A 125537-nucleotide genomic window follows, 5' to 3' on the forward strand; every position below is an offset into this window, starting at 1 on the left:
TTTCTGAAGGATCATGTGACACTGAAATTTCAGCTTCGACATCACAAGAATAAATTACATTTTAAAATATATTACAATAGAAAACAGTTGTTTTAAATAATAATATTTCACAATATTACAGTTTTACTGTATTTTTTGATCAAATGTGACCCTGAATCACAAAACCAGTCACAAGTCGCACGGGTAAATTTGTGGCAATGGCCAACAATACATTGTATGGGTCAAAATTATCGATTTTTCTTTTATGCCAAAAATCATTAGGATATTTAGTAAAGATCATGTTCCATGAAGATATTTAGTAAATTTCCTACCGTAAATGTCTAAAACATTTATTTTTGTGAGTGAATGCAGCACAATAAAAAGTGATCAGTTGCCTTAACTTAAAAAAAAGTGAGGAAACACGTTGCCTTAAAATGATTAAGTAAATAAACCATGCGTAATTTAAAGGTATGTGAACTTGCCAATTCCGCATAACTTTTTTATTTTATTTTTTTTATTATGCATTAAGTTTATTTACTTAATTTTAAGGCAACAGGTTTCCTCATTTTTTTTTAAGTTAAGTCAATTGATCACTTTTTGCAGTGTAGTAAAATTTGACTCTAAAATTACCACATTGTTACACATCTTGAATTATTAGCTTAATAAACCACAGAGAGGCACAACTGGTCTGGAGCGCACAATAAATAAATACCCTATGTTCTTCCCAGCAGGACTTAACGACGAGCTCTTTGGCTGACTTTCTCTACAAGGCGCCGACAACACCAGCTTTTCTTCCAACGCAGTGTTTACACAGTTACATATGTCTGGACTCACAAGAGCGCTGGAGGGTTGTTGCCCATGGTGGCCCGTGCTGCATCGCTAAGACACGAGGAGCACGGCGCAACAGTACGTACCACTTCCTTCTGTTCTGTTCACAGCACATCTGAAGTAGGCAAACTGCACTTCTACTAACACCCCTCCCCGATACCCGTGTTGCCGTTGGACGGCAGCCACCAATCACGAGCCAACCGAGTTAACACAACTTCCGTTCAGCACAAGGAACCATCTGTTTTAAGGCAGAAAAGAAATAAATAAATGCATGCACCCCAACACACACATGCGCACACACACACACACATACTGTAGATGCACAACAGAAAATGTGTTTTCACAAAGGTTTTTATTCATCCTTGACCACATGCACTCGCTGTCTTTTTGCGTGGTTCAAGAAGTTTAGCACGGAGACAGATTTTTCTAACCCCAAGCTGGCCATTGACAGTAAAGCATTGTGAACTGTGAATTTGTTTGTCGCGTGTCGGGGTGTTTTGCCATATAATTACGAGATGTGGCGAGGACTGAATGTATGGTGCTTTTATTCACTTCGCTACCTCTATTTCGAGGTGTTTTTGAATTCCGAAAGCTGTATGTACTTAAGGACAATGACTCTGTCCTGCAGGATAACGGTTACAGCCTGTAAGGTGGAGGTACATCCATTATCGTCATTAAAGAGCTGAGGTATATTTTAATAAATGCATTATTTAGCAGTTTTGACACAGAGGCCATACATTAACGTTGAGATCCAATTTCTGTATAAAAACTAAGCAAAGCAGAGAAAGAGACGTCATTATTCAGAGGGCCTATTTCTAGGTTTCTTTTTTAAAGGCTATTTCAGGAGCCAAGAGGAGTTATAGATGTGTCTGCCTAAATTTACCTCAGTAACATTAGTCTTGACTCCACCTCTAGTATATTTTCCAGGCAGTGCGATGACAAGACTTCATCTTTGGAGATGACATGACTGCTGTGTGGCTCCTCGTTTTGAACAGGAGATTATGGGAAGCTTTTTTCCCTCTTTTGTTCTTCGCTGTCACAATCGTGAGGCTCAAAAACTGAAACACAACCAGTCATATGACTTTCTAAAGCTTCTGTACACGCGTTTCTGTACAGTCTGAGGGATTTTGAAATGCACACTACCATTTAAAATTCTGGGTGTTTTTAAAAAAAGAAGTCTCACCAAGGCTGCATTTATTGGATCAAAAATACATTAAAACAGTAATATTATGAAATATTATTACAATGTAAAATAACAGTTTTCTATTTCATTCCTGTGATGTCAAAGCTGAATTTTCAGCATCATTACTCCAGTCTTCTTCAGTGTCACATGATCCTACAGAAATCATTCAAATATGCTGATCAGCTCTTCTAAGATTTTTAGGGGAAAATCTGGAGAAATCTGCAAAATATAATAGCAGAGCTGAGAGTACATTCTTATTGGTAGCTAAAATCATAATCAAATTAGCTAAAATATTTATTAGACAAACACACAAGGGGCAAGGGTAATGTTATGTAGTGTTATATAATGTTATACTATTACTTTTTTTTTGAATAATTATCAACATGTTGAATGAGGCATTTCTATTTTTCTATGGACACAGGTTTTGTAAGGGCCTCATCATCTCGTCTGCTTTTTGAGCTATTAAAATGACCTTGAGGGTTAAGCGTTCCATGCATAGACGCATGTACAAAATATTTACTTTTTTGAATAATTATCAACATGTTGAATGTCTACATTCATTTGAAGACATATCTGTAGCAAAAGGCTCCATCAAAACCGCACACAAGAAACTCTAGGGAATCATATTTTTGGACCTCTCCTCATTGATTTCTCCCTGCTTAACCCCTTCCTTTTGTCTCTGTCTGCGCTCTCTCTCTCTCTCTCTCTCTCTCTCTAGTAACAGATGGGTTGGCCCACCTCTCTGAGGACAGGGTAATGTGTACCTGTCTGTGCCTGACAGGACGGCAGAGATCAAACGACATTGTGGAAGGTGAAGAGCCTTTTCTTTCGCCAACTTCACTGTGTGACACGTGGCAGAAGAGGCCAGTTGCAGCCTGACTGACCAGGGTGTCAAACTGCTTACTAACCTGTTTTGTATACAAAACGATAGCACTGAATGCTGGCAGAGTAGAATTGACCGCTAAAATTCTGTCAGCTTCAACATCTGTCCACCGTCATCACGCCTTGTCCATCTCTTATTAATATTAAGGGAGACTAGGGACAATTGTAAGATTTTTTTTTTTTTAATTCGCCTTCATTTATAGACTATTACACTGTATTCAGCGTTCCATATTTTGATATGATACATTTATATGTATAAGAGACATTTATAAGTTCCAAAATTAATAGTACTATTACAATATTTGCATACAGAAATTACCTTTATATGGTACTACTTTTTTTTTTTTTTTTTAGCTATCATGCATAATTTGTGTTTAAAGCAAAAGTGGTACCTACTTTATTATTATGTTAAATGGGTTAAATCCTTTTAACTAAAGTATATTTATCAGCTAATAAGACAAGGACAGTCTCCAACTAGATATTTTAATGAAATAATGTTCATTTTAAATTATAAAGGTTCATTCTTTGCAGTCATGCAATTTTAATTTCATAACTTGTATTACAGTAGCTGTGATAAAATCCTGGATGATAGGTACCGGCAAGTGATGTTAGCATCTGTAATTCATATAACTTAACTAATAACCTATACAGAGATAGATAGATGGATGGATGGAACGATAGATAGATAGATAGATAGATAGATAGATAGATAGATAGATAGATAGATAGATAGATAGATAGATAGATAGATAGATAGATAGATAGAACGTTTTATATATATATATATAGATAGACAGATAGAAAGTTATATAGTATATATAGATAGAATGTTATATATAAATTTAGATAGATGGATAGATCGTTAGACATAGATAGAACATTATAGATAGATAGATAGAATGTTAGATATATAGATAGTTCCACCTTTCTAATGATTCAATTTTGTGTGTTATAATTGTCCCAGGTCTTCCCTATAATCATTTGCAAGCAATATGCTACAAAATGACTTCTTGTACAATTATAATACACACAAAAAATCACTCTTAATTTATTATTTCACTAAAAAAGTTTAGACATTTCTTTTGACGTGAACTTTGATCAAGACAGAATCCCGTTCCAGATTAACTTCAGACTCCCACCGTCTGCCAGCATCTGATTATAACCAGCACGCATGCATGTGACCTAAAGCTATAGCACGGCACCACAACCCAATTTCACTGCTTTCTGAGCACACATCAAGAGCAATTCATCACTGTCGTACTTGCAGACATCTCTCCCAAAAGCCCGACCCCTTTTGTGTTTTTATCTGCCGTGAGCCTGCAAAGTGAGCAGCGCCGAACAATGTAATGGGTGTCAACCGGTGGCAATGCCTGAGTTCAGCCTCTGCTCAGCATCAATTATTGTTCCAACACCGTGATCCTTTCCAGAGTCAGCAGCAACAACCCCCATCTTTGATCATCTCGCTACATACCATTATCAAAGGTGTGTAAATCTGTTCTATGTTCAGAGTGTGTTTCTGTACATGCGATAGATGCGATGGAAAAACTGCCACAACATATTTTCTTTTTTCTACACTGGAATCTGTAAACATTTCAAAATGAAATTTTAACTATTTCACCTGTAATAAATGGGCCCCACTTCATATTAAGTGTCTTTAACCACTATGTACTAAAATTTTATTTTATGTACATACATGTACATATATTTAAAAAAAAATACCAGTTACACTTTATTTTAAGGTGTCATTGTGACATTGTAATTATACATTTAAGTAGTGTAATAAAAATTAACAACACATACTTACTACAGGTTTAGGGTAGGATTAGGATTTGGTTGAGGGTTAGTTGCATGTAATTATGCATAATTTACTGTTATTACTATGATAAGTACATGCAACATATGTAACAAGGACACTAAAATGAAGTGTTACCAAAATACCTGCATATTATTACATCTGTAATTAATTTACAGATTTAAGGTCTCTAACCTTACCCGTATCCAACCTCAATAGCAGAAAAAGTGTTTTACTCAAGCAAATAGAAGATAAAGACACTCCTAATACAATTTTTTTTTAGCTTTGCACCTAAAATGGGTTGTGAATGAGATACCAGAGATACAAAATACGTTCGCCATCTTAAATATTTGTTCAAGCGTTAATACTTTTCAAATTACTGTTTATTTTACGTGACTGTAAACTGTTTAAATGGTCATCGTTCTATCAGTCCACCTTTCCAATGCAGTTGTTCCCCTGAATTACCTCGTGAATGATTTATGTTCACCACTACGGCTTTTGATGGCTAAAGGCTGAGGGCCAATAAAGGATTTTTTCATAGGTAAACACGTCATATTAAAAGCCGCCGCTTCAAAGACGTTTCAGCTACATGGAGCACATTTGGTCTCATTTCACTTGTCAAACATGCGAGTGTCACAACCACTCAGACAACACAAACCATTTCCCATAAGTAAACACAGCCTGCCGTAAAGCTAAGCAAGGTAGCCGGACACTAAGCAAACAGACAGGATCAAGCTAAACTCCTGGAGCTACTATGTTAATGGATCTAGTAGCTCCTAAGTAGTATTTGCTTGCAGAAGATAGCTGATTTATTGCTTCTAAGTGGTAAAAAGGTTTGTTAGAGACAATTTTAGAGGTTTAATGGCTTGTGGTGTTACATATGCAGAAGCACAGATTACAAACTAAGCGGTAACAATAAAACAATCTGTGTTTTTCCATGCATGCTCACATGGTACCATTTTGAAATGAATAAAAACGGTCTATTTCAGGCGTGGAGTATTCAAATAGAGCTGAGAACAATTCAGCGTTCAAGATAACAGAAAGAGGACATCTGTAGCCCCATTGAAAGACTTGTTTAACAAGATTACCACGGATATTATCCAACCTTACACAGGTCCTTTTTTCCCCTGACCTCTTTTCAACTCGCTTTTCAGTACACTTCCTCACCATTCCACCACATACCTCGAGCGTCGTGAGGTTTTGCATGAGATTTTAATGGTAGATGTTTAAATAAACCACAGTCATTTGTGCTTTTTTGGTAACCGTGACGGTCGTTTTAACAGCCAAATGTGACCACAGCTTTGGGCCGGTGTGTGCTTGTTATTATGGGACACAGTTGTTGGCTTGTTTACCATTGTGTTGTTGTATAGACGTGTTTTTATAAGAGTATAAAGGATGACGGGTTTTCTGCACCACTCTGTTGAAATTACTGAAACAAATGTTGGTAATGCCAAGGTACTTTAAATATATATCAAGATATGTTTTTGTGAAGTTTCAGTAATGGTATTACGAAATGGTCAACAAATTAAAAGGCACAGAAAATGTAGCCAAATGAACTGTCCATGTACTGTAGATAAATAAACCTTTTTTTTTGTCGTTGCTGATATACATTCTTCCAGAATTAAAACCATGAAATGAGTATGGTAACAGTTATGAAACTTTTCCGTAGCCAGCATTTTGACGAAATCTTCTGTGATGGCGCCTCCTTCAATGTGGCAATTGAAACATTAAAGGGATCCACCATACAGAAGGTCATGTGCTAGGACTACATTGCAACCCATAAATATGCAATACACTGTAAAAAAAAAAAAAGTTTTGTTTCAACTTAAAAAAGTAAGTTCATGCTGCCTTAAAATGTTAAGTTTAGTCAACTTGAAAGTGACAACTTGGATATTTTGAGATGACTAAACTTAACATTTTAAGGCAGCCCGAACACTTACTTTTTAAAATTGAAACCACAATATATATATTGTCATTCATAACAAACTTCCGTATTCTGTAAATCAGGCCGCAGCGCTTCCGGTTCAGGGCCTCATTTACAAAACGTGCGTACACACAGATTTGATTGTGCATATGCTAAAATCCACAACAAACGCTCATATTTATAAAAAAGGTCTTCCACGTGATAAACTGCTTATCGCCAGATCAAGTTCTAAGCAGACGTATGCACTTTTCCTTGTGGCAGAGAGTCGGAGTTCTGCGGGTATTTGGAAATCCAAGCAATTCTTGCCGCTCGCAATTCTAAGTAAGTAAAGGATATGGACTTGTCAGCTGCGCAAAATTTCCAGATCATTTGTGATTTATAGATTTCACATCTGGAAGAGAGGCATATTATAAAGGAGGCCCCAGCTGATTACCATTAGCTGATTGCCATCAGTTCTTATTGCTGTTAACTCTTTCTCCGACAAGCGGATGCGGTGAGACCTGTTTTCCTGTTTGTTCATGTGACTTTCGGCATAAAGTATGGAAGCTTGTTTCTGCCACGGGATAAAACAATTTTAAAAGATAATTGCGACTTTTTATCTCACAATTCAGACTTTTTTCAGAGTTTACATCACACAATTCTTTTTTCTTGCAATTGCGAGTTTACATCACACAATTCTTTTTTTCTTGCAATTGCGAGTTTACATCACACAATTCTGACTTTTTTTTCTCGTAATTGCGAGTTTATATCGCACAATTCTGACTTTTTTTCTCGTAATTGCGAGTTTATATCGCACAATTCTGACTTTTTTTCTCGTAATTGCGAGTTTATATCACACAACTCTGACTTTTTTTCTCGTAATTGCGAGTTTATATCACACAATTCTGACTTTTTTTCTCGTAATTGTGAGTTTATATCACACAATTCCGAGAAAAAAAAAAACTGAATTGTGAGATAAAAAGTCGCAATTACCTTTTTTATTTTTTATTCAGTGGTGGAAACAAGTTTCCATAATAAAGCATTTGGCAAGCAACAAAGTAAAAAGTCAGTGTTATTAGACAACTATCTCAAGTAAGAATTTCTGCCAGTTTTTTGTGGATCTGGATGCTGAATGAAATCATAAACTAGGGAACAACACTACTTATTTGCTTGAATGTTTGTGCCATTGAAATATGAGACAAGGACTGATATAAATCACATTGTATATACTTAGGAACAAAAAAACAACCCGATTGTATTTCAACACTATTTTATTACAGAAGTGTAGCTATTGCCATTCCCTTCGCAATTATGTATATATATTTTTTACATTCAATAAACACTGATTTTTTTTTTCTTTTTTTTTTTCAAATGTAAAAAAGAATGAAGAAAAAAATGAACGTACTGCAGGGCATAGCTGCCGTCTGGTCATACGTGACTAAATTTACACGAAAAGCAGCATTGAGGTGCATTAACCTGAATATACATGTTTTATATTTTCAAAGATGTCATGGTGGAGCGAGTAATGAACCAACATCCAATTTCTTTCCTAATAAAAAAGCAATTTGTCACTCTAATAGTAGAAATGTAACTTTAATAGAATGATGTCACAGACATGTGTGAAGCTTGCATCTTGCACAAGACCTGTCTGAAGATAACTATTTGATATCTATAGGCGCTTTTGACCAAAACGTCATATTCAGTGAAATATGGTGTCAAATACTGAAGTATACAGATGGTTAATTAAATATATCTAAAAAAAAAAAACTGCAGTATTTGAATCACCATGCACTGTAGTATTATGAAATCATGCTGACGTTTTTTTTTTTTTTTGTCTTTCCTTAATTCATTAAGAAAAACATCTTGTTCATTGAGAAAATTACCTGCATCTTCCCTCCTCTAAGACATTATATTCATATGAGAATATATATATATATGGGTATAACTTGAATACTAGTATAATATCCCTTCACAAATAACACAAATCTGTCATTTGTTGTAACTGTGCTAGTATTCAATCATTTTATGGATCCTGGATGGGCGAGAAAGGAAGTAGAAGGGTCAGTTCAATGTGCTCATTTTACTTTGACATGTTGAGTTTGAAGGATTTTATTTCCATAGTAATACACTGTATTATTTACTCAGTTTGACACCAAGGGAGAGAAAAACAAAACAAACGTGAAAATGTGCAAAAATAACAAAGCGCTCCACAAACGATCCAAGAGTTTCAATGGTAAAAGAGATTGGGATTTTTCCACTCACGTGCTCCAGACTCTAACCTGTCTAAATAGTTCAAAACATCTGTCCGGAGAGAGGCCATTTGCCCTCGAGAGTCTTTCGCTGTGAGAAAACGGCATGCTGAAACACCCCATCCCCTTCAATAGCAACAAAAAAACACCAAAGGAGCATCTAACGTAACTACACCAGTAAGTTTGTAGGTTTACACACTGCCATCATCCTCTGTCCATAAAGTGCTGTCTTTTGTCCTGGGGAATGACTGAAGGAAATGAGGGACAGTCTGAAAGTTTGTTTTGTGTGGTTTTGTTTGGAAACGGCTGGACTGTTCTTGCAGCAGTTGTCAGTAGACGTAGCCCTCGTTGTACGGGTGTGGGTTGCAGTAGCCGCCCTCTTGAATGTACGCCATGTTCTCATCGAAGTGTGACAACGGCACGGTGTCTTCCTCGTTGATCTGCCGCTCCAGGTCGGTCTTCAGCACCGGACGCTGATTGTCAGGGAAAGCCATGGAGAACAGAGCCTCGGGGTCGCAGACAAACTTATACACATATCTTTCACCTGCCACCTTTGAATCAAGAAACCAGAATATTACTGTATATCTCAACAGTGCAAGGAAAACGTAGATGGCTGAATTTTTTTTATGATGACTTTTGTTAAAAGACTTGCTGGGAAGTTGACAAATATCATGCCCATTAACTTTTAATCCATAAAATGTATAATGTGCATATTTGAGATGTTTTTGTACATTTATTTTAACTTTGTATTTAATTTAAATACTCCTTCAGTGTTACAAAATAATTTTTCAAAGAAAAAAATATGAATTGAAATTTTCCATTAATATAAGCTCATAAAAATTGCATATGTAATAATTCATAATATAAAAAATAATTTTAGAAGAACAAGAATTTTCATTACATTCAAGTCCAAATTTCTCTGTTTTATTGTTGACCAGAAATGCCTATATTTGCCTAAAATATCTTTAATGTTATAACTACACTACTTTAATAAACACTGATTTTTAAAGATGTTTTTGAATGAAGTTTCTTACGCTCTTAGGCTGCATTTATTTGATCAAAAATACAGTAATATTGTGAAATAGTATTACAAATTAAAATAACAGTTTTCAATTTTAATATCTTTTAAAATGTAATTTATTCCTGTGATCAAAGCTGTATGTTCAGCATCATTACTCCAGTCTTCAGTGTCACATGATCCTTCAGAAATCATTCTAATATGATGATTTGCTGCTCAAGAAATATTTCTTCTTATTATTTTTTTCAGGATTCTTTGATGAACAGTACAGCATTTATTTGAAATAAATATAAATCTTTTATCACTTTTGATCAATTTAATGCATCCTTTTAAATGACAGTGTATTCAAACTTTCAAGTAGCTGAGCATTCAATTTTCTTATTGGCATATTAAAGTAGCTTTAAAACAGTCATTAAACTAAACATAACTTTCATTTGAAAGTAGCTAAGCTACACCTTTAGTGTGTCAGAAGATGTAGCTTAGCTTGTTAGCCTGCATTACCTTTTGCATGATGCCTTTTTCATAATAGTAGCGCAACGATCTGCTCAGTTTGTCGTAGTTCATTGCAGGTCGATTCTTCTGAATTCCCCAGCGTCGTGCCACCTTTGAAGCAAAGAGAGCAAGTTGTTACAAATGCGCATAGTGCAAAAATCTGCAATAGTTTCTCTCAAACATTAGGCAAAAATAAGACATCACACCCACTCAAGGCCCCTTCTCAAAAACAAAGCATTGGTCGGCCTGCATCTTCCATTGGCCACAACCGTGTACCCATACCTCTAGTCAGAGATGTGTTCATTAGGAACAGCAGAGCGTGGCAGATGTTCCTGCACCTGTCCGCAGGACCCCCCACCTGTGCCCCCCTCCTCTTCAAATCCCCCTCCCACCACTCTCCCAGAGCCCGGCGCTGTGGGCCTTTTTCACTCTACTGCGGCTCATTCACGCCTTGCACCCGCCCAGCCAATCCCAACGGTCCCAGTCACCTGATGGCATGAATGACTGCCCTGTTCCCTACAGCTGCCTTGTGGACCAACGCCAGTACGCACACACACACACACACAGGACTAGCGAGTCACACTGTCGCAGACACTTTACACAAACACACCTCTGTCCATGCTTTCCAAACTCTGGACTTTTTGGAGAGTCAACATGTTGAAATATTTTGTTTTTGGGATGGACATGACAGACTGTTTTGAACAAACAAATGAAGAGCCTCCCTAAGATTCAAAATTTACATATAAAGTGGAAGTACTTTAATTTTAGTAAAGATAATGACGTAAAAAAGCAATATATAATGTCCCAACCCAGATAGCAACATAGTGCCGGCCCAGATCCGGCCCACATCTGGTACGTGTGGAATCCACGTGTAGGCCGGATCTGGGCCGACATTATGTTGCTGTCTGGGAAAGTTATTTTAACCTTATAAAGCCTACTGTATAATATTTGATATGCAAAATTTGAAGGCCTTCTGTCGTCCAATAGTTTTACTTTTTCAGCATGTAAAAAAAACCCTTTAATATAATTCTAAAAAGGTCTTTCAGATTGTGATACATAGATCTTTTTGCTGTGAAATCTTTAATGATTTTTATAAAGTATACTTTCATATTTTTAGTAATATTTCAAGATGAACACTTACTGGACTGAAGCAACTTGGGTTTACTTGATTATTCAATCATCATTTTTTGAAAAATCATGTTAATAGTATCAAATATGATACATCAGGCTTGAGGAACATCTGTCAGTCATCACTGTATTGCATTGCATTATCCATTTTGCCCCCATATCAGTGACTGATATTTATATGCATCTTAGTAGTTTGCTATACTATTATAAGTAACTCAGTGGATTATATTACATACTATATAATCAATAAAAGCCTGATGTATCAAATATGATACTTTTACTATTTTGTCTAAAACCTAAATAAACAGTTTCATTAAAAATATAATAGGGGTATTTAAAAATGTATTATTTCAATCATTTTAAATTAAAATATTAATGTCATAATGGTTTTAAAATAAACTGTTTAGCCCCACAACTATCTGCAATGTTCAAGAGGCCACATACAGATACAATCTTGAAAAACTATGTTTACACTAGTTAGTACCTCCTCAGGCTCAATGAGTTTAAACTCCATGCCCCGGCCCGTCCACGCAATGAAGTGTGAGTTTGAGGGGTCATCCAGTAGGGCGACCAGAAACTGCCAGAGCTGCAGCGAACCCCGTCTCTGATAGGTTGGGCCTTCTCGGTACAGCCCCGCCTCCTGCTTTATGTCACCTGTGCGCGGAAAATAAAAAAGTCATTAGGTGTGTTCGCCTTGAAGTGGCACTGCACAGACCAATCGGTGTATGACATCATATGACATTAATGCAAGACATAAAGTTGTCATTATGTTACGTATCTAGTGGCTCATAGACAAGACCATAAATGACTGTATAGTAAAGAGTAATATTGAACTCGGCACATAATTCTGTTTATTAAAAAGAAAGATACATTTTAAAAAGATAAATAGCATACCCTCCGCCTTCTCCGGCACTACGCAAGTGTCGTCATAGAAGTGCCTTGCAACTTTGTCGAACATACAGCCTATGAAACAAAAAAGAAGAAATTGTTATAATCTTGAGACGTTTTACATTTAATAAAACGTTTAAATATGACACATTAATGAACAAAACGGCAATATAAGATCAATCACATTACTCTGACTGGATAGTTACCCTCTGTTCTGTTACTGTGCGCCAGATATCCCTCTTGTCTAAGATATACAGAGTGACAGCTAGGCACTTCTGAAAAAGAAAAACAAAACAAAAAAGCATTTTAAATATGCATATAAATTATGAATTGCTTCTAAAACCTAAAAAACATTATTTATTTATTTATTTACCTTCTTACTTATTTTCCCTGTCACAAACATTGCAAAAAAAAGTATATCATCCTATTCTGACAAGACAAAAGATTTGTGACGATTAACCGCAGCGGATGCCTTGTGCGCCGCGTCAGTCATGTTGTTTGTTGGAGCTGCGATTCAATCAAAGCAAAGCAAGACAGCTTAAGTGAATGCTCCATAAAACATCTAACCCTGTTCATTTGGACCTATAAAGATCTCTCAGGGTTTCATTCAAGTAATGGGCCTGTCGAGGAAATTACCCCTGATTAAATTAGCCGCTGACTGTCCAGTCCTTACACAGCTCACAACAAACAAGCTCCTTTATGAGGCAGGGTAAATTCTTCTAAATGACTGGGAGGAGATGCAAAACATGTCGATGATCTCCTCCGCTGATGTAAAGAAGCAATGCAGACCAATCACTCACACTCATGAAGCTTTCATCACTTCATTTGTTAGCTTTTAGTGTGTCTAATTTATAGATAATAATTAGATAATATATTAGATGATAATGTAAACATACGACATACTCAATGTGAGTGACAAAAAATCTCTAATATTTTAAATACCACTAACAATTATTTAGGATCTGTCAGAGTAAATGTACTTTTTTTTAATAAACAATAAATTTGAATTTGTTGCTTTGACAAAGTAAACGGAAAAGGCCAGAGTATTATTGCCATTATCCTCAGGTTACATTTTAAAGATACACATAATCCACAGGAAGCAGCGCTGTTTTTTCTCCTGACGGGCCGCTGCAGTCCAACTCCATTTTTTATGAATGAAAACCAAAAGCCTCTTCATTCATGCCAGAGCTGGGCCGACAGCCTGAGGGCCCCTGGGGGAGAGATTAGGGGCCCCTCTCCTTTCCAGCCAGGCCCTCAGGAAATGAGATCAGACCCAATAATACGCTAATTCTATCAATCTCCCCATCCCTAATAAAGTTGCTATCTGGCTGTATCTGTGCCCCAAAGAAAACAAAAGAAAAGAAAATCCTTAGACTATTTCCTCTTAGGTTAGTGAAGTACATACCGTTTTCATCCCCATACAAATCATGCTTTAATAGTTTTCTTTTCGACGTTAAACTTTTTAATCTATTTTTCTGTTTAATTATTTACACGGCTGTTCAAAAAGTTTGGGTATGGTAAAATCTTGTTACTGTTTTTGACCAAGTCTCTCATGCTCACCAAGACTTGCTCAAAAATACAGTAAAAACAGTACTATTGTGAAATATTATTACAACTTAAAATAATTATTTTCTATTTTAATATATTCTAAAATGTAATTTATTCCTGTGATGTCAAAGCTGTATTTTCAGCATCATTACTCCAGTCTTCAGTGTCACATGATCCTTCAGAAATCATTCTCACTTGTCGCTTAAGAAACATTTCTTATCGACGTAGAAAACAGTTGTTTTGTGGAAACATTACAGACGATGCAGTCGGTGTTATTAGACATGTAAACGCATAGAAACGTGACTCACCTGAGTCGTAGGTGAAGTCGCGGGGCTCTTGTTTGATCATCATGGAGTGCGGGTACGTCTGGGGAAGAGGCGCCCCCACCATGGCAGGATGCTCGAAGAGGGGGTCGGCGTACTCCTGCTTGAACCCCTGAGGAGGGAAGGGGATGCTGGGTTCCGACATCTGTCTGTGATACATGGGTCGTCCGTCCCGCGACATCGAAGGAGATGGGAACGAATGACACGGCTCCGACAACTGCCGCCGAAATCTGAACAAAACACTGAATAGAATAAGTCTCACACATTATCTATGTCTGTCTGTCTGTCTAACGTTCTATTTGTCTGTCTGTCTATTTAGATTTTTTATTTTTATCTGTCTGTCTATCTATCTATCTATCTATCTATCTATCTATCTATCTATCTATCTGTCTGTCTGTCTGTCTATCTATCATCTGACTATTTTTATCTATCTGTCTGTCTATCTGTCCGTCCGTCCGTCCGTCCATCTATCAATCTATCTGTCTGTCTGTCTATCATCTGACTATTTTTATCTATCTGTTTATCTATCTATCTATCTGTCTGTCTATCTATCCATCTATCATCTGACTATTTTTATCTATCCGTCCGTCCATCTGTCTCTATCTATCTATCTATCTATCTATCTATCTATCTATCTATCTATCTATCTATCTATCTATCTATCTATCTATCTATCTATCTATCTATCATCTGACTATTTTTATCTATCTGTCTGTCTATCTGTCCGTCCATCTATCAATCTATCTGTCTGTCTGTCTATCATCTGACTATTTTTATCTATCTATCTATCTATCTGTTTATCTATCTGGTTATCTATCTATCTATCTATCTATCTATCTATCTATCTATCTATCTATCTATCTGTCTGTCTATTTTTATCTGTCTATCTGCAGTGATTTGGTAACTGGCAGTACCTGTGGTCCATGGGGTAAGCGCTGTCAGGGAGGGTCTGTGGGGGTGCGAGGTGAGGGTACGTCCTGTCTGGTTTGGGGGTAGGGGCGGCAGTGGGAGACACATGCTGGCCAGGGGACACAGGCGTGCTGCAGGGGGTAGACACTGGGCTGGAGGCCTTCATTCCCGAGGGATGCTTCTGCTCGTAGGCACTGGAGACACCAGGGAACAAGAGCAGTTTAAGTTAGTCTTTCCTGAGGGCCTTTCAGGCTACAGAGATTATTATGAGACTGCGCTAGACTTTATTGCTGGTAAATTAAAAAAATTAAAAAAACATAAACTCAACAGCTTTTTGTCTGCAGCACACTGTATAATGCATGCTAAACTGGTATTTCAAAATCTGTCTATAAATTAATCCACATGATCCTTCAGAAATCACTCTGATATGCTGATTTGCTGCTCAAGAAACATTTCTTATTATTATCAATCAGTTGAGCTGCTTACATCTTTTGAGGAAATACATTTTGCTTACAGGATTCTTCGATGAATAGCATTTATTAGAAACATAAATCTTTTGTAAAATTATAAATATCTTTACTCTCAATCTTAATCAATTTAATGTGTCTTTGCTCAATAAAAATATTAATTTCGTTAAAGAAAAAAAGAAAGTCTTTCTGAGCCCTAGTGTATAAATGACCTCTGTACAAATAGTTCCATTATCAAACAATTAAATGATGCACGTCTATTCCGATCCATCCAACTGCCAACCCTCACATCAAACAATCGACAAGGTACCAAAGATGAATCATCTGATGAACCTTAACGCAATTACACTCCATTCAGAAACATTAAAAGACAAGGAAGGAACAGCCTTCTATGGGGCTTGACGATCTCCAAAGCACCTCTGAAGAACATCATTATCACAGAGGTTGTTGGTTCAGCTTGAGTGCCATCTGCAATATGAGGGCAGGTTGGCTCCTCCAGCGGAATAAAACATCCAAGTGAAATGTCATAAATTTAAAATCAAATCAATAGGAAGATGACTGTAACCAAGCAACCGTGTTTGCCGTAGACGCTTGTCCAAGTGGAAAAGCCATTTATTGCACTTAATGCACCGTAGCGTAATTTCTTGTTTTTCTTTGTGTGTGTGTGTGTGTGTGTGTGTTTTTCCCCCTTTCCAATTTCAGGTGGATCTCATTCAAGCCATTTCGAACAGCACCTGCTGTACAGTCGCCTCGGAGTAAATAACTAAAGGAAAACTATCATTATTGTGCATTTTTCCCCATAAATCTTTAAGACTATTCTTGGCTCAGGCTGAAAAGTCTATGCCAAGACCCCATCTGCTTCAGAGATGCTCTGTCAAATTAACGTCTGTGCTTTTTATTCAGTTTTTTAGTCACATATAAAAGGTGAAATACACACCCACCGTAACACCTTAGTGTCTGAAATTTGCATTCAAAATTATTTGTATTTTTTTTCACAAAACATCTGTAATTAGGAAAAATAGCACACCCTAAATTGATAAAAAATAATGGATACAATTTTTTGTTAAACGGTATCGTATGAATTGCAAATGTATGTAGGCCCATTTATCACTTAAATCTCTCACACCAGCTGAATTTGAAAACTAAAATATGGGATGTTAGTGTCTATCCCGACAGCTGGAAGTATAAAGTTTAGAATTGACTTTCACTGCTTTAGTGCAAAAACACTTATGGCTTCTCACAAATTTCTCTCAGACATTGTAGTCTAGCACGTCTAGCAATGGTCTTATTACTACTGGTATTTTGATACAATGTGTAACAATTTCCCATCATTTAGCAGATTTGATTCTTTTAAAGAAGAACAGTGTGTGTGTGTGTGTGTGTGTGTGCACTGACGTACCTGATGTTATACAGGCACTTCTCCCCATAGTGGAGTCTGAAGGGCCTGTCCTGACTGCAGGCTGAGCCCAGATCAGTACACGGACTGTGGGGCTCTCTCTTTATCCTCAACTGCAGCCCGTGGAACGCCACTGAGAAAGACAGAAACGTACAGATGTTTAAACACAACATTAACAGTGAACATATTTCCAATAAGAATTACTCAGAGGACACAGAAGTGCTGCAGTCACGCATGGCATCTGCACATGAAGTTGAGGTGACCTTACGGGGTACATCTACCTTCTGTATACAATCAACAACAATAACAACAAAAAATCATTAGATTTCTGTTCGCGTAAAAGTTGGTGTTTTCAGCAAAGGTTTCTTGCACTTGACGCCTAAAACAAACGCTTCCATGAACAAGGACAAATTTGTAATAAAATACTTTTTTAATACAAATCTACCTCCAATTCAGTAACCATATTCAATAAAAAAAACATTAAAGGAACATTTCACTAAATATACTGGATGACAAGACTTGGTAACAAAGTTTGGAACCAAGTTGAATAGTGTTACTAATGTATTATAACATTTTTGCTTACTTCTAATGGCAATCTGAATCAAAATAATATTTTGAAACTGCATGAAAAAGCGGGGGAAATCATAAATAAGAAGAACTCTATAATTTGATAAGATTTGTGTGTAACAAATCAAATGAGTAAGATAAGATGAGAACTGAATATCGGTAATGCTTTACAATAAGGTTTTTATTTGTTAATATTAACTAACAACATGGACTAACAATTTATTAATCTTAATCTCAGCATTTACTAATACATTTTTAAGATCTAAATTGTATCTAAGGCACTGCACAGTAAACAATTATATGATCAATAAGTTATAACAACATGTTTTTACATTGCTTTAAATCATAAAAATAAGTTAAGCAATTTTCAGCTTTTTTATAAATTATATTTTTTTCACATATCACACATTTTTTAAGTCAGTTTAATGCAATTTAAGTTGAAATTACTTAAACATTCAAGTTGACTGTACTTAAAAATGTAAGGCAGCAACTTTTTTTTTTACATTGTGTGAACTAACATGAACATGAACGTTTTTATTGACTAACGTTATCAAATGTTAATAAACGCTGTAAAAAATATATTTGTTAGTTCATGTTAATGTATTAACTAATGTTAACAAATTATAGCCTACCTTATTGTAAAGTCTTACTAAAATATCAATGTCTTAAGTCAAAAACCATAGTTTTAATTTATTTGGCAGTCTTCTGAAATTTGAAATGGTCTTGTTAAGATGTGTCCTTGTTCATGATAGTGGATTCTAAAATAGCACTACAGATGAATAATTTATACTTGAGAAGACTTCTTGACGGACCATATTAAGAAGCACGTAGACAGACGAAGAAAAAAAAATGCCATAATTGATTTTACGCAAAGGAATACGAGTAATCGAATCAATACAAAATCTGTTAGCATCACAGGACGTCATACATGCAGGATGCCATTCCAGGATTGCAACAATTACACATGCATTGATTGTTGTTAATGGACAGCATTTTCAAGAAGTCGTTTATGACATTTACTGCCATTTTTTTTGTATCCTTGCAATTTATGAGATGCATTTAAAACCCCTTCAGTATGTCAAATGTCAATTGAAGTGGGCAACACTGCCTAAAAAAAACAAAAAACAGGAAAAAGAGCAGTGAAAGAAAGCTTTGACTCAAATAAAGAGCACTTAAAAGGATGCCGTGGTGAGTATAGGAAAATATTCATTTCTCATATCTTAGCTTCTGCAAAATATCCCGAAATTATTTCCATATTTATGACATTCATGTTCCATTCTGCAAAAAGTTAAATTATTTTCCATAAAGCTGCGCTCTAATAGATTTGACTTTCATAAATGAATAGCCTGATGTGCCTGATTCAATGCTAAATTTAGCAGAACACACTAGGAGAACGTCTTTTCTTCACAAAAGTCCATTCATTACACTACCAAACTCCATTTTCACTGCACCCTGTGTTACATAAAAGAGCATTTTGGTTAAAAAAAACAAGTGTTTCTAAGTTTCATACTGACTTTTTTTTTCTGTGCTGATGGTCGTGTGTTTTCTCACCCTTCTCTCTTTCTCACTCTCACCTCTTCGCTGACTGTTACTCGCTGATAATAGATTCAGTCACACCTTCTTCTTAAACACTCTGGGCTTGAATTACGATGGCCTTTACAAAAGGGCAAATAACTCAAATATAATCACTGTTTGATCACACTTACACAGCCACAAATCACTATTATAGTTAGTGTAAAAAAAAAACCCTATATCTTTTTTTTATTAACAACAACCTTTCTCTTAACAATTCAAGATGCATTTAAAATAAAAGAAATGCATTTTTATATATATATACAGAATACCATTCCAAAATTTGGGGTCAGTTCGATTTTTTAATGTTTTTTAAAAAGAAGTCTTTTAATTTATTTGATCAAAAATGGAGTAAAACTGTGAAATATTGATGAATTTAAAATAACTGTTTTCTATTTGAATATATTTTAAAATGTAATTTATTCCTATGATGGTAAAGCTGTATTTTCAGCATCATTACTCCAGTCTTCAGTGTCACATGATCCTTCAGAAATCATTCTAATATGATGATTTGATGCTCAAGAAACATTTCTAATTATTATCAATGTTGAAAACAGTTTGTGCTGTTTTTTTCAGTTAAAAATCTTTTGTAACATTAAAGTGTTTACTGTTACTTTTGATCAATGTAATGCATCCTTGCTGACTAAATATTTATTTAAAAAGATGAAATAAAAATTGTACTGACCCCAAACTATATATATAAATTAATTTTACAAACAATCACTTCATCAGGCCACACGTCTACTGCGCAGCAGTTTTAGAGGTGTATTTTTTCTTCCTGTGTAATCCCTGTATATCCAATTTCTGGGTGTTTTGTGGGAATGGACCCCATGAAACGGAAGTGATCCACTGGCATTGCCGACTCAGACCCATATGGGAGGGCCAGGATGCCCGTTCACGAGCCCAACCGCCATGCCCTCGCTCTACCTCCATCTGCCCGTCCCTCCTCCCCATCCTGCCGACTACGCCAACTAACACCCTGCGCTTTCAACAGTCTTGCTCAAATGTACATTTTGGAGCGGAATAATCGTTGCTGAACATTATTTAATTATTAAAATACAACAAAAATATAGTTTTATAAATAATTATTTTCAAATATAGAAAATAAGGTCATGCAATAAAGGCTTCCTTTTGTGACATTTCACTGCACTTTTGTCATGGTCTACGCTCACAATAAGGTCTAGCTCAGACTGAGGAAGGAATACAGGACAATAGCCCATTATCAGCAAACACTAGTATATTTTATTTGCCTAATGAGCTTGAGTTCTCTAGAAAGACAAAGCCCCCCTTCTTCTCCCCTACATCCTCTGTAGCAGAGTCTGTTTTGGCTCCTCTTTAAGACATAAGCTGGACTCGCTCCCCACTGTGCCTCATTCAGTCCATGCCACTTCCGACACTGGCACCGGCTCTGCCACGACCACTGCGCGCCAACTTTACTTCCTATGCCCATTTAAAGGCCTATTGCTTCTGGCTGCACTCGCTGAGAAGGTACACAACCTAGAGAACACACGCCGTTCGCGCGCTCTCTCTCTCTCTAGCTCTGTGTTTATTCACAGAAACAACAGCGGCGAACGACAACATGTCGTAAACAAGGGACAAAACGAGCTAACGCAACAATAAAATTGCACGCTAAATCATCAAATTTGAGAAACGTATTTTAGTCAGGCCTTTCTACAGTGTGAGTTTTTGATAAACCCTCAAGACACAATATAAACGCGGGTATTATTTTATACATTTAAGAGTATTATCAAAAGAAAAGCGGTCACACTTACAGTTTTCACTCTGAAAGTCAGGAACAAACTGCTCATCATTGTCAGGAACTTGAGCTGGGAGGAAAAAGAAGAGAGAAAAGGGTAAATAATCCGATTTTTCCTTCGTAATTATCATATTCGGTCGAGCTAACACAATCTGTCCTCTAATAATCGCTTAAACGAGTAATTTCCTCTAATAATCCTCTGTAATTGAAACACTAATGATTTGAAATTCTCAGACCAACCCATGAAGACATTTATTGGTTGAAAACAGAGAAAACATATCCTCTAATTATGTCAGTAATTTAATTTCAACTTAATTTGTTGGACAAAGCAGGCGTGTGAAACACATCCTAAATCTGTCTCTGCCGTTCGCAGCAGAATTCACTGATACATGTGTATCAGACCAGGCAAACCAAATAAAACACCTTGCCTTGTGCTTTGCAACTACACCGTGTCTTCATAAGGATAGCCATGCAGTGAGAAAACACCTATTGTTCACACTGTCTAATTGGGACACATCCCCGCTGGTGAAAGCACCTGTACCTGCCGAGACGGCTGCCGTCCAAACAGAGCACGTTCCCCTACTTTTCCCTCTCTCATATAATGCTAAAATAATGAAGCCTTCATATGGAGCTCAATTAAGCACATTCATGTTTATATCAGATGCGTTAGAAAGACCTGTTGTTTATTGCTTGTTAAACTCGACACAAAGGCGCACGGCGGCGGAGGAGTGCGCGAGACCTCGCTGCACGGGGCTATTAGCACGTTTATTCCTCTGCGCTAAAATTGGATTTTCATTTTCACAACAACAGTAACAAGTCGTAACATGCACAAATCAACATTTGCTTCGTGTAAGGGAACACGTCTTGCTCGGCTACTTGGGTTTTCGGCTTTCTTTTTGGACCTTTAGAGTGTTTCCTCATGTCTGTGTTAAAATGTAATGCATTCACATTTAATGAGAATGTGTTTAATATTATAAATGAGACTGGGGCTAGTTTTTAAGTCAAAACTCTGATTCAAACAAGATTCAATGGAGGTAGATTTTAACTGGAAAGTTGATAAATACAAAATATTTTTTTCATAAATGTCAGGTAGGTGCAAGTTGTCACATGTTTTAAATGTTATAAATTGAAACAATTTATTAATTACAATATTTGTAGGCTATTTTTTATTTTATTTTTTAAATTTACATTTCATGAATTGTTTTATGTTTCAAGTGTATTTTATTGTTTGAAGTTTTTCCCCAAAAAAATGCTTTACACTGTAAAAAACAAAGTTGCTTCCTTAAACATCCAAGTTGATTGTACTTAAAAATTTAAATCATTTCAACTTAAATTACATTAAAATGATTTTAAAAATGAGTTGAGTATTTTGATGAGTTAAAGCAATGTAAAAACACATGTTGTCAACTTATTGATCATATAATTTTGTACAGTGTAACAACATGTAATAAACTCTCAATAAACTGTATCTCAATAAACAATAATGGTTAAAACAGAATTTTATGGTCTCTTCAATAACTCAATCCACAAACTATAAAACATGCGCCCAAGGCCATACAGTTCTTCTCAATCAGGGCCAATATATCTTTATAGTTCTTGCCAGTGTTTTGGGTATTTGGAAAGGCGCAGCAGACGTTTTTATTGGTTAAACTCAACAAGAATTATCACCGCCATCTCTCTCACTGGTACTGATGTAAACAATCCCCTTACTAGAACAGAATGAGCAGGAAAGAAACACCAAGTGCATTAAGAGTCAGAAAAGTAGCGTAAACATCAGTTAAACAGAAAAGGTGAGCGACAGAGAAAGACTGAGATGCAGCCAGAATTCTCAGCAGGGTGAATGAGCCAACCTGTGAATGGGACAGCTGATCCCAGCGCCACTCCTGAGGCTATAGCTAAGGTGTTGGAGCATGTCCATCAGTTCAAGAAAAAAAAAGAAGAAGAGAAGAGCAGAAAAGAGACAAACTGCAGCACCAGGCCACATAAAGACACGCAAAGACATCACTTCTCACCGCAAAAGATGAAAGTTACACTTGAAAAATGGTGATCAAAACCTTCTAGTAAAACTAAGAAGCTAAATCCCGGTATGACACATTCAGTGAGTCTTTTGGAAGTTTTAGACGTAATAAGTGACTGTCATCCGTCTCGGGCCAAAATGACACATGCATGTCAAATGACGAGCCATCAGCTCTTTAGTCTACGCTGCCGGAAATACCGCCCGTCGCTCATACGTCTTCCTCTTCTTTCCAATTACCTGAGCTAATAAATCTCTGAAATGAAACCGCAAGGTCTTCGTTTGGGTTCTAATGGACAGGAAGTCATATATTAAATCTATCTGCGATTTATCTTGAATCTTTGGGCGCTGCGGCTGATGGATGTAAGACAGGTTGAATTGTACTCCTCACTGTAATATCTACTGCAGCGAACCACTTTTTTTTTTTCCCTGCCGGATACACTAAAATATTTAAGTCATGTCTTATTCTTTTAGAGGCCCTGGGGTGGATTTGGCATAATCAAACTCGCGACAAGGACAGTAAAGTCCGAAAATCTGTTCTAAAGCGTACTTTTAATTTTAAAATCCACGATTATACTGCAAGCATTTTTAAATATATTAAAGAAAGCGCTCTATTAAAAATTGAGATTGTCTTTCCTTATGCAGGTGGGCAAATCCTATTTAGACAGATCATTTCCTCATATTATAGAGGTTTGGCTTTAAAATGTGACCAATACATATACACTCCGTCCTGGAGTGCAGCTATACAACATCATATTTCAGTGAAGCTATTGTAGATGTTGCTAAACAAATTCAGTCACACTAGCCAGATTCAGTGCGATCACTAACAGAAAACAGACACACACACACACACTCATCTTCCTGTTCTGTTTTTGTCCAAAGCGCACGCAAATGCATTCCATGGGCTGAAAGGCAGTCGTGATTTTACAAATGCAAAGCACTGGAATCGGTTTTACAAAATGCTTTGCATGATATTCAGCTGTCCAACTTCTTTGTTTGTTTTTTTCCTTCCCAATTTGCAACCAAAGTGCTTTTTTACAATAAACAGACAAAAGGTTATGTCTACTATGATTTGACTTGTATTTTCAACTTCAACTATATTTTCAACAAAGTTATCACAGTATAATTGAATATGAATATTTTTTCTTTTAACTAAAAAAAAAGTTATTTTAACTAGAACAAACATTAATTTGTATATACATAAATTTAGCTTTCCTAAATGTCCTCAACATTTTAGAAATCTTGAAAATCCAGCAAAATCTTTCACTTTTTTTGCAGTCTGAGATTAAGCTTAGAGAACCAAAAATATATATATATATTTGCATGTTATATTTGCAATATTTTGCAGCAACAAATACACACAGTTTAGAGTAAAACTTCACACACCAAAAAAAGTCTTAACGGTAACACTTTACAATAAGGTCTCATTTATTAACATTAGTTATTAGTTGCATTGACTAACATGAACTAACAATATTAACATATTTTTACAGCATTTATTAACCTTTGTTAATGTTAGTTAATAAAAAAAAATTCACGTTCATGTTAGTTCACAGTGCACTAACTAATGATAATACAAAACTTTCAATCTTAAAAATGTATTAGTAAATGTTGAGATAACATTAACTAAGATTACTAAATGATGTCCAAGTATTGTTCATTGTTAGTTCACCTTAACTAAAGTAGTTAACTAATATTAACAAATGTATACTTATTGTAAAGTGTTACCATCTTGACATTTTCAAGGCAAGAAAAACCTTTAACATTTAGGGTTTTTTTTTTAAATAACATTATTAGATTTTTTTTTAAATCACATAAAAATATTTCCAAACACATCTACAATCAACCAAACAGGGAACCATTTACTAACCTAAAGGTCGGTGCTGCAAGCAAGATGGGAAGAAGACACTCGCGCTTAATTCCTGAAGCATCACGTTTGTGTTAAACCACAACCAGCATGTCTTGCCATGAGAAAGAAAAAATTGCCAAAAGAAACCAACAAAAAAAAAAAGTTAGAGGCGAAAAAAACTGAAGCGGTAAAAGCTGAAGCGCAGGAAGCGATCTACCGTCAATCCATTTCTTTAACAAAAAGAGTTTAAAAAACAAAGAAAACCAAACTTAAAACACTATATGAGAAGTATCAGACGCGAAAGAGAGCTATAAGAAAAAGAAAACGAGTGAGGGAGAGAAGGAGTGCGCGCATGTTGGAGAGAGAGAGAGAAGAGAGAGAGAGAGAGAGAGAGAGGTGGCAGGGTTGGTGGCTCGTCTGCCTCAGCTCCTGCCAAAAGCGGACAAGAGGAGAAGAGAGTGAGCGAGACTGCAAGTTCTTCTGGTAATTTGTGATGACACTCAAAGTAGAACCTCCTCGGTCTCCCCCTAGACTCCTGCTCTTCTCAAGCTCTAATGTATGCATGACACACCAAGTGCCTTCGCTACAGATGCATTAATTGGACCGCAGATTAGGTCTGTAACTTGAGGCATATTTGCACCCCTCCCCCAAATCTCCCCCTCACGCTCTCTCCTCTTCTTCTTCAGCTTCGAAACAAAAGCTGAGAAACCTTCAGCGAGAGTGAAGCAAATAGACCAGAGCTTACCTTCGGCGAGCCAGGTCTCCTGAAGTTGACTGAGATCTTGAAACAGCTCTAAAACAAAGACAGAAGAGTTTGAGACGGTGAAACAACAGGTACAAAGCTTTAATTATGAGTTTTGACACTCGATTCCAGTCTCAAAGCCCTCTGAAGACCGAGGCGAGCGCTGCTGATTGAGATTTTAAAGCCCTGAGTGCAGGTGGCAACGAGCGATATTGCATTTTGCAAGATGTTAAGAAGGCGTGAAATGAACATTGTCTTTTTCACCCACACCTGAGTGCTTACCCTCGGTGTCCAACGCCAGGGCAGAGTTAATGAATTTTCTTTTCCTGTCCTTCGCTGGTCTCGTGTTGGACGTCTTTCCCCGAGGATTCTGAGCAGAAAGCAACAGATCAATTGTCTCAATTTGAAGATGGAGTGTGTTGAGCTCGCTTTTGAAATAACACACAACTTCAGCTTCATTCATCATGCTTACTTTTAATATATGAAGGATTCTTCAGTTAGTGGGACTTTGGACCTGTTGAAATCTTTAAAAACATTTTCAGTAATGGCCTCGATCAAACCTCAAGCGTAGTTTTGATTTTGATGGTGATGATTTGTAATGATAATTTTAAGTTTTTAGAGTTAAAAAGTTGGATAAGTCTTGGACTTACTAACCCAACAAGTTAGATAGCCATCAATTAATTCTTTTTTATTTGAACAATTTGCCAACAACACCTAGTTTTACCTTTGTAATCTTCACACTGTCACTCTGGCAGAGATGTGCTTCTCTGTCACTTCTCCTTACATCATAACCAAATATTTTTCCTTTTGAATAACTCAATTATTTTGAAAAATGCCTGCTGTGACTGAAAGTACACTGTAAAAAATGATATGATCAATAAGTTATGACAACATGTTATTAACTAATTAATTTGTAACTTTTTAATAAGTTATACAAGATTCAACTTATTTTTTAAGTCAGTTTGTAATTTAAGTTGCAATGACTTAAACATCCAAGTTGATTGTACTTAAAAATTTAAGGCAGAAACTTTTTTCAGTGTAGATTTTTTTTTTTTTAATGTAAACTCTGCATATATACCAGATGAACTGAAAATATTTTCTGAAAAAAGTGCCTGACAGATTTTACCAGAATTTAACACATTTTAAATGTGTTAGGAGAAATTAAAAGCCCAACAACATCCACAAATTCTGCCATGTAAGTAATTTAACACACTAATATAAGATTTACAGCTATTATAATCTTAAGTTTTAAACTATCAGTGATTGTTAATATCTTCAGAATCAATCTAGAGGACAAAAGTTCCCCTAAACTGAAGAATCACACACGTCATTTGTTACGGTTTAATCCAAACGCAGATTCGTGTCATTCAATCAATTAAATGACTGATATACATTTACAATCATGGTGATCACTAATTTACCTTCATCAGACTTACATGAGTCTTTATGAAAGGCACTTGTTGGTCGTAAAGTCCGTCCATTCTTCAGTCCGTGATTCTCCGATCACCCTTTAAAGTAGAAGAGTGACTTTAAGCGATTTGTTGGAACATGAACTGATGCGCGGTGAAGCGCATTCAGCAGCTCCATTCATAAACATATACCTTTCATTTGACTGACTGCATGCTGGCTATTATGAAACAGACATTAAATGCAGCATATCTGTGATACTTTATAGATAAAGTTGCTAGTGTCCTATAAGGTAAATGTGTTGCGGTGCTGTGCGTGCGTAATGCAGCGAGCCGATCCTCCGAAGGGACTGGACTTTAAGAAACACTTTTTTCTGTTTCTAGTTACGTTTTACTGAAACGTCGACGGTGATGGAGAACTCAAAGCTTGCACTCACCCCAGTAAATGCACCGCATGCATTCATGGATGGATGTGTCGCCGGACTGTATGAGAAGCGCGCTCTCGTGTCTCTCCTCCGCGTTCCGCGCTGAAGTAAACGCGCGCTCGCTGCTCCAGGGGCCTCCCTTCAGAAACAGCCGGCGCCCCGCTTCCCATTGGCTGCCACTGTCCTCCGCCGGATCAGATTTACACGCGTCAATCAAGAGCCTATTTCACCGTTCCTTCATTAAAATATGCAAAACTGATATTGCAATTATAAGGTGTTTATTTATGAGAAACGCATCACATCATTATAATCTCTCTTGTGGCAAGATGTTTTGTAAATTATGTGCATGAAAGTGCACACAATCATTGTATCCCGTTTACAATGCTTATAAACGAGCTCACAGTTTTTGACAAGCTAAAAAAAACTTTCTAAGACTGAAATACACGTATTGGCCACAGTATTCAAATCATTTTGTTATTTGTAAAGCTCTCTTTTTGATACTGCAGTGGTTCTCAACCAGGGGACCGTGGCCCCCTAGAGGGCCTCGGCACAATTTTAAAGGGGCTCTGAGATTACTTTAAAAGGAATAAAAATAAGCAATATAATTTATATTAAACAAATATATTAATTAATATTAAATAAGTAAATACATTGTCACAAAATAAACCCTATCATGCAACACTGAAGACTGGAGTAATGATACTGAAAATTTAAATGTATATAAATCAAACATATATTAAAATGTAAAACAGTTATTTTAAATCGTAATTATATTTCACAATATTACTGTTTTTACTTTACTTTGGAACAGATAAATAAGAAACCTCTTTCAAAAACATAAAAAAAATCTTACCGATCCCGAACTTTTGAATGGCAGTGTATAATATTACAAAAGCTTTCTATTTCAGTTAAATGCTGATCTGAAACTTTGTGGTTTGAGATAACTATATAGGGTATGCAGGGGTCAAGTGATGAGATTTCCCCCCCATAACACCTATGGTTATAGATGTGCTTTCACACTTTATCTGACCTTTGAGATCAGGTTCATTATATCCATGCATGCAGCATATTTAACACATAATAAAAGTGTCGGTCCAGTGGTTCCTTGTGTCACAGTTCTTGTCACATGATTAAGAAACACCTAACATGTCACTTTTGCAGGATCAGGTGAACTAGCACACCAACAGAGGGACTTCCATTATGGGGAACTGATGGAAACATTAACTGACATTTTAAGTCATTCATGGCGCAATGCATTATCCCGTGAGCTTGACGAAATGCAGGACAGGTACAGAATCAGATGTTCATTTGACAGGTTAACACTAAAAGGTTACAACCATAGGGATCCATTTGTTGTCAGGTCAAGAGGTGAGCGGTTGCGGCAAGCTGACAGGTTCAAAGGGTGAAAGTGGGTGTTTGTTAGAGTTACAAACGGACAAATTACCACAGCAATCTGGCATAATATATTTTTTACTGACAAAAATAATGAAAAATTTTGCTTTCACCGGTTTTACAAACTTTTAGAAATGGGGTTCAAAGGGTAAAAATGGTAGATTTGACCAGATTTTGTTTGTAATAATCAATATTAAAACCAAGTTAACTATAAACCGTTCAAAAAGGTTTCATTGTACTTCCCACATTATTGATTATTTTACAGTGTTAGCATCGTTTACACGTTATAGTAGGCCATGCTCTCTATCCACCACATCCGAAGTATAAATATAAAGTCTATAAATTATCTCGATCCAACATGCAGTTTATTGCACAAAGCACTTATTATGAACTGCAGGCTAAAAGAGTTAAGTGAAACTAAACCAAGCAGAAACTTCAGAATTTTAGTTTAGGATGTGTAATAGTGTCTCACATCACTGCATGCTGCTATCTTGCAAGAAAAGGAAAGGTGCAGTCGCACATTTGCTTTAGCTCTGGCAACAGTGCATCACAACACATGAATATGCATGAGCAAAGCACCTTGTGACCATGACAACCATGTCTTGTAAAGACAAAATAAAACAAAATACAGTCTTCCAATCTGATTCTTGGTCATAAAGCAAACAGCTTTGGCTTAAAATGAAACTGACAGGTATTCACATCAAAAAAGCCTTCAACACTGCTTGTCGATTACTGACTCCGGATGAGGATTGTTTAAAGGTAACCCAAAGCCACCATTTGTGCTTTCTTACTTCATATTATAAAGAAGGTGTGTCTACACCACGTGTGTTCATGCTTCTGGAAATGATTTCCTTCTCTAGTGACTTGAATGTGTTTAGTGTTTGGCACTTAAGTCGGTTTTAGAAAACACTTCTTGTAACCAGAACCATCCAGATTTTTTGAAAGTATTTTGAAGTGAATTTTAAATGCAACTCCTACAACAATAAATATAATTCTCTGAAAAAACAAACAAAAGAATTAAGTTGCACGATTATTAGGAAATTTTATAGGAAATTATAGGAAAAAGTGTTTAAAAAAAAATGCTGGGGCAGAAATCACCTATTCACATTTTGAATTTGGTCCAATTCTTTTCCATAGAAAAAACACAGGCTTTAATCTTGATTTGTAATATAATATAATATAATATAATATATGGCGAAGCGAAGTGGCCGTTACACCTCGGGTTGTGCATTATTTTTCAATAATTCAATGGCCCGTTGTTAATTATTCATCTTATACTACAGTTACCACACATCAAAACATTGTTCAGATGTATTTCAAGACAGTTGTCCTTAAAACGCTCTTGTGTGTAGGACTAATTTCTTACACATCTAATCCCAAGCCTCTGGTACTTATTCCAAAACGTCATTTTAGAGTTAGTAATGGAGTCTTTAGCCACTGATAGCAGACTAATGCAGTTAGAGAGAGCGAGAGAGAGAGAGATTAAACGTGTGTAAATTACCCGAGTCTGTGTGTCTCTCAGCAGTGTTCGTCGGCAGCACCTCTACTATTAGTGAAACTGTAAGTTTAACTGCTTCAAAAACAGCGCCGGTATTACCTCACTAGTGAGAAATGTCATGTAGCTTTTAAGTTGGTGAACTATTTTACTGATAAAATACAGCACTGACAACACATTTCTGTGGGAGTTTCTGTGTGTCCATACTGTATGTGTGCGTTTGAGTGTAAGAGAAAGAGAGTATATGCTTTTCGTATATAATAAAATGTAATTTTGGAAATAATTTGGCATTTTTATCCTATTGTCTACTATTTTTATTTGCTTGGCTTGGTCATTTGCTATTTGTAAGCTGTAAGGACCTTTGAAATGACTTAAATGATTTGGCAGAATGATATGGTACTGTATGTGGTCTGTAATGCGGTCAAGACCTGTTTGTAACTACTTTAGCCGTGTGTTTCCCTGAAAATAATTGCACACTTTAGAATGTTCGTCAACCAATCAGAATCAAGACTCAAAGTTTTGGATTTGCACCCAGCATGCGACAGCATATAAAAAAAATTACAACTAGACTAACACATGTCACGTTTTAAGTTAAAACTGTTTTTTGTTTTTCTTTTGGCCATCACATTAGCACCAAGTAATCCAGAACTACTGACACTTTCTAAATAACATACCCAAAATAAAAATGGCTCCTGCTCATGAGTCCGTCTGACTCCACACATTAGACTCAGACTCCAAAAGACTTAACACACTTGCTTCTGCAGTGCCTATTATGCCTAATGCGAGTACACACTGCGTGATTTTAGGTACGATTTTCACTCGCCGACAGTTTTGTGGAACTTCTGAGAGAAGTGCTGATGCCCGTCATGCAGTGTGGAATGTGTTTTGACTGGAAATTATATCGGCGATGACCTACAGCCAATGAGAGCGTAAGATACAGACGCAAGGGAAAGTTCAGGGGGAGGAGTCATAGACAAAACATGAGCAAGCATGGCGTTTTCGACAACTTGGATCGCAAGCTTCTTTGCTGGCTCTCTTTTACCAAGAATAAATCCAGTCTCACTCGTGATTTTACATTATTTCATGCATCACTTCTTGTGTGAGTTTGGTTGAGAAACATAGTTTGTAGACCAGACAGAGCTGTCTGCGATTCTTTCTATTAATATGTGACCCTCTGTCACCGACCTGTCATGTACAACAGCAACTAAATGGTACCCCAGACAGTCGTGTAGTGTGAGAAGAACGGTGATCCGACGACTTGTGCCTTTCGACTGCACTTTAAACATTTGTGCCCAAGGGTTGGTCTTTGCTTCCCAGTGCATGGCTTGTAAAATGGCAGTTTACTCAAACAGCTGAGACTGGTGGCTGAAATTATCAGCTGAAATCTAGACATCTCCCCACTGCTAAAATACAACCTTCAGGAACCTTCTCATTTGGCACGTTCCCACCATATACTGTACATGATCTTGTGTAGCGTGCAGTGCTGATCACAGGTGTTGTCGACTGTCAGTTTTTGTTCTCTCTGCGGTCGCGCTGAAAGACGGAGAAGCAGCCAGAGCTTTGTGAAGGGCCCATCAGCATACGGGCCTGATTCTCGTGCACAATTTTAATCTGTGACAACAAATACAATGCAAAAATGTTTAGGCTTATGTGATATAAATGAATAAAGACAACCAGATGAGGAAGATATGACATGGTTAAATGCAAAATACACAAATATAGGCACACAACTTGCCCAAGACTCTCCAAGACACAACTGATGTTTGAAAACAGGCAGTGATCTAATGGACTAGAATGTGAAGTGTGAGTGTCATTAAAATCTTATTTATTAACTCTGTCCCTGTCACATTTAATTGGGTGCTGAATTCTCAATTCCCCATTTATGTGTCAATTATAATTCCACATCAAAGGTGATGGTAAATATCAAGCTCTTCTCTTTGAGTTCACCCATGTGCTTTGTTCATGAAAGTATTTAGACACAGTAATGGCAATAAGAAGGTAAATGGTACTGAACACCTCAATAAGAAAACCTTTGGAACATTTAAGTTTAATTAAGAGGTAGAGTCAACATGACATTTTTTTACATTTTTTAATGGGGTGAAATCGAGAGTGTTCATATATAATGCAAATTTATTGGAACCATGCCCTTTTTAGTGTCTCTCTGGAACAACTTAAAAAGACAAGATAAGATTAGGTGCCATTAGGGGAGGATTGTAGCAATTTTTTATGAATAATATACTTGATTCTCTAAAGAATAAAATTCTCTATTGCAAAATAATGCAATGCAAAATAAGGTGAAGAAAAAAAAACGCTTTAAGTAAAGTCTTCAGAAAGTAATTTTTGGAGTATTCATATTTTTATCAAAAAATATATATAATATATATTTTATTACACATAAAAATAGAATATATATACTCAGAAAACTACTTTCTGAAGACATTACTTAAAGCGTTTTTTTCACCTTATTTTGTATTGCATTATTTTGCAATAGAGAATAATTTTATTCTTTATATAATTTCAGTGTTATATAATTATAATTTTTTTCCCACTGATTGCCTCTGGTTTACAGACAAATCCTCACAAGCAAATACAAATACAATGCAGCGCCACCTAAAAATGGATTAGCATAATCAATCACTTTTGCTGAGGATAAGTTGGAACACCTGAATATCGAATGTAGTGTCTCAAAAGCATTCCTTGCGTTTACTGACGCTAATTAAGCATCAATGAAGCCATAGGTTGCCATGGAGATCACCTGCTACTATAACAGTTCTGTTGCCGTCTACCTTTAGCTGGAGTTTTAATCTACAGGTACAAGTGCTCCTTCCAATTAATTGTGTTGTCATGCTTTTTGGATTCCAGGCATCGACAAAATGAAGTATATGTAAATGAACACTGCACTTCAGAAAAGATGCTTTCAGAGAAGGGAAACTTTAATTAAAGGCAAACAAAGCTTTGAATCTTGCAAATGAGGTTGGTTTTTTGGGCTGGAGCATATTTTCAGCTTTCCCGTAAGATGCTTCTGCAGGAAAATCTAAGACTGACCAACTCAAGCCAGTTTAGGAAGAATGTAAGAAAAAGGTTCTTAAAGAAAAAAAATATTCCCACTATTTGAACACAACTAATATCAGGTACATTTAAGCATATAATAAATATAATTTCATTAAATACTTACAGTGCATGGGCTTTGCATCCATGGCTCTCCATCTATTTGCATAGGGAGGGGTTTACTGGTTCTGTCAATGGAAGATAGTAATATAATACAGAAACATGGAGATATATAACATTTTATTTTGTTAATAAATTAGGTGTCAGGGCTCTGTCACTTCTGTCAAGTGTATTTCTTGGTTCTGTCTTTCGTCATGTCTTTGTGTGGGCGCGCGGTGCGCTCTCTTGTCTGTATGCCTTGTTACATGTGCGGGGCATGGTGTTTGGATCCCGGCACATCTGTCTAGTTTGGTTTCGGTTCTGTGTCGGGATTCGGACATTCATGCTCTGCGTGTTTGTCCTCTGTTGTGAGCGCACATGTTGACCTTTCGCTCGGACCGTACGCTCTCCTGTCTGCATCTGTTGTTGTGTTCTGTGTAGCATGTGGTTCATGTTTTCATGTCATGTTTTGTCTTGTACTGTGTAGCACGCAGCTTGTTTTTCACTTGCTGTGTGCTTTCATGTTGTCATGTTTTGTGTGAACACGTGGCTTATGAGTGTTCTCATTGGCTGCGTGTTCACATGGCTTGTGATTTGTTTCACTGGCCATGTGCTTGTGTTCAAGTCATGTTCGGTGTGAGCACATGGCTTGTCATGCATTTCCTTGTGCCATGTGCTCTCCTGTCATTGTCTAACCCTTCCCACCTTGTTACATGATTACTGATTAATTTGCCCCACCTGTCCTCCCTCGTTACCTGCTTTGTTTGCTCTCCCTACTTATTCTCCTTGTGTTTGCAGTCCTGTGCTGGTTCGTTGTCATATGTACATCGTATGTTTACCCTTGTATGTTCTTCGTCAAGTCCAGTCCAGTCCAGTCCAGTCCTTCCCCCTTGGGGTAGTTTTGTTTGCATTTTGTTTTATTTTATGCTTAATAAAAGCCTTTATTTCTTCTGCGTTTGAGTCCTCGCCTCATCTCCTCAACCCCAAACCGTGACATTAGGTTAACTTAGTTTTTTTTTGCACCATATTAAATATTTTCTTCCTTCACTACTTGTCCTATACAGTGTGTATGAAATGAAGTTTGAATGTAGACAAAGTACTGTATGTACTTAAGTCTCATGAAATAAATACACTACCCTTTGGAGTCGGTAAGATTTTTAAATGTATTTCAAAGAAGTCTCTTCTGCTCACCAAGGCTGCATTTATTTGATCAAAAAGACAGTAAAAACTAATAATTTAATATTAATACAATTTAAAATGTCACATGATCCTTCAGAAATCATTCTAATATGCTGATTTGATGCTCAAGAAACATTTCTTATTTTTATCAATGTTGAAAACAGTTGTACTGCTTAATGTTTTTGGGGAAACCTTGATGCATTTTTACCCCAGAATAGAAACTTTATAGAAAATAGAAAAAAAAAAACCCCTGCATTTATTTAATAATTTTATAATGTTACAAAATATTTATTTTTTAATTTCTCGCACACAAATAAATTCAAACTTTTGAATGGTAGTGTATCATTAATATTATAAAAGATCATTAAAAAGATCATAAAATCTGTATGCATAACAATTGCAAAATAATTAGTATATACAGTATATATAATAATAATATAATATATTATTATAATATACGTAAAGCATGTCATCTAGTATTGTGGCTAATGCTTTGGCGATATAAAACTTTTTACTACACTAATCAAGTTACTCAAATCTAACCCTTCACATTTTAAAATTCAGTATATAAGGACTACTTGCACATTGTTGTTAAGCTAATGTAGTAATTGGGGTTGATTTGTAAAGACTATGAAATGTACTGTAACACACCTGATAATGATGGAGGAACACTGGGCCAGACGTCTGCCTGCGCTCTTCAGACCCGTGTAGATCTGCCCCATTTCCATCGCCCCCTCCAGCCCCACCACCTCCAACAGCTGGTCAGAGGGGTCTGCCATAGAGGAAGAGAGAAACAGTTAACTGATGAGTAGTAAAAGTCCATTCAATTATGAAGTTACTGTACAAACGAGTAGACCAACAATTTAGGAACTTCTCAGTCTCGTTTTCTTTCACGTCAAATTAAATCTAATTTCTAGTCTGGTTAAAGTCTCTGAACTCACAATGACTTGCCTCTCCAGATAATGCATCTTAAATCTTGTATGTATCAGGATGTACCATAAACAATTAAATAATTTATTAATATAGTGAATATTGTTGTGTCCTAGATGATAAATTGCTTGTTTTTCATAAAAGCATCTGTTAACGCCCCCTGTAGTCAATAATTGTATCCCTTTAAACTAATCTTTGATCACCAAAATTATATATTTAAATGTTTTTTCTTGTGATTTTTTTTTTCATGGCTTAAAATAGCTTGAATATAACTCTATACCCTTGCTTCATTTAGTATTTGCGGAATCATGAATATGCTAATTATCCCCGCCTCTCTTTTACTCACACCAGCTCAGAGATTTGGTACCAGCACAATGGTATCGCTCTTTACATCGGACACATAACTGTAATTAATATGATTAGCCTTTTGCTTGACTATGTTATCAAACAGCTAATAATGTGCTGCTAATGTTACACAAACCATGTTCCCATTCCCCATCTCAGAGTCAGGCAGCTGCCTTCTAACAATAATCAGAAACAACTCAGAACGTCAGTGGAGAAAGGCATATAGTTGATCATAACAACGTGATATACATCCCGCTATATTGCTAAATCTGCCCAATTTTTCATATCAACTAAAAAATATACCGGGATAACCTGGCTTCTCTTGAGACTCCCCTGCTAGTTCACTGTTAATGATAAGCTAAAGCGCATCGGCATGTTGACATGATTGGTTACAAGGTAGTTTGTGATGTCAGAAACCGTCTTTTTTCACTGCAGTTTTAAGGAGAAAATACTCAGCAATGGTGTTGACTTTTGAATTTGCACATGGTTTGTCTTAAAGCACATTAAAACACCACATAGACATAAATAACATTAAAAACTATTTTCACCACAGGGGGACTTTAAATGATTAAATGTAAAGGTATAGCACATGTAAGGTGAAAATCTGTATGTGCTAATACCTAAAGTGAATTATTTTGCATTATCATTAATATACATGAAATAACACAAAAATGAAGAGCCCATGCAGACAGTCCTCTCCCTCCAAAACACAAAACCAATATCAATATCCTTGTCAAAATGTGTTAGCCTGTTATAGCTTTCCGCTTTCTACCAAGCCTGACCCATGGGGGGACGTCAGGGGGAAAAGATTATGAGGAGAAAGTCCAAAAGAGAAGATGACGAGCAGACAGTGGAGGTGTGTTTGGGCGGAAAGGGGGGGAGCGTGTGAGAAGAAGAGAGAAAAAAAGCAGACAAGCTTGATTTGGAATCTTCACAGTCTGCCTTCCGCTCTAAAAAAGCATAAATTGTCACCGTTGGAGAAAAGGAGGGGAGGGAAAAAACACCAACAACCCACAAACAAAACACCTATTAATTAGAATGCGACACTGATGCAAAGCAATCTAGTGTTCCTCCATATTTATTAATTTCTTTTTTGTTTTGAAGTTATGAGCATTGATTTTTCCTCGGTCGGAGGTCCAGTGTCGCGCTGGGACCATCTGTTCAGTAACAGCTCCTATGAGTCTTCCTCTCCTCCTCCTCAAACACACACGGTGTCATTCAGTCCACAGACAGGCAACAGTCAACCACACAAACAATCAGAACTGAGAGCTGGCAAAGCTCTGACCGCTAGCACAAGGTCCAGTCAGGGCTGTTGCATCCAATCATTCATTTTCTATTTATATTTCTATTTTAGTTTTGACCTTTTTGACACTTTTTAGGGTATCTTAGTGAGATGGGGGAAGAAGGGGAATGTGTGTGAGCCAGGTTCAAACTCTCACTACTCACATAAGCACTATGGCTTAATGTGCACATGTATCATGTATCTTATGTCTATTCTATTCTATTCTATTCTATTCTATTCTATTCTATTCTATTCTATATCCTTGATTTATTCCATTATATTCTAATAGCTTACACATTTTATATCTTATTCCATATCTTATTTTATTCTTTTCCTCACAAGTATTATATTATATTTCCTTACATTTATTCCATTCCATAGCTTGTTTAATCCTATTCTGTATATTCTTACATTTGTTCTATTTGTATCTTACATTTTAATTCTATTCTGTATTTTACATTTTAATTCTATTCTATATCTTTCATAAATTACTAATCTCTATCTACTCTATTTATCTAATCTATTCTTACATTTGTTATATTCTGTATTTTACATATTCATTCTATTCTATATCTTATATAAATTACTAATCTTTACCTACTCTATTCTATTTATCAAATCTATTCTTACATTTGTTCTATTCTGTATCTTACATTGTTATTATATTCTGTATTTTACATTTTAATTGTATATCTTTCATAAATTACTCATCTTTATCTACTCTACTTTTTAATCTATTCTTACATTTGTTCTATTCTGTATCTTACATTTTAATTATATTCTGTATTTTACATTTTAATTCTATTCTATATCTTCCATAAATTACTAATCTTTATCTGCTCTATTTATCTAGTCTATTCTTATATTTGTTATATTCTGTATCTTACATTTTAACTCTATTCTATTCCTTTTATACATTACTAATCTCCTTTATTCTATATCTAACATCGATTTTTTTTCGATCTTCATTATATTCTGTACATTGCATCAATTCTGTATCTTACATGCAATTCTATATTGCTAATACAGTCATAGATACCCAATGGGTGCAAGGAAGTGATATGGTGAGCAGGTGTTTTGCATCATAGCTGTCACTACAAAATGTATTTTAGGATGGCTGGAACACTATTGACCAATCGGAAGACAAGATTAATTTTTTATGAACATATAATAATAGTTTTATGAACATAAATATGAGTTACACTACAAGTCCATTCACATATTTAAGCTAAATGTCACTTGTGTGCAAAACTATATTCTACATGTACCTAAGGGCAATGCAGGGATATATTTCTTAAATATGCAAAAGCAAAGTGCAAAAAACAGTGTTGGTTCCAGTCGTCTGGCAGACCCCACAGTTACTGGGGTAACACAAATGCCTGGATTGTTGTACCAAACCTGTGTTCAGCTGTTGTCAAGGAGACAGGCTGTGAACGAGGCCTTGCTGGGATTTGAAAAGTGTGAGAAGTAGGAACTGAGTGTGTATGTGTGTGTGTTTGTATGAGTGTACACAGTCCTTTGACCACTGTGGCTCTGCTCTTTAAAAGGGTCAGGCTTGCCGACTCGTGAGGCTGAGAGCTCACACAGAGGACACCGTCAGAGTCAGGCTGAGGGGATTTCTAAATGCCTGAGGGAGCAGAGAACACTCTCTACCTACTGCTTCACATGCTCTGGGAGCTGTCATCTATTTCAAATGAGAATTTAACAGAGTATTAACACAGATGAAACACTTCACTAGAAGTTACATTAAAACAGTGTTAGCATTTCCATTCATTTCAATGACAGGTGATGTTCGGCTGGGAAATGATGCTCAAAGTTTCTGCATGCTGGTATAATTGCTTCATTGGCACTCAGTTACAGTGTTTTTTAGTCAATCACCTGAGCCATTAATGCTCAAGATCCAGGCAGTAGAAAGTAGAAGTAGAAAGTAGAAATAAACAGAAATGTCATGCTGTTTAGAGCTGGTGAAACATACAAAACTTTAGGCTATACTAATATTCAAATTAAACAAAAAATGTAAATCAAATAACAAAAATAAGTTAAAATGTGAAAAATTTCATTATTAAAAAATATGCAAACTTTTAATTAAATTTAATTATAAATAAATTAAAATTAAGGCTCATTAAAACATTTTTGAATGGCTGCCAGTTAAGAAAGATTCTGAAGAAGAATTTTGCCCACATAATGGTGTAGTTACGGCATCTACCAGCAGAGGTTAACCGGCCAAACCTTAACCCCTTTATCTACAAATAACATTCGGCACTACTAGAATTACCAAAAGGAATTGCGAAAAGGATGGTTTTCTTGAACACTCAATCAAACTGCCAATCAAACAGATAGCTCCGCCCCAAACTGACACGTGACACCATTGATTGAGCCAATGTTGCTATTCTAGGCTGTAGGGGACGCTTAAACAAACAGATACATTTTTGAAAGTGCCACAGAACAGTGTTTACACTTTTCAGGGAGAACATCAACTTTCAAATCAATTTCTAAAAGTCTCTGCATGCTAAGCTGGAATAAGAAAATGTATTTTAACAATGAAAAATGTCAAATCTCCTTCACGTTTCAACACAAACCTCTCTTTCTTTTGCACATGCACACACGTACACAAGCCGTGTGCACCTGATAATGGTGTTTTCTTGTCACCTGTTTTTTTTTTCTGTGTGATTGAACAGCCAGTGTTGCTCATGACGCACATGGAGCGACAGGCGCAGGGAGGGCTGAGGTACGCAGGAGGGGGTTGGGGGGGCTTTCACACAGTGTGTCAGGGGACATCAGTAGCCCCAGTGCAGCCCACGTCCATGCTGAATAATTCAGCCCGCCTCCATTCCCTTCCACCTGAGGAGGCCTGTCTCCTAGCGTCACCAGCGGGGCCACTCAACTGCTCCCGAAAGGTCAGACTCTACCCCATCTGAGAGCCGGGCCTCTGGGGCTAATGCACTCACTGTTTACCATCCAGCTAATGCTCCCTCGACTAATCTGACAAGCACAGGCCTCTCACCTTCAGAGCTCCTTCAGATGAAGCCGTATCTACAAAGGCTTTCAAAACCACCAGCAAGGCGCCCAGACTAAGTGCCTTCTCTGGTCCGAACCTGGGCTCATGGTCGCCTTCTCGCCAATCAATTGATCTTTCTTTCCCAGAGTAAATAGAATAGAATGGAGCGTAAAGGTTTTTTCTTCCCTGCTCTCTTTTTCGGAGGCCGGTTTTATTTGCAAAGCGCTCTGTTACTGCTTTAGCACAACTGAGAGATGCAGCAGGGATGCAGCAGGATATTAGAGCAAACATGCATGATACAAATGGGTGCATTTATCAGCGTCTGACTCGTATTGACTGAAATTAAAGAGTGCAAGGGGCTGGATGAACTGGAAAGACGTCCACAGACTAACGACAACTGAGATAATGGATTGGTACTTGGGGTTTAACTGAGGTGGACAGATTAAAGAGTTTAACGAATGAGATACTATGGAGTTAAGGCGTGTAAATGTACAGATATTGATATACTGTACAAAACATGAATAAGTATACTCATACTAGAGGTTATATTTCATTTTCACCCCTATTGACTGAAAAGAAAGCAGCTGGGCCAAGCAAGTAAACACTTTAACCACTGTAAAAAAGAAAGTCTAACTGACAATCTCTTTCAAATGGGTGATTTCTCATCAGGGAACATCAAATACTATGATTGTAAGATTCAAACAGGCTCAGACGTTTCACCCTTCATTCTGCTCTTTGTGATCCGAAACGTTCCCATGATAACGGCCCAAAGAGATTCTGTAAAACTACAATCAATGCTCTCAAAGCGGGCATGATGCATGATTTTCCCCAACGTGGTGACAACCGGCGTACACATTTCTAGATTAGTGAACAGCGTTCTGCCTTGATGATCCTCCGTGGAGGGAACATCTAAGTGTTTATCTCAAAAACAACTCTTTATTGTTCTTTGTGCTTTGACGGGATTTGGCCAATTCGCCAAAATGTAAATTGGTCTGACCGGCATGTAAAGTGATGAACCACAGTTTGGTTTGTTTTTAAATGTATAGGCGGGTTTATGGAAAATACATAATACACTAAAATAGACCAGAATGCACTTAAATATGTACTTACTGGTATGTGCGACAATGTATGCGAACTACAGAAGCCTGTTTCCGCCGCAGAGTAATAAAAAGATAAAAAGGTAATTGTGACTTAAAGGGGTCATGAACTGAGAAATCAAATTTTCCTTGAGCTTTTGATATATAAGAGGTCAGCATACTATAAGAATATCCTGTAAGTTTCAGAAGTGAAAACTTCCTTGTTAGTCCAAGAACAGCTTTTATTGTTACTAAGCCCAGCGAACGACTCGTCCTGGAATGTGTCTATTTATGAAGTAATAGATAGGTGAAGAGGAAAATCAACATTTCAATCAACATTTTCCTCTGCAGAAGAAAATCAACATTCATTTTCAACAATGTGAATGGCTCAGTTGAGCATTATTTATTTGTAAGCGGTACATTTCGCCGTGGATTTTTTTGGTAAATCAGTCGCAATTTCGGCGAAGGCTTTGCAAACAGACTGTTATGATATGGACTCGACTGTAATGCGACAACATGTAGGTAACAGTGTTAATTCAAATGAAAGCATTCGTGAGAGTGCAGAAACCGAGTTGCAATGACAAGATCACTGCATTCATGTGCTCAATATCTGTGACCGGCTACAATGCTCATCACTGCAACCTTTCATGCCATGATCTAAATATAATGCTATAGATCTAAATATAATGCTATAATCAACACTTTACACAATCAGTTAACCTTGAGACCTGTAATAGTAAAAACGTGCTAAAAGTTTTTTAGAGAGTTAAACGTGTAATACTTAGCTATTTCATATACAAAAAACATCAGCCAATCACAGCAGTGGGCGTTTACACTGAAGTCTCACAGCAGACACTTCCCTCCAAACAGAGTGTTCAAATCAGAGGGCTAAAAACAGGCTGGGAAAAATGCCTTTTATTTCTAAATTCTGAAGTTTTTTTTATGTAAAAATCACCACAAGTGCACCACATAAAACAATGCAGTTCATGACCCCTATTATACTCATATGCATATATATATATATATATATACTGTGACGCAATGTGACTTTATATCTCAAAAATCGGACTTTATATCTCACAAATGGGAGTTTAATGTGACTTTAAAGGGGTCCTATTATGCCCTTTTACGAAGTCTTGATTTTGTTTTTGTGGTGTACTAGACTAGAATATGCTTTCATGTTTGATTGTTAAAAAAACACATTCATTGTCACATATTTTACATTATTATAGCACCTCTCTCCCCAGTCTGTCCCGAATGCGCCATTTAGTTCTGGTTTCGATAAAGCCCCTCCTTATGAAATACGAAATGTGCTGTGATTGGTTAGCTAGCCCATTGTGTTGTGATTGGCACCGCTTGTTAGCGTGTGTTCAGGAAATGTCCCGCCCCATACCATAACTGCGAGCTCTACTCAGATGTAAATATTAAGGATGGCGTCAATTTTAAACCAATTCAAGCCTGATTCAGACTTAAGAATGTTAACAAACAAGAGGACCGTCCAGAACGGATTTCATGCACAGACTTTGCAAGCACGGATTCCACATAACGTTTTAGAGTGGTATGTTGTTGCTCCATTTCAGGAGAAGCTTTTGTGCGTAGCCTGCATTGTAGTTCTGGAAGCTGTTCTTCGTAAAATGTGCAGCACACAGAAAAATGTTGGGTTTATAAAATCAATTTTAACCACTCTAAGTTTGTCAACCTTAGGAAGGTCAAACAAATGAGTTTTGGAAATGGTGGACAAAACAGTGCTCTTTGACATAGCAACAACACTGTCTTCTCTATCGCAGCTCAGCCAGGCCTCGTCCCCTTTTTTGCGTATTTAAATGAGTAACGGTCTCACAAAACCCGGAAAAAACGTGTTGTAGTCCAAATGAGCCGTTCATTGTAGTTCTTGAAAAGTGGATTTTGTTAAATAAAATCTCCCTTTAGAGTGGAGTTTGAGCTTTGTAACCTTGCAGATCTTTTTTATGCTCAAACAGCAACATTACACACTAGTGTAGTTGAAAGTTGAAAAAGTTGAAAAAGTGAAAAAGCATAAATTTTACATTATGACTTTATATCTCACAAATGGGATTTTATAGTTCGCATTATGACTTTATATCCACATTATGATTTTATGTGTAATAAATGTATCACAATGTAATAAATTTAAATATCACAAATGGGACTTTATATCTCATGTTATAACTTTGTTGTAATGTTTTTATACTTAATTGTTACTAAGTACCTCAAACAAAATTTTGAATATCTTTCAAAGATCTGATACCACTAACCTGGCGGACTATGGCATTTATTTTTTCATTATTTCAGGCGGACTGTCAAAAACAACCTGTGTACAGTACTCTTACTCTAGAAAGACATGTAAAGCCAGCCAATCAGATTAGAGCTTGCCAGATTTGTAAGATTTGCTTTTCTAGTTATGTGTGCAATAACAATAAGCCTTAAACATCTGTGGGCGGTCCAAGGGCATACCGTATAATTGTGAGACTACAAAGAACCAAAGTTGCACAACTTAGCTTGAAATTATGCAAACTTTGTAGTACGAAAAACAAGAATTTGCATGATTTATTATGGCAGTCATTTCAGTACCCTTGAGCACAGCTAGTGGCAACAGCAGACGTATGTGACCGTAAGCCTTTAGAAAGTACAGTTATTGAAACCCCAATCAGCCCGGTTTTACCATGGAATAGTTGAGTCTGCTTTGATTAGACAGGTCTGTCCACCAACGCTAGCACAAGCCATTACAGAGCCACTGACAATCCCAAACACTGACATTAAAACTGCGCCCCTTCAACCCAAACAAAAGCCACTCGCCATGATTCAATGTGTCACTGGTGAAATATTCATCATGAAAGAAAAGTTTCTCTGAAGTTGCCTTTGATTAATCAGGTGTGAAGACAAGGACTTTGCAAACCAGTAATGTTAAGGTGACCCTTAAAGAAATGTTCCAGGTTCAATTCAAGTTAAGCTCTATTGACAGCATTTCTGGCATAATGTCTATTACCACAGAAACTAATTTTGACTAGACCCCCAGTAAAAATAAATGAATAAAAATAAAAACGAATAAGACAAATGATTGAAAAATTAAAAAAAACGATAAAAATTGTATAGGAATCAGAACCCAACATCTCATTCATTTTGCCCTGCATAGTAGCCTACAATATGATTTGTGATATGCGAGTATGCGTTTGTATACCTTGGACAGCAAAAATTAATTGTTTGGGGTCAACAATTGTGGTCTTCTTTTCTGGAGACTTCTTCCCTGTTCTACGGTGACCCCTCCGTTTCTTGCTCTCTCCCCATAGGTTGGAACCGCCATGCATGCTGGGAATATTCAGGACGGCGATGCCCTCCAATGAGATGTTGCTGAGGTTCAGGGTGATACCATCACACTACAAAAAACATGGGAAAGAATTGCAAGGCGTGTTTATGAACAGTATATATATTTAAATTACAATTAATATACAGTGAATGAATCGATCAATCAATAATGAATAAATAGATCTACATCTGTTGTATTAGCACAAGCACACTGAAAATAAATTGCTCTTTGTTATAATCCAAAAACAACAAAATCCTGAAAGACATTTAGGCAAAATGTATTTTTCTTGTATTAAAACAATACACCACAGTTCCTTCCAGTGGTTTTGCAGGGGGTGTTTAAGTGTTAGAAAGGCGATAAGGCATGTGGTTTCTCACTTATTCTCATTACCTCCACCTCAAGATAATCATGAAGCTTCTTGCAAGTTGCTGAGAAGGTTTCCGAGGTGCCAAACTCGAAGTACCAAAGCTTATTCTTCATCCTGAAACCAACAAGTTGTATCAGATTTTTATGGATAATGTATTTTTTATAGATCATTATCAATCATTAGGTGAGTGGTGTGGCGTCTTAAAATGAAAAGGTTATTTATTGGCATCTATGGTTTCATGACATAACATCCATGGAACCTTTTCTTTGCACAAAATGTTCTTTTTAGTGGAAAAAGGTTCTTCAGATTTTTTACATATTATTTGCATTAAGAAAAGATATTGCTTTTAAGAACCTTTCACCAATAGGTTCTTTGAGGAACCCAAAATATTTCTTCTATGGCATTGCTGTGAAAAAAAACCTTTCGAGTGTAGTGGTTAAATATCTGAGCTGGTAACTAGGTATGCATGATATATTGGTACCATAATGGTTATCAGCCAAAATTTTATGTGCATGCACAATTCCCCTATTTTAACATTTAACATTATTACATGCCTTACTTTTATACCTTTATTCTTTAAAAAATCGAATCATTTAAAGGTGGGGTATGTGATTCTCTTTTTTGTCCATTTTTTCAAAATCACTTGAAATCCTATTCCTAACCCACTTACAGCCAATGAGTTAGAAGCACTGAAATTAAAATTAAGCAATTTAATCATCTGTGGAATGGTCAGGACTCGAAAAACTCCAGCCAATCATTTCCAAGACCACCTAGAATCATTGGACAGTAAGTTTGTCAATCAAACGGTCGTACCATACCCCCATCCCCCTCCCTCCACATGAATGGGTGGAGTCAGGGCCAGCGTTGGAGGAAAGAAGGTAGGACCATTTGAGTTGTGTATTTTCAAAATCTGCCGGCCGTTTTGCAAATCCCATACCCTACCTTTAATAATACTGTTGATGTAATCTTAAGCAAATCTTAAAATGAATATTCATTTTTCATACTGTACATTATACTATTTTATACTACAGGGCTATTGAATGCTTGAATCTGATTGGTTGGCGAAATTTCTAAGGTGTGCAATTATTTTCAGGGAAACGCACGGCTAAAGTATTTCCAGCCAGGTCTTGACCGCATTACAGTTCCATATCACTTCGTCAAATTATTTCAATTATTTCACAGGTCCTTACAGCTTACAACGGCAAATAAAACCAAAATTACACTGACCAAGCAAATAAATATAGTAAACAATAGGATAAAAATGACAAATTATTTCCATGTTTTTGCCACACAATTATGTTTTATTATATACGAAAAGCATGTACTTACTTTCTCCCACTCCCTCTCTCTCACACACAAACAGCAAAAGCAGAAACACACATACAGTACGGACACACACTCGCACTGAAACGTGTTGTCATCGCTGCTCTGATGATTTTATCAGTAAAATAGTTTAACAACTTAAAAGCTACATGACATTTCTCACAAGGTAATAACAGCGCTGTTCAACTTACAGTTTCGCTGTTAGTAGAGATGCTGCAGCCGAACACTGTTACCACCTCGGGTGTGCATTATTTTTCTAATAATTCAACGGCCCGTCATCAATTATTCCTTACGTGATGCCTAAATTTACTTGTAGCATTTAAAACAATTGTTTCAGTCAAATTAGTCATTTTTTCAGTTATCGGACCGTTATCTGTATCGGGCAGAATTGTATTATCAGTGCTAGCATACTAGTAATTGGAAGACTGTAGGTTCAAATCAAAATTAATGAATTTACTATAATGCATCACCTAAAGTAATTCACAATGACTGTCTGGGTCCCCATCTTGGCATGAAAATGATCCAGGACGACTCAAAAACTGAAGCACATGGCGCAAACCCCTACCATCACAGAGCCCAGCTAGGGTTCAGAGAGGGTAATCTAGCTGCCCCTTCAATTAAGAGTGGGTTGTGGAGCCGGACCCCTGTCCCCCACCCCACACAAAGTCTCTCTGGGACCAGGATCATGATCAGTGACCTCACCAGAACAAACCACCATCTGTTTTCATTATCAGCAGACACACACACACCTGAACCTTCTATAAAGACCAAAACACCAAGGATTTAGAGATTTAGAGAATTACACAGTCCCAAGCATAAAAATGGGATAAGTAAGTGGCATGAAAACAATAAAAATGCTTTCGTTTTTGGAGTAGACTAACAAGCATGCAGAGATCCATGGTGATTGTTAGCATGGTACACTCTTAAAAATAAAGGTTTGTTATTGGCATTGATGGTTGCATGAAGAACCTTCTATTGCACAAAATGTAGTAGAAAAGGGTTTTTTAGATAATTTGAACGTTCAACACACTAAGAAAAAAAAAATAAGTTAAGAGCTGATCGTTAAAAGGTTCTTTGGGGAACCAAATGTGGTTCTTCAATGGCATCGCTGTGAAAACTTCCTTTTGGACCCTTTATTTTTAAGAGTGTATTAGAAAAAAACATTTGTGGTATTGTACAATAAAATATAAATACAGAAAAGACGCATTATGTTTCTAACATCAATCTGTGCCTCTATAATTAAAAGGGAGGTGACAGGTACTCTTCACCCAATTTCACACAGAATGGATTAAATTTATATTAATGGCAACAGCACTTCTTAAATGCCCATAAACTGAATCCGACCAAAATCCTCGCATCAGTCGCAAATCCACAACAGATTATCAATCAGGGGTCCGCGGCGGGAAGAAAACCTTTTAAAACACGCTGATGTGCAGAAACTGTGCAATAAAAAATGGTCCCCTCTTCACTGCATCCCAGCCCCAACAACCTGGATCTATTAGTATAAGCAGGACAACAATCGCTGAATTATTGATTTCCTCATTAGACTTTTTGTCAGGACCATTTAGTGACGTTAAAAATGAGCTTTCATTAGCCACTTGCAGGAGAACCTCGCTGCCTTTGATTTATAATGTGCAACATGGTCAATATGCGGCAGAACTGATGAGGAAAACACGGCGCACACGGAGAGATGGGCAATGCACACCTCACAGATTAAACGGACACACACTTCTTCATTGTGACGGAGGCTGATAACTCTCCTCCCAGTGTGTACTTACAGTTACACATACATTCAGGACATACTGGATGCCTGGATTAACATATGCTTCGTTATATGTCTAATTAAAAGCTGCATTAAAATCAAGAACAGAATGTCGAAGGATGGTTTGTTAGCATAAGTCATATTTAATCTGAATGAGAAGGTTAACAGACACTGTACAGGTAAGTGTCTGCGTTACATCATTTGAACTCATTTTGACTGGAACTCTCACTAATAATTTGTTTCAAATTCTCTCAAAGAAATTTTTTTTCTAAATAAATATGATGTATTTTTTTAAACAACTAAAGAAACTTCATACAGCTTTATATTACATATAGTTACGTCTTAAATATAGTTTGCATACCAATATAAATTTTATGATGCTTTATGATATTTTTGACAACAGAAGTGGTCAAGGTAAACTGTACTTATATAAAAAGTAAAAGATCAAAAGTCTCCTTTTGTGAGAAAGGTAGAAAAAGGTTTGGAACAAAGTAAATAATAAAAAAATTAAATAAAATAAAACAATAAAAGCCAAAGATGTTTAGCCAAAGATGATGACAATGAAGAAAAGACTAAAAATATATATAGTTTCATTATAGAAGTTTATCAGGATCTCTAACATACTGTAGACTTTAGACAACGTGTCTTTTCGCAAGACTTCACCTCTGAGTTCCAGTATTGCAAACATTTGAGCAAAAGATCAGGACAGATTGTGCCAAGATTGCTCCTTAGTCGATTCCCTCCACTTAACCTAACAAGAGTGCTAAAGCGACAAATCAAGCCGATCCCTTTGCTCATTAGGTAATTAGGAGCATCTCATCTCTTCAATCGGATTCCCATCTGTTCTGTTCCCTTTCACCGACGCACACAAGTAGGGCTGATAGACGGGTCACATCTGCACTAAAGACTGTAGGAAAGATCCATGCACACACTAGGAGGGCTGGAATGAAATTTTGGATTATTCTTACATTGAAACAGGTGTAAATGAGGTTACTGAGTCAAACAAAGTACGAAAAATGTACATAAAGTGTTGCGAATCAACATTGTGTCAACTATGTGTCTTTGCAGTGGTACTGAATAGGGACCTGAGGCAAAGTGTGATGGTTGCGTTGTTGACCCGAGGCGACTTTGCCTCTCGTCACTTTCTGCTGCGTCTGAGGAAGGCAAACATGGTCTTGTCATCGATTTTTCTTTTGACACCTAATCTAACCTGTAGTGATGTACGACCTCATTCTCACACTAATTTCTTCTTTATCTGAGGTGATAAATATCACATTGATATAACTACCTCTGTCAGGATTGCTCTGATGCACTGTTTTGTAGAACATGACACTTCAAAGACAGAGAGAGAGAGAGAGAGAGAGAGAGAGAGAGAGAGAGAGAGAGAGAGAGAGAGAGAGAGAGAGAGAGAGAGAGAGGCTTGACACGAGTTTGGGGGGATTCTGTGATACTCTTCAAACATTCTGATTAGGGTTTGTCCTAAAACTGTAACACCCTCTAAAACCCAATGGACATCATGCTTAAAAAATACAAAAAAAAATTATAAATATATTAAAATAGAAAAGTTATTTCACAGTTTTCTATTGTATTTTTATCATATAAATGCAGCCTTATATATCTTTCAAAAAGATTCAAATTAATTATTAAAAAATCATTTTTATATACCGATATTATATACAGTGAGGAAAATAAGTATTTGAACACCCTGCTATTTTGCAAGTTCTCCCACTTGGAAATCATGGAGGGGTCTGAAATTGTCATCGTAGGTGCATGTCCACTGTGAGAGACATAATCTAAAAAAAAAAATCCAGAAATCACAATATATGATTTTTTAACTATTTATTTGTATGATACAGCTGCAAATAAGTATTTGAACACCTGTCTATCAGCTAGAATTCTGACCCTCAAAGACCTGTTAGTCTGCCTTTAAAATGTCCACCTCCACTCCATTTATTATCCTAAATTAGATGCACCTGTTTGAGGTCGTTAGCTGCATAAAGACACCTGTCCACCCCATACAATCAGTAAGAATCCAACTACTAACATGGCCAAGACCAAAGAGCTGTCCAAAGACACTAGAGACAAAATTGTACACCTCCACAAGGCTGGAAAGGGCTACGGGGAAATTGCCAAGCAGCTTGGTGAAAAAAGGTCCACTGTTGGAGCAATCATTAGAAAATGGAAGAAGCTAAACATGACTGTCAATCTCCCTCGGACTGGGGCTCCATGCAAGATCTCACCTCGTGGGGTCTCAATGATCCTAAGAAAGGTGAGAAATCAGCCCAGAACTACACGGGAGGAGCTGGTCAATGACCTGAAAAGAGCTGGGACCACCGTTTCCAAGGTTACTGTTGGTAATACACTAAGACGTCATGGTTTGAAATCATGCATGGCACGGAAGGTTCCCCTGCTTAAACCAGCACATGTCAAGGCCCGTCTTAAGTTTGCCAATGACCATTTGGATGATCCAGAGGAGTCATGGGAGAAAGTCATGTGGTCAGATGAGACCAAAATAGAACTTTTTGGTCATAATTCCACTAAATGTGTTTGGAGGAAGAAGAATGATGAGTACCATCCCAAGAACACCATCCCTACTGTGAAGCATGGGGGTGGTAGCATCATGCTTTGGGGGTGTTTTTCTGCACATGGGACAGGGCGACTGCACTGTATTAAGGAGAGGATGACCGGGGCCATGTATTGCGAGATTTTGGGGAACAACCTCCTTCCCTCAGTTAGAGCATTGAAGATGGGTCGAGGCTGGGTCTTCCAACATGACAATGACCCGAAGCACACAGCCAGGATAACCAAGGAGTGGCTCTGTAAGAAGCATATCAAGGTTCTGGCGTGGCCTAGCCAGTCTCCAGACCTAAACCCAATAGAGAATCTTTGGAGGGAGCTCAAACTCCGTGTTTGCAGCGACAGCCCAGAAACCTGACTGATCTAGAGAAGATCTGTGTGGAGGAGTGGGCCAAAATCCCTCCTGCAGTGTGTGCAAACCTGGTGAAAAACTACAGGAAACGTTTGACCTCTGTAATTGCAAACAAAGGCTACTGTACCAAATATTAACATTGATTTTCTCAGGTGTTCAAATACTTATTTGCAGCTGTATCATACAAATAAATAGTTAAAAAATCATACATTGTGATTTCTGGATTTTTTTTTTAGATTATGTCTCTCACAGTGGACGTGCACCTACGATGACAATTTCAGACCCCTCCATGATTTCTAAGTGGGAGAACTTGCAAAATAGCAGGGTGTTCAAATACTTATTTTCCTCACTGTATATATACCCAGCACTTGTAATATACACACCCAATAATCTATAATATATATATATATATATATATATATATATATATATATACCCAATAATCTACCAAGCACTTGTAATATACACAGTGTATATATATATACACATACATACAGTGAGGAAAATAAGTATTTGAACACCCTGCTATTTTGCAAGTTCTCCCACTTGGAAATCATGGAGGGGTCTGAAATTGTCATCGTAGGTGCATGTCCACTGTGAGAGACATAATCTAAAAAAAAAAATCCAGAAATCACAATATGATTTTTTAACTATTTATTTGTATGATACAGCTGCAAATAAGTATTTGAACACCTGTCTATCAGCTAGAATTCTGACCCTCAAAGACCTGTTAGTCTGCCTTTAAAATGTCCACCTCCACTCCATTTATTATCCTAAATTAGATGCACCTGTTTGAGGTCGTTAGCTGCATAAAGACACCTGTCCACCCCATACAATCAGTAAGAATCCAACTACTAACATGGCCAAGACCAAAGAGCTGTCCAAAGACACTAGAGACAAAATTGTACACCTCCACAAGGCTGGAAAGGGCTACGGGGAAATTGCCAAGCAGCTTGGTGAAAAAAGGTCCACTGTTGGAGCAATCATTAGAAAATGGAAGAAGCTAAACATGACTGTCAATCTCTCTCGGACTGGGGCTCCATGCAAGATCTCACCTCGTGGGGTCTCAATGATCCTAAGAAAGGTGAGAAATCAGCCCAGAACTACACGGGAGGAGCTGGTCAATGACCTGAAAAGAGCTGGGACCACCGTTTCCAATGTTACTGTTGGTAATACACTAAGACGTCATGGTTTGAAATCATGCATGGCACGGAAGGTTCCCCTGCTTAAACCAGCACATGTCAAGGCCCGTCTTAAGTTTGCCAATGACCATTTGGATGATCCAGAGGAGTCATGGGAGAAAGTCATGTGGTCAGATGAGACCAAAATATAACTTTTTGGTCATAATTCCACTAAACGTGTTTGGAGGAAGAAGAATGATGAGTACCATCCCAAGAACACTATCCCTACTGTGAAGCATGGGGGTGGTAGCATCATGCTTTGGGGGTGTTTTTCTGCACATGGGACAGGGCGACTGCACTGTATTAAGGAGAGGATGACCGGGGCCATGTTTTGCGAGATTTTGGGGAACAACCTCCTTCCCTCAGTTAGAGCATTGAAGATGGGTCGAGGCTGGGTCTTCCAACATGACAATGACCCGAAGCACACAGCCAGGATAACCAAGGAGTGGCTCTGTAAGAAGCATATCAAGGTTCTGGCGTGGCCTAGCCAGTCTCCAGACCTAAACCCAATAGAGAATCTTTGGAGGGAGCTCAAACTCCGTGTTTCTCAGCGACAGCCCAGAAACCTGACTGATCTAGAGAAGATCTGTGTGGAGGAGTGGGCCAAAATCCCTCCTGCAGTGTGTGCAAACCTGGTGAAAAACTACAGGAAACGTTTGACCTCTGTAATTGCAAACAAAGGCTACTGTACCAAATATTAACATTGATTTTCTCAGGTGTTCAAATACTTATTTGCAGCTGTATCATACAAATAAATAGTTAAAAAATCATACATTGTGATTTCTGGAATTTTTTTTTTAGATTATGTCTCTCACAGTGGACATGCACCTACGATGACAATTTCAGACCCCTCCATGATTTCTAAGTGGGAGAACTTGCAAAATAGCAGGGTGTTCAAATACTTATTTTCCTCACTGTACATATACACACACACACACATATACACTGTGTATATTACAAGTGCTGGTTAGATTATTTACAGACTGTAATCCATTACTGAATACAAATTACATGATGGAAATTGTAGTTAGTAACGTCATCTATTACATTGCACATTTTAGGTAATAAAATCTGATTACTTTTTGATTACTTTTGACCTAACTCATTTGTCACATTGATTTGAATAGAATAATCTTGTAGCATATTAGCATATAAAAATGCAGAGAGAAAGAAAATTTATTTCACTCTTCGTTATCAACAACGTGAAGTGCATTAAACATGTCAGACTTTCTCAAGATGGGGTTTGCGTAGGAACTGCAGGGGGTTCTGAAATTAATTAAAAGGTAATAATTAAGTAAAAATATGTTAAAATGAAACAATTAAAATAAAACACTTACTAAAAATATTTTACTTGTTTATGCTGTGTGGCGTCTCAGTTTTCTTATATGTGCAATTCCATAAAACTGGAAGACTTTCCAAACATATACAAGCAATAGGCTTTTTTAGAAAGGAAAATGTAAAAAGTAAAATTGGGGAGAATCTTAAAAATGAGAAGAATTATGGAGAATATTTACATTTTTAATAATTTACTGCCTTTTTGTGAATATAAAGTATTCATGTAACTAAAAAGTAACTGTATATAGTATATATAGTAACTGTATATGTCTGATTACAAGTATTTTAAAGGGGTCAAATAATGGTACATGCACTTTTACAAGTTGATTGTACTGAAGTGTGTGTTGGCAGTGCCTGTACACAACCATCATAAAATGATAAAAATCCATCCAGTGTTTTTTTTTTAATCTTCGTATATGTTTCCCCCATCTCAAATCAAGCCGTTCGATTTTGTGACGTCACAAAATCGACGCCCCTCCCACGATTGTTGATTGACAGCAGCGTTTCAACACAGACCCGCCCTCGCTCGTGAGCGAGCGGTCAATCATAGTCCGCGCGGACCGGCGCGGTCATTGTTGATACGCTGGAGCACTGTCTATGAGCAGAATGGCGTCTAAGCGATTGTGGTGTTCTGTTCTTGGGTGTAATAAGGAACACAGCAGTCATTTTGATGTTCCTAAATCCGAACCGCTGAAGACGCAGTGGCTGAGTTTGTTTTCGAAGGGAATATTCCCCACGATCAACGTCAATGCTTTCATGTTTGCGCGAATCATTTCACACACCAGACTGCTTTACAAACGAGGGTCAGTAAAGCTGGTTTTGCTAAGAAGCTGCTCCTGAAAAAAGGATCAGTACCAACTATTCGTGTTGCTTCACCTCCAGAAGAAGAAGTGAGTGTAACGTTTTATTAACCTTTATATTAATATTTATATTAATCTTTGCAAATCGCTTGCTGCACTCTTCACGATGAATGCGGCTGTTTACACTCAGGGTACATTACGGCATGTTTTCTATGTACGACGTTCTCAATGTAATTCATAATCCCACATTTATAATGAACAACGCGTTATGGTTATTGTGTTATTATTAAAAACGGTGTACGCACAGAACAGAGGGGCGGGGTGAGCAAAGCTCATTATCATTTAAAAACACATCCACTTAAACGGCGTGCTGAAAACAGAGATGTTTTTGACCAGGTAAAATGAGTGTTTTCTTACAATACTAATGAGAATTTTTAATTAAAGTATATTACAAACTTTTAATTTAGACCCTAAAGAATCATATTAGAATCATGGCATTATATGACCCCTTTAAAGTGTAATATAATCGAATTACAAGTATTTAATATTAGGAATCTGATTACGTAATCCAGATTATACAATTAATCCATATCCAATACGTAATCCATTATGTTGCCTCTTAAAATACCTAGCTTTGAACTAATTCTAAGGCAGGTATCCTTTGTGGAGAAACAATCCCAGAATGCACTGCAACAAGTTCAGTGAAAGAGTAATGCATTTAGCAGGTAGCTTTTTTTTTTATATGTTAATAACTTTAAACCTACCAAAAAACTAAGCTTAAATAGTTTGGTGTGTGCGCATTTTGGACTGAAAAGAGTAAAGAGAGGCCTGTCATGCGAGTAGAGTAGGATCTCTCGACTCAGAGTGATGGTTAATGGCTGGAGAGTGTGAAGGAGGAGAGGTTCCCTGACAGCTGGCGGCCCTGCAGGAGTCAGTGGCTCCACATGGGGCTGCGGGTACTGAAGAGGTTGCCGGAGATCTCAGCAGGGAAAGGAGGCCTTTCTAGTACCGCTGGGCTTTATCTGACTACTGGCCATACCACAGGGACCAAGTGCACATCGACACCTAAAACTCAACTACAGCTCTGTTGTGTGCAAGTGATCTGTGATACACAACAGTCATCAGTGCACATGTATAACACTCATTCTCTTGTACAGTAAGGGCTTCCCTGTGGAATTCTGCTCCAGTAAGGCCCTGCAGATGGAGACCAGCATCTGCCAACTGAGTCTAAGAGATGCAACACAGGTAATCAGATGACAGCAAGTCCTGGCACGTCTACAAACATGAATGAGACTGAACCATAGAGGATCTGGCGGATGGCCATCAATCTGAAATCAAACGCAATGGGGTCTTCCAATAAACCCACTAATGAAAGGGAGGTTGTTGTGATTTCTATATTTTATACACTTGTGTTCAAAAGTTTGGAGTCAGTCATTTATTTTAATTAAAGTAAATTGTTCAAAAGTGACAGTAAAGACAATCATAATGCTACAAAATATTTATATTTCAAATAAATGATGTTTGTTCTTACTATCCAGAATCTGAAAAAAAACACATTGCTAATAATAATAATAATAATAATAATAATAATAATAATAATAATAATAATAATAATAATAATAATAATAAGGAATTGAGCACCAAATCAGCATATTAGAATGATTTCTGAAGGATCATGTGAGACTGAAGACTGGAGTAATGATACTGAAAATTCAGCTTTGACATCACAAGAATAAATTACATTTTAAAATATGCTAAAATAAACAAGTTATTTTAGACTGTAATAATATTTCACACAATTACTGTTTTACTGTATTTTGATCAAATAAACAAAGCCTTGGTAAACATAATAAACTTCTTTAAAAAACATTTTTAAAAATATTACCAACCCTATACTTTTGAACAGTATTGTTCTTTATTTTGAAAGATGGCGGTCAAAGTCCAAAATGACAAAAAGCACCATAAAAGTATGATAAAAGTGGTCCATGTGACTTCAATGTTAACTCTTTTTAAAAATAAAAAAAAGTCCGAACAATGAAATTGAGGTCCAAAACAACACTGGACCCCATTGACTTTGGGGTACCCCTAACGGACCCCAACACTGAGGCATTTATCAAATTTTGTGTTTCAATGATTAAAGAATATCATTCAGGTTTGGAACAACATTATGGTGAGCATATGAGTATATTTTGAATGAACTGCGGTCTGTGGTCGGAAAAATACCTGACTACATGGTTGTGCAACGTGTGAGATCATCTTCTAACATTAGGTATGTGAAGTGCCAAACATCAGGTGGAGTTGTCTGCTATTTCTGTGTGCAAGTAGTGTGTGAACATGAGGAGGTGGGTGGAGCTGGGAGGGGTTTGAAAGTCCAGCAGGGATGGGGACAGGGCCACAGGTGAGATCTCAATAAATTACACTCTGAAGTGGTCATTAATTATAGATGACATCCCAGTCAGACCAGCAATTTCATTTGAAATGAGGAGCAGTGTGCATAGCGCTGGTGCCCTGGGCCCTGGTGCGATGGCTTACGTGTGTGAGAGAGCAGTGGGTCAAACATTCTTAGCTCCTGCATTAGCTTTTTGATGAGGACCCTCATTACGCTAAACGGCCCTCTATGGTTCAGCCTCCCTCCGACTTGAGAAAAGGTTAAACAGAGAATAATTAAAGATGACCGCCTCCGGCTGAGCATGTCACCCTTAAGGAGACACTCTGGTCAGCGGTAGGCTGTTTCAAAGACGGCTCAGTAGAGCTCAAGCGCTCCTCCCTGGTCAGTATCATACGGCTAAAATAAATCGCACATTAATAACACTTGGCGTGAATGTGGAAATGGCTACAATGCAATAATTAACAACTAAAAGCCTTGAGCAAGTCTTTAAAAATTGTAAAAATAAAACAAAAAGTTTAGGGTCGGTAAGATTTTTTTATGTTTTTGAAAGAAGACGGCACTTTTTTGATCAAATACACAGTAAAATTGTAATACTGTGATATTATTACAATTTTCAATAACAGTTTTCTATTTCAATATATTTTAAAATGTAATTTATTCCAGTGATAGCAAAGCTGAAATTTTGCTCAGACAATTCGTATTATTATCATTTTTGAAAAAATTTTTTTTTTTTTTTGTGGAATTTTTTTTTTTGTGGATTCATTGAGAAATATACATTTTAAAAGAACAGCATTTATTTGAAATTGAAGTAATAATTATCAAAATCAAAATATTAATTTCGGTTACACTTCATTTTAAGATGGCATTGTTACAGTGTAATTATATATTTAAGTACTGAGTAATAATAATTAACAACATGTACTTACTATAGGGTTAGGGTAGGATTAGATTTTGGTTTAGGGTTAATTGCATGTAATTATGCATAATTTACTCTTATTACTATGGTAAGTACATGTAACATATGTAACAAGGACACTGTAAAATAAAGTGTTAACTTAATTTCCTTCTTTAAAAAAAAATGTAAAGAAAAAAAGAAAAGTGAAAGTAAAAAGCATACAGATGAACAGATGCATGGACAATCTATTTTTTGTATCCAAGGGAAAAAAAATGGGGGAAAAAAAAGTAATTTGAGGGGTTTAAATATTCTTTTAAAAAAACTTATGTGGAAAGATTAAGTTTGACTTTTTTCACCACGATACCATATAGCTATTATTGTTAGTATCGTCAAATCTGCATTTAATATGGGATCTGCATCAAACATTGTAACAGGCTTTCAAACGGCATTGTTTTTTTGTTTTTTTTAGATGCCAGTGATGAATAATACCAACTTAGCACAATTTTACTATGGTATTGTGGTGGAAAACGCAATCACATGGTTATTTCTGAAGGAGACAACCACAAGACCACACATTTAAAAAGACAGCACACGTAGTGTAATAATAAAGTTCCCAAAGCCGAAGACAACTGAGACACTTTCTTTTCTCCTTTTTCTCATCATCTTGAAGACAGAGATTATCTTGGAAGCGCATGAATGATCAGCGATGAGAGAGAAAGTGTACTTTAACGAGTCCACGCGATGCTGCCACACTGATTGTCTGCTTTTAATCCTCGACCTCATTATCACCCTCTGGTCTTACTCCTGCAGTAAATTAATCTATCTGCAAAGTGTCAAATCTTCTCACTTTCCTCCTGGTAATCACCCGAGGTGCAAATAAAACTAGGGAGCCGGGTTCGCTCAAGACCCCGTGTCCGTTATCAACAATACGATGGCGTGTTATAATTAAAAACCAATTGGCCATTGTTGGGTTGCTCATTAAGCCGATCAAATATTTGTGTCTTCGCTAAGGTCAATGCAATGACATTCAATAACAGGCAGTGTTAACAGGAAAAACATGTTAGAGATTGGAAAAGTTGCATGGAGAAAACAGCCAAAAATCATGAAAAAGATGCTAATTTCAGTGCTACGTTATATTAAGAAAGAGAAGACTGGCAAAATTGTACCAATGGCCTAACATAGATATGCTAAACCTATGCTTGCTAGCCTAAAGCAATATGGTTAATGGTCTAAAAACATTTTGTATGAAGTAACTAGGGCTGTAACGATACACCAAACCCACGATTCGGTTCGTATCACGATTTTTGACCCACGTTTCGATACAAACCTTGATTCTCGGGGGGGGGATGACTGCAAAGATGAAGTTGATGATGCTGACTCGCGATCTTCGCAGTAGTGAACGCGCCAGAGAGAAATGCACATTTCATACGGATTACATAAGCAGAGAGCAGTCTGTTTTCTTTCGTTTTGAATTGTTCTGTTTAAAAGTAGACATGTCAAGCTTTCTATAGCTATATTTCTCAGGTCTATGAGGCAAGTAGGCTACCTTATAGCCTACGCTGAGTTTCAGTTCATTTATGAGACGAGCTCCAGTTCATGCGCCAGCGCCTCCGTGTCGTGATTATCTATTAATCTATTGTGTATTTCCCTCATATTAAATATAAAACGCATGTGTAGACTGATATTTTTCTAATGTCTGGATTCCTTTATTAAGGGAGTATGGATATATAAACAGACGTTTCAATATATTGGTATTAAATGCATTTTCTGAGAATTTATATTTCAAGTTTTGACTGCAAATGTCACGTCCATAACGCTGGAATTGCCCAATTTTAAAGAATTTATCCTCAACTAGTTTTGTGGTGTAGGTCTACGTATTTTATAATGTTAACTTCAAATAATACTAATAGTAATTTAAAGATGTGGTAGCATTGGATCTGGACGGGAAGGATAACTCTGGGAGTTGGAAGTGGTGTGACGCGATTCTGCCTTCTCACACCGCGACACAGGTTTGTGGATCTGAGTGTTGCGATTTCGGTTTCATATCGCATATCGTTACAGCCCTAGAAGTAACCAATAATGCACAGGTAAAAAACATTGATCAACTGGACGAAAAACTGGGTTGACTACTCATTCTACAAAACGGGTGGCATTGGTGTCTGATGCCAACTGATGTCGACTTTTATACTACAGACAAAAGATTTTTTAGACAAAATTTTGTAAATGGTTCTCTTAACCATACACACCACACACACACACACACACACACACATACATATATATATATATATATATATATATATATATATATATATATATATATATATATACACACACATGTACTTTAAAATCCACCTATCAAACTTGAAATAGCCCCCATTTCATAAAATGACCCCTATGCATCAAAGTCCATAAAAAACCCTCCAGCACCTTTAACAGTAAGCAAGATATGCATGGCCTTTGCTTCAGTAATATGATGATATATTAAAAGAGTTATATTAAAAGAGTTATATATTTGCAAAAGGTTCCTAGAAAAATCCAGCAAAAAAATCTGCAATACCTTCCTAACTATGATCATACATTATTGAGGGAGAAAAGATACTATGTAATAGAGAGATCTAAACCCATTCTCTCATGTGAATTATTTATCAAATTCAAATAACAGATGGTATAATTTTCTTAAAATATCTTAATCATTATTCAAAAGACACAGTGGTATAAAACGGTTCCTGTACACAGACTCTTGTGTGATCAGAATTCTGTTTGATTATATGTCCCACACAGATCTGAATCAACATCAACAGTCAACATTCATGCCTTCTGTCTTCTGGCCAATCCTGATTTCCTCAAATTAAAACGTTATCTGCTCACCAGCTTTGAAAAATAGTATCGCACGTAGAAAGTATAATTATCATTTGATTATTAAAAGACTCTCCTGAAGGTCTTGTGTCATCACAGTGATGGAAAAATGATGTCAAACTACCCAAGCAAATTCAATTACCCAACCAATTACTCGCCTGCGTTCGTACTGACTTATTGGGACATTAAATATTAATGGGAGCATGGATATCAAATTTGCTCATCATTAGAAGGTGCACACATTGTGGGCTAATCACAGATGTTCCACATCACTCAGATCCTTTCAGCAAAGAATGAAACACTCCAACACAAAGGAGCACCTACATCTGTTGCTTGAAAGCTCTGCTAGTGCTAAAAGATTAGGAAATAGTACATCTATTTGCATTGAGTAAACCTGTGTCACTATATGTTACTCCAATAGCAATATATATGATAAAATAAAGGTGAAGTGTATAATATCTACATATCACTAAATGCAGATGCAAAAGTAATGAATGTTTTCAAACAGGTCTACTATTGGTTAGACAAACAAAAAATCCTGCCCCAAATTTACACCACTGGTTGAGCAGGGTGGCTTAAACAAACAGGACAAAGTATTAACAACACCACAGAGAGCCACAATGTTTAGCCTCTTTAGGGAAATCAATTTATTTAGAGTTGCCTCTCAATATTAAGCCTTAAAAAAATCCATACTAATATTCAGATTGTGGGATTTTCTGGTAGGGGTAGTATTGGCTAGTAACTGATTACATTGGATTAAGTAATCAGATCCTCTAAATTAAGTACTTGTAATTAGATTATATTACGTTTTAAAATACTTGTAATCAGACTACAATTACTATGTCATTGATTACATGATTAAATATTATTCACACAATGGCAGTAAATCATTCAGAATTTATTGATTCTCCCTAATTCTTCTTTTTCACATTTTAAATTTTCCTTTCTAAAAAAGCATATCGATTACTGTATATCCATTCAGAAAGTCTTCTAGTTTAATGCACTTCATGTTGTTGATGATAAAGAATTGAATTGAATTGAAGGTTGTGGCCTTAAACAATCTTTCTACATCTCTTAAGCACATATTAACTTCTAGTATCACATTAATGGGATTTATGGGAGGAGAGTAATTAAATGAATCATGCAAGGTGATTTACTAAGGTTTGCGCTAGTCAATTTACTGGTATTTGCGCCATTATTTAACGACCCAAAAAAAGCATGTCTTAAACCAGACGCTAAATTGCGCTGCTTTTGGTAGATTGTGTTGGTCATTATGGAAATGATCCGGCTGCGTCAGTGTTCATTAATGTGTGCGTCATCAGTAGATCATGCGCAGAACTTTCCACTCCCATTGGCACTTTTATGATTGCGCTCTCACGCTAATTTGTCCAGTTTAGTAAATCTGTCTCTAAGAAGGTTATTCTGCTCAAGATCAGATTTTGGGATCCATAACAATACAATCCCAAATCTTCATCTAATTTTAGGGAAGTAAAAGCATGGCAGGAGTTTCAAAAACACACCAGGGCAATAAACCCAGCAGACACGCTGGCGAGCTTACAGAACGAGATGACAGACAAAACAGTGGGAGTTAAGATGCAGTGTTGGTGAAGTGTTTGCTGTTGACACAGAGATAGAGAAAGAGCGGTACCTGCTGTTAAACTTTTCTGGATGTTTCTCTCTCATAATGTGGAATCGATGAGCGATGGATGCATCCTACAAAAGGAGAAAAAAGCAAATCAGATAATTTTTTATGCACACCGTTATACCGCCATCAATGTTTCGTGAGCTTCTGACAATGCTTCGTTAGGGGCCTTTGACGTATTAAACTCGTGTGTCAGATTCTCTCATCATCTGCTGTGCATCTGGGTCTTAAAATCTTGAATTTGACAAAACAGCTGTGTGAAGATGAAAAGACAACAGATTGAGGATTGCATTGAATGGTTTCATGATGGTTTTATCACGGGCCATTAGCTATAAACAAAAGCCCCACGTCAGAGATGTCGCAGACAAGAGACGTGTTTATTTTAAAACCAGATGAATGTATTTTAAAACCCGACAAAAAAACAAAATTCCTTTCCCCACACAACATCAGAGCACCAATTACAGGCCTGATCTCCCTTCCACGTGACTGGAAACAAGTTTGGGCTCCATGCATATGTATGTGTGTTAACAGATAAGGTGTTTGCGATTCTTTGCTGGGGTTCTAGCCAATGATGATGAGTATTGACAAGAGGACTGAACACGTGGTTGGGCTAATTAATCACACACATATACAGGATGCTGCAGCTCTGCTGGCGCCTGTCAGAGATCCTCTTCCAATCTGACATCTGCGGGTTAGAGGTTCAGATGCACTTGCATGCGCTATGCATGTACTTTGTGTACTGTAAATGTTTTGTTGCTATGGTGATGTATGGAGACGGTGGTTGGAATGTAAACTGACTATATGTCCTGATTGAGAAATGTAGATTCTGAAGGCCTGATAATTTGTAAGGACAAAAGGGAGAAGCAAGACAAACTTGACACTTTATACACCTTATAGAAGATATGCAGATTTCATTTAGCAGGTGCTGAAGGGGTTATGAATATAATTAATCGTTATAGACGGGGTGTAAAATAAACTATTTTTTTCTACACACATGACAAGTGAATTGAGAAAATGTACTATATTTCTGAATGGCCATGAAACTGTATTTTTATAAAAAAAATTAAAGTTACATTTTTGTTGGCATATTATTGAGATGTTGAATATTAACAGAAAACAGCAATATGGCACAGAACTGTTTGACCTATGATGAATAGAGTGGGGCATTTTCTGATGATTAGCCAGTTACACAAAACCATTTAAGTGAAAAGTAAAATATCCACAACATACAGGAAAACAGATTAAACATTAAATAAAGAAACTTAATTGTCCTACTTTACCAGTTTTCTCCCTTTGCTGATTTTAGACCTTGTATTTTTGCTTTGGTGGGTAAAGGCTAAAAATGTCTCGCATGTTATTGAGTAATAATTAGGGCTTGACATTAACACCCACCAAATGCGGGTGGATTTCAGCAGCGGCGTGTAACACAGTCACTCCTACTTGAATTTTATATACAGTATTATAGCCTATATAAATTTCTCAATTGTAGTTTTTTAAAAAGCCATCTGAAATAATAAATATGTACAATGTAGTGTTGTCAAAAATATCAATTTTGAAAGTATAAACTAAGTGCAATGTGGTGTCAAAAATATAGATTTTTCAATACATATCGATACTGAAATATCTGAAACACTTCCCATACTAATATTCCACAGAATAGATGCACGATACCAGCTGCACTTACTGTCTCTCATGATCTCTCTAGGAGTTGACACACAAACCAGCCTCCCGTCACTCACTTGTTTCATTTGCTCCGGGTGAATATTGTTGCTGTTACAGGGCTTGAATTTCACCGCGCATAATTCCTGCAGAGTTTGTGCTCACACCCAAAGTGTGTGCACATAAAGCCGGTTCTCAGAACTAAATTGAGTTCTTTTTCACTGCTTATTGTACTTAAAGTCGACATGAAATCAAAATTGACCCCATTTAATTTGTTAGCGCATATTACTAGTCTTGTGGTGAACAATTAATCCGTGCAAGTTAATACACAGAAAAAAAAATGTTTGCCGTGGTAATCTTTAATCAAAATCTGAAAAGTTACTTCCGGTCTGGAATGGCGTTCCTTGTCTGATGACGTCAGTTTGACGGCTTGGGTTGAAAACGCTTAACCACTCCCCTCAAACCGTTAGTCTGTTATGAGCAGAGATGGAGAGGACGAGCATTAAAGTAAAACCCTGCCCTCTGTTCAATAATCCGTTTAGCTTGGAAATGCGTCAAAACACTGGAGAAAAGTCGTTTGCATCTTCTGGTTCACGGGGACTTTAAACAGTCAAATGCACACAAAATAATGTAAAAATGGCAGGTATGTTTTAAGTGAACGTAAACAGTCGAGAAAGGAAATGCATGTGTAACAGTACAATGGATTTGTGCGTCAGGCCTTAAAGTGACAGCAGCCTAATATACCTGCTTCCAAATTATGAGATAATATTAAAAATATCTACACGTATATGGCAGTTTTTCCCCCATGGTACCAATGTCAAAATTGTGGCCAGTGAAAAGCTAGTAACTTTGGAAAACCACTAGCCACAGTGAATGGTGAGCAAAAAAAAAGATAATGTCAAGCCATGGTAATAATTATTAGGGGTTCAAGCATGAAATGCTGAAACCCTATTGTAATTGTAAGGATTCGTAAAACGCATCGTGCAGGCCAAACTGTAAGGCCTAGAGACGTGAAACCTGGCCAGATGCTATGCCTCAATTTGGGGACAACCTATCAGAGTATGACCCCGATTGGCCCATAGGTGGCGCTACAGCAACCAAAAGTACAAAATCGCTCATAACTCTTAGGCCGTTTGACCTAGACTCAAGTGTCTTACACCACTGTGATCCCTGGCTTAAGGCGGAAATGGCTATCTCGAAATTCGATTTGGGCAGGAAAAAATTTCTGCTATGTCGAATTTTGTCCGAAACCTACTTTTGCGAACTAGTCCCTGGTTTTTGGCCCGATCGGAACCAGACCAGTCTAGGACAATTCTCTGGACTCTCTAGATCAATAATTATCACAAAAAAAGTTGAACTTTTGCATTTGGCTGGCTGTAACAGGGTCATTTAGAAAAGGGGCGTGGCAAAATACACTAAAAAGCCTATAAATCCCAAATGAAAACTCAGAACTTCACCAAAATTGATGAGCATATGTAATATAACATCAACAAGCATGCAAAATGTTATGGAGATCGGACGATAGGTGGCGCTATAATTGTTAAAAAGCTTTAAAACCATAAATACATTACCTGTATTGGCTGTAAATGGTCTTTTCCATCTATTATGTCAGTGGTTACATGCTTGCTTTTGTGTTTAAAGGGCTTAAATGCTTGAACCCTGATAAATGCTGCTTGCAGCTTTAATAATTTATTTATTTTTATTTAAAAAAGATTTGGCTTCTTTTCCACTAAAGTAAAATTAGAAAGAAACAGAAACAGCGTAATGACGTATGACGCACATAACGGGTTATTGTTGTTGAATATAGTTTAAAAAATTATATATTTCTTTTATTGAATAAAAAAATGTATTCAATAAAAGGGTTCACTGTTTAGAAGATTTGAGTTAAATTTCCAGAATATAGTTTAATAAATGACTGTAGTAACATTTCTTTCTACTCATTGTCTGTGAAGTGGTGCAGGACAGCCCTTGCTTCAGACCTGAAATAGATCAATAGTAAGCCTGCTTTTTAAAACAAAGAAAAGAAGCGATGGCAAGATGATGGTTAGTATACGGGTCATCTCAATCAGCTCCCTAGTTCAGTAATCAGGGCACTGATCAGGGAGTCAGCCATTTTAAGAGCTGTCTCAAATCTGTCTCTTCCAGTGTACTGAAACGTTCGCTCCCTAAAAAGTCCCACAATGCACCATAAAAACCAGGGAGCATCGATGCTTGCTATGTTCCTTTAACGGAAGTTCTGAAGCACAAAATAAATCATGTGAGCCAACTCACTATACATAATGACACGCGATGTATGTTTTTCAAAATACAAACCATTATTTAATTATATTTAAGATGAACATGAACATAATCTAGCTAACATTTATAATTTATTTACAGCTGAAATGTTGCATATATGTAACAAGCAAAGTTGTCATGTCGCAAGAAACAGAGTCATCAGTGTCCTAATGTGTAGTGAATCAGGGTCCTTACTGTCCTTACCAGTGCCTGAATTAGTGTACACGATATACTGGTTCACGACCTAGAAAGCTAGGGAGTTAATTGAGACGCACCCCACGTCAACGGCGGGAAGCTCTGTGTATTCATGCAGTGTGCGCATATCCAAAGACCAATTCCAATGTGAAGCTTATGACAAATGTGCACATCAACCCGATCACTTTATTCAGTGTTTATTCAGTGTTCGGATTCATTCCATGCAAACGTGGCTAATGATGCTAAAATGTATGGAGGGAGATCACTGTACAAAATACAAAAGCATGAGTGAACTTGGGTGTGCTCAGAGATAAAAGAAAAAGAAAAAAACTTGCAGAAACTTTCTCCTATACCTCCCTCTCTTTCCCCCCTAGACCCAAACACACTCATAGGACCATTTGTGAATCCAGCCCCTCCAATGAAACCACCTCCACACAGAAGACCCCCTGCTAGCTCACTGCTGAAAAATGTTTTAGTGGAAGCCAAAAAAATCAATTCCTTTACTGTTGACATCTTTTAAACCCGCTGTTAGCTGCAGAGCAAAGAGAGGCCCGGGGTCCCACCAGGCTCCGTTTTCTTCAGCGCAGAACAAGAAGAAAGGTAAAATGACAGGTGTATCTAAAATATTGTATTGCTCTTTTCTTACAAACTACACATTATATGAAAACATGAGAGCAAAGGCACGGTCTCCCCTCGGCCTGGCTCTGGTTTGATGCCCGGCGCTGAAACCAAGGAGCTTTCAGAGACGTCATCGCATCCGGTGTCCATGAAGGAGACACCAGATTTCCTTTCATTGACTCTAAAGTTAAAGTTGCAGGCTTGCAGCAGTCAGTCACTCGCTATCTTTCATCTGCCGTTGTCCACCCCTCCCCGATAATTACCACTGCAAAACTCTCGTGACCAAATTAATAAAGGGACATGTGTAATGTTCTCTCATAGTTCACCATTTAGTCCAATTACGGCTTGTCCAGGCAGATGATGTGCCTTCACCGGGAGAGTAATGACTTTGACATGAGCGCAGGGTCATTAGGAAACAGACTACATTATCTTAGGCGATCCTGTGTGATTAGGGACTGTCTCTAGCTTCTGGCTCTGACCGAAATGATAACACCCCCTGTCTAACAGAGAGGGATATTTCAACTTTGGTATTTAAATGGTACCTAATTACCCAAAATATCACTTGACAGGGTGATCAGTCAACGAGACAAGCGTTAATATGAAGAACAGCTTTGATTTGAGAGAGTTTTTGTTGATGCGTTGCAGATGACAGACATTTCTTATACCAACTTTGTTAGTCTTTGGATTTTACATTTTTTATAAAAGATTTTGTATTTTTTTGTATTTCTTTTATTCATCAACACTTTGAAGATATGAGAAATACATTTCTGCTTATTTATTTTTTTATTTTTACTTAATGCTCTTACATAAAACATGTCCATGTCCAATTTCCATTTTGTTTAGGGTCTCACTATTAACTACTGTACGACTTTTGCCTCAATAAACTCCTAATTACGGCTTATTAATAGTTAGTAAGGTAGTTGTTATGTTTAGGTATTGGGTGTGATTAAGGGATGTAGAATATGGTCTTGCAGAATAAGGCATTAATATTTATAAGTACTAATAAACAGCCAATATCCTAGTAAAATGCATTTTAATAAGCAACTAGTATATAGTGAGAATTGGATCCTAAATTGTTACCGGAATTTGGTAACTTAAACAACTTAAAAGTTAAAGAACTTGTTCAGATGCTGTGATACCCTTTTGTGTTTTGTTGCAAATGTCTTAAATTACCTCTTTCTGCTAAAATGTTCTTGCACCATCTTGTCTGGCAACAGCTGCATTTGTTGGCTGTTTAGTTCCTACAGTTCATATACATAATTACGGAAGACATTGTTTTTCATTTGCATAATCTGCCAAGTAATTATGAGCACGACTTGCTCTGTAATCTCTATTGGTTTTCAGTTGTTTTCAAAAGGAATTTGTGTTTTCATGTAAAATGTGATAGGAATGTGATATCACTTGATCCCACTGAGATTTGCACTTCTCTTTAATCCAAACAAACAACTAAATTTGTCAACGCATTGAAATTTTAAATTCATTATCACAGTGCAGAACAAATTGTAGCCGAATGATTACTGAGACAGAGACCTATCTATCTATCTGTCTGTCTGTCTGTCTGTCTGTCTGTCTGTCTGTCTGTCTATCTATCTATCTATCTATCTATCTGTCTATCTGTCTATCTGTCTATCTATCACAGACTTGTTTTATGTAAATATGAACACTGGACAGAATGTTTTATAAATCAATACTGATTTATGAAATGACATTCAATGACATCAATGACATCGACTAACATTTGTCCAAGCATGTCTCCCTCATTACAGTTTCTTCTTTTTTTTGAGATGTGTGCAAATCTAAAATAAAACAGAGCCGTCAAACCTGTAAATGTCAATTACCGTATTTCCCTTGACATTTCTGGATAATGGCTGACATGCGGTCGCCGTAATAAGCATCATTAGATTTCAGACGGCCCGAGATGCATCAACACACGACGTGTTTGATCGCCGTTCGGTAAGACGAGAACCGTGTAACGTCTATGGCATATTTCATTCCCAATTGGCAAGCTTTGCTCCTCACTGCAGTGATGAGAGATGGCTTTGTTAATGTAATAGATGCTCTTGGCATTTCAAAAAGCACTCAGCCCTCTTGATTAGCTCATTTAGTCTTATTACTTAGGGGCCTTATTCACTTCTTCATTCATAAACTCCACTCACAGTCATCACATACTGTATCATGGTTAATAGACTAGACCAGCACACCGGTCAGACGCTATAAAGCGAGTCCCTCTCTGTTTATTGGGAGGGAAAGAGTACAAGTATGCTGATTGTTAAGGGGTCACATGGGGTCTTCACATCCTCAAATACAACTTTAATTCGTTCACTCACCACGCCAATAGAGAAGTAATTGTTCACGATGCTGTACGGGACTGGATCTCCTCCTTCATCTTTGTCTAGTGGAGTGATGTCGATCTTCCACCTGTCCAACATCACTTCAGTACTGTTCTCAATGTCCTTGAGAATCTGCAGAAGACTTTCTCCAACGTAGCCTGAAACCCAAAGGTCATATTACAAATAAGGGTTTGGCTCTATTGAGCACCAGCTATTTAAAGACAAGGAACTGACAAAATAGTCATATTTTGATCTAATTAGTCATGAATGAGTAAAACATCTGTGAAAATACTACAGTGATAATATATGAGAGGTTTACCAAGAGCTGATTTGCTCATCAATCCACAGTGCGAATGTAGGTTTAAGGATTCCCACAAAGTTTCATTCGTGCAGCAAATTAAAATATGGAAAAGACTTAAAGGTTCCGTATTATGCCCCTTTTCACAAGATGTAAAATAAGTCTCTGATGTCCCCAGAGTGTGTATGTGAAGTTTCAGCTCAAAATACCCAACAGATCATTTTTTACAGCATGTTTAAATTGTCATTTTTTGGGGCACAGAAAAACGCGCTGTTTTAGTGTGTGCCCTTTAAATGCAAATAAGCTGCTGCTGGACGACCCAGGGGGCGGAGCTTCATGAGCTCACGCTCAGTCTCTCAGGACAATTTCATCTCACGGAATGATGATAATATCAGAAACTCTCAGTAACGGTGTTCATTTCGAATCGGACAATAATGCCTACAGAGTCAGAGTGCTGTATAGAGATGAAACAGGTAGGCTATAGTTTAGTAGTTTAATTACGGTTATAACGTATTTGTCATCTGCTTGTATGTATCCATTATTTATTAATAGCCTACAAGTCTGCTGTCTGAATGATGATCAAACATATACTGATGAGTTTAATAAAGTTTATTGTACATCACACAAAAGATGAAGCGTCAGTTTTACTTCAGAAAATCACCGTAAGAGCTGAGTAAACACAGTAAGTTATAAGAAGTGCGCAAGTACATAAACGAATTTCGGTAGAGTTGAGGGAGCATTCCTGTGGGCGGAGGATAGTCAAAAAACGGTTCTAGTGACATCATTAAAGAAGGAAGTAGAGGGATGTAGTCCAAACGGGCCGTTCGATGTAGGCGACTTCTGTTAAATAAAATATCTCGCTTGGCATTGAACTTTGAGCTTTATAATTTTACAGATATTATTTATGCTCTAACAGCAACATTACACACTAACTAAAGTTTGAAACATGGGATCACGAAGAACGGGACCTTTAAATTACCTCCACCCCAGCGCAGGCACCTTGCGAGGTCATTTCCTGTGCCGAGAGGAAGTACACACACGGGAGGATTCTGTTCATAGTTAGATTTATCTATGGAAAAGAACATATATAGAAATAGAATAGAATAGAATAAATAGAATATATATATATATATATATATATATATATATATATATATATATATATATATATATATATATATATATATATATATACACACACACACACAAGTTATATATAACCAGCAATATTTTAAAATTTATATGATGCTTAAAAATGTAACCAGATTTGTAATGTAAAACATTTACATAAACCTACGTCAACACAGGAGAATACATTTCTAAATATGCTAATTATTGTTCATCCCGATTTCAAAATTTTAAAAGTTTATACCCTCGCTTTGATTTTATATGTTTTGATGTCCACAAGTTCTTGTACAAAAAATTACAGTGGCTGTAGCATTTATATAGTAAAGAAGTGGGTATTTTAAACAAGTGGGAATATTAAACAAAAATATGTTGTTTTAAAATGTTGTTTGGCCAATATTAAACATTGATTTGATCATGCTGTAAAGTTTTACAGCAACAATCACCATGTCGGTGCCCTCGGAAGGCAATTGTTGTAATGTGTAATGTACGATTGATACGATTAAGTTGATTGTTTATATTATAAATATAACATTATGTATTTTAACAGTGTTGTTTAATAAAATCAAATGATAACTTGCTTTTGATACTTTATTTGAACCAATTATTATTGCCTCATTGTTATTATATATGTATGTTAGGTAATTTTAACGGCTATTGTTCACTCGATTAATCATCAAATTATTGACTGATTTCTCGATTACAAAATAAACATTAGTGACAACCCTAGATTAGTTAAAACATTTCAAAATGCACCTGCATTGTTTTGCATTTTGTGACTTTCAGTGACAATTCCAGCCATATATTTCATCATTGAAGATTTCTTTAAAAAATAAAGTGTTCTCATGAACCCAGTTTCGTGTATCATCTCGTGTATCATGTTTATCGTCATACCCCTAAAAAAAACGTAACTTTCCAACAAAAAAAATTGTGGCCAGTTAAAATGCTGAGTGGCTAGTAACTATATACTGTATACACACAAACATATACATATACAGTATACTGTATGTACAAACTAGAGTATATATGTATGCAAATCTGTGTATGAATGAATAATGGAATAAATGGCAATGTCAAAATACAGTGGTTCTTTTCTGATACACTCCTCTGAAAGCATCCAGTCTATTACTCGGTCTTTGTTTTGATTGATAAAAAAAAAAATGGAGGCAATTTTTGACTAAATGAGGAAACAGTCGTCTAAAAAAATAAAAATAAATCACCTTCAGAGACTATTCTTCAGATGATATAAATAATATGCCATTTCTTGAAGAAAGATAATCATCCTATTTGCCCCGAAAATACAGACACGAATGTAATAGCTTCAGTTCTGTGAAAAACAAGTATTTGACTATTCCGACAAATATAACAAAATCACTTCTGTATAAAAGAACCTCTGAAACAACAAGAAAAGCCTTTTTTGCAGCAGATGTCATTACGTTTAGAAGTTTAACTTTAGCTTGCTGTTTTTATTATATCTATAATGAAAACTTCCTGGATTTAATTTACAATATGGCAACAGTATGGAAGCCCAGATCCACATGAATCCAGCGTTTAATTGCTCTAATGACCAAGGGCCAAAACAAACAATAAGTTGAAAAATGTGTGTGTTTTGGGTTTCAATTTTCACATCATCTGAACTCACCTATTACATCAAGAATCCATCCAACGGTCCCATCTCCACCACAGGCCAAGACTCTGAAGTCTGGAACATCTCGAAAGAAATTTAAGCTGAAATGAAAAGCGTTAACGTATTTAAATAAAAAATATTTAACCACAACTTTATACTTGTACAACTGTTAAGTCTTGTATATGAATTCATTTAGTGAAAGATAACAACAATAGTCAATAGACATTTTTTCTAACAATAATAAAAAGTAAAAATATATATTACAAAGAATAATACATTTTATATTTAATAAAAGGATATATTATACATTTTGAAAAATCTACATATACTCAGTTTTCCACCATATTAGACCTTTATTAACAAATGCGATGCAAATGCAAATCCATCTTTTCGAAAGCAAAGCCTGTTCAGAAGCTAATCAGATCTACCAAGACAATGTTCATTACGACGTCTTCCGTTCCTTCACAATAATAAAGCTGTAACCGCATGAAGGGACCTTACATGGTAGAGTGGCGTGCAATATAAGACTCTCAATTACTTTACTTATTGGGACATGCAGGCTTGGTAAATCATATTAGACAGCAAAAACAGACGACCAATCGCATGAAAAAAGCAACTTTGAGGATGTTTGAGTATGAAGAAACAAACACTCAGTTTGCTCTAATTGTGTTAGCCATGCCTGTAATTGACAGGACAGCCCGGAGTTACACCTGACAGTCACCTTGACAAAGAAATGTCACATTCTCATCACATGACTACAAGTTCATGTGTTATTTCAATAGATGTGACTGTCAATGCATAAAGTCAAAATCTATCTTTTCCACAAGCAGAGAAACGTCAATACATAGGCTACACCTGACCTAGTCAGTAGGACTTCAAAACACCATAATCAATAAGTTCAAAAGCAAATTGGCTGACAAGGTCACTAAATGGTTTCTGGAGAGGATTGCTCAGTGGGGTGCATTTATAAAATCAGAAAAACCTAGGTAAAATGAATCAGAGGCTAAACCATTGGACAGAAATCAGTCTTAAAAAAAAATCCTACAGTGGGAAATATTCAGTGGAGTAAAAAGTGTGACAACTCATATGCATCGATCTTGAAATATTATTATTTTTTAATCGTGAACCATTTGATTTGTATAACTAATGTAAGATGCTAGAAATCAAATTAATTGAGATTTGGTACAATAGCAAACATTTTTAATGTTTTTGAAAGAAGTATATGTAACACTTTGTTCATTTGTTAACATTAGATAATGCATTAACTAACATGAACTAACAATTAGCAATACATTTGTTACAGTATTTATAAATGTATGCTCACCAGGGCTGCATTTACAGTAAAAATACAATAAAATCAGTAATATTGTGAAAAATGATTACAATTTAAAAAAAAAAAAAATTCTATTTTATTTCAAAATGTAATTTATTCCTGCATTTTCAGCATCATTACTCCAGTCTTCAGTGTCATGATCCTTCAGAAATCATTCTAATATGATGATTTGATGCTCAAGAAACATTTACTATTATTATCAATGCTGAAATCAGTTGTGCAGCTTAATATTTTTGTGAAAACCTTGATACAATAATACATTTTAAAAAAATCTGGATTCTTTGAATGATGAACCGAAACAGCATTTATTTGAAATAGAAATATTTTGTACCATTATAAATGTATTTACTGTCAGTACTAATCAATTTAATGCAATCTTGTACAAAATATATTCATTTGCCTGTCACACTTTAGTTTAGGGTCCCATTCTCACTATTAACTAACTATTAACTACGACTTTTGCCTCAATAAACTCCTAATTTCTGCTTATTAATAGTTAGTAAGGTAGTTGTTCAGTTTAGGTAGTGGGTGTGATTAAGGGATGTAGAATAAGGTCATGCAGAATAAGGCATTACTACCGTATGTGATTTATAAGAACTAATAAACAGCCAATATTCTAGTAATATGCATTTTAATAAGCAACTAGTTAATAGTGAGAATTGGACCCTAAACTAAAGTGTGACCCATTTCCTTAATTCATTTCCTTTATTTATTAGCATATGAGAAATATCAATATAAAAATATCAAATAAGTAGTATGACTTTTCCCTGCCAACAATTATTTAAAGAATCCTATACACGTACAGAATCAAATCACTAATTAAATCGAATCAAATTTCTTTGTAACTCATACTGAATTGTTCTGAATTCACAAAAATTTCATCGATAACCTACAGTATGAACAGTGAATGAAATCGATTTTCTGTCTACCCAAATATTCACCCCTAGTTAATTTACATGGCAACATCCCACAATAACATTTCCACTTTCTTTATTGCTCTTTAAAATTTCATTTTCAAAATATAGTATCAATGAATATTGTCACAGCCCTCACGGCTGTGCACTTAACTCAAAAGTGACCACATCGCTGGCATACTAATAACAAATTCAGTCAGTGATCACAGAGCCTTCATGGTTGCGTGCATTTGATTGACACCACCGATGGTATGCGTGATCACACAAGGCCCTGAGAGGCAACACACTAACACTAACATGAATCTATTATGACCAGCTGACTGTCAGCACTGGACACTTCCACAGCCTGGCTTTGTTCTGTGCAGTGTTTGTGATGGCGGATCTAACCCTTTAATAATGTCTACATTTGCAGCCAAGACACAGACAGAGATTGTCGTGCATGAATTAGTGCACATTACCATCAAGCAGTGTCTGCATATACAATATATTGTTAACGTCGGGTTGTCGTAACTCTTATGTATGATCATAAACTGAGAATGTGCCGCAACAAAAAGCTAGACAGCTTCTGTTAGAATGCTAAGATATTGCCACTCACCCAGGCATGGGGCCGTTCTTGGCCAGGTTGTAGACTTGACGAGGGTTCAGCAGGTACTGGAACTTTCGGAAGATCCTAGATAGGACAGAAGTTATGAACAAATCAATGACTAGGAAAAATTACATTAAATGTCAATAAAATTACTTTTGTTTTAAAGTCACCATGAAATCAAAATCTTGTTTTTTATGGAATATTACCATATTTATTATAAATGTTTTATCTGTGCACATCATTATTATTTTTTATTAATGTGCCCTCATAATCTTTAATCAAAATAACTCCCCTCCCGCTTGCATTGACATGTCTTATCTTCTCTGATGATGCGTTTACAACCTGTCACTCACATGGGATCGGCCAATAGCAAACCACAACCATCAAACCATCCAATCAATTCCCGATGGACAAAATTAAGTCCCGCCCTACATTTTTTCTTGTTTGAGAAGCTGCTTCACTCAGATATACCGCAATAGGGAAGAAAACTATTGCAACTTGTGCAGAATTTTTACAGAAAAAACTGTAATATTGCTACAGTAAAAACCTGTTAATTGGTTAACTGCAAGTTGCCTTACAGTACAGTTTATGGCACAAAAAAAATCGTTTAACATGACATTATATGATTTTTTTAAAATAAAATACAGTCAAATTTATGGTATTTGGAAGTAAAACTATGAATTACCGTAACATTTACGGCAAAAAAAAACAGTTAAAGGACATTTCCAGGATAAGACCCTGTGACATCACATATGTCTGTATTTTATAAAAATAGTTTTGTTTCTTCTTATTTTTGTTATCACTAAGGTACATTAGGGTGTTTTTGATACATTTACAGTTTAGTTCATGAATCATTGTGTTGCTTTTATTTTACCACCTGTATTAGTACGGTACTGTGGTTATCAGTGCAAATAAAAAGCAGATTTTGGTACCGTATTAACATTATATAACTTAATGAAATGCACTGTTTTAAGTTGTAAAATATACAGGCACCAATATGCTATTCTATAATACCAAAAACATTTTCAATGTATTTTTTACTGTGAATTTCCGGCAACAACCGCTGGCACTTTTTTTACTGTAAATGTAACAAAACTAAAATATTTTTACAGTAATTTTCAAAAAATAAGATGGTTGTGGTTGAATGAATTTGAATAGAAACTAAGGATTTTGTCACCACCTAATAAGATGGATAAAATAAAATATTTGACATCATAGCCATCTCATTCAATGTGGTCCATTAAGAGGAAATGAGATTTGATCTGGATCTTTAGGATGCCAAAAATGGGTTTTAAATTGGAACTGATTTGATTAGATCATTAGATCATCTTTTAAGTTGCCAGAAATAGAATTGAAACTTAAAGCAGTTCCATCAACAAATTTATGGAAATCAGAAAATCCATTGAGCTCATGACTGAGGCTGCAAATTTGGTGTCAAACTAACTGCAAGTGACCGATAAATTATACAGATTGACTCAAGTTTGTTGAAATACTATATGAAAATACTGTGGCGTCAATTCCTTAAATATGACACCATATTTTACAGTTCTCACCTTTCACCTTGTTTGCCTCCACTTTTAGGGTTGACAAAAACCAACAGTGGATGAGTTCCTTCTGAAGAAGTAATCTACAGAATAAAGTGATGAAAAGCATTATTACATATCGTAATTTAGATTTTAAGTGGATTTAGCTTTTAAATCAGCTGTTGTCCTTCAGGATTCAGGATCACACAAAACATCCTTAAATCCACACACTTAAATGTATTACCGATGTGCAAAAGTCAGACAATGTGCACCATTACTAACGTTAATTATTAAAATATCTTTTCTACAAAGATTTTGCTTAACAAATCTTGTCTAATATCTCTCATTCACCATCTAAACCTGAAATTTTTATGTGAGCAATTTGACAATTCTCTCTCGCTTTTTTCTTAATTATAAAAAGAGGCCTACTACCTAAAGTATAACATAAATGTTGTTGAGCTCAGAATAACTCTTCATTACAAAAAGTCTTAAGATGTCCCAGCCACGAAAACCCACGTCATAAGACGCATCTAGCAAACCTCAGTAATCAGCTCCATATTTAGTCATTAATGACAGTCTTTGACCATGAGTCACTTTTCTGCATGGATGCATGATGATTGTGGGGTTTTGGAGCGGACAATGCACGCACAAACTAATCCAGAGAGTGTGAGTCGTCTTCCGGTGGACAGTGACTCAGATGAAGCACTTAAAACGGATCCCATCGAAACAATCCCAGCAGGCCCAGGTGAATTAATGAGCTGCCCGTCCGGCGACGAGTGATCCATTACTTCCTCTAATTATAAATAATAATCCTGATTATTACACTGGTTAGCCGCCGCCAGCCAAGATGGATGGCCCAGGACATGATTCGTCTTTTTTCGTTCTGTCATTACTATGCTCAGACAACGCCCATTCACGGCGGGTCATTGCAGCCTAACTGTTGCCTCAACCAAGTTAAGATCTAAGAATGCAAACTAGCTTGCACAAAGTGGGATTTTGAGATAAAATTGTAATTTTGGCCGAAACTTATAATAGCTGATGATTCTTCACTAGGAAGTTCATCATTATAACATTATGGGTCACCCTTTATATTAAGTGTCTTAAACTACAGTACTGAGTATTTATGTAAAAATAATTATTGTTAGGTATAATGTACTTATTGTGTTCATATTGCATTGCAAAACACTTTTGCTGCTATTGAGGTGGGATATGGGTATAGTTAGGCACAGGTTTGGTGGTATGGGTAGGTTTAAGGGTAAGGAACGAGTCAACAGTGTAATTATAGATGAACTGCAGAAATTAATTACAGCAGGTAAATGCTAAGCAGGTAAAGGTAATTTCATGCAGGTATTTTTTTTTTTTTTTAATAATTGTACAATGAAAAACATATAAGTGCACTGAGTGATTTAAATGTTAGTACATAGTTAAAGACATCTAATATAAAGTAGGTCCACATTACGTTAATGGACCTTTTTTATTTATATACTTATATTTCAGTTTCATCAGGGATGAATAATGCACAATATTTCACATATCTGTGGCATATCAGTTACTAAATTATTTTTTCAAATGTACTTGATATGTAATAAATGTAATCTTTAGCCAATCTCAAAATGAATATCCATTATGGGAAAACACCTTATATTGTGTATTATAATGTTTTGTTATAATGGCTAAATTCACTTGTATCATTGGAAACGAATGATTTTAGTTGTTACCTGTTTTATTGTTTATTTATTTATACAAAACAGCAAACTATCTGAATATCCGCAATTTATCCAGTAGGATATCAGCCATATCAAATAATTAAAAATAATTAATAATACATAAAAAATACATAAAATAAAATATTTTAATATAAGCGCATCCTTAGTTAACATGTCATTTTTAATTGCCTTTTTGTCTTCACTTTAATATTCAATAATGTCCCTAATTAATATGAGATGTTATAAGATGCATGCATAATAATTATAAAATAAATAGCTAAATAAAATGTTTTAAATGCATGTTACCCAAGGACATGTCAACTTCCCAGACAGCATTAGGGAAGCACAGTTTTGTTTGATATAATCTGCAGGAAATGGACATGCTGCTTTTAGTAACATTTCACTCTACAGTATGTGTGAAAGTGTGAAAGTGTGTCATTCACCTGTAGCCCCTGTCCATCCACTGATACAGAATTGGTCCTTTGTATTTCCCCCCGGCCTCCTGATTGGCTGGAGTCTTTTCTCAAAGTAGACTGTCTCTCCTGCAGTTAAAGGTCACATGTAAACATCTAAAAGAGCTGAGCTTTCTATAACCATCACAGAAATAAGAGATATTACCAGTACAACAGGACATATAGTGTTTGGAGGAAGGATGTGATCTCTCAGTGGTCCGCAGTCACATTCGGGTTTGACGTGTGAAGCGCACTTGTTGTGCAGCTGTTGTGTAGGAGGAGAACATAACTTTAAAACACATCAGACAATTCAACAATATAATTTTACTTACAGAAATGTTACTAAACAGGCCTACATGTTGAATTGATCAAATAAGTATGTCTACTATACAATTAAATTGTGTGCAAGTTTCACAAAAATAACTTTAATGATTGGATAACATGCCTTTAAAAACTTCATTATATTTTCAGACCATAAAAACTGTAAAAATTATTTGTAATGAGAAAGAAAGTGATAAACTCACAGTAATCTGGCACCAGACACAATGAAGGCCCGTAAGACCCTGGTAACACTTGATGGTTTTGTGACACTTATCACACTTGTTTGGACAGTTTCCCTCAACCCAGAAATGATGCATAATCTACAGTACAGTATTCAAAAAAAACATTTTGTTATATATACACAGCATAAAGAAAGGAAGAAAGAAAATACAGGCAAAGGAGTATGCGTTTTGATTAAGACTCATCATTGGTGTATTTGGGTCTCTTTTTAAACCAGGTTAATCATGTAATTAGCAATGCTTAGAGAGAATTTCTTTCTAATTTCATTAGCTGAAAAGAAACCCTTGGTCTAAGCCCCGTGGAACATTGGTGATCCAAGCGTGCTGGTTTTTAAACACTACAATTCGACGCACCTCTGTGTTTTTCTTGGATTTGACGTATGTTTTGATGCAGGACGGGGGGGCTCGAGCCACACATCTCTCGTGAACGGTGTACTTACAGACTGTAAACCAGACAGACAGAAAATTAATTCACAAAGTAATGTAGAATGTTTGGATGATTTGTTACTGGTTTCTAGTCTATCAATCTCTATAATTTGAAATATTTTAATGTGTATTTAATTATATTTTAATATTTATACATTTTGAATAATTGCTTATTTGATATCAAACATATTTTTATTGTTCATTTTTAATATATTATTTATTTAAATTATATCTACTTCACCAAAGTATGAAAATATATATATATTTATAGTAAGTATAGAAATACATACATATATACATATATATATATATATATATACATATATATATATATATATATACATATATATATATATATATATATATATATATATGTATATAAATATATATATATATATATATATATATATATATATATATATATATATATATATATATATATATATATATATAAATGTAATATTATCTCACAACCATCTTCAAATCTTTGATTGCATTTGTTTAAAGATGAGATATTTAATACACCAACTTATTTATATTCCAAATGAAAGTAATCACATGATTTTTTACTTGTATTTGTCAATTTGTACTTATCGAATAAGGCAAAAAATAAAAAAAATAACAGAATCATCTAGTGATCAATGTAATAAATGTTGTGAACTAACAGGAACAGCACAGGCCTTGCTTTCCCAATCCAATCAACATATTCAGACACAGGTTACAATATGCAGGTTTACTGAAGTGCTTCAGTCTCCACACATGCTGCCCGTCATCCTTTACATTCTGCAAGAGAGAGAGAATGAGAAAGACAAAGATGACAGTGAGAGAATGAGAATAAGACATCAATGAGGACTTGACAATGACAATACAACTGTAATGAAAAACATTACAACATTCAGATGAAGGCGATTCTGGAATCCTACTGGGATATGTCTTGAAAAGTGTCAAATATGCATCTTTAACAATTTGGAGGTCATGCCAAATATATCAGACACCAGACCACTAATGCAGCTGTCAAGGCATTTAAAATGAGTGGAGGACTCCATCTAGTGGGTAAGGAGAATGTAACATCAATTTATCAACTGATGAATCTGTTCTTCTGGCTTAGATGAATGGCTAGATGGAGAGACAGGTGGACTGGATGGATGGATGGACTGACTAGTGGGTAGTTGGACAAACACATATAAATATATAAAACTGAACTGGTAATCACATTTTCAAGTCCCAGCAGCACTAGCAGAGGAATGGTGGTCAAGCCACCCTGGACCCACTCTTCAAGAGAAACCATCCCGTCATGGTCATAGTCAATCTCCTGCATCATTTCCTCCAGAATCTACACCCCACACACACCAAAAAAAAGTGAATAATCGGAAAACATGATCAAATTCTGAACAGGATCAAATTCAATTTAATCTTACTGGCTTCAGTTCTGTTACGTCCCACTCCAGATACTCTGCAACATGCATCATCTGAGAGATAATGTGCTCCAGTTCCTGTTCAAGAAGAGCAAACTTTCTGCATTACATCAATGCAACTCTACACAAAGATCTAGGCCGCCATTCGAAATCGCATTAACTTAAAAAAATATTTCTTTGCGTCTGATAAAAAAATTGGGGTTGAGGTAACGCATTACAAGTAACACAAGCTACGTAATCAGATTACTTTTTTGAAGTATCAAATATCTGAGTTACTTCGACAAATAAGTAACGCAAGTTACTTTGTTTTCCCATTTATTGACTGAGAAATCAGGAGTAAGTGCAGAGGCGTTGTGTGCACTGTCTAAACACGATGGTTATTGTCGTTCTAGATTAAATGTGAACAAGCATTTACTCATTTCAGTTGAGTAAAATGTTTGTTTCTTTTTAAAAATATATCTTATATATTTGTTAAAAAGTAAATCTTCTACTAGCATGTTGTTCTGTCCTAGCTAGTACACTGTAAAAAATTATATGATCAATAAGTTATGATTACAGCATATGATTTAAAAAAAATTCAAGTCAGTTTAATGTAATTTAAGTTGAAATGACTTAAACATCCAAGTTGGTAGTACTTAAAAATTTAAGGCAGCTACTCTTTTTATAGTGCAATGGGCTTTATTAGCTTAAAACGTCCAACCTGTTAAGGTCCACCTTGTTACACATTGCTTCGTAAAAAAGTAATGTAACAGGGTGGAAAGACTCCTTAATGTGGGACGCTTAATCCTGCACCACGAGATCTACCTTTTTACAAAAATATGTTTTACTTCCAACTTAATCAAACACATGACACAGGTAATCAATGTCTTTCAGTTCGTTCAAAAATTACAGAGTCTGAAAACAAACTCATCAGTAAAGGAGCAAAACTGAGCATCCATCATTTAGTGTATGAAAACAACTCAGTGTTCAACCACTAGGTGGCGTATTCAGGGGTTTAAAAGACACTTAATTTTCAATAATAATTCATTATTGATCTGACTGCCCTGATACTGTTGGATGAGAATAAAACTTGAACTGAATTGAGTAGCTGAATCGACTGCTTCATAATTGACAATTTTTGCAACATCAAAACTGTAATTGAATTGAATCAACACTGAACTGACTCAAGCTGAACACTGACATTAATGTCTTCTGTAGAATTAGAATTTAGCTCATATTTAAAGAAGTTTGCATCACTGATTGTTATTTTCCTGTTTATTACTGTGAAGTTGCTTTGAAACAATCTGTATTGTATAAAGTGCTGCATAAAGAGGGCTTGACTTGACTTAAAACGGTAATAAACTGGAGGGACTGCTGGAAAGATGAGGTCTCACCTTACTGTCTAAAAACCCGTTCCCATCGGTGTCATAAAGCCGAAACATAACTGTGACAGAAACAAAGAAAGATGGAGAGAGGTTGAAAAAGAGAAAACACTGCAGTTTTAATCCAAGGATAATTTATGCATCTGATAGGAGCACTGTTTCAATTGCAAATTCTGTATCCTTCAAAATAGGTTAAAAAAGGATATCTATGTAATGAACTTCACAATTCAGAGTGCAATCTAAGCTATGAGGCATCATAAAGTGGGTGTTGCCATGGAAACCAGCAACTCAGCCAATAGCAGAATCTCTCAAGAAGTCAGTTTAATCAGGTTTAGCACAATTTAAACTAGACTAGCACGTCACAGACGTCCTTTATGCAAACCGATTGTTCTTTCTTTCATAATAATGACTCAGAAGTGCTATCAGCCAGAGGTTATTAAAATCTGAGCGTTTCAGCAGTTTAACCATGTCTTTCTGTCTGCCCATAGCAACAGGTTTCTGAACTAGCAGCCTAGAATTACAATTACAAAAGCTGCCAGTAGATGGCAGCACAGCCTCATGTTTTCTCCATTTTGGAACTCAGTTGACAACCAATTAACCAACACAATATAAAGAGTTTCTTCCACATCAAAAAGAACTTTTAAGTTATTTTAAATAAAAATGTAATGGTATAGTAGGTGATCCTACATTCTAGTTTGTCTTCTGGTCGTCCGCCCTCCAGGAGAGAGAGATAGCAAATCAAATTCTTCAGCTGGATTGTGCCGAGAGGTTCGGACAAGGTTGTCACCTTTGGCGGAGTGCAGTTTCCCTTTATCAGCTTTAGACCTTGTAAAGCACAATTTGAGTATGTTTAAAGCGCATTGATTTCTGTGTGTTTGCTATGTTTTGGCAAGAACCGAAACTAGAAATCACTGGAATCTCCATTTTTGGTCTAACTGTTGTCCTGGAATATTGTTGCAGCTCTATTGCGTTTAAGACAAAGTTATACAATTAAAACTGAATAAAAGGAATAAACTAAATATAACTGCTTTGTGTGCATATGTGGCCAACATTATCGGTTCTTACACTACCGGGTCAGTGAAATTTGTATGCTTAACAAGGCTACATTTATTTGATCAAAAATACAGTAAAACAAAACATTGTTAAATATTATTACAATGTAAAAATTTTAAATTCCATTTTAATATATTATATAATGTAATTTATTCCTGTGATCAAAACTGAATTTTCAGCATCATTACTCCAGTACACTTCAGTGTCAAGTGATCCTTCAGAAATCATTCTATTATGCTGATTTGCTGCTCAAACAATTATCCTCAATGTTGAAAACAGCTGTGCTGCTTAATAAAAAAGTTCAAAAGGACAGCACTTATTTGAAATAGAAATCTTTTGTAACTGTACAAATGTCTTTACTGTCACTTCTGATCAATTTAGTGCATTTTTTACACTGCTTTAACTCATCAGAATAAGTTAAGCATTTTTATTAAATAAGTTATACAAGATTATTTTCATTTTTTAAGTCAGTTTAATGTAATTAAGTTGACATGACTTAAATATCCAAGTTGATTGTACTTAAAAAATGTAAGGCAGCAACTTTTTTTTTTTTTTTTTTACAGTGTAGCTTATTGGTAAATTCTTGATTAGATATCACAGTATATTCAATTTGTAGTTTTTCTCAAATGCATAAGTTTGTACAGCCTGTGTGATTGGGAAGACCCAAATTACCCATGATCCTCTGCTTGTCCATCATGGAGGTGCTTGGCTTGGGGTCTTTGTTGCAGAAACTGAGGAAGAGATGCTGACAGAAATCCACAGCAAGTTCATTCTCCAGGAAGGTCTCCATGAAGAGCTTGAAACCCTCAAAGTCAATTTCCTGCTGAAGGTGATTTCCCCCGTTACTCGGTTAATACTTCATATTAACATAATAACTGCATTATCAGGCATTATCATCAAAATGACAAGCAAGAGGCATCTTCAGTAAATGGATGCCAAGCATTTATGGAAACACAATGGTTTCATTACCCAATACAAACATCATATAGTGTAATGGTTCTAAAAATCTGCTGAAATTAGATTATCATCATAACATTCGGTCCAGTACAGCATTCTTAGCTCAGCATGAACACTGCAATATAACGTGCTTCACAAGAGCATAAATAGTTGCAATACCTCTTCAGGATTATACTTGGCCAGAATCCCATCTCCATGAAACTCCTGGAGAACATCTCTTAGTTTCTTTGTTGTGTCTGTGACAAAGGAGTAAAATAAGAGGAAGATAACAGTTAAGACAGTGTAAGGAAATTTAGCTCATGACATTTAAGGGTCAATGATGTGTTGATGTAGTGCTAAATTATGCCCCAAAAAACTTTTTTATGATAAACATGTCTGATGTTTGAAGGAAGAAGATCTTTTGGCATTTTTTAGATATGGCAAAGTTACATTACCATTCAAAAGTTTGTGCTGTATGTCACTCACTTTGCAAAAAACAAACATAAACACTAAATTTTAAACAAAAATATAACATTTTAAACACTAAATTGAACAAAAATAAACCTAAACTTCCAGATATAGGGGCAATGCCCCTGCATGAGCTTTTGTCATGGTAGCCTATAGTTAAGCGCATAAGCAAGAGTGCTGTTTTTTCCACATGTGATATTAATTTTATACAGATCAATAAACAAGAAGTTAATATTGTGAATTACAATTTGTCACTCGAGGGAGACTCAAACTCAGGTTGTTCGCGTCAAAAGCTAAATCTGCTGTTCTTGCTACACGCCACTCTCCTGCTTTACCAGATCGAGTTCTAATTTTGTCTGACCAAACCAGCTAGTGGTAGAAAGATTTTAATATGAAAAGGGTTTTTTTTTCTCCATAATAAATCGCACTAAATTAGCCGGTTAAATTTTAGCCGGACAGCTCTAATATTTACACATACAGTACACACGCAAAACGACTTTCTCCTGCCGCAGTCTGCTGTACTTTCTGCATGTCTTGATTGACAGATGTCTCGTCCAATCAGCGGTCAGTATTCCATTCGCCACATATACCTACCTTTTCCGTTTTGTCTGACTTGTTATTGTGTTTTCTAACTTGTTAATTTGTTTTTAGTCTTTCCATTGCATATATAAAATTGTGGCTTGTTTTGAACTTCTCGGCCACCGTACTTATGGCTCCTACAAGGCGTTTCAGGCAGTTCAGAAACAGTGTTTACTGATATAAAGAAAAATTCCCTATGTAGTGGACCTTGTGTTTTGTAACTTTTTAGACCCTTTTTATGCTCAAACCGCAACAATAAAGAAATTTGAAAATGTAAAAAAGCATAACTTTGAGGAGATCAGATCATCTCTATCATTGAGTCTGATGATGGTAGAGCTCACAACTTTCAAACCTAGCAGACATTCATTCAGCTGCAGAGAGATGTATCCCTCCTTCCTCTTCACTAATGGCCCATATTGTCGTACTGCATGCTAGCCAATCACAATGAGAGAAGCCCAGGCCTGGCACAGGAAACAGCGGGCTCTGGGGGCATCAATTATTCAGATTACTCAATTAAATGCAGAAGATCTCTGTTCTCTGCATACATAATGAAAGATCTTCTCTTTGACAGTGGATTTGTTATGTATGAATGCAGGTTTTGGGGTAATTAAATGGCGCACATCTGTATCTTGATCTTTAAGTGGTCGTTTTTGAATTGGTGTGCAATAGATCCTTTATTATTGTTATGTCAAGCAGATTCTTGCTACTAAAACGGTCTAATAATAGTTTTATCTCTTTATCTTAATGGGAAATATAATACATAATACATTTCCAATGGATGGAAAAAAACTTTGACAGCAAACACGGAGATTTACTAACCGTTTCCTCCAAAAAGAGATTATAGATGACACTTCGGTCAGACTGACTCCCACCACAGCATTAGCACTCAAAGGAATCAACATTCATCATAGATGGATTATGTATTTAGTGGAATTAATAACCGTCAGTCAGAATTTTCTCTCCCATCATAGTCTGGTACCGATTGGATTAGACTGAAGACTTAACCTTAAGCTCCAGACAGGAAATGACATTTCCTTAAGTGACACATGCACAAAATTGGTGTTAAATGGTTCGAATTTTATTCCTGTGAACTGGCAGCCTGTCAGTGTCTCTGCAAGGATATTTAGATGCTTTAGAGGCTTTTTGGAGATACTGAAGAATAAACCGTGAATGATGAATTGAATTTAAACAGTACACTGCAAAAAATATTTGTTGTCTTGTTTTCCAGTACAAATATCTAAACATTCTTAAACCAAGATACATTTACTTGAGAAGAAAAAATGACTTCAGTCTTATTTCCAGGAAAAAATTATCAAAATTAAGTGAGTTTATGCTTAAAACAAGAAAAAATATCTGCCATTAGAGTCAGAAAAACAAAAAATTTTAAGGGAAAACTAAATTATTTTCCAGACCCTATTGGCAGATATTATTTCTTGTTTGAAGTATAAACTCACTTAATTTTAATACATTTTTCATTATACAAGACTTAATATCTTAAGTAAATTTCTTCTCAAGCAAATGTATCTTGATTAAAGAATTTTTTTTAAACGTATGATTTGACTCGCCCATCTCAAAAATGTTCTTAAGTAAACATAACTGAATTGAACTATAAATGACACATTGATAAACAAATATTGGACAAATGTGGTCTAAACTAACCAACTGAAGAATAACAAAACAAAGGCCTTACATTGTGCATAGTCTTGAAGAAGAGAGAATTCGTTCGGGCTCAAAGTGACAAATTTTTCTTCATTAGACATGATGCCCAGTGTTTCTTTGCCTCGGTTTACATTCCAGAATAAGATCCACCAGCTCAGCCTCTGAGGAGAGAATGAGAAAACTGTCAGTCATCCTTGTGAATTTTACAAAACTGATCATTGCAGTGTGTCATGTTACTCAAGCACATACCATCAAGGTCAAATATAGAATTAGAATTATTCACATATATGTGTAAACCAGTTTTTGTGATTCTGTGCTTGGTACCGGTCATCACAGAACAACAAGAACTGGTTATGTGTCACACGTGCCAACAACAAATAATCAAATAGCTATGTAACATCATGCCAGTCAATACTGAAGTCAATGTTAGACTGGACCTCAGTAACTGGCATTGATTGATGTGAAGCACTGATTTGTACTGTACAAGCATGACAGGTTCCCAACAGTTTTAATTACACTATGGAACTGTCTTTCATCCTCAACGAGGCTGCATTGATTTGATCAAAGACACACTAAAAACAGTAATATTGTTAAATGTTATTACAATTTTTAAAGGGGACATATCATGAAAATCTGACTTTTTCTGTGTTTAAGTGCTATAATCGGGTCCCTGGTACATCTACCAACCCAGAAAACGATGGTAACTTTGTTTTGGTAAGACTTTCTCTGCAAGCATGTGAAAAAATAAGCCGATCAGATTTTGCTCCCCTTTGATTTAGGAGGTGGATCTTATTATAATATTACCGCCCCTTAATCTGCACGTTTCCACCCACAGCGCCGCCATTTGGTTTTCGCAAGCGACAACAGTGTCACCAGTTTTAACGCATTGACAAAAGTTCAAGCAAAGCATGCAAACTGTTCTGTCGTTGTCTGCACAGACGAGCACAGAACACTATTTGACCAAAAAATGTCAGCTCTGTCTTATAAAGACATCAGGGAACTGTGTCAACTTGTGTACAGTTAAACATGACAGTATACGTGCAAGTGGATGAGATGAACGGCTACATAAATGTATCCACTACCATTCAGAAACGTCCAGGTTCAGTCTAAAAGTTGCAACCTCTTCCTGAGTCTCTCCGTAAGGCTGCACTCCACTACTTATTTCTGAAATTTGACTTAAATTCGAGTGTTTTGTTATTGACAGAGACAGAGTATCTAAAGCAAAGAGTATAGAAGTACTTCTGTACTCTTTGTCCGAAGCTCGTGTAAAGTATCGGCCGTCTTCTGGAGGCGGGCAGCAGCAGCTCATTTGCATTTAAAGGGACACGCACAAAAACGAAGCGTTTTTTGCTTACACCCAAAAAGGGGTAAATTTGACAAACCTATAATAAATTATCTGGGGGGTATTTTGAGCTGAAATATCACAGACACATTCTGGGGACACCAAAGATTTATATTACATTTTGTGAAAAGGGGCATAATGTGTCACCTTTAATATGTAATATATCAAAGCTGTATTTTCAGCATCATTACTCCAGTCTTCAGTGTAACATGATCCTTCAGAAATCATTCTGATATGATGATTTGATGATCAAGAAACATTTCTTCTTATTTTTATTATCAATGTTGAAAACAGTGGTGCTGCTTAATATTTTTAATATTAATATTTGAATACTTAATATCTTTCAGGGTTATAGGATGAATAGAAAGTTCGAAAGAACATTTATTTGAAACAGAAATCATCTGTAACATAAATGTCTTCACAGTAACTTTTGATCAATTTAATGTGTCCTTACTGAATGAAGGTATTCATTTCTTAAAAAAAAAAAAAAATCATACTGACCCCAAACTTTTGAACAGTAGTGTACATAAATCCAAAATTAAATGAAATGAAATCATAAAGCTTTTTAAGCTAAACATCCAATGTAGATATTTGTGAGTTATTCCAGAATAACCATATTGTGAAGAAAGAAAAAAAACTAGTTACAAGTGAGTGTTTTATTTATCATTTATTTGGCCATATCGGCCATAACATAAAAATAATTATTGTCTTATCAGTTTCATAAGGGGTATAGACCATCTACTGTAAAAAATCTAGACAAATATCTGGGTATCCCTTATGAAAATGATCATGTTTTTACTGTAGTAACATCTGTAGTAGTAACTGATATTTTGTGGAAATATTGTAGACTTCAACTCAATAATCTATTAAGAGAGTAAGTACAGAAAGGATGCACCGACAAGACAATAATTATTTTCATGTTAAGTCTGATAAATATTAAAATTCAATATTATTTTGTCCAAATAAATGATAAACAAAACAGTATTGATCAATTTAAATGCTACATGTGAATTTATGTACCAAAGCATTGTACAGTAGGAAAAATGGATATTCATTTTAAGATTTATTAAAGATTACACTTAATTTTATAAAATTATTTGTGGTATTATAATGTTAAAAATGTTCTTAATGTGAGTGTTAGATAATGGCAATGGTAATCTAAAGGTAAAAATAGAGAAAATGAGAACAATATCCAATGTTGACCCATGACAATAAAGTACACAATTCTAATATCAGCTAATGAGCAATATAGTACTGATAAATCACACATCAGTTTCTAAATGCATTTAAGCTACTATTTTCATAACAAATATTATAGTTATAGAAACCACATGTGCCCTGACATAACCAGTATTACCTGTTATTATTATGGTTTTGCAACAAGAAAACACATTTAAGTATGTAGGCCTACTGTGCAAGAACATTTATACGTTCATAAGAGATGACTACTGTCACAAGAAAAAGAAGTTTGAATAAAATGAGATCATGCACTAATCCATTCCTGAAGCATTCCTCAAACTGAAGGAAAACTCTGCAACTCAATTCCACATCCTGTCATGCCTTCGAACTTTCTGTGACAAGAGCAGGAAGTGCCTGGAGCAAGTGTCTTTTCTGAAAGATAGTCTTTATTTATGAATAAAAGTGCCTGTCATGTCAAGAAACCAAAACAAACTCTTCTCAGCGTTACCTCGGGGTACGAAAAATGGATAATCTTGGCCTCGTCTTGACCTTAATGGTTGAAATACATTATATCCACAAGCTAGGCTCACAAAAGTGACAAATTACAATAGCATTAAATGATCACAATACAAAACATTACATACAATAATGCATATTCAACCCTGCACCATTAGTCATATCAACAACCCTGGAATAAAGCAATGAAAATACAGTCAAGAGCTCCATCATGATGTCACTGGAAACAGATGGAACACGATTCCCTCTTTCCCACAAACACCAGTGCTCAATGCGGAGTTCCACTCACCTGATGCTTCTCGGAGTCAACAGCAGTGATCCAGCAGGAATGTTATACATGTTCCTGCATCATCTGCGAGAATCCCTGTGTTTGTGTCTATGGGGAAATGAGCATGAGAGAGGAGCGCTGGAGAGAGGGAGAGCGATCTACTCATCTGCAACAATCAGTTCTCGTGCCTCTGTTCGCATCACACACTCCCCCTCCCCTCTTCTTTTTCCCCTTGATCTCTCCATCTTGCCATTTAGCAGGCAGTGGATCTAGGATGCGATATTGGAAGGATATGCTGCACATTAATATGCAGCCTTATGAGGGTGAGTATGTGTACCTGTACTGGTGATGCTGTTGAGACCCACCAGACTCTCATCCAAGGGACCCCCTGCTATGAAAATGTTGTGTAATATTGTATATTAACTTCAACTTCAATTAACATCAACAAACATGAAATGACACTAGTGTTGACCTATTGCAGTTTAAGTAACATACTTAGGGTCATGTTTTGGGTTTGCTGCTCTACTGTGTTGTCTTACAGAAAGTGATTAACATTTTGTTTAATGATGACTCTGGAGAAGCAATCTAATTAACCAAATATATATTATTTTCTGATAAAAATCTTAAAGATTTAAAAAGATAAAAAGAATGTATATTTTTGGACTAAAAAAATGGTAGAGCAAATTAAACACATTTACGAATATGCAGAATATTTTTGGAAATGTTTAAAACATTTCTGAATATTTTTCAAAGATTATATTTTTTCACCTTAGAACACCTTAAACACATTTACAAATATGCAGATAATTAGTTACATTTTTTATTTTTTTTAAATAATTTTTCAAAGATATATTTCTTGAATTAAAAACAAATTATCCATACTTAAGTATGAATATTTTTCAAAGATTATGTTTTTAAAAATCTGTAGCACAAATAATTACAATTTATAAAATTATGTACAGCATATTAAATATAAAAATGATATAAATAAATATTAAATATAAAATTATAATATTACAAATAATATTATATTATTATTTGTATATTACAAATTATATACAGAATATTTTTTTAGAAATCCAAATTTTCGTCCTTACTCCAGTCTGATGATCCTTCAGAAATTATTCTGATATGCTGATTTGATTTCTTATTATTATCAATGTTGAAAACAATTGTGATATATATATATATATATATATATATATATATATATATATATATATATACACACACATACACAGTATATGTACAGCACAACTGTTTTCAACTGATATATATATATATATATATATATATATATATATATATATATATATATATATATATATATAGATATATATAGATATATATATATATATATATATATATATATATATATATATATATATATACACACATACACAGTATATGTACAGCACAACTGTTTTCAACTGATATATAGAGATATATATATATATATATATATGAAGAGTTCAGATGCAAAAGCCTCTAAGTGCCATCTGAAATTTTCTTCTAGAATGATCATTTTTATCAAGCTTGTATATTTAAGTTCAGTAATTTCACTTAAATGGCAATGAAAATGACCTATTAATTGTCATTTAAGTGAAATAACTGAACTTAAATATACAAGTTTGATAAAAAATGATAATTCTAGAAGAAAATTTCAGATGACACTTAGAGGCTTTTGCATCTGAACTCTTCATATATATATATATATATATATATATATATATATATATATATATATATATATATATGTGTGTATGTAAAAAAAATCGGTAACACTTTACAATAAGGTTCATTAGTTAACTACATTAGTTAACATTAACTAATAATGAACTGCACTTATACAGCATTTGTTCATCTTTGTTAATGTTAATTTCAACATTTACTAATACTTTATTAAAATCTTGTTAACATTAGGTAATGCACTGTGAACTAACATGAACAAACAATGAACAGCTTTATTTTCATTAGATTAACAAAAACAGTAGTAAATGTATTTCTCATTGTTAGTTCATGTTAGTTAATACATTTACTAATGTTTAATAAAGGAACCTTATTGTAAAGTGTTACCAAAAAATCTTCTTTTTAAAAAAAAAACACACATTCAGAAGCTCCAATTTGTCCAATTGTATGCCTAAACTATAAACACACAGGTTAAAAGCATTGATATCTACAATGTCAGAAAAGTACCTTTAGGCGAAACAGCTTGTCACTGGGGCTGCATGTTAGGTACTAATACACACCCTTTGTGTATGCTAAACCTCCAGGTGTTTTGAATGGGACAGCTGGCCTATGGAAAGAGCATTCATGAGCTTTGACGTGACTAACAGCTATTCCAAGCTTTCTGAATCCCCTCTATTTACCTGAATATCTCCAACCACATTTGTCATATAACTGAAATCCTACAATCATTATATTCTGTAATCATTACTGTGAATATATTTCGAGAAATGCCTCAGTGTTTCTTGTCGATACTAAGTCAATGGTATCCAAAACTGCTCAAACATTCTTCAAAATATCTTCTTTTGTGCACCACAGAAAAAGAAAGTCAGACAGGTTTGGAACAATAGGAGGGCGAGTACATTTTCATTTTTCAGTGAACTATCCCTTTAATGCGCAGAGCACATAACTTTTCGATAAATAGCTGTTTGGAAGCAATTAACAAAGGCAAATTACTGCCAACTGTCTAGTTGGAAAACGCAACGTAAACGGCACATATTTTATAAGCAATCTTGTACAATCTCTCATTTAGACTTGTTACAAGGCTAAATGAGGCCACAAATCCTATAATACTGTATATTTTACTGTGGTCAACATCCCGTGGAAAAGCTTCATTCCAGGCTAGGAGACAGAAAGGACGGGCCCGTTTCTTTCTAGTTCTGCCAGTTGATGCAAGCAGTGTAATGCTATAATCTGAACATGAGTCATTTGGATCTTTTCTGGCAGCAGAACACCACATTTGTGAGGCTAACAGGACCCATCTGCCATTTCGAGGAGGACAGGCCTGTTATTTTCACCGCATTATACATTTTACCCAATCATGTCTCTGAAAATTGTTTCCAGTTGATTGTATTGTACTTGTAACGCGGATCTTGCAGTCTGCACTTAATAGTGTAATAACCTGACAAAATATCAGCACAAAAGAGGTTCGGGTCATTGCTAATGTGTGTTATCCTCACATCAGTGAGCTCTCAGCTCAAACTCAATGTGCAGGCATGCAACTAACAGTCGGTGATGGCAGGGAAGAGATTTGTGTCAAGCCAAGCTGTCATGTGAATATACCTGTACAGCAGTGCTAGTTTGTATAAACAATATCATAACAGAACACGCATGTGTAGTTTAGACTCCAAACCCTTAGAACAGAATAACCGATCCCATTTGAATAAATGTTTGTCAATGGGGACCATCTTCCCTAAGGAAGCTCCTATTCAACACACACATACTGAATATAATTTGCTCACAAATTATAGCAAAGCAGGTATACAAGCATTCAAGGGCTATATATATATATATATTCTATGCAAATGTGTTACATAATTCTTTAAAAGCAATATAAATCAGTTAGTGATGTTTCGGGAGGTTTCACCATGTTGTCACTGAAAATACTAAATGTGTTAATATTCTACACTGCTAACATCAACTACTGCTGCTTTAATGAGCAGTAACATTTAAGTAACATTAAATTCAGACACTCCTCCGGGAATCTGTTAGCGAGACATCAAACAAATTTGTCATTAATTATTTAAACTGCTTAAGCACACCACCTCACTTCAATCCAGGTGTGAAATCCAGATGTTATGAAACTGGATATTAAACTGCAGAAACAGTGACAGTCACATTCTGTCAGAAAGCTGCTATTTTAAATCAATGCATATGTGTAAATCAAATGTAAAACAAGCTCAAATGTTTTGGCGAAGAAAATATTTAATACATTTTTTCCCATCTACATTTACTAAAGTTAATATTGTTAGCAGCTTGTTTATTTGTTGCATTATTCATCTAACTGACTGTATGCTGATGTGATAAATTATATAGAATATAATATATGTGATTTATTACACCCAATTATACTCAAGAAGTGGTTACACACACCATAAAGTATTCTTATTTTATTCATTTATTTTCATCATTAATAATAATAATATTAATTCAAAACAAATACTTTCTTTCAACTAATCGTAAGGGTCAGTGGCTCCAAGCAGCTCTGTTATTCTTGTCCTACGGGAATTGTTCTCCACTGGAACTGTCCCAGTCAAAAAGCAATGAAATGATCAATAAACATAAGTAGGCTATAAAATGGGGACACAATTTTAGTGGCCCTGCTAGTACCACCTGGTGGTAATTTGTAGAATTACATGAGATCACTCCACAAAACATAAATATGTTTTATATATGTTCAGGTAGATTCTGTATGATAAAACTGATCTAAAGTGTATAACTTTACACACAGTTCTTCAAAAAAACTCTAAGATCCTTAAATACATCTGCATGCAGATAAAGCTACAGTTATTATAAGTTGGTACCTTCTGTGTTTAATTTACTGCAAGCATTATATGTGCTTACGGTTTAAAAGTTAACTTTAAGCTGGTTAGAACCATATTGTCTTTACAATACATGTGTTAATATCTTCATTCAAACCAAAATCAGTCTCAAGTTTGTAAGAAGACGGATTCATAAAACAATGTGTCAATGTGAGGTTATTTGTTGTCAGTTGGTGTCTTATCTAGTTTTGTTTCTTCATCCTGTTAGTTAGCTGGTTCACACACAGTAGACTCCAGTAGACTGCAGAGATTAAGACAAAGGCCTGCAGAAAAATTGAAAAAAGGTTCATATTAATAGGCAAAAGTTTATGAAAGTTGAAGTTTTATGTAAACAGCAAAAATTAATTTAGCAAAGTATTTAATATAATTATGTGTTTGAAGAGTTATTACATTATTGCAATGAATGTGATTATAAAACATTGTAATACATTATAATACAATGTAATGCATTATGATTCACTGTGGACTCAATGTATTTGTATCAATTACATAGGTCAGAATCTTATTTGCAATTGAATGTGAGAGCCCTAAAATGTCACATACCAGGAGAATATACTACATTAAAAAAAAAGAATTAAAGCCAAAAGGTCACGCATGTGGCCAAAGAATCTCCCATGATGCATTTGGAGTTGAGGTTCACAGAAGCCACTGTGGAAACAGGCCAAAAGTGACATTCTTCCAAAAAGCTGTAACCTTAACTGCCCCTCCTTCCTTGCGTTCAAGATCATAAACTGCATCCGAGCTCTAAACAGAGTCCAAAATCATATTCTGTCTATCATAACTACCTCTCCGATGGGAAATAAATAACGATAGTTTCCTCAGGAGCAGCACAGCTGTTTCCCTCTGAGAGAAGAGAGAGAGAGAGAGAGAGAGAGAGAGAGAGAGAGAGAGAGAGAGAGAGAGAGAGAGAGAGAGACGAAGGGAAAGGCATGTCTCTGTGCTTCCTGACCTCCTGCTACCTGATTCCACACATCTAATGGCAATGCCATTTTTACAATGCATGTTGTTTACCCTTATTCATAGAAAAATTACAAAAAAAAGTTATTATTATTATTAAACGAAGTGCATTTTGCTCATCTTCTGCTTCTCAGATTTTCTTGTGACCTTTAAAGGCACACTATGCAGTTTCCGTTTTTGTCAAACAGCGACCCCTAGAGTCGCTGTGGAGTACTTGTATTTAGCGTTACTGTCGTAAATCCCACTCACGCAGAGCCGTCTCTGCACTCTTCTGACCGCGCTTTCTTCATCGACTCTGCCATGATTCACGTCTGAAATGCGTGCTAGTGTCTTCCATAGAGGCTGCTTCATATGTTGTTGATGTATGTGACGTCGTGCCGTAAAGCAAGTCGTGATTCTCGCGAGATTTGTCGGGGCGCCACCTCTCAAACTTGCATCGTCCTACTACGAGTTCGTTTACCATCTAAATGATTTCGAAGTTGTTATATTAAGGTACAAATCTTGCATAGTGTGCCTTTAATATCTCAAATGTGTCTCAGACTGCTTAGATTTGCTTCCGGCATTCCAAAGTCATTCTATAATATGTAACAGTTCTCTCTCTTTTTAGGAGAAATATCTTAGACAATATTACAACTTTTCATTGGGGAATCGCATTGAACAAAGGCTCTACTAAGTATAAATGCAAAAATTCACTTTTGAGACATTACTTAATTCTAGTCTAACCTGAGTTTAATTTTGCTGAGAAATTATCTTAAGAGCTCTTGAACACACACACACAAAATCAAGGATTTCTATACTGTATATTGTAAATATTACAGAAACAAATGTATCATAATTATGGCATAAATATTACCATAAAATTCCCTCAAAATCTATACTACATTGATTTTACTGGGAAAAAACAATGACATTTGAGGTGTCGGGCCACATTTGATGCATGAGGAGTATGAATGTGACCTTAAATGAGGAGCAACTGAGGGTTAAATGACAAACTGCCAGATGTTTCAATCAATTTAAAAGGCTTTTTCCCTCCAATTTTCCTTCGCAGGTTTATTTTAAGTGGAAAAACACAAGGATGTGTATGTTTTGATATAGTATTTCTCCTACTGCCTCTCAGTTGACCTCTTATGTCTATCTTTCTGTCTCCGTCAGCTTGTTTCTCTCTTTCACACACATAAAAGCACTAGAAATAAGCACAAAGATACATTCTAAACAACAGCACACATTCACACTCGAGTTTAATAAGCAAAGAGCCGAGTTTTCAGGGCAGCTGCACTTTTGGGCTAAATCTCTGCTGTCACCTTTGTGATGTATGACTAGTGAGGGGGCGTTTTCAACCTGTACACTCCACATGTCAGTAATGAACACTGCTTCCAAGTTAGGAACTAAGAGAAACCTAAAATTAAATTACTGGAATAGCTACTACATAGGAAGCATTGGCTTTTCCACACACACAAAGCCATAGAAAAAAAGAAGAAAAAAACACTGTTAAGCAGTCCGAGTTCTCGTCCGGGGTGGCAGTGCTGACCTATTATTGAAACCCCCTACTGCTTTTGGCAGTCAAACAAGCGCTGATTCTCTGAAATGAAGCCGAGAGACCGAAGCCTGGTTCAGTCCGGCTCCAAACGCTTTGATGCCGGGGTGAAGGGCGTCGTGGCAGCCTCGTGTGACTCTCACTGGACTTTCTGAAAATCAGTTCAATGGAATTCTGAGACAAGGTCCAAGATGGATGGGTCTCCTGAGGCTTGTAAGGAACGTTATGTTCACCACGGCAGCTTGCTTAGCAACCTGAAGCCACAGAAAGATCTAGAATATTCTATATTAGCAATAGCCTTCTTCAATCAAGAGAGGCGATCTTCATACTGATACCGATTATGTCATTGTTAATACAGACGTCAAGACTAAATCGAATAAATTAGTTAATATATCATATTTCTATATCAGGAATGCCTTTAATCAAAATACCAAAATAATAGAACCGTGATATTTTCCAGTGGGTTGGATATTTAAAAATTTTATTTACTAGGGTCAAAATGTTGGGGTCAGTATAATTTTTGTTTTTTTAAAGAAATGAATACTATTAATAGATCAAAAGTGACAGTACAGACTTTTTAATGTTACAAAAGTTCATTTGTACTTCTATTCAAAGAATCCAGAAAAAAAAAATAATAATTAAAGAAAAAACTATTAGGCAGCATAACTATTTTCAACATTGATAATAAAAAAGAGCAGCAAATCATATTAGAATGATTTTTGAAGGATCTTGTGACACTGAAGACTGGAATAATGATAATTCAGCTTTGCATCACAGAAATAAATTACATTTTAAAATATATTCAAACGGAAAACAATTATTTTAGATTGTAATAATATTTCACAATAATACTGTTTTTTTACTGTATTTTTGATAATATAAATGCAGGCTTAGTGAGCATGAATGGTACTGTACAAAGTAAATATGGATGTTACATTAACATATACTAAACATTACAATAGAAGTCAAATTGCTAAATAAATTTACAAACAAAAAAAAAAAAAAAGGCTAATTTTAATGTAGGTTCAAGTCTGAAATAATAATAATAATAATAATAATATTCCCACTCTCTCTCCAAACAATGTCCTGTCACTTTTCCTCTATGTCTATCACCTAAAAAGATATTAAAAATATTTTTTAAAATGATTTTCTTTCCCTGTACGCACTGCTGTAATGCTATCTTTTCCAAGATATCGCAAACAATCCACAAACCACCAATTCACTGGTGACAGCTTAGAACTAACAGAGGAAACAACAGTTCCCAATCACCTGAAATACTTGCTAACACTCTTGTTATCAGTGTAATGCCGGCTCAAGCTCCAGAGCTCCTCTCCTGCAGTGTGCTGGGGGCGTCAGGTGCTGTGGAAAGATAAGCTGACTGCAGCTTTTGTGTGAAGCTGATCTTGATAATATTATCTTAACCTTTCCCTTCAAAAAAGTGGGGTGGGTCTTTGCGGTGGTGTAATTTTTGTTTCACCCTTGAGAGGAGGACAAATATTAGCTTTGATGGGTGGAAAAACACGGAATGGAAAAAAAAAACAGGCAAGAATGGAAGAATATCATCCCCTACCTGAAATAAACAAAAGCTGGAATGAGTGTGGAACTGACAGGGCAATTTTTAGGAACTGATAACGTTTCTGAAGGATTATGATGGCATTGCTGCAAATAGACTAATGTAAAGGAAAGGACACTCTTACCCTGGTATGCGATCTATTACCGAAACATACTCAGTCAGGTTGAGTCTATGGATACAGTTCACATGGACACAAAAATCCAACATGACGCTACTTTTGTGTAAAACTGTTCCGGGGGGGATTTCAGCACCTGAGCTTACAGATGCACGCTCTCACAGTAAAATGAGCAATTCAGCTCTTGTGTAAATCTAATCAGTCTTCCACGGCGAGCCGCAGACATGCTTAATTGATTCCAGAAACACTGCCTTTGCATAAAGCTTGGATGGTGAGAAGAGAAGAGATGGAGGGAGGGCTGTGAAGAGAGAGGTGGCGCACTAATGAAAGGTCAGCTGAGATGAACGCCCCACGCTGCAAGTGCCAGAAACACACACACAGCAATTTTATGGTCAATTGGGCCATGCATCTGGAGTCATACATCACCGAGGCGTGCAGCAAGACACAGTGCCAGATCCGAAAAACACGCACTCGAACACACATGCATTTAGGATGAAGTTAACACATATACACTAGTCTGATGCCACTAGTAAGAAACCATCTATTTATATTACTTCAGCATAACAATTTGAGTAAAACGCTTGAGAAATCAGAATGTTTCAGCAGTATTTGATTTGCCCCTCTTTTATCCAGCATGTTTTGAGAATAATCCAAAGAGCATCTTGTGGAAGATGGAAATCTGTAATAGAGATTGTGATAATGCCATGCATGTGTCAGTCAAACTTACCTCAGTTGGAAAAGCCAAAAGAGGCACCAGAGGTTTAATGTAACCAAACCGATGAAGCACCATTATCAAAATGCATCTCATCATTTCCAATTCAACTGCATTAGCCCTGAAAGAAAGGTACAAGAAAATGTTATTTTTTTCTACTTTTTACTGTACTGTTTAGTAATATAGCGTCCATATTTACTTTGCATATACAGTACATTAATTTTCAAAAGTCGGCCCAATAGGAAAAATCATGCTCCATCATGTCCAGTCCACAAAAAAATAAATGAAATAAGATAAAATAAAATTTAAAAATTAAATAAAATAAAAGATAATAAATAATAATAAATAAAATATAATAAATAATAAATAAAATAAAATAAAATAAAATAAATAAAATAAATAAAATAAATAAAATAAAATAAAATAAAATAAAATAAAATAAAATAAAATAAAATAAAATAAAATAAAATAAAATAAAATAAAATAAAATAAAATAAAATAAAATAAAATTAAATAGCCGTACCTCTGATCTATGAGGAATCCCAGACAGGTTAGAGAAAGTAATACGTAGGCAGTCATGAGAAGTACAGTAATCTCAGAAAGCATCTGTAGGTAAGAGGGACCAATAATTTAGGTCAGGATTTGGAGAAATATCCTTATGTCTCACTCAATTCAGTCAAAATATAGAAAGATTTCGTCATGCAACACAGGTAAATACAAGTAGCCTAACACATTAAGGTGTCAGGACAGTTGAGTAATACCACTAGGACGCTCCAAGAACTCAAGGCCAACCATAAGGGAAGTATCATCTAAATCTGAATTGGCACACCTCTATGAATGGATTTACTCTGAAATCATAATCTGGTGATAATTTGCTGTTAATACAAGGAACAATGATAATGATGGTTTTCTTGACCTTGCTAACCCACCTTACTCAGCAGCGGATAAGTCAGGTGGGTGACCTCATTACATATTTGATATGACACCAGCAAACAATTACTGACTTTTTCCTGTGTGACTCACTCCAGATCCCAGACCTCAGCCCTGAAGCACTGGCTCATTTTTCAACAATTAACAAAAAGGAAAAAAATCTATTTTGATTAGTTAATTTTTAAAGCCTTTACATATCCAGTTTCAAAAATAACAGAGCAAGAGGGCAGAGGGGGGAAGGGGGAGGGGGCATCTTACGAAATTTGCATTTCAGCAGAGGTCAGTGCACAGACCTTCCATAATGAACAGTTAGTCAAACATCCAGCAGGATTGATAGCCCTGCATGGATGATGCAATTGAAAGATCACATGGTCAACAATAAAAATGTATGTTTTCCTTCTTTTTAAAGAGGCACTAAACAGAGCTGTAGCATCACTTGTCAATCGAAGTGAATGCAAACAGACAAAGAGATATAAATACACACTTTTAAAATATTTATTGCTAAGCCTGAAGGCCTCAGTTTGCTATAGGTTCCCAGGGGGCTGGGAAATTTGTCAGAGGACTTGTATTGGTTGCTGGACCGATGACCGGCTGTTTTATTTGCTGGTGGAGCCAGAGAGAGATCCAGGGGACACTTCACCGAGAGCCACAACTAAAGGAGCACCGCAGAGGTAGGAATCACAGGAAAACAGGCCGTTTCATTTCAGTGGGGAGGCAGGGTGGGGCCACATATTCTGGCTAACCAAAACTATGCCTGGAGAACACGGACTTCCAAGGATAACGGACAAGGGCAACTGAACATCTCTGTTTTTAAAGGGGGGGTTGAAAAATAATAGACAAAGATTACTTCAAAGTATTCTGTCTGTACTAAGACCTAGTAAAAGGCCTTATTATTAAAGGATTTTTAGGATAATGAGAGAGAGACTGAGGTTGATAATAGACCTTGCGAGGTAGCATTAACCACACAGCAAATTAAATTAAAAGATCTTGTAGATGACAATGAAAGATGGCATACAGATGATAGCTTTGATATTTCTGCCGGGCACATTTCTGGGAAATCTGATGTCAATGGTGAAAGGGAAGAAAAACTAAAAAACGGGTACCTACCGTTTGCTCCATTAACAAGTTGTTATATACATCCAATAGAAGTATGAACTGTATGAACACATAGGCTTGCATCGAAGGGGACCATGCTGGATCGTAAGGCTTTTCCTCTCCTGTAATCTGATTAGAGAAAGACCAATAAATAAATTCAAATATAATGTTTATAAACAACAATTTTCCACTTTTTTGGCTACCACTTAGCAGAATGATAGCATTATCTGTGAGATTATTTTTTTAACTATTATTTTTATTTATTTTATTTGGTATTTTTCAGATGCTTTTTAGACTGTAGAGAGTTTTACATGGTTTCTAGCAGTTCCAAGTTGGTTAATTAGAGCCATCAATTGGTTAAAAAATGGTCTAGATTGTAGATCAGAGCTGGTAGGACCAAGGTCAACTTGTAGACTACCTTGGACCAGGAACAAACCAACTACCACGCTCGAAAAACCAGATTGACTACCTAACTCAAATTACATCACTGTTTGGATCCCAACCTAAAATAACTCTGCTATATACATCAGTTATATAGGCATGAATCACAGAGAATTTGATCACTGTTGATTTCCTAAGAACTCCTGAGGCTGTCTCAGCTGCAGACACGTGTGGGTTTCCCTCACACCAGAACCCTGGTGTTCTGCTTTCCCTCAGAAATCAACACATCCGAGCCGGTCTCCCTCGCTCCTTCTCTCCTCCACTCCACAGGAGAAACAACAGGCACACCCCGGTCTGCATCACCGAAGGCCTTTCAAGATATTTCTGTCAAATTCCTTCTCTCTCCACATGTTTAGGATCACCAGGGCCTACTTTGAGGTGGCTTTAATTGTAACATGGTGAGAACGACAGAGAGAGAGAGAGACAGAGAGAGAGGCTTTCTCAGAGTGTGAAACTGAGTCTGTATGTGGCGCAGTCAGACACGTTTCAAAGCAAACCGCCGCTCTCCTGATGAGAAGACTTTAAAACCTTGTTGCAGGCCTGCTGTTTGATCAGGCCCAAAAAAGCCCGCTTTTTAAAGACGAGTGAAAATGAGCCTATTGTGCTTCGGCTCACAAAGGCGGTTAAGATTCATTTGGCAACGGCGCACACTTGTAAAGCCTGTTTGAAACGTGAGTTTGTTTTTATGTGAGAACTCAGGGAGTCATTTGGGTGACCTCTTTTCTTTTTACAGAAACAGCAGGTAGTAAATGACAAGTAAGGCAAGGAACAAAAGAGTTTCCAATTTAAAGATAAAGGTGAAATTTTAGCAGAAATAAAATAATTTCCAAACCGTTTTCCTGAGTACTAACTCCATTGGTCGGACAAACAGATAGTCCTGTCCCTAACTCATACTATTGGTTGAGCACATTATATTTTTTAAAATAACTATTTTCTATTTTAAGATATTTTAAAATGTCATTTATTCCTGTGATTTTGAATTTTCAGCATCATTACTCCAGTCTTCAGTGTCACATGATATTTCAGAAGTCATTCTAATTTTATGATTTGCTGCTCAAGAAACATTTATTATCATCAACATTGAAAACATTTGTGCTGCTTAATATTTTTTGTGGAAAGTTTTAAACAATGTGAAAGTCTTTTCATGCATGATTGCTGAATAGAAGTATTCATTTAAAAAAAAAACTTTGAATGGTAGTGTATGAATTAAATACAAATTTATTTAAAAAAAAGATAATGTTTATGAGTTCTTAAACAGCAGCAATTTATTTCATTCAATTTTAAATTTCCTAGAAATGTAGGAATTTGATTAGAATTTAAAGTACATTCTCAATTCATTTCGGTCTACCATTTTATCAGAATATAGTAAGACATAGTGAAGTTTAAAAAAAAACAAGTTTCCCACCTGGGGTATATCAGCAATGTCTCCCAGTCTTGGCTTTCCAGGAGTCCAGCCTGGCCCTTTAAAAATGACGGACAGCTTATTTGAAATTCCTTCAGCCTCCCAGAACCTCTGCCACAGGTACGGGTAATAAAGGAACTTGAGAGGGGAAAGAAAAGAAGAATGAGTGTTTAAACCATACATGGCACATGCAGCCGTTATACTAAGCAACCTCTTTAATGCCGCATTACCCAAAAAATGTTCACTCAACTATGACGTGAAATATTATCCTTTTGATTTGTATTTAAGACTTTTCATCACAATCAGTTTTTTTATTTTTTTGCACAGTTTATATTTCACCAAAAGATAAACATTTTTCTTATTCATTTTATTCATCATCATCTAGTCCTCGTGTCTAAATGCTTTTTGTCACATACATCAGACCGCTCTTACTCCGGACCGCCACAGGAGAGCAGAGAAAAAATAATCAAACACAACCTCCATTTGGTTTTGCAGAACTCTTTCACCTCTCCTGAGCCATATGTTTAAAGTGAAGTAATAATGTTATGGTTACAGCATGGCTTTTCCACTAGCCCGGTAATGTGAGCAGAAGCCGGCTCCCATTGACTCTGCTCAGATATTTACATCTCTAAAATTAGATTGGTCTGATACACTAGAGCCCATTATGTGAAACCCAATTCATCTCCAGTGTTGATATTTTCACCAGTCAAAGGTCTTGATAGAATGAGGGGGTATATTAATCTAAACATTTTGTTTATAAATGATGTAAACTTTGCTTACATAATATGATCACTGAGCCCATGTATGTTACAATGATACCATAGTAAAGAAACTAACCCCAAAACAGACATAATGCAAAGATGATGATACTTTTTAAATCTTAGATATTGTAAAAGAGATCAGTATTACAAAAAAAATAATCATTTAAAAACATTACTGTAATATTAGTATTACTATTATTAATATTTCAATACATTTGTAAATTGCATTAAAACAAATAAATCTTCATTAATATTTTCACAGCTGTGGTGTACCAACCTCGACAGACCAGACTTCAAATGTGTTAATTGGGTGTGTGAGACCATAGACAACTTTATCACTTTCAGGAGTAAAAGTACCTATATGGAAAAGAGCAGAGAACATCACATTTTCTGCATGTGCATTCCTAAATCACAATAGTAGAGTACAATTCACAAAAAGTGACAGATCATCGTTTGTGTTTTTAAGTTATAATTTGCCCTACTAATTTGTACTTTATGCCATTTTTATTCCCAAAGACAGTAGAAACATTACATGAATGTAATGCATGGATGCATGTGCCACTAGGGCACAGATCAGGCTTGTTTTCATTAATCAGACAACAACCTACTGGTCGACATTTTGAAAGCATATACAGACAGAACTTACCAAACATCCTGTCCCATATGATAAGAATTCCTGCATAATTCTTATCTATGCAATATGGATTTCGCCCTGCGAATGCATGGTCAAATGTTAATGATTCACTACATATATAATGACTAGTCATTACAGCATCACTGTTTTTTCTCATACAAAGTATATGAAGTATTAACACAGTGCTACTTATGTCACATGATAAGATCTGACAAAATAGGCTTCGCTTTTGACCCACAGTGATAAACTAACAGCATTGCATTATGGGAACCGTGGAATGCAATTCTACTATCAAAGTTAATAACACTTACCATGATGAACTCTATGGTGGCTGGGAGTATTTAGGATCCACTCCAGAGGTCCAAGATCTTTGACCAGCTAGTGATAGAAAAAGTTGCACAAGGTCACAGATAATATTCTTACAGACTTCCAAGCTCCAAAAATTATGCAGCACCATAAAATATGTGACTTGTGCTCTACATTCAAAGTCATATGATAGCTTTACGTGAGCAACACATCTGATAATCTTGACATCAGTTGATCTGGTTCACAAAAAACAATTTAATTGATTTGTTCACAAATCTGACCGATCTGGTACCCAAGTTCAACTCACTGATTCAAAGATCCATTCACAATGGTTCACGGCTTACCGAAGGGGAAGATTATCGATTAATAAGGACTTTAATTTGGGTTCACTTTTACGGTGCTTTTGTGTCATTTTTTATTATTATTTGAAAACCTACATGGACAAAAATGACTAGTACAATATTCAAAATGACTTATTTTGTGTTCCAGAGAAGAAATAAAGTCATACAGCTTTGGAATGATATTAGGGTAAGTACACGATGACAGATTTTTCGTTTTTGGGTGAACGCTCTTTTTAACCTCACTAACAACTATTTCCTTTAATGCACAAAAGGGCAACAGCAACAAGTCGCTCCTATATTCAGTATGTAAACCACAGACAAAACACCCAAAGACAAATGATCATGGGTTAGCTCATTGTCCTCCTTTGACATTTTTCATATGGACAGGCAGACAGAATCGTAATATTAGTCTTACATACAACATGTGATTAATTTTCCCTATTGAGTGCCTTGTCTTTATCTTGGCATTACATGCTGAAGAAATGTGCTCTTCAGGGATTGTGGAACCTTGACTGGTTCAGATGTTCACAAATGTACTTGGAGACATCATTAATACATAGTGTTTTCTTATCTGATGAGCTCGGTCGAAACTCTGCTAACTACGGAAAGAAAAAGGTGGCCAAATTTCCAGATGGAAAGAACAATATTTATAGATTGGATGTAAAACAAACATTACATTGGATTAGAAGAAGAATAAAGAAGCCATTAAGTCTACTAACACACACCCATAAATACACGTGTGCGCGTCTATGCGCAAGCTTTATGGTGAGTTAAATGCACAAATGCACATTCAAAGCCTTATTTTACCAGGTTATAAACATCCATTTCAGCTAGATGGAGAATATATCGCAGGTGTTAGGGCTGACCATCAGGTTTTTTACTTAAGTATTTGATTTTTGACGTCTGCAAAATGGGAACAGCTCAGCATAAGTGAGCACCGTATTTCAGTGGGCCATTATTTCCATGTAATGAGAGATCTGGCAACAGCTGAATTTTATCTTAAAAGAAAAGAGCTCCCTCACGACTTAACTCGTGTTCTAATGTTGGATGAGGGCTGGGAATTCGACGCCAATAAATTACATGACATCAAAAAAAAAGCCTATAAAGGGAGCATAAATTATACCCCTCAGAAAATTGGAGACGTGAAGACTGTTTTCACTAATAGAGCTCTACAAGATGGAAGTGATTCCAAATCCATTTCCCAAACGATCCCCGAATGTGAAGCCGATACTGAAGCCCATTTAAATGGCAAATGTAAAGCTTCTGTTTGGAATATTTCATAAAATCTCAAAATCTCATTACTTGTGATTGAGTGTGGTATTCATAACCACAGAACGGGCAAAACTGCAAACCTACAAAAGATTAGAGTTTTGAAAATGGCTAAACTAAGTCTACCATGCTATGAAAGTACACAGTTAAGAGCAAAGAAATGGCTTCATTTTATCTTATATAATGTGCCACTAAAAGATTTTAAATGTGCTAAACCATTAGTAATGACAAATCCACAGTACCTCAGTATGAATCCAGAACTGATACAGAAGGTTAAACTGTATGTGCACTGCAAACACTGACGGAGGGACCATTAGCGCCAACGGAAGGTAAAACAGCTGATAAAACACATCAAATATTATCACTTCATAATAGGTCATTAGCTACACGGCTAGAGCTCATTAACTAATAACTGTTATGTGATCCATCATGCATCATGCCAAAATTATCATAGGTTAATTAGGGAGATGCAGGTACTTCATACCCATGAGGAAAACTGCTGAGTGACAGATTGGCGTAGTGCTGTCGACAGATTGTAGTATTCAGAACTGTGGTGAACCTGATGAGCAGCCCACAGGAAGTTTAACTCTGAAACGACAAAAAAGGAGAAAGACACAGCCGAGTGACATTGTTGAAATAATGTGCAGAATCTGAACAGATGATAAGCTGCAATGAATTGGACTAATTTCTATGTTTTGGCTTTAGACATGTTTTGAAATTGTTGATATAAGAATATCTATAGTTTGCAAACTAAAAAAAAGGGACTCTAAGAGGCCACCAATCTCTTTTTTTGGCAGAAAGATTTTCCTGCACGCTTCTGAATATGCACCAGGAGTAAGAACAAGTAACCTAATCACAATGAGACTCCTTATGGAAATATTCTTTAACATTTCTTAAAATAAAAAAAACAAAAAAAAATAATTTAAATGAATACAATTTAAATTAAAATAAACATTTAAAAAAATAAAATAAAATAAAATAAAATAAATTGAACAAACAGCAACTGTAGGCTTCTGTGGAGTCTGGAATGGTTTCTTTTCTTTTCTTATTTGTTTTTACATTTTCTAATGAAAACGCATGGTGTTAAAAAAAAAGAAATAAATAAAAAAGTCCACCCTCGAGTCTCCTTGATATTCTGGTCCTTTGATACACCTTGGTTTCCCCCTTCAATGAAGTCTACAGGACCGCCGTACTTAGCAGCACTAATGACATGACCAACACTGTCAAATCTCTTTAGGATTTTTCTCCGAGATTGTCGAAGGCCTTGTGTAAGTGTGAGGTCCATCAAATCTAAGAGCTGGTGAAGTTCCCGGTGAAATGCTGTGATCCAGCTGAAAAAACACATCATGGTGAGAGCATAAGAACAAAACCTTCCTCCCCGCCAGTGGGGCTCTGCTGAGATGTTAGAATCACCAGGCCAGTGGCAAAGTGAGCAGTCAAAAGCTCTCCATTGAGAAAACAACTTCAACCAGTCCACTTAATCCAGATAACAGGACCAGGAAGAGATGCTTTCAGTGTGTATGAAAATGAAAATCAGTTGTCGCCGTGTCAGGATTCTCAAACCAACAGAAAAATGTTCCAATGGTTTATTTATAGTTGTCTCTACACTTTAAATGAAGTATTGCAAGAGCTAATACTACTTTGTTATAAATAACACTCTTTAGAGCTTTCTGCTTTGAATCAAGAGATGAAATCAGAGTTTTTTCTCAAAACACACCCGCAGAGCTCCAAGTCAGTGTTTGAGAGTGTGTGAGCCCATGCTTTCACCTCCTAGGGCAGAGCAGTGTAAGATTGATGTGGGGTGTCACTGGTAGGAAGTATGTTCAGCTAGGCCTCATTGCAATCCGTGTCCTCGTGCGCAGGCCTCGGCTGGAAGCCGCATAGTTTGGCAGGCAGTATTCAGAGGGGAAGAGCTTTAATGATGAGAACCTATGCCACAGAAAAGACTTTCCCATCATGCCTGAAGACCATGGTCTGCTCAGACACAGAGATTCTGTTCTTTTCTCAAGAATACAGGGATAAACAACATTTAGTTGCACAGAAAGCAGTATGTACTATAAATGGATAAAGAAAAGCATTAGTTTGGTCTCAACACTCAAGGAGAGATATCAACTATGGTTACATGGGTGCTCTTGGTGCTTGCTGGGGCATCTCTTCTAGTCTATATCTATTTATTTTTATTTTTAACTGCGTTAGACTAAACTGGGAATGGTCACAGCACTTGCATATTGTTGTCCTATTGTTAGTTCAACTGCTTCTATTGTTCTCCTCATTTGTAAGTCGCTTTGGATAAAAGCGTCTGCTAAATGATTTAATGTAAATTAAACACTTACTGGCCCAAGGCAAACTATTATTCTCTATGCAAATTAATATCCAAGCCAAGTCATGACATTCTCAGAATGAATGAATGAAATTAAGACATTTATGTGCATTTTTATGGAAAACAAAATCCTCACCTTAAGGTTGTTCTTAAATAGGTTCTTATCTATAAACTCATAAACAGTACATAACTGTGCTGTAATAGTAGATATAAGGGTGAGAGGCCTTAACACAAGCCCCATAAAATGAAGGGTTAAACTAACAAGATTGTGCATTACAGTGCACGCTTTACTGCCGAAACATTTTGAAAGGAAAAATAAATTAAATCTCTCTACTTGTAAATATGTTAATGTACTTTTAAATGTGCTACACGTGCACATTCAAACAACCTATTTATAAAAACTATAAGAGACCAAGAACACTTGGCAGTCAAGTTCTTTTCATCACATGCATTAAATATTGAGTTTTCCCTTTTCATCTAACATGTGAATACCTCCTCAGCTCTAGTGTCGAGGCCCCACATGATGCCACGGGCCTCACTGAGCCTCAGCGTGGAGAGAGACTGCATGCCATGTCACTCAGGTTATCAGTGAACTGTGAACGACTGGGCAGAGTGGACAAGCTGTCAGCGAACAAAAGACGCCAAAACAAACAGTCACAAACCCATGTCTGTCACCACAATACTTCACGATGTCTTTGCTGACAGTCAAAACTGCTGCTGGAAACATTTGTAAAAAAGAGTGGTATATTTTGAATTACACTGCACATGAATAATCATGGCTGGTATTCGGATAAACTGCGCAAATGCAGGAGCGATTTTGCTCAGACTACAGACTATCAGACTACACTCGTTTTGTTATGATATTGCTTTCTGCCTGTAGGGACAACGCAATAGAAGTAATTTTAACTTAATTTAAAATTAAACTTTGCTATAATATTGCAATACACTGCATGAGATCGACTATTTTTGACTGACAAAATGCCGGCGGACACAGCTACAGTGAGTTGTTCAAAACGCTTTTACTTTTTAGTAAACTCTGTGTACACAAACAATGTTCTCAATGCTCAAGTTCATGTGTAGAGCCCCTGGTGATGCTTCGAGTTTCATGTTGTGTCGAGCCTTCCTAGTGTTTTAAAAATAACGATTTTTGAAGCTATCATAGAAGTTCCCAAAGCAATCCCATTCAAAAGGCAATATGACCGAAAACGAAAATACGGTCAAACTTAAAAGTGGCGTTTCCATTCTAATTATGCTTTTAAACGAAAGTTTGCCTCGGGTAGATTAACAAAAAGACCCTAGGTTGCATTTTGGAGAGAGTTATCCTTTAAGAATAACAGTCAAAATCAAGTTTAAAAAGGGTTCCCACACCTTGGTTAATTTCAAATTCAAGGACCTTTCAAGGACTTTCCAGGTCCAATACCCTCAAATTCAAGGACTTAAAGGGTTAGTTCACCCAAAAATGAAAATTCTGTCAGTAATTACAGTAATTACCCTCATGTTGTTCCAACCCCGTAAGACCTTTGTTCATCTTCGGAACACAAATTAAGATATTTTTGATTAAATCTGAGAGCTGGCTCACTCCTCCATAGGCTTCTAAGACATTATAACTTGCTGGCCCAGAAAATGTATTAAAGACATCGTTAATACAGTCCAAGTGACTACAGTGGCTCAATCTTAAGTTTATAAAGCGACGAGAATACTTTTTGTGCGCAAAAAAACACAAAAATAACGACTTTATTCCACTTTTCATTTCCTTCTCTCTGGGCCTCGAGTTTTTTCACATAGTGTTTTAGCGTAGCGCTTCTGTGTTATACATCACACGTAGGCTCACTATTGGCCGACGCTGGTCATGTGTGTGGTGCGTGTGACGTGCAACACAGACGCGCTGCGCAGATTTACTACATGAAAAAACTCGAGGCCCAGAGAGAAGGAAATGAAAAGTGGAATAAAGTCGTTATTTTGGGGGGTTTTTGCGCAGAAAAAGTATTCTCGTCGCTTTATTAAGATTGAGCCACTGTAGTCACTTGGACTATATTAACGATGTCTTTAATACATTTTCTGGGCCAGCAAGTTATAATGTCTTAGAAGCCTATGGAGGAGTGAGACAGCTCTCAGATTTAATCAAAAATATCTTAATTTATGTTCCGAAGATGAACGAAGGTCTTACGGGGTTGGAACAACATGAGGGTGAGTAATTACTGACAGAATTTTCATTTTTGGGTGAACTAACCCTTTAATGTGGTGACACATTCAAGTGAGAGCACGGTTACATCCGTGAAACGTTGAGGTACCATCATAGTAGTTTTGTGCGCGTGTGAACGTCATGGCAATGTACAACACAAAGTACCTCACACGGGAAACACTTAACGCGTAAATGTGCGTAACTAACGTAAATCAAGCAAGCTAGTATGCATAGGCCACAAAGTGTTGGTGAAATGACACATTTAGCAGACCGGAGGGAAAAATATGTTTTTTTTCCAGGAAACTTATTGCACAAAATAAATTCAAGCTCTTTCAAGGACCTGTATCTATGTATGTTTATTTTCAAAAACTTTCCAGGGTCTTGATTTTTATTTTTCAGATTCAGAAACTTTCAAGGATTTCAAGGACCCGTGGGAACTCTGCAATTAATTGGAAAATCTGTATTTTTTCCTAGTCCTACTAAAATCATGGCATATGGTGGAGGTAGACTCCTATCCTGAAGGACAAAATCTTTGACACAGCAAGAGACATCCCTCAGACTGGCTTGGTTTGGCTTCATCCAAAACTTACATATGCACACACTTGCCTACAAACACAAGTGGCTGATTTGCTGGACATTGTTGATATTATTGCAGTGTCCCAGGGGTGCTGGTTTTGAGCCCTGGCTGGCTCCACATCCTGGCCGGTTCGATTCTTTTGTACGCCCTCCAACCTGCACGGCCGGGGACTTCCAGAGGCAAGAGAAGATTTATGAAGCCCCCGTGGCCTGGGGTTAAACCCCGCCGCCTTCCACCAAGAGGATTCCTTTTGAAAACAATAACATCCAGTCCCGGCCTCCTTTGGGACGGCACTGACGTGATCTGTTTGTCTTGACAACTGTCGGCGTCTGCGTAAACGCTAAACGTGTGCCACTAATGAATCCCTAACATGATATTGGGAGGTTGCATATGTAAACATATGTGCTACTGCAACATTTTGCTACTGGAGAAAGCTAACTTTTTGTCTTTTTATAACTTTTCTGATTCCAGTTACAAATGAAAAAATGTGCAAAAAAAGTCAAACCTTCCAAACATCCTTTCTTTGTGCATCTTTACAAGGTTACATCAGTCATAATATTTACTCATTTTGCCCCAAGCACTTCCAACGATGACAGCCACATAATACCATTTCTAATTTGATCAAAGCTTACTTCTGGAAAACCCAGTGGCTCAACTGCAATAAACACCTTTCCCACTGAAAAACATTGAACGGTGTGAGGTGATAAAGAATGTAACATTACGTAATGCCTTCCATAACTTGTTTATAGTTTCTATCCAGCTTTATGACCCTCTGTATAAACCTACAGCATCTAACCTCAACCTCAACCTCAAAATAAAGTAAAAAGGCATGAATATGACACTTCTGCTAGACTGCACACCAGATAAAAACGTGTCTTAGAAACCCACACAATATCCTCCTTGGACAAACCAAATGTTTTTCCAAACTATCATTATTCAAATGTCTTTATGTGACTCTAGTGAATGAAAAGGAGAGGGAATTAGGGAATTGAAATGCATGTTGCTTTACAAAAGTTGGGCTTACAAGTAAGACTCCAGATCCAAAGACCTGCAGGACTTGTAATTAATCTAAAGACGTCATGCTACACATCTACTGTAGGAAACACAGAATGCAACCTTAGGCCAAACTAATCACCAAAACTAAGGCTATTTAAGCGGGTCTGCCATTAAAAGCAATCCAACCTGACAGCATTACTGTAGGAAAATCAATCTTCTCAAAATTGAGGATGCAATGTAATATTTACTGGAAAAAAAAAAAACTTTCAATCTGAAAAAGGATATACAACAGGGTCCACTAGAAACCAATTGTAAAAATGTTCTGATTTGAACTAAAATGTGAAAAGTTAACTTTAATTTCCTTAAGTTAAAAAGCTACATTAATTTCAGAATGTCACATTTGGTTTGTCCCTTTTGCACAAACACATTTTGTTGTAAAACCTGATGAATGTGTTCTCCAGCATGATATTTAAGAAGGATACAAAGTGTATCTTGTGCTTTAAATGGAAGCAAGAGTATTTTGCTTGATTAGTGACCCAAGAAAAAGTGCAGAATCTTATTCATAGCTCTCATTAATTTGACCTCACAGCATTTCTTTGTTTTAGGTTTTTCAAAATCCCAAAATTTTATTTCCATGTTTAAACTACAGTAGATAGTAGTTGAAAGTAGTAAAACCCAAATGTGGTCTCAGACTTCTGGAGCCCACCGTACATCTGTCATTGCTCATGACTCATGAAACTGAGAAATGAAAGACTAACTTGATGGAGCCCTAATGCAGCAGCAGCCACCATGGCCTTCATGTCAAAAGCCCATTGGGCTGCTTCAGAGTTCCTGAATGGAGGGTTAAGCTGAGGTTTTGGTGGAGCTCGTTGGAAATAGTAGCATATGGGGACCTGAATCACAGTTGGTATGAGAGCGGCAGAGCAAACAGAGCTACTACTGCTGTCAACGAGCCGGCCACATTAAATCTCTCTCCTACTGACGCCAATGAGTGTGGTGCCTATGATTATGTTGTTTACCAATGGTAAAACACACACTAGTAAAACACACTGGGTAAATGGTGTAAATACAACTTTGAGTTCTATATGAAATATCAACGATCCAATTTTGTGATAATTTTGTTTTAAAACAAAAGCACATGTAGACAGTGCAAACGACCGCATTACCTATATTGCACATTGGGGACCGCAGCTATTTTAATACACTTCTCTGTCTACAGATTTTTTAAAAATCTTGATGCGTAAAAGGATCTAAGACCATTAACCTAGTCCGGGCTAAACCATAAACCTCGTCTGGCCTACGTTGCCAAAACCGACCGTGCGGTCGGAAAGCCCGCTACAGTGGAGTGGGGCATCGCTATAGAGGAAGACATGGAAAGGCCAAACACCACTAAGAGTTGCAATAAAGGTTTGCAGGCAACTGGAAAATAAGGCAACATGTGGAAAAAATGTGACAGAGAATGACAGAAGAGAGCAGAATGGACGCATGCAAATAGCTCACGCAAGAAGCAGACGCAGACGCCTGGACAACATCAAAAGCCACCAAGGCCAAACGCAGCCTTTGATTTATGAGGATATGAATTTCTAACTATAATAAATGGCTACTTTAGACAAGGAAAAACAACTACTTTACAAATCGGTCTTAAATTTAAGCTTGACTTTAGTTTTAAATGTCATTCAGGCCAGGGCAGTTGTAATGAATTATGCAAAAATTGGGTTGCTACTGTACAATACGAATTTTAAATGCTACAGATATTATATTACAGATATTACAGCATTTTTAACAGATCTTAGCATGCTTATAGTATCAAAAAGGACCTGTGAAGGGAAAAATGAAATTCATAAAAATGATCAAAAATGTTTTCCCATTTTACAATGGCAATAATTAGGGTCAGTATAGCTTTATAGCGGTCATATTTCTGCTGTTATGCCCATAAAATAGTTTTTTCATGCTATAGAATAATGATTTATAGCTTACAAGTCCCAAAAGAATAGAGCTTTAGATAAAAGCTTTTGTGCGCCAACTGAACCAAAATTGAGTATGAAAAATATTCGGAGATCATTAGCTAAACCTTATACCAGCTGTTAACCTCTCAAGTTAGTGGTCAGAAGTGAAATCTGAAATAACAAAGGTGGACATGTGGTTTAGTCCGAGAGCTGCTGCTCACAGGTTTCTGGTCATTGAAAATAATCAATCACATATTTTACACTCAATGGACATAAAAAAAAAAAGATTTTCTATATAGTTGCATTTAAGTTTAATGTGATAATTACAACTTTTTATCACGCCAATAGAATATAATGAAATATAATTAAAATTATATGACATGACAACCTTATTATTTTGAACAAGAAACGTTCTATTGAGTTGCCCTCACTCAACAAAAATAAATATGACCAGAGTAGTCAAATTAATCAGCAAATTACTCTTTTGAGTCCGTTTTTTATAATGAAATGGTCAAAAGACTCCCTGGAAACGGAATCCCTTACGATTCCCATTGTTACTACAATCACTTTTCCGATTCTTCTCTCAGTAATATTCTCTGGTTGCAAAGGTATAACAGCTAAACTAACTACGATCCTTAAAAGAAAGGCCATTATGTCTGGGTCTTTTATGAATTATAACCATACCATATCCAAAAGAAGTCATCTTGGACAGCAATGGAATTGAAAACTAGACAAATAATTTCCTCTGACTTCAAAAAAGAACAAATTGGGCACAGGAGACCTCTGACATAAATGACATTTCCGACTCGGAGCAAGAACTCGGGACAATGGAAAACATAACATGACAGCCACAAGCACCTCATCACTTTATTTAGGGGTCCAAGTGAAGTCTGGAGAGATGTAATTAAACAAAAAAAAACACATCCTGCCATCGTATCAACATTAAATCCCAAATGGATGGAATTGGTGTAGCATATGGTGAGCATACTTCAGAAGCGAGGGGCAGTGGCCTGCTTTTACCTCTTTTATTTTCGGAAGAAACTGAAGTCAATGCACTGACCTCTGCTCTGACACAGTGGATGTTTACTTGTGGAATAGAAGAGGACATGGGGCAAATTATTGAGCAATGTGCATTTGAGGAAAAAAACTAAACAGCCTGTAACATTGTATTTTGGTAAACCAAAAGTAGGATTAGGATTTCATATTCTCCAGCATACTGGAGAGCTACTTCTAGATAGAGCAAGATCAAACATCTTAAACTGTTGAGAAGCAGATTTACAATCTACAGTATGGTAACAAAGTATATTTACTGGCAATGCTATTCTGTGACGGCTGCTATTGAAGAAAGAAGAAAAACACCACAGCACTCAAAGATTACAGCTGTGACAACGTTATCCTCTGTTTGGACACACATCTCACGGCTCTCTGCCTGAACTCTCATGCTACGCAAGCATAAGTGTCTTTTGCAATCGCCTACTTCTTGACAGATTGATATTTCATATGCAAGGCCAAAAAAAAGGCATTTAATCTGAGATGCATTTTCCACATCTGGATAGAAGACAGATTATACTGTATATAAATGTGTTTACTGAAATATGGAAAATAAAACTCCGTAGAGTCTGAGGTAAATCAAAAACAGTTGCTTTTCCAAGTTATGAACTTGCAAATGTAGCAAGACATACGATCCTTGAAGACACAGGGGTCAAAACAACATTATCATGGAACTACACCAGCCATTATGCCAAGAACATAAAACTAACATCCATAAATGACTTCAGAAACAAATAATGCTTCCTACAGTGCTTTAGTTTAAACATGTTCAAAAGCTAGGTTTCGTCGCAATTAAAAACTCAGTTAATGTTTTTAATTTTGGCAGGATTATCAGTGAATTCTGACCTAAATTTCAGTCTGTTTTTCACAAAAACTTACCATACGGCTTCAGAAGTCGTATGGACCACTTTTATGGCACTCTTTGTTTTTTCTCATTATATCACTATAAACTGAATGAAAGGATTTTGAAAAAGACTCCTAATGGCTCCTTTTCCAGTTGGAACTGAAATGTGTAAAAATGCTATTAGTACTAGATTAAATAATTAAATCATATTAAAATTCACAAGATGAAAGCAGCACACCCTGTACATTTTGGAATGTTATGACCTTCCATTTTTACATTCAGCGAACTCCTTTAAAGCAGATGGATGGATATAATAGCAGTGCATTTGGCAGGATATCCACATACCATGGACGAATCGATGGAACCAGTAGTATCCCATGTCCACACCAAGAAACGCAAGCCACCACGTCCAAGCTGAATCCCAGGGAAGCTCCAATACACGGAAGTTGTTCCAGACATAAATATAAGCCGACAGCTCCAAACTTCTCACCATGAGCCTTGAGAAAGACACACAGAGAGCTGAATTAAGTCATATTAGCAGGGCTCACCAGCAGATAAACATGTCATGGAGTCTATTACTGCACGAGAGAAACATGATGCTAACTAACTAGCATTAGTTTTGTTCTCAGTTTCATTCAGTGCTCAAAACACTGCACAATCTCGTTGTAAGGTCAAGTGATATCTGATAAACAGTATGAATGTCAACAAAATTGAGTTTTGAAATTCAAGACGTCAATAATTTCCTGTGATTCATAACTACAGCCATTTCTGTGAGGTAAATCTGACAATTGGGAAGTTGTTGTCAACTCACTGAGGCAGACGAGACATCATCCCTGCGGACAAAGACGTGATGAAATCGTTGATCTTGATGCGAGGGCCATCTGTCTTTAACCATCCCAACACAATCTCCAATATTATCAAACCAATGAAATACGGTGTGGCCTACAACACACAAAAATCCAGCAGTGAATAAACACCAGCATAACAATGATTATAATTATATACTGTTGACTCTAGTACATTTTATGGAAACTTTTAAGTGCTCCATCTTAACATAAAAGAATAAGTCGCCTTTTGTAAGTGTTGCACATGACTTTTTGTAACAGCCAGAAAAAATGCATGATAAACTAAGCATAAAAATTCAACACACTAGACCTCTGTCAGCAAATAAATAAAGTATGTGCAATGATTCTGTAGCAAAGTCATGGGATAAAAGAAAAGAATATGTATTATTTAAATATATATATATATAGCCAGCAAGGTTTAACTTTAAATATTGGATTTACTTTAAATATTGGAACTTGGATTACCCATCAAAACCTAGGGCAAATCACAAAAGACTAATTAAAAACTTAACAGATGTGGTGCTGGCAGAACTCTGGGTCACTCTTCGCAGTGTGAAACCCTAGACTCACTTTCTCACATGAAAACACACGCACACTGAACTGAGTGTGTGTGTGTGTGTGTGTGTGTAGGGGGGCTCAACAGTATAGAGTAGATCTACAGGTGCAACTCGACGTGTGTGTGTACATGTGAACTGAGGCAGGATAGAACACTAGGGAACCCCTATCACACGCAAACCTGGACACATCTGGCTGCCGACTGCAGCGAATCTTGAGCTGCTAGTGCAATGAATAAGAAGCTTCCAAAAACTACAAACCTATTATGAAATTCAACCTACATGTAATTAGATATTTAACTTCAATGAGGTGCTTTATTTGTAGCAAAACTACAAGAACAAGTGCACTTCAATTTTGAAAATTAAAAAAAAAAACGGTTATTAGCATGTTTTTAACTATACATAAAAAAACTAAATGAAAACAACTATTTAGCCCTGCAGTAACATTTTTTAAGCCTGCAAAAATTGTTAATAGTTGTATATAAAGCTGTGATTGTGGACTCAGATCTCACCAGGGGAAAAATAACATTTGTGAAGCAGATGTTAGTATTTTAGGTTTTTTTCTTCAGCTTTCTTGGTCATATTCTGGACTTTACACAAAACTGTTTTCAAATCACAAAACTGTTTTTAAGGAATGCACTGTCAACTAAACTGCCTTTATTCACATTTGTAATACAACATTTTTATTGAGATTTTATCGTTTCAACTACACATTTATTGTCTAACAATGGGACTGCAATGACAGTTTTCAATCAAACTGATTGGAGAAAATATCTAAAATCTTAAAAGCACAAATCCGTGTATTGACCGAGACAAGAAAACATAATTTCTATTCTCTCACCCACACACATCAAGAGACAGAAACTTCAAATAAAGTTCTGCAGGAATGGCGAGCGAGGCAATTTAACAAGTGTGTGTTTGTGACAGAATTACAACAATTAGGATTCCTGCAGTGTGGTTAATTGCAATTTCTCTATTCATGTGTTTATGGAGGCCTGTAAAAATGTGAGTGTTTTACCTCAAATAACAAACATGTGTTGATTTGAGTACAGCCAAACCAAAAAACACACATATGGGTCTGTTAAAATGTGAGAAGCGAGCACCCTGCTGCAGGGCTTAAAAACTCGAACAGGTGGCAGACTTATTTTCCAGTTGTTGCAGGCATGATGCTCACTGTTTTTGCACATTGATGAAAATCAAGAAACCACACAATGTGGAATTAAGGCATCATTTAAATTTTAAATCCTTAGAATTAGACTTCTTGTTAGAGAACATGGGTGAAGTCTCCATTAAAGTCAAACAGAGCATCATGTCAGAGTGTCTGAAAGTGTTTGATAAAGCATTATTATCAAGAAACCATTAGGCTACAGATGTTTTTTTACACTAATATACTGACCATATTAATTGGCATGATTAAAAAATCAGAGGTATTAATATTAATAATGCCCCAACACTGAGCACATTTGAAATTCGTAGACTACTACTGGTACCTGATCCAAAAGGTGACAAAAGGTGAAAGGCAATCTTTTCAATCATCGTTGTTTTGTACTTATTTAATACAGCTTATCACATACAGAACTGTACTTTTCACTGTATGATGCTTGATACTGTGTTTTTGTCCAAGGCACTCTTGCACGATAGGCTACTTGTGCATTTAACAAAACTTTTAACACGAATTAAGTTGTAAAACAGGGGGAAAAAATGTAAACCTCACATGTATTTAAGCTCTGTTGTGTAAGCTCTATCGAACTCTTTCCATGAGTGTGTGTTGTTGTTGTTGTTTTTTATTAAGCAGTGTAGCTCTAATAATAAGTAGCCTATATAATCTCGTATTTGTTTTCACAATTTTTAAATAATGACGTCAGACTTACCTGATTAACATATTGCGGCACCTCTTGTACAGTGGCGAATGTTGATTCATTAGGAGTCATTAGACTGAACAGCATACGAACTCCCTGAGAAACAGTCACATTGTTTACTCCCCCTTGCGCCATTGTGTTTGTAAGTGGTAAAAATGAAACTACAGTATAAATCAGTGACTCCTCTCACTGCCGGATAAATCACAGATGTTGTCTGTTGAACGTGTAAGACCTATTTAAACACCTACAGGCGTCTGGACCTTTGAACTTCACGGAAGCGCAGTTATGAAAAGAGATTATATAATCACATGACACAAACAAGGAAGCAATTTTACTTATGCTGCCTTCACGTGCTATCGGAATTATCGTAGCCTAGCCTACTAGTTTTCAAGTAATAAAATTGGACGTGAACGCCCTCTTAAGTCAAAATTTGAATGGGATGAGCTCGTACCACGAATTCAGAAGTGGTGGTAGGAAATCTCCGATAGCACGTGAAAGCAGCATATTCCCAGCAGACACCTTCATATCAATTTGACGTCAAATATTAGTAAAGACTTGATCAAGATGCTGTATAACATCATTTTAAATTAGGTTTGGACAGCAATTTATTGCAGTGTTAATTTGGTGAAAATATGAAATTAATCCCCCACTTAGGCTAAATTGATTTAATGTATAGGCCAATATGTTTGACGTTGAATTTAATGTCATGTTTTAGATGTCAAATTGACATCACATTGACATCATAGTTTAACTAGGATTTATATAAATTTATGGCATAATATGAATTGGTTGTCAGCTTGATTAAGTTTAAATAGCATTTTTTCTTAACTGAGGCCTTGAAACGCATCCATTTGGCACATTTCCCTTTGAACCGGGTTTAATTTGTGCGTAGTGTCCATTGCTAATGGTGCATTCAAGTCATGTCGTAAGGATCATATTTATGAGTAGCCTAGAACACACATGCCACCACAATGTTGTAAATACAAGTGGGAAGCTCTGGATTTTCTTTAAAGTCCCCCATTGGATCCCTTAAAACTCATCTTTGATCACCAAAATGACATATTTAAACTTTTTTGTTTTCCTGTTAAAAATGTCTTCATGCCTTAAAATAGCTTGAATGCAACTCTACACCCTTGCTTCATTTAGTATACGCGGAATGAATACTCATGAATATGCTAATTGGTATGCTAAAATCCCGCCGGCACGTTGACGTGATTGGTAACAAGGTAGTTTGTAAACTCCTACAAGGTAGAAACACCAGCTATATCAAACCGCGTTTTTGAGACTGTCTTTAGATCACTGCAGTTTTAAAGAGAAAATACTAAATTGTGCTGACTTATGAATTTGCACATGGTTTGTCTTAAAAGATACTAATTCTATTCTGGGTGTGCATCAGTTTAAAGATTTATGTTTTGCCGTTTTTGCCTTTTATTATAATAGGACAGTATGTAGACTGGAAGCAAAGTGGGAGAGAGAGATAGGGTGACGGGATCATGAAGTCCACAAGCTGGGACTTGAACTCAGGTCTCCCTAAACATAAAAGCAACATATGTAAGTGCACTGCCCACAAGGCTATCGGCACCACCTGGTCTGCTCTAGTTTTATAAATATTAGAACCTCATTGTGTAAGAAACATGGGGGGAACAGAATCCGATGGCAAACAATCCAGCTGTCGGAATCTGTTCCCCCGCCACCATAATGAGAGATGTTGATGTAATGGTTTAAAAGATCCTTATTCTATTCTGTGTATTGATGGAGCTTAACCAGCATCAGTTGAATAAATATTTGAACCTCACTGTGTAAGAAACATGGGGGGAACAGAATCCGACGGCAAACAATCCAGCTGTCGGAATCTGTTACCCTACCCCCATGATGGGAGATGTTGATGTAGTGGCTTAAAAGATGCTGATTCTATTTTATAGTGTGTATATTAAGCTTAACCAGCATGAGTTTAAAGATTTATTTTTTGCCGTTTTTTCTTTTGTACTTATAGGACAATAGGAAGCGAAGTGGGAGAGATAGAGGGGGGCGGGATCAATAAGAATACATGAGCCAGGACTCAAATTCGGGTTGCCCGAAGTGCAATGGCACAATTATGCCTGCACACTGCCCACAAGGCTATTGGCACCACCTAGCCTGCACCAGTTTTGTAAATATTAGAACATCATTGTGTAAGAAACATGGGGGGAACAGAATCCGACGGCAAACAATCCAGCTGTCGAAATCAGTTTGACATCCATATGATGAGAGATGTTGATGCAGTGACTTAAAAGATCCTGATTCTATCTTGTGTGTGCATGGAGCTTAACCAGCATCATTTTGATAATATTAGAACCTACTTGTGTAAGAAACAGGGGGGATTAGAATCCGACGGCAAACAGTCCAGCTTTCAGAATCCATTCCCTCACCCATATTATGAGAGTTGTTGATGTAGTGACTTAAAAGATTCTGATTCTATTATGTGTGTGCATGGAGTTGATGTGACTTAAAGCATATTAAAAACACCATATTCACATTTCTTTGTTCTTCCTTTTCTAGAAGTAGAGGTTAAGAACCTTGCTGTTTTTTTGTGTAATTAATTCAGAGAAAGTACACCGCCATCTAACTCCAACAAAAGTGACTTGAATGCACCTGCTGTTGTAAACATGACTTCCCACCTCGTAAATACGAACTTCACAGGAGGACTTGAACTCACCACAATATTGTACCTACCTATATTATTTGTATTGTAGAAAGACACTCATAGATGATATAGATAATATAACAATAATAGACAGTGGCATAACTTTGTTTTAAAAGTGTTTAAAAATATTCTCAAAATTACTCCATGACTTGATGTTGCAGAATATTCAATACAAATATTCTAATACATTCTGATTTCTTCACACATCATCAGATATCTCATCTCAAGTATGCTTTTCACTAATGTCTTCTTAGTGACTACATAACCAACACTATTTTTACACATATGCCAGGTTGTATTGATTGATTGATTGATTGATTGATTGATTGATTGATTGATTGATTGATTGGTTGGTTGGTTGGTTGGTTCAGCAATGACTACTTGAATAATAGAACAATGATTAAATCTTTTTTCAGTAAAATAAATAAATTTGCCATGGGGAATAAACAATATTACCCAAAGACATGAAAGGAGATACATGTCTGTAGAATATTTCTGTACAAAGCTTTCTGTTTTTTATTAATTAATTAATTATTTATTTTGTTTTTATTTTTATTTTTGGAGGGTAAGATTGAGTTTTTATGATGTATTCCTACTTTCTTTTTTACTAAAAAGCATATTTTAAAATGGATATGGAAGGTTCAACATTGGATGGGTTTGGTTAAAATAATGTCTCAACTGATTGACAATCATAATTTACATGTTTAGAAATTATTTCTTACACAGTAAATACTTAATAAATTATATGTTATCACATATTTACATTATAGTTTTAAAATGTTAAATTATTGTTGAATAATGGTAAAAACAATAAAATGTCAGACATTTGCAGATAGAAAAATAAATTATATTATACTGATAAAAATATAAAGAAAATATGAATCCCTTTAGGTGTATTAGATGGAAAAGGTCACAGCAATGTGCACAAACTGTAGATTAAAAAAAATATTTTGGAAAAGCTTGTAGTCTACTGCTGTTTTTGGCTTGGACTATATTTAAACAATGTAGCTTTTCCTGTCCAGGAAAGAACCTAAGAAGTCAAAGTGCAATAAAAGGCTTAGATGTGAAACAGAGAGTAACGTGACTTTCTGTGTGACCTCTCTATTCCATTGTGGAGGAAGTTCCAGAAATCTCCTTGGTGATACAAAAACATTCAAACAAAATATCTTTTTGTGGTTTCTTCCGTCAAAAGCAGTTGAAGCTACAACTGATTCTTTTGGCAGGACCCTCAGAATCATTGGTCCTGGTGGGCAAATGGGTCTTGATTCTCCTGGCTTGCATTACGAATTAGAATGCAGGCTCACTCAGTGGCGACAGCATGAATGGACCATAACATGATTTTGTAATAGAATATGATCCGTTTGCTCACCCACCTCTCAGACTTAAGGTAGAAGTCCTGACCCTGCCTGGAGGAAAAACTGAATTTAGCATATTCCCCTGCCCCTTCCTCAATAACTTATTCATGTGGGCTCCTCGCTCAGCCTTATAGCATATTCGCTTCATAATCATGGTGATGAGTCGCAGACCCTCACTGGATGGATTTCTATAGGAACATTCAGCTTAAGGCATTTGAAGTGGCTGAGGGTTAGAAAATGTACTTGACAAATTAGACTCGCAGCTGAACACACAACAATGGTTGTGTATCAGTGCATATTCTCCAGTCCAACTGCATGCAATTAAGGCCCTAGAATTTCAGCTTCTGTAAGGAGGTCCCTATTGCCCAGTAAAGTGACCCAAGTCATGCGACTAATTCTAACCACAACAACAAATCATTATCATTACCACAACAACTTTCATTATTATTCTAGTAATTATTAGTCTACCAGTGGCAGTAGACGTCTTCACATTAAATTAAGATAATCATGTAAAGGCGAGGTAGGTGATTTGTTCCAGAAACATTTTTTTGTTATGCTGGTTGAAAGTCTCTTCACATCCTGATAGCAATCACTAAGTTAAGTGGTCTAAATGTAATTATTTGTATAGGCTATATGTCGTCTGTGGAAGGCGTAGGACAAGTCTGAATGCAATGGTGCGATGTTCTAAATGCCTGTCAACGTATGTATTTCCATACCTCCACGCACCTGCTCACGCTATGAGCACGCTTTCATGCTATGAGTTAGTCAGACGTCAGTCAATGAGCACCCAGCAGCCACCTTTTACAGTTCCTTCTGAACCAAAACAACGAGCTTATGCTGCGTTCACACCGTAACTACCTTAATTTGGAAGAGATACCCATGACATTATACTCGGAGTGGTTCGTGACTCGAATTTATGCGTTTCAATGGAAAAACCATCAACGTTGTAATGAATCTGCAGCAGTCAGGTGGTACAGGTCTCTTTAAGTTGTTTATGGTCATTATTATTGTAATGTTATGTGCTGTTGTTATGTCATGAGGTAGTTTAACGCCGTCTCTTGTGCCGCTTTGCTGACTGCTGTGTGTTCATGTGTTTTGAAGGAGGCGTGACTTTGGAGACGCTTTGAAAGGAGGGTTGGATCTTGTGCTCTCAGAGCTAGCTTGCTATTTCTAGCCTCTCAAAAATGTCCTACCCTACCTTTAAAATGCACCTGTTTCGAGAAAATTGTGTTGGAATAAGTGGCTAGAGGGAAGATATGATTTCAATAATAAGATACAAGCATATAATCAACCAAGGGCGTAGATTTGGTTTGAACATTGGGGGGGTTGAAGTTTGGGTA

General features: G+C 36.2%; 3 protein-coding genes across 9 annotated transcripts; all 3 read right to left on the reverse strand.

The window, feature by feature from the left end:
* Positions 1–8660: 8660 nt before the first annotated feature.
* On the reverse strand, positions 8661–27504 carry etv1 (ETS variant transcription factor 1). 7 transcript variants are annotated; one of them, XM_084126733.1, is made up of 14 exons: positions 27329–27460; positions 26907–26993; positions 25768–25855; positions 25489–25536; positions 24765–24830; positions 20897–20950; positions 16989–17118; positions 15128–15316; positions 14199–14443; positions 12549–12617; positions 12349–12417; positions 11939–12108; positions 10336–10437; positions 8661–9367 (listed from the first exon to the last, which is right to left on the reverse strand). In XM_084126733.1, exons 2-14 carry the CDS (start codon positions 26964–26966, stop codon positions 9146–9148), a joined length of 1512 nt encoding a protein of 503 aa, XP_083982859.1. In that variant the 5' UTR covers positions 26967–26993; positions 27329–27460; the 3' UTR covers positions 8661–9145. The 7 variants fall into 7 exon arrangements, with proteins under 7 accessions (XP_083982859.1, XP_083982856.1, XP_083982854.1 ...); XM_084126730.1 differs by lacking the exon at positions 24765–24830 and having other exon boundaries at positions 26922–26993; positions 27329–27504; XM_084126728.1 differs by lacking the exon at positions 24765–24830 and having other exon boundaries at positions 27329–27485.
* A 518-nt stretch (positions 27505–28022) lies between these two features.
* dgkb (diacylglycerol kinase, beta) lies at positions 28023–90498 on the reverse strand. Its single transcript, XM_084126726.1, has 24 exons — positions 90391–90498; positions 87096–87225; positions 84539–84615; positions 84095–84245; positions 83057–83194; positions 82382–82431; positions 81012–81086; positions 80807–80926; positions 80259–80376; positions 79522–79610; positions 79132–79248; positions 78774–78872; positions 78599–78697; positions 76480–76553; positions 74936–75010; positions 72109–72194; positions 70321–70410; positions 69041–69201; positions 61971–62035; positions 44873–44963; positions 44357–44552; positions 35181–35301; positions 33379–33439; positions 28023–31814 (listed from the first exon to the last, which is right to left on the reverse strand). Exons 2-24 carry the CDS (start codon positions 87163–87165, stop codon positions 31710–31712), a joined length of 2328 nt encoding a protein of 775 aa, XP_083982852.1. The 5' UTR covers positions 87166–87225; positions 90391–90498; the 3' UTR covers positions 28023–31709.
* Positions 90499–94470: 3972 nt separating this feature from the next.
* On the reverse strand, positions 94471–120440 carry agmo (alkylglycerol monooxygenase). Its single transcript, XM_084126887.1, has 13 exons — positions 120172–120440; positions 117713–117843; positions 117247–117398; positions 107471–107574; positions 107229–107324; positions 105382–105448; positions 105083–105148; positions 104714–104793; positions 103679–103813; positions 101845–101961; positions 100331–100413; positions 99823–99928; positions 94471–95179 (listed from the first exon to the last, which is right to left on the reverse strand). The coding sequence occupies exons 1-13, from the start codon at positions 120292–120294 to the stop codon at positions 95099–95101; spliced, it is 1341 nt and encodes a 446-aa protein (XP_083983013.1). The 5' UTR covers positions 120295–120440; the 3' UTR covers positions 94471–95098.
* Between the last annotated feature and the right edge of the window lie 5097 nt (positions 120441–125537).

Source organism: Abramis brama, assembly GCF_963993115.1.
Source record: "Abramis brama genome assembly, chromosome: 10".
Lineage (NCBI taxonomy): Eukaryota > Metazoa > Chordata > Actinopteri > Cypriniformes > Leuciscidae > Abramis > Abramis brama.

Bases quoted from the DNA above. Each gene is read 5' to 3' on its own strand.
- dgkb (XM_084126726.1), bottom strand. From the start codon at position 87,165: ATGTCTAATGAAGAAAAATTTGTCACTTTGAGCCCGAACGAATTCTCT. The intron at 83,195-84,094 runs GTAATTTGGGTC...GTGCTTTACAAG, and splicing joins GGACAAGCAGAGGATCATGG to GTCTAAAGCTGATAAAGGGA. The intron at 31,815-33,378 runs GTAAGTATTTAA...TTGTTGTCACAG, and splicing joins GGATGCAAAGCCCATGCACT to ATTAAAATTGTGCACGAGAA.
- etv1 (XM_084126733.1), bottom strand. From the start codon at position 26,966: ATGGACGGACTTTACGACCAACAAGTGCCTTTCATAAAGACTCATGTA. The intron at 25,537-25,767 runs GTAAGCACTCAG...TCTTTGTTTTAG, and splicing joins CCTGGCGTTGGACACCGAGG to AGCTGTTTCAAGATCTCAGT. The intron at 9,368-10,335 runs GTAATGCAGGCT...CTTGATTCAAAG, and splicing joins AAAAAGGCATCATGCAAAAG to GTGGCAGGTGAAAGATATGT.
- agmo (XM_084126887.1), bottom strand. From the start codon at position 120,294: ATGGCGCAAGGGGGAGTAAACAATGTGACTGTTTCTCAGGGAGTTCGT. The intron at 105,449-107,228 runs GTACTGTGGATT...TTCTATCACTAG, and splicing joins AGTTCTGGATTCATACTGAG to CTGGTCAAAGATCTTGGACC. The intron at 95,180-99,822 runs GTAAGTTTGACT...ATTTTTCTGCAG, and splicing joins TTTTGGCTTTTCCAACTGAG to GCCTTTGTCTTAATCTCTGC.